Below are 144,179 nucleotides of genomic sequence, written 5' to 3'. Positions count from 1 at the left end.
CTTCTCAAATCTTACAGACCTCCGACCCTCCGCCGGCGAGCAGCCCGTCGCTCCGACAATCGCCTCCCCGCCCAGCCCTACTGTCCAGGCCGTCGTCGCGGCCCCTGACTCGTATGCTGAGATCCTGGCGGAGTTTCCAGAGCTGCTCATCCAACGTTTTGACACGCCTTCGGCCAAGCATGGCGTGGTCCATCACATCCGCACCGAGGGCCCTCCCGTTTTCGCTCGGGCCAGGAGACTACCGCCAGACAAACTGGTGGTGGCACGGGCGGAATTTAGGAAGATGGAGGAAATGGGCATTGTCCGTCAGTCCGACAGCCCGTGGGCCTCGCCGTTGCATATGGTCTCCAAGGCATCTGGGGGGTGGAGACCATGTGGCGATTATCGGCGTCTCAATGCTGTCACCACGGCTGGTGGTGTTCTCCAAAATCGATTTGGTGCGAGGATACCACCAGATTCCGGTGCGTCCGGAGGACATACAGAAAACTGCAACGATTACTCCGTTCGGGTTGTTTGAATGGTTGCGTATGCCTTTCGGTTTAAAGAACGCGGCACAGGCTTTCCAACGACTGATAGACCGTGTGGGTCGGGGTTTACCCTTTTTGTTTATTTATTTAGACGACATCCTGGTCGCCAGCCCCTCAGTGCAGGAACACCAGGTCCACTTGCGGACTGTGTTCCAGCGGCTCCAAGACCACGGGCTCATTATCCAACCCTCCAAGTGTCAATTCGGCCTCCCTTCTCTTGATTTTCTAGGGCACAGAATTACCCCTGCCGGCGCCTCCCCTTTGCCCGAGAAGGTGGAGGCTATCCGGGCATTTCCCAGGCCCACCACAGTAAAAGGACTACAGGAGTTCGTAGGTATGGTTAACTTCTACCATAGGTTCGTTCCGGCAGCTGCGCGGGTCATGCGCCCGCTCTTCCAGTGCCTTGCGGGAAAACCGGTAGAGTTGATATGGTCCCCGGCCGCAGAGTCGGCTTTTACAGCAGCTAAGGCAGCATTAGCAGACGCCACCATGTTGGTCCACCCGAGCCCCTCCGCCCCCACGGCCCTGACGGTTGACGCCTCTGACGTGGCGGTGGGCGGGGTCTTGGAGCAGCAGGTCGGTGGCCGTTGGCAGCCCTTGGCGTTTTTCAGCCGGCAACTAAATTCGGCTGAGCTGAAGTATAGCGCATTTGACCGAGAGCTTCTGGCCCTCTATTTAGCTGTTTGTCATTTCAGGTATTTCCTTGAGGGCCGCCCATTTGTGGCCTTTACGGACCACAAACCATTAACATTTGCATTTTTCAAATTGTCTGACCCATGGTCGGCCCGCCAGCAGCGGCACCTGACTGCTATCTCCGAATTTACCACCGATGTCCGTCATGTCGCGGGTAAGCTTAATGCCGTTGCTGACGCCCTGTCTAGACCTGCTTTTTCCCCTATTTCGGCGGTGGACTGCGAGGTGGATCCCCAGGAGCTTGCGGAGGCACAGCTTCTAGCGGATACCGCTTCGGCATATCAGTCCACCACTTCGGGATTGAAGTTGGCTCAGGTAGCCTGCGGGTCGGAAGGCACGAAAGTCTGGTGTGATGTTTCTCTTCCCCGTCCCAGGCCGGTAGTACCGCCCTCCCTTCAGCGCCGGGTTTTTGATGCCATTCATGGGCTGGCGCACCCGTCCATCCGCTCCACCTCTGCTTTGGTAGCAGCTCGGTTTGTCTGGCATGGCCTACGGAAACAGGTAGCGGGTTGGGCGCGTTCCTGCGTTCCCTGTCAGACCGCTAAAGTCCAGCGCCATGTCCAGCCCCCCGTACAGGAGTTCGAGGTCCCAGCAGTTCGTTTTTTCCACATCCACGTGGATTTAGTCGGGCCTTTGCCTTCCTCCCGGGGCTACACCCACCTCCTCACGGTGGTGGATCGGTTCACCCGGTGGCCAGAGGCTTTCCCATTGTCTGATATTTCGTCAGCGTCTTGTGCCAGGACTTTGGCCCTCCATTGGGTAGCTCGTTTCGGGGTCCCGGCAGTTATTACCACTGACAGGGGGCCGCAGTTCACTTCGTCCCTCTGGGCCGCGCTCGCAGAACTGTACGGTTCCAAGTTACAACCCACTACTGCATATCACCCCCAGGCAAATGGACTTGTAGAAAGGTTCCACCATCAACTTAAGGCGTCCCTCAGTGCAAGGCTTGAAGGCCCGGACTGGGTAGACCAGCTCCCCTGGGTTCTTCTGGGCATCCGGACTGCTCCTAAGCTAGATCTCGGTGCGTCGTCCGCGGAGCTAGTATATGGCTCGACACTTCGAGTACCCGGAGATTTGTTTCCGGACCCTTCAGACCAGCTGCCTGCAGTCCCATCAGTGTTAGCATCTCTCCGGGCACGGGTGGGTTCCCTGGCTCCAGTTCCGACTTCACGTCATGGGTGTCCCATGGTACATGAACCGCCTTCCCTGAAGGACTGTGAGTTTGTTTTTCTGCGAAAAGATTCCCATCGCGCCCCGTTGCAGAGGGTCTATCAAGGGCCGTTCCGGGTTTTGCGTAAGGGAACGGCTACCTTCACCTTAGACATGTGCGGCAAGAGTGAGCTCGTCTTGGTGTCCCGGCTCAAACCTGCACACTTGGATCCGGATCAACCAGTCCTGGTCGGCCAAACCCCTAGGAGAGGCCGACCTCCGTTAATTCCGCTCAGTCCAGGACCCCCCGTTCCGGCAGTTCCTCCAGGACCCCCCGTTCCGGCAGTTCCTCCAGGACCCCCCGTTCCGGCAGTTCCTCCAAGTCCGGAACCCCCGGCTCCTGTGGTTCAGGCTGCCCCTCTCCATACTCGTTATGGTCGCGAAATCCGGCTCCCTGCTAGGTTCCGTACCTCGGGTTCTGGGGGGGGTCATGTAGCGACCATAGAGAATGGTCCGGGTCGTCGAACCCTCAGACTGGCCAGCGAGGTCACGTGTGAACGCGACCATGGGGATTGGTCCAGAGAGCGACATCGCTGATTGGCCAGCGTGGTCATGTGCGCTTTTGGCGCCCGAAAGTTCCAGTTCGGCGAAGTCTTCGAAGAAGACAGTAAGTTTTTGATGGTTGTCCTTTACCTTGTTGTTTAACTCTGTATTCGAATATTGCGGCTGCAATAAACTTCTTCTACAACCAACAAGTTTTCGGACTCGCCATAACATTGCTGGAGCTCAACTCCAGGCTGTCTATTCCGTGGCCACCTGCATCCAGAGTGACCGCCTAATCACACCAATCACTTATATACACAGGCATACAAAGTAGTCCTTGGATACACAAATAGTCCCAGCAATATCACAACATCCCCCTTGTCTTATATATTACAACATCCCCCTTGTCTTATATAAAATTGTTTTCTTTACCATTCGAGGGCTAAAATATATTTAACACACAAAACCAAAACACCATTGCTTTTTGCAAACAACTAAACACAATTAAACACAACTGCTTTTTTCGCCATCATGGTGGTCACTCCTCTGCGGAATTTCACCCATCGCCGGGTGGTCAATCATCTCCGGGTGGTCACTCATCTCCGGGTGGTCACTCATCTCCGGGTGGTCACTCATCTCCAGGTGGTCACTCACTCCGTGTGGTCACTCACTCCGTGTGGTCACTCCACAGATATATACATTTATACCAAAGCATCAAATACAATACATTAAGCTTTCAGTACACAGATCACTACACAGGTCATTAAACACAAAATATTCATTTTGTTCCATATCTTCCCCTCAAGAAGACGTGCTGTGTAGATCAAACGTAGTGTAGGCTCTAGATGCTCCTCCACCATGATTTGCCTGCCACTGCTGGCCTCCCACTGCTGGGCTGGCACTGCTGGGCTCCCACTGCTGGGTTGGCACTGCTGGGCTCCCACTGCTGGGTTGGCACTGCTGGGCTCTCACTGCTGGGCTGGCACTGCTGGGCTCCCACTGCTGGGCTGGCACTGCTGGGCTCCCACTGCTGGGCTGGCACTGCTGGGCTCCCACTGCTGGAATCGCGGTGCGATCGCCCCTCCGCTACAGTGCGCGCTGGCCCCGCCCACAGGTGCTCCCCGGCAGCTGCCGTTCAACTTTTCGAACGCGCTGTCGCTGGCCCCGCCCACAGGTGCTCCCCGGCTCCGCCCACAGGTGCTCCCGGCCCCGCCCACAGGTGCTCCCGGCAGCTGCCGCTCAAATTCGAATGCGCTGCCGCTGCCTCGGGCCCAGGGCCTCCCGACTCTCCGGTCGACGCGCCTGGGTAAGTACGCAGTGCCTCGGCCTTACCGGCCGCTGCACCTCCGCGGGTGGTCGGTCCCTCCGGTCGCCGACCCCCTCCGGTCGCCGCACACCTCCGTGGGTGTCGGTCTCCTCCGGGGCTCTCCCGGTCGCCGCACACCTCCGTGTGTGTCGGTCTCCTCCAGGGCTCTCCCGGTCGCCGCACACCTCCGTGGGTGTCAGCCTCCCCCGGGGCTCTCCCGGTCGCCGCACACCTCCGTGGGTGTCGGTCTCCTCCAGGGCTCTCCCAGTCGCCGCACACCTCCGTGGGTGTCGGTCTTCCCCGGTCACCGCACACCTCCGTGGGTGTCGGGTCTCCTGGTCGCCGCACACCTCCGTGGGTGTCGGTCTTCCCCGGTCACCGCACACCACCGCGGGTGTCGGGTCTCCCGGTCTCCTCCGGTAGCCGCACACCTCCATGGGTGCCGGTCTCCACCGGTCGCCGCACACCTCCATGGGTGTCGGTCTTCCCCGGTCACCGCACATCTCCGTGTGTGTCGGGTCTCCCGGTCTTCCCCGGTCACCGCACATCTCCGTGTGTGTCGCGTCTCCCGGTCTTCCCCGCGAAGCAGTCGCAGGCTTCTAATCTCGGGCCTACACAGGTGCTGGGGCGCGATGTGGGCCTACACGCACCGCCCTCAGCAGCTTGCAGCGTCACGTCGGCAACTCGGCGCCGATTACTGAGCAGGTAACTATACCAACTCACACTGGCCCTGTCGGGATGCACTCCAAACGTCCCGTACCGAGCTGGAAACTTTTCTTTTGTTTTGTTTCCCTTCAGGGCTTTTTTTTTTTTCTTCTTTTTTTTCCTTCTTTTTAACCTTTTCTGCTCGGGCATGCTTCATTCCCTCCCTAGGCGAAACACCAAGCCGCTGCCACCATGTTGTTCTTCGTGGTCCGGTACCTGTTGTACCTTTCTTGTGACTCTGGACAGACCACGAGTGCACATGTTTAAGATGTTATCATGGTGCAGCTTGTACTCCAGGCTGTTTCTTCCAAGGCAGCCTGGATCCAGAGTGACCGCTTAATCACACCAATCACTTATATACACAGGCATACAAAGTAGTCCTTGGATACACAAAGTAGTCCCAGCAATATCACAACTAGAACAACATTTAAACGATACTTGGACAGGAACATGGATAGGGCAGGTTTAGAGAGGGATAAGGGCCGGTGGGACTAGGTTAGGTGGGACATCTTTGTCGGCATGGATGAGTTGGACTGAAGGGTCTGCTCCCGTGCTGAATGACTTTGGAGGTTTGAGGTGAAATGTTCAGAAACTCCAGCAGAGGAGAGATTATACTGAGAAGTGAGGAAGAGATCAAAGTGGGCAATCTCAAGAGCACAGTTGGGGTTAATGAGAAAACAAACATAGAGAGGTTCCAAGGCAAAGAGGCCTTCAAACCCAAAAATGAAAATGTAGATTAGTGGCCATGTAGTGGGTGGTGGCGTGCGTTAGACATAAGGGTAGCTGAGTTCTCAGAAGTCGAGCTCAGCCAAAGCACAACCATTGACTCCATCTACACCACACTGCCTTGGAAAAGCAGCCAATATAATCAAAGACTTGTCCCACCCCAGTCATCCCTCCTTCTCTCTGCTCCCACAGAAGGCACAGAATCTTGAAAGCAAGCACCATCAGACTCAGGATCAGCCTCCTCTCCTCGGTTATCAGGCTTCTGAACAGTCCTTCCATAAACTAGGATATTGTCCGATTCACTTTTACCCGGACTGTCTAAAGAACTGATGCACTACAATGCTGAGAACATAACATAACATAACATAACAACACTTTATTGTCACTCGGCACAACACCGAACGAAATTTCAGCAGCCACAAGAAAAGAAAAGAAAAGAACACAGGACACCCGACCCCAACACAAACATCCATCACAGTGACTCCAAACACCCCCTCACTGTGATGGAGGCAACAAAACTTCCCCTCTCTTCCCCCCGCACCCACGGACAGGCAGTTTGGGGCAGGACAGTGGAACAGCGGCAGAGTTGCTCTTTTACAGAGCCCAGAGACCCAGGTGCAATCCTGATTACAGGGGCTGGCTGTACGGAGTTTGTATGTTCTTCCTGTAACTGTGTGGATTTTGTCCGGTGCTCCAGTTTCCTCCCACATTCCAATGATATGCAGGTTTCTAGGTTAATTCGCCTCTGAAAATTGTCCCTGGAGTGTAGGATAGAATTAGTGTATGGAGTGATCAATGGTTGACGTGAACTCAGTGGGCCGAAGGCCCTGTTTCCACGCTGTATCTCTGAACTAAACTAAACTAAACTAAACTACACTAAACTAAACTAAGCTAAACTAAACTACACTAAACGAAACTAAACTAAACCAAACCAAACCAAACCAAACCAAACTAAACTAAACTAAACTAAACTAAACTAAACTAAACTAAACCAAACCAAACCAAACCAAACTAAACTAAACTAAACCAAACTAAACTAAACTAAACTAAACTAAACTAAAGCTCCCAAAGGTAGCTATGCGATAGTAACATTTGTTTTCAGGGATTTGTGTTTTGTTTCCTCAACAAATAATCAAATTATTCAAATAATCACAGTCACAAGGTACTGGAAAGATCAAAACTACCGAGCAATCAATCATGAAATGATGTCATTATCATCCTTATCCATAACGCACTCGGCCACGGTGGCGACCAGCGTTCACGGAAGGCCTCCAGAGCCCCCATGGACACCGGGTGTTCCCTCTCCAGGGACATGCCAAAACTGCCCGCTGCCTGGACCCGTGAATGTGTAGGAAGGAACTGCAGATGCTGATATGCACCGAAGATAGACTCAAAGTGCTGGAGCTCTGAAGAAGGGCCTTGACCCAAATCGTCACCCATTCCTTCTCTCCGGAGATGCTACCTGTCCTGCTGAGTTACTCCAGCATTTTGCACCTGTGAACGTCCAGACCCAGGAGCAGACCAAGCGGGGAATTCCCCCTCCCCCCACCGACTGACCGACCCTCCCCTAAGGGATTTGAGTTGGGTGTGTTGGGATATTGCTGTGCATGGGGGTTTTCTGTGGGCAAATTGGCCGATGCAGTTCACACATTGCATTGGCGACTGCACTTCAGAAGGTCTGGCACATGGTGAGGCCGGGAAAGGCACTGTATGAATACGAATCTTTCATCCGTTTTTATCGCAATGTGGCGTCGAGTCCATGAGCTGGGGCACAGCTGGTTCCTCACATCTGGTTTGGGGGAATTTGGGACCATTGCCAAATAGAATCAGTAACGTTTCTGTCTCAGAGTTGTTTGAAGGTAATATTTAATGCTGCAGCTCTTCCTTTGATTGAATTGAATGAGTTGCTACATTTCAGCGGCAGAGTGAACATAGAACAGAACATGGAGCAGCACAGCACAGGAATAGGCCGTTCGGCCCATAATATCTGTGTTGAACATGATGCCAAGACCAACTCATATAGAGTCAAAGATTCACAGAGTCACACAGCATGGAAACAGGCCATTCGGCCCAACTTGCCCTCACTGACCAACATATCCCTTCTACATCTCTCTGCCTCTCATAATTTTACATACTCTAATCACGTCGCCCATCCCAATTAGCTCCCCAGGTGGGTTCTGGGCTTGAGATTTTGGTGAACATTGCTGCATGAGGAATTTTTCTGCACAAAGAACTCAGGTTTAGATAAAGGTTTAGGTTTATTATTGTCACATGTACCGAGATACAGTGAAAAGCTTTCTTTTGCGTACTATCCGAACTAATACTATACATGGATACAATCAAGTCAAACTCAAGTACAATAGATAGAGCAAAGGGGAAGATACAGAGTGCAGAATGGAGTTTAGTTTAGTTTAGTTTAGTTTGGAGATACAGCATGGAACAGGCTCTTCGGTCAATCAAGTCTGTTCAACCAGCGATCCTCATACCCTAGCACTATCCTACACACTGGGGACAATTTACTATCGATACCAAAGCCAATTGACACTGCTGGCAACTCTATCGCTGTGCCGCTTTTATACACAAATTTACTTTCACCTCTTCCAGCTGGACAACGGTCACCATTTTGTAAAAGGATTACTTTATTGACTGAGAAGTGTTTTGGGAAATTTTGAAAGGTTTGTGAAAGCAACTCTGTCAATACAAACTGGAGGCACAGCACTTTGTAATCTGCATGGGTTGTTTACAAACCAATGGTACGAACATTGAATTCTCCAACTTCAAGTAACATCCATTGTACTCCCATTTCTCCCACTATCTCCCACCTGCCACACCCCCCGACCCCCCATCACCCTGCTCCTTTCCCCTCTCTTGTACCCTTGTGCACTCATCTCCCATCCCCAAGTCCCCCATTTCCCTATTATCCCCCCTCTTTCCCCTCCTCCCATTCCCTTCAGCCCATATCCCTCCCTCCGGCTTTACATTTCGCTCCTCCTCTTCTCTTCTTATCTGACACCATTTTGTCTCCTTTTCACCTCTAGCCTTTGTCACTTACTCCACCCATCCGCCAATCACCCCCCCCCCCACCTGTATCCACCTATCACTTACCAGGTTGTGTCCCGCCCCCACCTCTCTTTTCCAGCTTTCTCCCCCCCCCCACTTATATCAGTCTGAAGAAGGGTCTCGATTAAAAACATCGACAAAATGAATGGCCCAAAGTCTATGTAGTTCAGAACCTACTTGGAGGATGTAGTGTTTAATAGCCTGATGGCTGTAGGGAAGATGCTGTTCCTGAACCTGGACGTTACAGTTTTCAGGCTCCTGCATCTTCTTGCCGATGGCAGGAGTGAAATGAGAGCGTGGCCAGGGTGGTGTGGGTTCTTGATGATGCAGGCTGCCTTTTTGAGGCAGCGACTCCTCTAGATCCCTTCGATGGTGGGGATGTCAGTACCAGCGATGGACTGGGCAGTGTTCTACTGCAACAACAAATCTGCAATGTACCCTGAGCTTGCTTCCACTCTTAACGTACCTTGGATCACAAACACAAAGTTACCTGTTTACAACAGGCTTATTTAAACAGGCAAATTTAACACAGGGCTTGTTGTTTTTGGAAGGAGAAAATCTACTGTTAAACCGCCCAGAGTCCTCAATGTGTGTTAAAACACCACTAAACATTAACAAGGCCATAAAACCTTATGATTTGTGAACTCACTGCCCTTCTCCCATACTGCGTTAACAGTCAGTCTACTTGTAACGTGCCTGATGTTTCCCTTGCCCCAGGATACCTGGATCACATCCCAATGTAGCGTCACCCAACACTTCTAGTCACAAGTGCTCCTGCCATCGGGAAGAAGGGACTGGAGCATGAAAACTGTAACGTCCAGGTTCAGGAGCAGCTTCGTCCCTACAACCATCAGGCTATTAAACAGTACAACCTCCAAATAGGCTCCAAACTCCATAGATTCGGGGGCATTATGTTTGACTCTGCACTATTATTCTTTATTTAGTTTAGTTTAGTTTAGTTTAGAGACACAGCACAGAAACAGGCCCTTCGGCCCACCGAGTCTGCGCCGACCTGCGATCTCCGCACACTGACACTATTCCTACACGCACCAGGGACAATTTACAATTGTACCAAGCCAATTAGCCTACAAACCTGTACGTCTTTGGAATGCAGGAGGAACTGTAACAGCCAGAGAAAACCCATGCAGGTCACAGGGAGAACGTACAAACACCGTACAGACGGCACCCACAGTCAGGATTGAACCCGGGCCTCTTTTTTTTTATATATCAAAAAATATTTTATTCCAGAAATAAATATATACAAAACATGTACCTTTCAAAACTCCATCCGACATTCCCGGAGGTTATAGATTCATTCAATACAGATATTCATGTCCAGCAGCGGAAGGACCCTAGACTGTGGTCCTCCCCCACAGGGCCTTGGCATTGACTGCACCGAGCTTCAGAGCGTCCCTCAGCACGTACTCCTGCAGTCTGCAGCGGGCCAGTCGGCAACATTCCCCGACGGACAGCTCGCTCCGCTGGGAGGCCAACAAGGATCAGGCAGACCAAAGAGCGTCTTTCACCGAGTTCATGACCTTCCAGCAGCACTCGATGTCAGTCTCTGAATGCGTCCCTGGGAACAGTCCGTAGATCACAGAGTCCTCTGTGACGGAGCTGCTCGGAATAAATCGTGACAGGGACCCCTGCAGACCTCTCCAGACTCCCTTGGCAAATCCACACTCTGTGAAGAGGTGGGCCACCGTCTCCTCTCCATAGCAGCCGTCCCGAGGGCAGCGTGCGCTGGTAGTGAGGCTCCGGCGGTGCAGGAAGGATCTGACTGGGAGGGCTCCCCTCACCGCCAGCCAAGCCAGGTCTTGGTGCTTGTTGGTTAGTTCTGGCGATGAGGCGTTTTGCCAGACAAGCTGGGCAGTCTGCTCTGGGAACCACGCCACAGGATCCATGGAGTGCCTGCAGGACGTTCCGTGCTGACCACTGCCCGATGGACTTGTGGTCAAAGGTGTTGGTCTGGAAGAACCTTTCCACGAGCGACAGATGGTGCGGCAATGTCCAGCTGACTGGCACATTGCGTGGCATCTGCGCCAGGCTCATCCTTCGCAACACCGGGGACAAGTAGAACCTCAGCAGGTAGTGGCACTTGGTGACCACATGCCTTGGCTCTATGCTCCGCCTGATGCAGCCACACACGACGGTGGATATCGCACACGTACATGAGGGACATGCTCTCCAAAATGGTCTTTGGGGAGGGAATCAGAAATTGGATCCAACTGCTCTACACCGATATCTGTAGTGCAGTCCAAATCAATGGGTGGGAACCAGACAGCTTCCCCGTCAGGTCTGGAGTCAGGCAGGGTTGCCCTCTCTCCCCTGTCTTGTTCGTCTGTTGTATTGAGCCCTTTGCCGAATCCATCAGGAAGGATGCGAGCATAAGAGGAGTGACATTGCCAGGCAGTGGGGGCACTCAGGTCAAGGCCTCCCTGTACATGGACGATGTCGCCGTCTTCTGCTCGGATCCAGGGTCGGTCCGCAGGTTGATCAGCGTTTGCGACCAGTTTGAGTCGGCCACAGGAGCCAGGGTAAACCGCAGGAAGAGCGAGGCCATGCTTTTTGGCAACTGGTCCGACCGATCTTCCATCCCCTTCACCATCAAGCCCGACTTCTTGAGGGTGCTGGGGATCTGGTTCGGGAAGGCTGAGGCGTGTGACAAGAATTGGCTGGAGCAGATAGCCAAGGTGGGGAAGAAGCTGGAGCTGTGGAAGCAGCACTCCCTCTCCATCACGGGAAAAAATCTGGTCATCAGGTGTGAGGTGCTCTCGGGGCTGCTGTACTTGGCGCAAGTGTGGCCCGTCCCTCCCTCCTACGCCACGGGGATCACACGGGTCGTCTTCCTCTTCATCTGGGGGTCGGGGATGGACCGGGTGCGACGGGCCACAATGCACAAGTCGGCAGACAACGGGGGTAAAAGCGTGCCCAACGTCGCCCTCATCTTGAACCCGGGCCTCTGGTGCTGTAAGGCAGCAACTCGTCCGCTTGTTACCTTGACAATATGACCATGAAATACCCTTGACCTGACTCTCTTCACTCTCTTCAGTTCTATGGAGAGGCTGTATTGGGAGGAAATGTATCCTTCATTCAACATTAATAAAACAAATTATTTGACTGTTTACCCTGTAAATGGTTGCAGAGGTTGGCTCCGTATATGTCACAATGGAGACCACACCTCATTTACAGTAAGGTGCTCTGTGATGTTCTCAAAAGGAAGTAATATGGAATTCATAGAGTCACAGAGACATACAGCATGGAAACAGGCCCTTCAGTCCGACTTGCCCAAGATGCCCCATCTACACTAGTCCCACCTGCCCACGGTGCCCCATATCCCTCTACACCTTTCCTCTCCACATACCTGTACAAATGTCTTCATGTTGTTATCGTGCCTGTCCTTGGGCAGCTCATTCCACATGCCCACCACCCTCTGAATGAAAACGTTGCCCCTCAGGTTCCTATAGTATGTTTCCCCTCTCACTTAAACCTATGTACTTTCTACACATTTTGCTTGCTTTGGTCGTCTGTAGTAAAGTGTCAAGGTTTATCAATACTATCATGAATATTATAGCATGTTAAAGGTTTAACATAAAGACAAAGTCATTGAATTTAATCTACACCCAACTTACAACCCCATTACATGACACATTGTTTATTTTTGCTTGCTTACTGCAAGTCACTTGCAAATCTGCACCGGAGTTGTAATAAAGACAGCATTGAACTTGCAGGAGCATTCATATCACTGGTCAAACTCTCTCAGCACTCCCTAGCTCTCGGTTACTGGGGCGTGTGACTCATGTTCTATTTGCTGTGAACACACTGTCTGGGCACATTCCCCAGATGATATAGTAAGCATTCCGTACGAGCATCGGGCTACTACACAGCCTGCTGGGTGTAGCTGCACCCTCTTACACAGCAGATGAGACATCCACCAAGTGTGCTCCTTTTGCATGTTGAGTTTAAATACACAGCTCATCACACAGCAGCAGCAACCTTTAGCCTTCTTTCAGGGCGGCACGGTAGCGCGGCGGTAGAGTTGCTGCCTCACGGAGCCAGAGACCCGGGTTCCATCCTGACTGCGGGTGCTGTCTGTACGGTGTTTGCACGTTCTCCCTGTGACCGCGTGGGTTTGGTCCGGGTGCTCCAGGTTCCTCCCACATCCCAAAGGCGTGTAGGTTTGTAGCTTAATTGGCTTCTGTAAATTGTCCCTAGTGTGTGGGATAGAACTAGTGTGAATGAGTGATCATTGGGCAGCCTGGACTCGGTGGGCCGAAGGGCCTGTTTCCACGCTGTATCTCTAAACTAAACCAAACTTAGCCTGCTGCTCTTCCACTCTCTCCTGGACACCTGTCCTAAAATGCAACATCCCCTCAAGGGTTTGACCAGCGATTAGCACTGGATCTATCTTTGATATAAAAACTCAAACCCAGCTTAAAGGGTCCCAACCCAAAATGGTGCCTGTCCATTCCCTCCACAGATGCTGCCTGTCCTGGTGAGTTCCTCCATCACTTTCTGTTTTGCTCAAGTTTCCAGTATCTGCAGTCTCTTATGTTGTTTCTTTCTTATGTTCTCTCTTTCTCATTTCTGATGTAGGATCTTCAAACTGAAGCGTAAACTGTTTTTTCTCTCTTCACAGATATTTAGTTTAGTCTGAAGAAGGGTCTCGACTCGAAACGTCACCCATTCCCTCTCTCCTAGATGCTGCCTGACCTGCTGAGTTACTCCAGCATTTTGTGATACTTTAGTTTACTTTAGAGATACAGCGTGGAAATAGGCCCTTTGACCCACCGAGTCCATGCCAGTTCATACCAGATCACCAGTTCATACTAGTTCTACGTTATCCCACTTTCTCATCCACACTAGGGGCAAATTACAAAAAACAATGAACCTACAAACTTGCACCTCTTTGGGATGTGGGAAGAAGGCCAGAGCACCTGGAGGAAATCCACGCGGTCACAGGTAACTCAAATTTAACTGTACCTTAACTGGTACATGTGACAATAAATTGATCTTGAAATCTTGAGAATGTGCAAACTACACACAGGCAGCACCGGAGGTGAGGATCGAACCGGAGTCTCTGGCGCGTTGAGGCAGCGGCTCGACGAGCTGTGCCACCATTCTGCCCACACTGACGTAACGAAGGAGTGGACCTTCCTTTCCAGCTGACTCTTCCCCTGCACAATCAGTCTGAAGAAGGGTCCCGACCGGAAACGTCACCGATCCATGTTCCCCAGAGATTCTATCTGACCCGCTGAATTACTCCAACACTGTGCGTCTTTTTTTTTTGTAAACCAGCACCTGCAGTTTGTTGTAATATATAAGACAAGGGGGATGTTGTGATATTGCTGGGACTACTTTGTGTATCCAAGAACTACTTTGTATGGCTGTGTATATAAGTGATGGGTGTGTTTAGGCGGTCACTCTGGATGCAGGTGGCCATGGAATAAACAGCCTGGAGTTGAGCTCCAGCAATGTAACCTTTTATACACGTGTACTTGTGGTCCTTCCAGAGTCACTAAAGGTACAACAGGTACCGGACCACGAAGTACAACATGGTGGCAGCGGTTTGGTGTTTCGCCTAGGGGGAGAATGAAGCATGCCCGAGCAGAAAAAGTTAAAAAGAAGAAAAAAAAGCCCTGAAGGGAAACAAAACAAAAGAAATGTTTCCAGCTCGGTACGGGACGTTTGGAGTGCATCCCGACAGAGCCAGTGTGAGTTGGTATAGTTACCTGCTCAGTAATGGGCGCCGAGTTGCCGACGTGACGCTGCAAGCTGCTGGGGGCGGTGCGTGTAGGCCCACATCGCGCCCCAGCACCTGTGTAGGCCCGAGATTAGAAGCCTGCGACTGCTTCGCGGGGGAGAGACCGGGAGACGCGACACACACGGAGATGTGCGGTGACCGGGGAAGACCGGGAGACCCGACACACACGGAGATGTGCGGTGACCGGGGAAGACCGACACCCATGGAGGTGTGCGGCAACAGGGGAAGACCGGGAGACCCGACACCCACAGAGGTGTGCGGTGACCGGAAAGACCGGGAGACCCGACACCCACGGAGGTGTGCGGTGACCGGGGAAGACCGACACCCACGGAGGTGTGCGGCGGCCGGGGGAGGCTGACACCCACGGAGGTGTGCGGCGACCGGTGTTGACCGACACCCATGGAGGTGTGCGGCGACCGGTAAGACCGACACCCACGGAGGTGTGCGGCGACCGGTAAGACCGACACCCACGGAGGTGTGCGGCGACCGGTAAGACCGACACCCACGGAGGTGTGCGGCGGCCGGGGGAGGCTGACACCCACGGAGGTGTGCGGCGACCGGGAGAGCCCCGGAGGAGACCGACACCCACGGAGGGGGTCGGCGACCGGAGGGACCGACCACCCGCGGAGGTGCAGCGGCCGGTAAGGCCGAGGCACTAAATACTCACCCAGGCGCGTCGACCGTAGAGTCGGGACGGCCCTGGGCCCGAGGCAGCGGCAGCGCGTTCGAATTTGAGCGGCAGCTGCCGGGAGCACCTGTGGGCGGAGCCGGGGAGCACCTGTGGGCGGGGCCAGCGGCAGCGGCAGCGCGTTCGAAAAGTTGAACGGCAGCTGCCGAGGAGCACTTGTGGGCGGGGCCAGCGCACCGCGATTACAGCAGTGCCAGCCCAGCAGTGGGAGCCCAGCAGTGCCAACCCAGCAGTGGGAGCCCAGCAGTGCCAACCCAGCAGTGGGAGCCCAGCAGTGCCAGCCCAGCAGTGCCAGCCCAGCAGTGCCAGCCCAGCAGTGCCAGCCCAGCAGTGAGAGCCCAGCAGTGAGAGCCCAGCAGTGCCAACCCAGCAGTGGGAGCCCAGCAATGAGAGCCCAGCAGTGCCAACCCAGCAGTGGGAGCCCAGCAGTGCCAGCCCAGCAGTGGGAGCCCAGCAGTGCCAGCCCAGCAGTGGGAGCCCAGGAGTGCCAACCCAGCAGTGGGAGCCCAGCAGTGCCAGCCCAGCAGTGCCAGCCCAGCAGTGGGAGCCCAGCAGTGGGAGCCCAGCAGTGGGAGCCCGGCAGTGCCAGCCCAGCAGTGCCAACCCAGTAGTGAGAGCCCAGCAGTGGGAGCCCAGCAGTGCCAACCCAGCAGTGGGAGCCCAGCAGTGCCAACCCAGCAGTGGGAGGCCAGCAGTGGCAGGCAAATCATGGTGGTGGAGCATCTAGAGCCTACACTACGTTTGATCTACACAGCACGTCTTCTTGAGGGGAAGATATGGAACAAAATGAATATTTTGTGTTTAATGACCTTTGTAGTGAAAGCTTAATGTATTATATTTGATGCTTTTGTATAAATGTATATATCTGTGGAGTGACCACACGGAGTGAGTGACCACCCGGAGATGAGTGACCACCCGGAGATGAGTGACCACCCAGAGATGAGTGACCACACGGAGATGAGTGACCACCCGGCGATGAGTGAAATTCCGCAGAGGAGTGACCACCATGATGGCGAAAAAAAAGCAATTGTGTTTAGTTGTGTTTAGTTGTGTTATTGGTTTTGTTTGCAAAAAGCAATGGTGTTTTGGTTTTGTTTGTTAAATATATTTTAGCCCTCGAATGGTAAAGAAAACAATTTTATATAAGACAAGGGGGATGTTGTAATATATAAGACAAGGGGGATGTTGTGATATTGCTGGGACTACTTTGTGTATCCAAGAACTACTTTGTATGGCTGTGTATATAAGTGATGGGTGTGTTTAGGCGGTCACTCTGGATGCAGGTGGCCATGGAATAAACAGCCTGGAGTTGAGCTCCAGCAATGTAACCTTTTATACACGTGTACTTGTGGTCCTTCCAGAGTCACTAAAGGTACAACAGGTACCGGACCACGAAGTACAACACAGTTCATTGTTTATAAATCTCACAAAAGATTTTATTTGGCCTCTTATAAGAGGCGACTTATCAGCTTTCCACTTGGTCGGGGAAGATTTGGGGGAATTCCTCTGCACCTTATCACTTTTATTGTGGGAATGTTTTCATTTTATTTTCACAATGGGAATTTCCAACTGAGCGTGGAATGCACACTCTTCCCTGGCGAAAAAAAATCCCGGTTATAACTCGACATCAATAGTTAATGAATAAGATTTAGTTTTAGAAATAAAATCCTTTAATCTCAATGAACTTCAAGTCGAGGTTGAATCTTTCGGGAGATGATTCCCGTGCAGGTCCTCAACGGAGCACCAGTACAATAACAGCCCAAGGATATACCTGTATTCCTAACAGTCAGAGGTTATAAGCAAAGATACTAGAGGAACAAGATGGACCACTCCGTTGAAATCGCCTATACTGAAGTGTAGTACGCAAAGGAGCGTAACGGCCGCCATTTTAGTAGGCAAAAGCCGCCGTTCGCAAAGCCTCTCGCAGTGTAATCAGTGTTTTGGGGGAACAGTTTGTGTGATGATACCATTAAAATGCAGAATATATCTCATCTATCAATTCACAGATTTTTGTTATTTTTCTTTTTAAATGTTTCTGCAAGTTTCTGCCTACTAAAATGGCGCCATGACATACTACGGTTTTTAGGGTCGAGTGGTCCATCTTGCACCACTAGTATCTTTGGTTATAAGAGTGGCGGCACTGTGGTGCAGCTGGTAGAGCCGCTGCCTCCCGGCGCCAAAGTCCCATGATCGACCCTGACCTCGCTCGGGTGGTGTCTGTGTGGGGTTTGCACGTTCTCCCTACGACCACATGGGTTTCCGCAAGCTGCTCTGTTTTCTCCCACATATCAAAGACATGCAAGTTGGTAGGTTAAATGGTCTCTGTAAATTGCCACGAGTGTGTGGAGAGTGGAATCAATGGACTCGGTGGGCCGAGGGGCCTGTTCTGGACTCGGTGGGCCGAGGGGCCTGTTTCCATGCTGTATCTCTAAACTAAGTGGGGATGTTCTGTTGTGAGTTTACAAGACATTGGACTATACAGTAAAATACTGCATCGTGTAATTCTGATTGCCACACTATAGGAAGGATGTGATTAGTTTAGAGATACAGCGTGGACAAAAGGTCCTTCGGCCCATCGAAGATCACCCTGTACACTTCTTCTATGTTATCCCACTTTCTCACCCTACACACAAAAGGCAATTTATAGAAGCCTACAACCCAGCATGTCTTTGGAATGTGGGAGGAAACCGGAACACTTGGAGGAAACCAACAAGGTTACAGGGAGAACGTACAAACTCCACACAGAAAGCACCCGTAGTCAGGATCGAACCGGGGTCTCTGGTGCAGTAATGCAACAACGCTACCGCTATGCCCATGTGCTGTCTTCTCTGCTACATTTGTCTGCTACAACCATCAGGCTATCAAAAACTCCAACCTCCAAATAGGCTCCGAACTGAAGAAGGGTGAAGAAGGGTCTCGACCCGAAACGTCACCCATTCCTTCTCTCCCGAGATGCTGCCTGACCTGCTGAGTTACTCCAGCATTTTGTGAATAAATCGATTTGTACCAGCATCTGCAGTTATTTTCTTATACTACTAGGCTCCGAACTGTATAGATTTGTCATTTTGTTTTTTTACATATATACTGAACTTTGTTTTATTGTTTATTATGGGTGTTTACATATCTGTTGTGCTGCTGCAAGTAAGAATGTAATTGTTCCGTTTTGGGACATATGACAATAAAACACTCTTGACTCTTGGCCCCTCTTACATACTTCAATAAGGTCACCTCTCATTCATCCGAACATCACTCACCTACCCTACAGTCATTCCACACAACACAGCCCTACCCTTCCTTGGTCATCTGTTGCCGGCCATGGTTTGTTCTGGTCTTTTCTTATCTCCAGTTCCCTCCCCTCTACTTTCAGTCCGAAGAAGGGTCCCGACACGAAACGTCACCCATCCCTTTTCTCCAGAAGTGCTGCCTGGCCCATTGAGTTACTCTAGCACCTTGTGTCTATCTTTGGTGTAAACCAGCATCTGCCATTCCTTTCCACACACGCTTCATGCCAGCTCCTGAGATGCTGCCTGACCTGCTGAGTTACTCCAGCATTTTGTGAAACTCCTGAGATGCTGCCTGACCTTGCTGAGTTACTCCAGCATTTTGTGAAACTCCTGAGATGCTGCCTGACCTTGCTGAGTTACTCCAGCATTTTGTGAAACTCCTGAGATGCTGCTTGACCTTGCTGAGTTACTTCAGCATTTTGTGAATAACGCTTCATGCCAGGAATCAGCTGAATAACCCCATTGGTTAAAGGGATGGAATGCTTTCATCTTAGCCCCATGTTGTGGGTGTTGTAGACCTCCTGAGGTCATATTCAAAGCAAATGTTAATTAGACGACAATTACCTCATGGCTGATTTGCCTTAAGGTCATGTGAGCGTCCATAATAAGGTTTCATTCCAAAGGATGAAAGCCCGTGAAATTTGCATTGAAGAAAAAATAATCACCTGCAGTGTTGACTTATGTAAATCAAACCTTTATTCTTTAGTCAGAGGGTGGTGAACCTGTGAAATTCATTGCCACAGCCAGCTGTGGAGGCCAAATCAATGGATATTTTTAAGGTGGAGATTGACAAATCCTTGATTAGTATGGGTGTCAGGGGAGACTCTGGGAAGGGTCCTCTCTTATGGGGAGAAGGCAGGAGAATGGGGTTGAGAGGGAAAGGTAGATCAGCCATGATTGAATGGTGGAGTAGACTCGATGAGCCGAATAGCCTAATTCTGCTCCGACAACTTATGCACTTAATAACCCAAAGGTCAACTGAATGACGTCCTTGCAAACACAAGAAACTGCAGATGCATGAATCTGGAGCAAATGACAAAGTGCTGGAGTAACTCAGCGGGTCAGGCAGCAAAGAAGATAGACACAAAAAGCTGGAGTAACTCAGCGGGTCAGGCAGCATCTCTGGAGAAAAGGAATAGGTGATGTTTTGGGTCAAGACCCTTCTCCAGACTGAGAGTCAGGGAGAGGGAAACGAAAGATATGAAAAGGTGCAGAGAACAAATGAATGAAAGGTAACTCAGGAGGAATGGATAGTTTCGGGTCGAGACCCTTCTTCAAATTGCTTTTAGTGCCCCTGACATGTTAAAATGTCCCAAGGAAAAGATTCAGTCTCTCCACACCACTGACGCCACTTCTCCCTGAGACTGTTCTGATGACTCCCCATGTGGGCCACATCTCCAAAGCCTTGACAGAGCAACAAGATATTCCATGGAGATGTAATCAGTGATTCACATAACTCTGCTTTCCAATCCTATGTCTTTGTTTTTCAGTCCAAGGTTCCTGTGTTCCTTTAAATGGTTCTTTCAACACGAAGTTCTGCCTCCTTTGAAGGATGTAGATAACGTTGTGGCCTTGACCAGAAGGCCTTTGATGATCACCCACTGATTTAATAACTTTGGTCGTGGTATTCCAGTTGACGGCCTGTGCTGTGAGAAAGCTTTCATCTCGATTCCACCAGCGATGGTGAGTGGAATGAATAGAAGGCCCAAGAGTCAGCATATCTGCCAGAATATTGAGCAGAAAACAAACCGCTGGAGGAACTCAGTGGGTCAGGCAACACCTATGGTGGGAAATGCACCAGGCAAAACTGTTTAGGAAAGAAATGCAGATGCTGGTTTAAATCGAAGATAGACACAGAATGCTGGAGTAACTCAGCAGGACAGGCAGCATCTCTGGTGAGAAGGAATGGGTGACGTTTCGGGTCGAGACCCTTCGATGCTGCCTGTCCCGCTGAGTTACTCCAGCCTTTTGTGTCTATCTTCGAGGCAAAATTGTTTTGCAGAAACAAGGAACTGCAGATGCAGCATCTCTGGAGTATAGGAGCAAAGAGGTCCTTCTGCAGTTGTACATGGCCCTAGTGAGACCGCACCTGGAGTACTGTGTGCAGTTTTGGTCTCCAAATTTGAGGAAGGATATTCTTGCTATTGAGGGCGTGCAGCGTAGGTTTACTAGGTTAATTCCCGGAATGGCGGGACTGTCATATGTTGAAAGACTGGAGCGACTAGGTTTGTATACACTGGAATTTAGAAGGATGAGAGGGGATCTTATCGAAACGTATAAGATTATTAAGGGGTTGGACATGTTAGAGGCAGGAAACATGTTCCCAATGTTGGGGGAGTCCAGAACCAGGGGCCACAGTTTAAGAATAAGGGGTAGGCCATTTAGAACAGAGATAAGGAAAAACTTTTTTAGTCAGAGAGTTGTGAATCTGTGGAATTCTCTGCCTCAGAGGGCAGTGGAGGCCAATTCTCTGAATACATTCAAGAGAGAGCTAGATAGAGCTCTTAAGGATAGCGGAGTCAGGGGGTATGGGGAGAAAGCAGGAACGGGGTACTGATTGAGAATGATCAGCCATGATCACATTGAATGGCGGTGCTGGCTCGGAGGGCCGAATGGCCTACTCCTGCACCTATTGTCTATTGTCTATTGTTTATAACATGGATAAAGATGGCACGTGCCGACTTCTCAGCACATCATTGCTTGCAAGACTCTGATCTCCCTCAGAATTAAAAACGAATCTCTGCTGAATAACCTGTGGATAGGCAAATGAGTCATCAAAGTGATGGTTTGATTCGATAAAGCGCCGCCACAATGTCGTGGATTATTCTCCGTTTAGAGATACAGCATAGAAACAGGCCATTCAGCCCACCCAACTCCACGCTGACCAACGAGCACCCAAGCACTCGTTCTATCCTACACACTAGGGGCAATTTACAGAGGCCAATTAAACTGCAAACCTGGACATCTTTGGAATGTAGAAGGAAACCGGAGCACCCGGAGAAAACCCACGCGGCCACAGGGAAAACCTACGAAATCTGTACAGACAGCACTCATGGTCAGGATCGAACCGGGTCTCTGGTGCTGTGAGGCAGAAACTCTACCGCTGTGTCACCAGAACGCCCTTCTCTTCTTTGTTTTGTTAAATTGTACGAGCTGCAAAATATTGCCATAGGTTAAATAAAGGGTGATTGGTTTTAATGCAGTGAACTGTGATGTGGTCCGTTTCTGTGGTACGAACAAGGGCAAAGCAAAAAAGCGTGGTTTTAAACGCAGAGCGGGAAGAGAGAGAGAACGGAGAGTTCACATCCGTTTGAAGGAGGCTTGAAGGTTAAGGAACATGTTGAACAAATCCCATGGACATTGGGTTAATAAAAAGATGAATTTGGGTTGAAGTTTAAAGCAAAATGATGGTAAACTTTTATGAATCATTGATTAGATCTTGTGAGATGCTGGTTTAAATCGAAGGTAGACACAAAATGCTGGAGTAACTCAGCGGGTCAGGCAGCATCTCTGGAGAGAAGGAATGGGTGAGGTTTCGGGTCGAGACCCTTCTTCAGACTGAAGTTACTCCAGCATTTTAGATTTTAGATTTAGAGATACAGCGCGGAAACAGGCCCTTCGGCCCACCGGGTCCGCGCCGACCAGCGATCCCCGCACATCAACACTATCCTACACACACTAGGGACAATTTTTACATTTTGCCCAGCCAATTAACCTACATACCTGTACGTCTTTGGCGTGTGGGAGGAAACCGAAGATCTCGGAGAAAACCCATGCAGGTCATGGGGAGAACGTACAAACTCCGTACAGACGGTGCCCGTAGTCAGGATCGAACCTGAGTCTCCGGCGCTGCATTCGCTGTAAGGCAGCAACTCTACCGCTGCGCCACCGTGCCACCCCTTTTGTGTCTACCTTTGGGGGATATTGTGTTCCTCTGAGATTAATTTCAAGGCCTTGCAGAGGTTAAGAGCAGGTCGCAACAGCGGCATGGTAGCGCAGCAGTAGAGTCACTGCCTCGCAGCACCAGGGACCCGGGTTCCATCCTGACTACGGGTGCTGTCTGTACGGATTTTTGATTAGTACAGGTGTCAGAGGTTGTGGGGAGAAGGCAGGAAAATGGGGTTAGGAGGGAGAGATAGGTCAGCCACGATTGAATGGTGGAGTAGACTTGATGGGCCGAATGGCATAATTATACTCCTATCACTTATGACCTACGGAGTTTGTATGTTCTCCCCCTGACTGCGTGAATTTTCTCCGGGAGCTCCACTTTCCTCCCACACTCCAAAGATGTACAGATTTGCAGGCTAATTGGCTTGGTAAAATTGCAAATTATCCTAGTGTGCGTCGGATACTGTTAGTGTGCGGGGACCGTTGGTCGGCGCGGACTGTGGGCCAAAGGGCCTGTTTCTGCAAGGTGTATCTCTCAGCTAAAGTAAACTAAACTAAACTAAACAAGCTTCCCATCACAAAAGCAATCCTCCACCATCGCTCTCTGTCTCCTATTACCAACCAAGTTTTGCATTTAAAAGGACACAAAGTGCTGGAGTAACTCAGCGAGTCATGCTCTGGAGAACATGGACAGGTGATGTTTCTGGTTGTGACCCTTCTTCAGACACCTGACCCGAAATGTCATCTATCCTTGTTGTCCAGAAAAGAGCGAATAAGGGTCCCAGCCGGAAACATCACCTGTCCTTGTGTAGGAAGGAACTGCAGGTGCTGGTTTAAACCGAAGATACACACAAAAGGTGGGAGTAACTCAGAGGGAGAGGGCAGCATCAACATCACCCATTCCTTTTGTCTAGAGATGTTGCATGGCCTGCTGAGTTACGTGTCCGTTTGTGTAAATCTGCATCTGCGGTTCCTTGTTTCTACACTCTAGTTTTGCATCCAATTTGACAACTGGGACTAATCTTTGGATCCCGTGGACTACTCTTTTGGAGCAGTCTTCCATGTGAAACCTTGTGAAAGTCCATGTAATCTGTATCGGTCCGCTGCTCTCATCAGTGTATTTAATCACTGATCATGTGTGACTGTGAATTCTCATAGTTGCACTTCTGTTGTGTTGTGTCGTCAGTTGTCATACGTGTCGCTCTGTGTTTGCATGCTTTCCCATCAAATCAAATCATACTGTACATGAGTACAATCGAGCCTCACCCAAGTACAGCAATGTAGGAAGGAACTGCAGATGCTGGTTTAAACCGAAGATAAACACAAAAAGCTGGAGTAACTCAGCGGGTCAGGCAACATCTCTGGAGAAAAGGAATAGGTGACGTTTCGTGTCAAGACCCTTCTTCAGTCTGAGGTACAGTGAAAAGCTTTGTTTTGTATGCTATCCAAACAGATTAGATATGCCACACCTAGATGCAATCAGTTCAAACTCAAGTACAATAGTTTAGTTTAGTTTAATGTCAAACTGTACCGAGGTACAGTGAAAAGCTTTTTGTTGCGTGCTATCCAGTCAGTAGAAAATGCTCAATAGGTACTCAAAAACTCAATAGGTAGAGCAAAGGGGAAGATACAGATTGCGGAATATAGTTCTCAGCATTGTAGTGCATCAGTTCCACACACAAAGTCCAATGTCCGCAATGAGGTAGCGGAGAATCGGACAGGCCGGGTCTCGAAACGTCACCCATGCATGTTCTCCAGGGATGCCGCCTGACCCGCTGAGTTACTCCAACCCTTTGTGTCTTTTTCTGTCATATTTGTGTGTGGCGTGATGATATTAATGAACAGTGTGATCTAGTTTTAAGTGGATAGAACATAAACAAAAGCTTTTCACTGTAACTCAGTACGTGTGCCAATAATGCACAAATACCTATTGGTTTTGAGGGCCTGAGTTATATGGAGAGGATGAGCAGACTGGGACTTTATCCCTTGGAGCGTAGGAGGCTGAGGGGCGATCTTATAGATGTGCACAAAATCACGACAGGAATAGATCGGGTAAATGCACAGAGTCTTTTGCCCAGAGTAGGGAATGGAGAACCAGAGGACATAGGTTTAAGGTGAGGTGGAAAGAATGAAAAAGAACCTGAGGAACAACATTTGTGCACAAAGGGTTGTGGGTGAATGGAACGGGCTGCCGGAGGAGGTAGTTGCGGCAGGTACTATCACAACATTTAAGAGACATTTGGACAAGTACATGGATAGAATAGGTTTAGAGGGATATAGGCCAAGCACAGGTAGGTGGGACTAGTGTATGACTAGTTGGTCGCTGTGGGCAAGTTGGTCTGAAGGACCTGTTTCCACGCTATGAACCCTTGGCTGAGTTACTGAATAACCATCTGAGCTCAGATCTAACATTACTGATCTTACAGACTCCTTATTTAAATGGAGAGTGAAGGTTTATTTTGGTCGAGAGGCAGGCAAGCACACAGCATCACTAACTTCAATACTCCTTGTTAATGTTTAAGCCAACACAGGTGTAACAATAACACTTTAGTTTAGTTCAGAGATACAGTGTGGAAACAGACTCTTCAGCCCAGAGTCTGCACCGACCCATACACCCTATTTCCACCCTACACAATAGGGACAATTTACAGAAGCCAATTAACTACAAACCTGCACGTCTTTGGGGGTGTGGGAGGAAACCGGAGCACCCGGAGAAAACCCACACGGTCACGGGGAGAACGTCCAAACTCCGTACAGACGGCACCCACAGTCAGGATTGAAGCCGGGTCTCTGGCACTCTGAGGCAGCAACTCTATCTCTGTGCCCATTCCCTGTTTCCCATGTCCATGCCTGTTTGATCAGTCAGATGGTCTACCAGAATAACAAATGATGGAGGACCCAGATACAGGAGACTGACATCTGTTTACAGAGGTTCGACTGTTCAAACTGTTTATGGAATGGAATGTTTTCAGATGCATTATTTACATTGCCGAAGGCACATTGTGGCATTTTGTTGTGTAATCCTGCTCTTTGGGCCGCTCGTGTTAAGAACTGCCTCTCCCTTTTCCCTCTCCCCCTACATATGTTCTCCCATGAGTGCAACCTGGCTCACCCCCAACAGATTAGTGAATCAGTCAGATGTTTATGCCAGCAAGGAAAACAAAACCATCTCTTTTAAGAACTGTTTGGGTCAGTTTCAGCAACTTGTACCGGTATCGATTTCATAACAAGAGCATGAATCATTTATTCTGGCAGGCCATTCTGCCAATGAGCTGTGCTGGCTCTTTCATTAGACTTTAGAGTTTAGACTTAAAGAAACAGCGTGGAAACAGCGTGGAAACAGCATGGAAACAGGCCCTGCAGCCCACCGAGTCCACGCCAACCAGCGATCACCCCATACGCTAACACTATCCTACACACCAGGGACAATTTACAATTTTACAGAAACCAATGAACCTGCAAACCTGTATGTCTTTGGAATGTGGGAGGAATCCGGAGCACCCGTTACCCATGATATCTCTGGATAAATGTACAAACTCCGTAGTTAGGATCAAACCCAGGTCTGTGACATTGTAAGGCAGCAACTCTACCACTGTGCCACCCTGAAAGAACTTTTGCTCTTGTAAAAGCTGTCACTTCTCTCACATTGTCCCCATTCCCCCTTGAGATTTTGAGGCTGTTCCATCTCCTTCTCTCTTCATGGATCCTGCCTAACATGCTGAGTATCTTCAGCAGCCTCTGCTTTCAGTTCCAATTCACTCCCCCTCCGTTATCAGACTTCTGAACGGTCCTCCCATAAACGAGGATATAATCCCGATCTTTCAACCTACCTCATTGGACATTGGAAATTTTCTCTGGAACGGCAAAGCTACAACACTGCAAAACTATATTCTGCCCTCTGGTATATTCTGCCCTCTTTGCTCGACCTGTTTTACTTGTGTATGGCTCTATTGTATTCATATTATGTGATTTAATTGGATAGCACACAATCAAACGCCTTTCACTGCAGCTCTGTAAACAATGACAACAATAAAACGATGAATTATTGGTGACCTTGACATTTCAGTCCGTTGAAATTCCACACATCCTCTTCACGTGTCAGATTCGGACCAGGAATTAAACATTAAATAGTTAAGTCACTGCATGAGTTGCACAGGGCAGTTCTCAAGAACTTGTGAAAAAGAATAAGTCGTCCTGCTAGTTTCGCTGTTTTTTGACCCTTCGTTATCACCTCCTCCACAGCCAACAATGAACCATTGTGGGCTCCTCGGCCATCGGTGCTGATTCTGATTTGTTCTGCACCTTTTTATCCCTTTAGTTTTCCTCTCCCTTGACTGTCAATCTGAAGAAGGGTCTTGACCCAAAACATCACCTGTTCCTTTTCTCCAGAGATGCTGCCTGACCCGCTGAGTTACTCCAGCATTTTGTGCTTATTTTTGGTACTACGTTTTTAGACACAGATTCTAATTCCATAGATTAGCATAGCTTCACTTATTATCAAGGGCATACCTTTGTGCTGCCTTTACAAATGGTAACCATTTTAATTCATTGCAAACCCGCCTAAATAGTTGTGTGCTATTCTGCATTCACAATGTGGAAAGAGATGAGTTTGTAGGTGCCTGGAGGTGTTTTAAGTAGGCTCAACATTTTATGTAGCTTCTGAATACATTGATTCAAGGTTGCAATGGATTGTTCCCAGCCAGCTGCTAATGTTGTTAAACCGACAGTGTGAAACTGAGGAGAAATTCAAAGCTCATGGTTTTACCATTAGTGGTAATTGTTAACCAACACACTGCTGTACTCTGGAAAGACGCAGAGCGCTGGAGTTATTCAGTGGGTCAGGCAGCATTTCTGGAGAACATAGATAGGTGACGTTTTGGTTCGGGACCCTCCTTCAGACCACATGGATCAGTGACGTTTTAGGTCAGGACCATCTTCACCAAATGTAGACAGGTGTGACGAGGGTATATGGGGCATTTAGGTCGGCATGGGCAAGTTGGGCTGAAAGGCCTGTATCCCTGCTGAATGACTCTATGATTAACATCCTCGTAAATCTTCTCTGCGCTCTGCAGTGGGATTATTGTTGAATGTCAACGGTTGGACTTTAGACTTGAGAGATACAGAGTAGAAACAGGCCCTTCGGCCCACCACGTCCATGCCGACCAGCGATCACCCCGTACACTAGCAATGTCCGACACACTAGGGACAATTTATAATCATCAGAAGCCCTACAAACCACCTACAAACCACCATGTCTGGAATGTGGGAGGAAACCGGAGCACCTGGAGAAAACCCACGCAGTCACAGGGAGAATGTTCAACCTCTGTACAGACAGCACCCGTAGTCAGGATTGAATCCGGGGCAGCAACTCTACCGCTGCGCCAGTGTGCCGCCCCAGTTGGAGGTTAGACGCTTACTGGAGATGATCGCTGCCTGGCATTTGTAGAGGGTGAATGGGTCTCTGTTGTCCAGGTCTTGCAGCATCCAGGCCCAGATTGCTTCATTATCCGAGGATTTGCAAAGCGGAACCAAAACTTGTCCAGTCATCAGAGAACTTCCCTACAACTGACCTCATGACTAAAGAACAGCCGTCCAGCTAAAAACAAACTGCTGGAAGGTCTCAGTGGGTTAGGCAGCATCAGTGGAGGCAGAGGGACGGTCGAGTTCAGACAGCGGTTTGATTTTTGATCCAGATTCCGACATCGGAACGGGGGGTCTTACCTTCTGCGGCCTCATGGTCAGCTGCGGGAGGTGCCCATGGGGCACAAAGGCTGAAGATGGCCGGGCGAGGAGAGGGATGACGGTTCGCTGGATGGCCAGCTGCAGCTGGGAATTTAAAAATGGCACCAAAACATGGCGACTCTTGCATATGGACTCAGTGAGCTCTTTCTATACATTCTGTACTAGTCTGGGATTATATTTATGGATGGCAATAATCTTACTGATCTGTATGCAAAAAAGAATTTCACTGTACCTTGGCACAGGTGCTGATAAAGAACCATTGACCCATCTGCACTCTATTGTGATAGACACAAAGAGCTGGATTAACTCAGCGGGTCAGGCAGCATTTCTGGGGAAAATAAATGGGTGACATATAACATATAACATATAACAACTACAGCATGGAAACAGGCCTGTCCGGCCCTACCAGTCCACGCCGACCATTCTCCCTGACCTAGTCTCATCTACCTGCACTCAGACCATAACCCTCCAATCCCCTCCTATCCATATACCTATCCAATTTACTCTTAAATAATAAAATCGAGCCAGCCTCCACCACTTCCACCGGAAGCCCATTCCATACAGCCACCACCCTCTGAGTAAAGAAGTTCCCCCTCATGTTACCCCTAAACCTTTGTCCCTCAATTCTGAAGCTATGTCCCCTTGTTGGAATCTTCCCCACTCTCAAAGGGAAAAGCCTACCCACGTCAACTCTGTCCGTCCCTCTCAAAATTTTAAAACCTCTATCAAGTCCCCCCTCAACCTTCTACGCTCCAAAGAATAAAGACCCAACCTGTTCAACCTCTCTCTGTAGCCTAAGTGCTGAAACCCAGGCAACATTCTAGTAAATCTCCTCTGTACCCTCTCCATTTTGTCGACATCCTTCCTATAATTTGGCGACCAGAACTGCACACCATACTCCAGATTCGGCCTCACCAATGCCCTGTACAATTTCAACATTACATCCCAACTTCTATACTCGATGCTCTGATTTATAAAGGCAAGCATACCAAACGCCTTCTTCACCACCCTATCCACATGAAATTCCACCTTCAGGGAACAATGCACAGTTATTCCCAGATCCCTCTGTTCCACTGCATTCCTCAATTCCCTACCATTTACCCTGTACGTCCTATTTTGATTTGTCCTACCAAAATGCAGCACCTCACACTTATCAGCATTAAACTCCATCTGCCATCTTTCAGCCCACCCTTCCAAAAGGCCCAAGTCTCTCTGTAGACTTTGAAAATCTACCTCACTATCAACTACTCCACCTATCTTAGTATCATCTGCATATTTACTAATCCAATTTGCCACACCATCATCCAGATCATTAATGTAAATGACAAACAACAGTGGACCCAACACAGATCCTTGGGGCACTCCACTAGACACTGGCCTCCAACCTGACATACAATTGTCAACCGTTACCCTCTGGTATCTCCCATTCAGCCATTGTTGAATCCATCTTGCAACCTCACTATTAATACCCAACGATTTAACCTTCTTAATCAACCTTCCATGTGGAACCTTGTCAAATGCCTTACTGAAGTCCATATAGACAACATCCACAGCCTTGCCCTTATCAATTTCCCTGGTAACCTCTTCAAAAAATTCAAGAAGATTAGTCAAACATGACCTTCCAGGCACAAATCCATGTTGACTGTTTCTAATCAGGCCTTGATTATCCAAATAATTATATATATTGTCCCTAAGTATCTTTTCCATTAATTTTCCCACCACAGACATCAAACTAATAGGTCTATAATTGCTAGGTTTACTTTTAGAACCTTTTTTAAACAAAGGCACAACATGCGCAATGCGCCAATCTTCCGGCACCATCCCTGTTTCTAATGACGTTTGAAATATTTCCGTCATAGCCCCTGCTATTTCTGCACTAACTTCCCACAATGTCCTAGGGAATATCCTATCAGGACCTGGAGACTTATCCACTTTTATATTCTTCAAAAGTGTCCGTACCTCCTCTTCTTTAATCCTCCTAATTTCCATCACTACTCTACTTGTTTCGCTTACCTCACATAATTCAATATCCTTCTCCTCGGTAAATACCGAAGAAAAGAAATTGTTTAATATCTCCCCCATTTCTTCCGGCTCAGCACATAGCTGTCCTCTCTGACTCTCTAATGGACCAATTTTATCCCTCACTATCCTTTTGCTATTGACATATCTGTAGAACCCCTTGGGGTTTACTTTTACATTACTTGCCAAAGCAGCCTCATATCTTTTTTTCGCTTTTCTAATTTCCTTTTTAAGATTCCTTTTACATTCTTTATATTCCTCAAGAACCTCATTTACTCCCTGCCGCTTATATTTATTGTATATCTCCCTCTTTTTCCGAACCAAGTGTCCAATTTCCCTGGAAAACCACGGCTCTTTCAAATTATTATTCTTTCCTTTCCACCGAACAGGGACATAAAGACTCTGTACTCTCAAAATTTCACCTTTAAATATCCTCCATTTCTCTATTATATCCTTTTCATAAAACAACAATTTCCATTTCACTCCTTTTAAATCCTTTCTCATCTCCTCAAAATTAGCCTTTCTCCAATCCAAAATCTCAACCCTTGGTCCAGATTTGACCTTCTCCATAATGATATTGAAACTAATGGCATTATGATCACTAGACCCAAAGTGCTCCTCAACACATACCTCCGTCACCTGACCCATCTCATTTCCTAACAGGAGGTCCAACACTGCCCCTTCTCTGGTAGGCACCTCTACGTATTGCTGCAAAAAACTATCCTGCACACATTTTACAAACTCCAAACCATCCAGCCCTTTAACAGAATGTGATTCCCAGTCTATATACGGAAAATTAAAATCACCCACAATCACCACTCTGTGCTTACTACTAATATCTGCTATCTCCTTACATATTTGCTCTTCCAATTCTCGTTCCCTATTTGGCGGTCTATAATACACCCCTATAAGTGTTGCTAAACCTTTCTCATTTCTGAGTTCCACCCAAACAGCCTCCTTAATCGAGCCTTCTAGTCTGTCCTGCCAAAGCACTGCTGTGATATCCTCCCTGACAAGCAATGCAACACCCCCACCTCTTGCCCCTCCGATTCTATCACATCTGAAACAATGAAATCCTGGAATATTTAATTGCCAATCGCAACCCTCCTGCAACCATGTTTCACTGATCGCCACAACATCATACTTCCAGATGTCAATCCAGGCTCTAAGCTCATCCACCTTTCTTACAATGCTCCTAGCATTAAAATATACACATTTAAGGGACCCATCATTTCTTATTCTCAGTTTATTTCTTTTCCCTTCTTTCTCTCCTACATATTGGGTCTGAGTGTTTCCCTTTTCTGCCTCCTGCCTCACACACTGCCTATTAGCTATCTGTGTTTGAGTCCCTCCCCCCAACCGTACTAGTTTAAAGTCTCCGCAGTTATTTTAGCAAATCTCCCCGCCAGGATATTGGTTCCCCTCGGGTTCAGATGCAACCCGTCCTTTTTGTACAGGTCATACTTCCCCCAGAAGAGGTCCCAATGATCCAGAAACTTGAAACCCTGCTCCCTGCACCAGTTCCTCAGCCACGTATTTATCCTCCACCTCACTCCGTTCCTATTCTCACTATCGCGTGGCACAGGCAGTAAGCCTGAGATTATTACTTTGGAAGTCCTTTTTTTTAACTCTCTTCCTAGCCCCCTGAATTCTCCTTTCAGGACCTCTTCCCTTATCCTACCTATATTGTTGGTACCTATATGTACCACGACCTCTGGCTCCTCTCCCTCCCCTTTCAGGATATCCTGGACACGCTCAGACACATCCCGGACACCGGCACCAGGGAGGCAAACCACCATCCGGGTCTCCCGACTGCGTCCACAGAAACGCCTATCTGACCCCCTCACTATAGAGTCCCCTATTACTACTGCTCTCCTCTTCCTTTCCCTACCCTTCTGCGCAACAGGGCCGGACTCCTTGCCAGAGGCCCGGGCACCGTCGTTGCCCCCAGGTAGGCTGTCCCCCCCAACAGTACTTAAACAGGAGTACTTATTTCCAAGGGGTACAGCCACCGGGGTACTCCCTAGTCCCTGCCTCTGTTCCTTGCCCCCCCTAACAGTGACCCACTTGTCTACCTCCCGTGGTCTAGGAGTGACCACCTCCCTGTAACTCCTATCTATAACCTCCTCACTCTCCCTGATCAGACGGAGGTCATCAATCTGCCGCTCCAGGTTCCTAATACGGTCCCTTAGGAGCCCCATCTCGTCACACCTGGCGCAGATGTGGATGTCTGGAAGACTATCAGACTCCCAGATTCCCCACATCTGACACCCAGAACAAAAAACTGCCCTGGCAGTCATACTCTCCAAACAAAGCCCCGCGCTCAGTTACTAAACCTACCGCCCGGCCGCTACTCCAACCGCTCCAACCGCCCACCCAAAAGAACTGAGTGATCTCCTGGGAGAGGCGAAAAACCGGATAAAAAACCCAGGCCAATTTGGGAAAAAATCCGGGAAATTCCTCTCCGACCCCAAGCTAGGCGATCGAAACTAGTCCGGGAGATCACACAGGTCTTACTCCTTACTATCCCCACACAATCCCCACACACTACTTCCCAAGCAACACAGCTTGGTGCTGCTTGGTGCTGCTTGCTACTGCTGCTGCTTGCTGCTGCTACTGCTGCTTGCTGCTGCTGCTACTGCTGATTGCTGCTGATTGCTGCTGCTGCTGCTGCTGCTACTGCTGATTGCTGCTGCTGCTGCTACTGTGACGTTTCAGGTCGGGACCCTTCTTCAGACTGAAAGTAGGGGATGGAGGAGGGAGATGAAGAGCTGGAGGCGAGGAAAGACCAGGACAAATCAGGGCCGGCAACATATGATCTCAGGCAGGCTGTTTCCCTGGTGGGCTCATTGTTGGCCAGGGAAGGTGTGATCTCAAGAGGGAAACGATGTGGTGAACTGGAACTGGTAAACCAGCCATCTTTGGTATAAAGCAGCATCTGCAGTTCTTTATTTCTGTATTCTCTTGTGTCTTGTTGCAAAATTCTCCTGGTCTAGTTTAGTTTGGAGATACAGTGTGGAAAAACAGGCCCTTCAGCCCACCGAGTCCATGCCGACCGCCAATCCCTGCACATTAACATTATCCTACACACACTAGGAACAATTTTTTTTAACCAAGCCAAGAAAGTACAAACTCCGTACAGACAGCGCCAGTAGTCAGGATCGAACCCGGGTCCCTGTGTAAAGCAGCAACTCTATCGCTGTGCCACCTGGTCATACGGAAATAAGGAGGAATCCCATGGGTAGCATGTGGCAGCATGTGGTTCAAGAACCTGGAGGCCAGGTGCCCACGCAACAAAATGGTCAACGGCAACAGCAGGACACTCATCAAACCAATGGCCAGAGACGACTTCACTGGAAGCTGTGGGAGGGTTTACCCGTCAAGGGTGAGCATAGTCAGCCGCAGCAGGAAATGCAACCACAGGTGAAACATTCCCGTCTACAAGCAGGACAACATCAAAGCCACACCATCATCTCTCACAGATGGACACAAAATGCTGGAGTAACTCAGCGGGCCAGGCAGCATCTCTGGAGAGAAGGAATGGGTGACATTTCAGGTCCAGACCCTTCAGACTCAGAGTCAGATTCAGAGTCTCGACCCGAAATGTCACCCATTCCTTCTCTCCAGAGATGCTGCCTGTCCCGCTGAGTTACTCCAGCATTTTGTGTCTATCTTCGGTTTAAACCAACATCTGCAGTTCCTTCCTACACATCTCTCACAGATGGACGGATGGCCAAACAACCAAGCCATGTGGATTCACAAATTGAGGCTAACTTAGGTGCATTTTAACGGTCACCTAGCGTAACTTTGGAAAAGAGTTACAATAAAAAGAAAATAAAGTGCTGGAGTAACTCAGGGGGTTAGGCAGCATCTCTGGAGAACATGGAGAGGGGCCTTTTGGGTCAGTGCCCTTCTTAAACAAAAGTTGACCTTTTTTTGTCAGCCAGAATCTGTAGTTCCTTGTGTCTACATTTGGAAAAGATTTGATGTGATCTGATGTGTTTTCCCAAGGTTTATTTTTAGGTTTATTATTGTGACATGTACCGATGCTATCCAGACAGATCAGATACACCACGCATAGGAACAATCAGTTCAAACTCAAGTACAATAGGTAGAGCAAAGGGGAAGATAAAGTGCAGAATATAGTTCTCAGCATTGTAGCACACCAGTTCCACAGACATCGTCCAATGTCCACATTGGCGTAGTGGTGAATCAGACAGTACCCCGGCTTATGGAAAGACCGTTCAGAAACTTCTGAGGAAGGAAGTGGATGCAAAAGTGGAAAAACATAGAACTCGTGTGATCGTGTGATCGATGGTCAACATGGAATCAGTGGGGCAGATTGGCCTGTTTCCATGCTGTATCTCTAAACTAAACTGACCGAATCATATTTTGTGCAGGAAGGAACTGCAGGTACTGATTTATATCGAAGATAGACACAAAGTGCCGGAGTAACTCAACAGGTCAGGCAGCATCTCTGGGGAAAAAGCATGGGTGACATTTCGGGTTGGGGAGAAGGGTCCCGACCGGAAACATTGCCCATCCTTTTTCTCCAGAGATGCTGCCTGACTCGCTGAGGTACTCCAGCACTTTGTGCCTAATCATATTTTGGTTGTGCTCGGTACTTGATAAATGCCAGACCTGTTTTATCAAGTGCTCAAATGCCTGGCAGCGACTCTGGAAAGCAGGAGAACAACCAACGATGCCCTGCTGCCCAAAACAACCAACCCAGTTAAGCCAATTGCCTTTGTTCGGGAAGGGGAACAAAGGCAACGGAAAATTCCACCAAGGACCAGGTTTGGACAGCTGGAGGCAGTCCGGGATTGGCAGATGCTGGTGGATGTGGACCAACGGCTTACGGTTCCATCAGAGATAGCCATCACCAACTTGAGGCCTGATCTTGTCCTCTGGTCCAACTCTCAGCACATGGTGTATTTTGTGGAGCTCACAGTCCCTTGGGAGGATGCTGTGCAGTGAGCCTTCGAAAGAAAGAAACGGCGATATACAAGAGGTTGCAGCGGAGGCAGAACAGCGGGGCTGGAGAGCAAAGATCTGCCCGGTAGAAGTTGGATGTCGGGGCTTTGTGGCAAAATCAACTGTAAGGCTGATGAAGGACCTGGGGATCAGCGGACAAGCCCTGCGCCAGGCCATCAAGGAAACATCACGGGTGGCAGAGCGGAGTAGCCAGTGGCTCTGGCTGAAGAGGAAAGACCCCATCTGGTCTCCCAAATAAGCCGGTTAGGCAGATGCAGAGGGGGGTGGTTCTGGGACGCCAGAACGCACCGCTGAGCCCACTGGAGACGTCGTGGGCCCAGTCAGCGAAACGTTGGTGAAAGCATGAGCCCACTGGATAACCCCAATGACGTGACTGCCCAGCCTTTCCCAACATCGGAGGAGCGTAGGTGAGCTTACGCCTTCCATCACCACCGGGAGCAAGTTAAGAGGTGGCACTTCGGATTTTAACATCACGCCCTGTGTATTTGAAAACAGACCTGTTTTATGGAGGAGTCTGGAGGAAGCAGGAGAAGTGGAAAACTTCAAAGGCTTTATTTAAGTCAATAGAAAACTTCTGCATGCACGGAGCTACGAAGTTGGCGCTCGGCCAAATTGCCCAGCAGGTAAATTAATTTTGATGGCTGATACTGCACGTACCTCACCTGAACTTGGATTATTGAGTCACACAGCACAGTCGGGAGCCATTTGCTCCACAGAGTCTGTGCCAGCTCCATCAAAGATGCAATCCAGTTATTCCCAATCCCTGTTTCTCCACTCTACCAATCCTGCTTCACTTCAAATTTGATCCAATTCCCCTTAAATATTTTCACCAATTTATCAGGCTGCACAATCCAAATCCCAAACCCTCTTTGAGCCCAAAAGGCCACAAACCCCCCTCCTTTCTCCTCTGCACCCCCCCCCCCCCTATCTCCCCCTCCCCTCTGCCCCACTTAGACACACACCCACATCTCCCCTCTACCTACATTCATTCCTCTGGCTTCACAATCTGCAACTTCTCAGCCCTTTTAGTTTAGAGATACAGCATGGAAACAGGCCCTTTGGCCCACCGAATCCATGCCAACAATCGATCACCTGTTCACATTAGTTCTATGTTATCCTACTTTCTCATCAACTCCCTACATGCTGGGGGCAATTTACAGAGGCCCAATTAATCTACTTTGGGGTGTGAACAGAAACCAGGGCACCTGGAGAAAACCCACATGGTCACAGAGAACGTGCATACTCCACACACAGACAGGACCCGAGGTCAGGATCGAACCTGGCATTGAATCAATTGATTGGGCAAGTTGGGCTGAAGGGCCTGTTTCCGTGCTGTATGACTCTATGCTTCTATGAAAATTCCTGAGTCTTAAAAACACAGCAGTGTAGCCATTCAGTTTTCTAAGTAGGGCTTTACAGAGGGCGCAGTGGCGCAGAGGTAAAGTTGCTGCCTCACAGAGCCAGAGATCCGGGTTCGATCCTGACTACGGATGCTGTCCGTATGCAGTTTGTACGTTCTCCCTGTGACCATGTGGGTTTTCTCCGGGTGCACTGGTTTCCCACCACACTCCAAAGACATCAGGCTTGTAGTTTAATTGGCTTTGGTAAGGTACAAAATTGGCCATAATGTGTGTGACTTCGTGTATGAGGGCAATTAGTGTTGTAGGCATTAATCTACGGCAGGGTGATTACTGGTTGGCACAGAATTGGTGGGCCGAAGGACCTACTTCTACACTGTACCTCTAAATTATAAAGTGTAAAGTCTAAAATAAAGACCCTTGCCTTGGAAATACAATGGAAAGACAATCGGAAATAGCTGGCTAACCGAGCATATTTACCAGTTTCCATGCTGTATATCTAAAGTCTAAAGATGCTGCACTTTGTGTCTATCCAAACGTAACTAAAGATGGTGGTAGGATCTCTGGATTCCATCCACATTACGAATGCCCCAGCTTTGTCTCATTCTGTAAAATAAGCCTGTTTCCGAGCTCTCTCTCTCCACTCGGGTTTCTGCATCTTGGGCAAGACAGTGGAAGCGTGAAGTGAGTCTCAGCTGCTCCCAAGGCAGCTGCTTCTCTGCAGGAATGCCAGGCTCGGAATGTGGGATTGGCAGGGAGAATCCCACACTCACTCCATCCTCTCTCCAGTGGGAGAGGCTCATCGTTCTCAGAAGTTCATACATTCGTAAGTCATAGGAGTGGAATTAGGTCATTCGGCCCGTCAGGCGGGCGGCACAGTGGCGCAGCGGTAGAGTTGCTGCCTTACAGCGAATGCAGCGCCGGAGAATCAGGTTCGATCCTGACTACGGGCGCCGTCTGTACGGAGTTTGTACGTTCTCCCCGTGACCTGCGTGGGTTTTCTCCGAGATCTTCGGTTTCCTCCCACACTCCAAAGACGTACAGGTTTGTAGGTTAATTGACTGGGTAAATGTAAAAATCGTCCCAAGTGTGTGTAGGATAGTGTTAATGTGCGGGGATCGCTGGGCGGCGCGGACTCGGTGGGCCGAAGGGCCTGTTTCCTCGCTGTTTCTCTAAATCTAAATCTAAAAAGCCCACTCCACCATTCGATCATGGCTGATCTGTTTTTCCCCCTCAACCCCATTCTCCTGCCTTCACCACATAAATTTAGACTTTAGCATACCAGCACCATCCTTCACGCTAGGATCAATTTACAATTTTTTACCAAAGCCAATTAACCTTGTAATGTACTTCTTTGGAGTATGGGAGGAAACCGGAGCACCTGGAGAAAACCCACATGGTCACAGGGAGAACGTACAAACTCCATTCAGACAGCACCCGTATTCAGGATCGAACCCCGGTCGGTCTCTGGCGCTGTGAGGCAGCAACTCTACCGCTGCACCACTGTGATGCCCTTGTAACCTTTGACACCCTTACTAATCAAGAACCTACCCATCTCTGTTTTAAAAATACCAAATGTCATGGCCTCCACAGCCAACTGTGGTCATGAATTCCATAGATTCACCACCCTCTGGCTAAAGAAATCCCTCCTCCTTCCTAAAGGTACGTCCTTTTATTCTGAGGCTATGCTCTCTAGTCCTCGATTCTCCCGCTAAAGGAAACATCCTCTCCACATCCACTCTATCCAGTCCTTTCACTATTTGGGTAAGTTTCAATGAGGTTCCTATCTCATCCTTCTAAACTCCAGCGAGCACAGGGCCAGAGCCGTCAAATGCTCATTATATGGTCTCCCCTTCCACCATGTCCTCCTCCAACAAGGCAAAGCTGTGGACACAAGGACACAGGGACAGGAGTAGGCCATTCGGCCCCTCAAGACGGACCCATCATTTAATGTGGTCCAAAAAGAAAACACTGAGTGCTGGAGTAACTCATCGGGTCAGGCAGCGTCTCTGGAGAATGATGTTTCAAGTCGGGAACCGTCTGTAACAAGTAGTTTACCTTTTTTGATAAACCAGCATCTGCAGTTCCTTGTATCTGCATTTCAAAATGGCGGCACAGTGGCGCAGTGGTAGAGTTGCTGACTTACAGAGCCAGAGACCCAGGTTCGATCCTGACTATGAGTACTGTCTATATGGAGTTTGTATATTCTCCTCGTGACCTGCGTGGGTTTTCTGTGGGTTCTCCGGTTTCCTCAAACACTCCAAAGACCTACAAAGGTTTGTAGGCTAATTGGCTTGGTAGAATTATAAATTGGCCCTAGTGCGTGTAGGACAATGCTGGTGTGCAGGGATCGCTGGTCGGTGTGGACTCGGTGGGCCAAAGGTCGACTCACTGTTTCCACACTGCATCTCTAAACTATACTAAGCTAAACTAACGTTTCCGTGCTGTATGACTCTCAGACTCCATGACACTAGCTGTAGTGTTTTGGTTTTCAATGGAAGTTCAGCGCTATCCCTTGCACCTTGCAACCCCAGAGGTCCAGCAGAAAGCCAACGTGCTGAAAGGCTGATGAGGCAGTGCGTTGAAAGACCCACCCAGTAACTCAACTATTTTGCCAGGTAATGAGATTAAAAGAAAGCAATAACATGATTATCTTATCAATGGTAGCTCACGAACCCACACTGCCACAATCAGGAGGCTTGTTGAATTTGATCTTGTGCCACAGGTGGTTGATGGAATTTTACTGAAACAGGAATGACTTGAACAGTCCCTTTGCCAATCCTTTGTTAAGTGAGCGTGCAAGATTTGTTCACATGATAGTATTTCTGGTTTGTGCAAGCACATTGACATGTTTCAGATTCTGAGTTCAGGCTTTTAAATAAATACTGGTGCCCCTTTTCATATTCCCAAATTGTTTGCACAAAGGTGGCATGGTGGCGCAGGGGTAGAGTTGCTGCCTTACAGCGCCGGAGACCCGGGTTCGATCCTGACTACAGGTGCTGTCTGTATAGAGTTTGTACGTTCTCCCTGTAACCTCGTGGGTTTTCTCTGGGTGCTCCGGCCTCCTCCCACACTCCAAGGTAGGTTGATTGGCTTTGGTACAAATTGTAAATTGTCCCCAGTGTGTAGGATAGTGCTAGTGTATGGGGATCGCTGGTCGGCACGGGCTCAGTGGAACGAAGGGCCTGTTTCCGTGCTGTATCTCTAAACTAAACTGAGCTAAACTAAACTAAACTAAGAGTGCAATTTTCTGCACACACTCTATCCTAAGTGTCAAGTCAAGAGTTAAGCATAGAAATAAGGAACTGCAGATGCTGGATCATACCAAAGATGAACACAAAGTGCTGCAGTAACTCATCGGGTCAGGCATCATCTCTGAGGAAAAAGGATGGGTGATGTTTCAGGTCAGGACCTGATGGACTTCAGAGTCTGAAGAATGGTCCCGACCCAAAACATCCCACATATTTTTTCTCCAGACATACTGTCTGACCCATTGAGTTACTCCAGCACTTTGTGTCTTTCAAGAGTCAAGAGTGTTTAATGGTCATATGTACCGAAACCAAACAATGGAATTCTTACTTGCAGCAGCACAACAGGTATGGAAACACACTAACCCAAGGGACCAGAGCTCCAGTGAGAGCAAAACCAAGACATCTCTTCTGCGTTTGGTTAGTGGAAGTCTCAGGATAATGCCTGCAGCACCAATTGTACACGTAAACATGAGTCGGTCGTCAATAGATTCTAACTGGTAGGTGCCACTAGAGGGTGCTACACAAAGGGTGAAGGCGTGAATGCAGATCCACTTCTGTGACAAGCACACAAAGAGTCGCCTGGGTTGGGCGCCATCTTGAATCTCATGTGCGTTGAGAATAATTCCCACTGTGGACCAACTGGGGCCAAGAAGGCCTGTTTCTATACTCTATTGCTATTTACTCTATTATTGGACCTGGACGAAGGAAGCAGGAGAGTCACGGGTTATAATAAATTTCTAATCGTAATATGCAACCAGCTAAGACGATTCACCTACCACCACACTCACAATGAATTATTGCCTTCATTTGTTCAGATGGAAGGGATGCATAACTCATGAAAACCTAATGTTGTTGAGCTCTTAATATATAAATACTGCAAGAATTCCAGAGTAAATCGCATGATTTGACACTATTTGGATTTCAATGTGAAGAATTTAACATTTGCCAGCTATTTAAAGGAGCATTCTTTCCCAGAGCAAACTAAAAATACATGGAATGCCTTACAATATCTGTAATGTGCAGGGTTCTCAGTTAGGCTCTGCTTGATTTTAGTTTAGTTTAGTTTAGTTTAGTTTAGTTCAGAGATAAGGAGCAGAAACAGGCCCTTCGGCCCACCAGGTCCGCGTCGACCAGCGATCCCTGCACATTAACACTATCCTACACACACTAGGGACAATTTACAAGTTTTTACCAAAGCCAATTAACCTACAAACCTGTACGTCATTGGAGTGTGGCAGGAAACTGGAGCTCCCAGGGAAAACCCACTAAAGGTCACGGGGAGAACGTACAAACTCCGTACAGACAGCAACTGTAGTCAGGATCGAACCCGGGTCTCTGGCACTGTAAGACAGCAACTCTGCCGCTGCGCCATCGTGCCACCCAGTTTTGGACACATAGTGCCGGAGTAACTCAGTGAGTCAAGCAGCATCTCTGATGAACATCGTTAGGTGACATTTCAGGTCAGGGACCCCTCTTCAGTCCTGACCCACAGTGTCACCCATCCATAAGTTCAGAAGTCATAGAAGCATAATTAGGCCATTCGGCCCATTGAACCCACTCCACCACTTAATCATGGCTGATCTATTTTCCCCTCTCAATCCCATTCTCCTGACTTCTCCCCGTAACCTTTGACACCCATACTAATCAATAACTTATCAATGTTCCCTTTAAAAAGACCCAGAGAAAACTCACATGGTTGAGAACGTTCCAACTCTGTGTAGATAACACCCGTAGGCAGGATTGAACCTGTATTTAGGAGAGAGAGAGAGAGATAGTGGGGAGAAAGAGAGGACGAGGGAGGGAGAAGGAGTGGGAGTGGGAGAGGGAGAAGAGAGCGGAGAATGAGGAAGGGAGCGACAGGAAGATAGAAAGAGAGATAAGAGAAGGGAGAAAGAGGAAGGGAGAGAGTGAAGAGAGGAAGAGAGGGGAAGATAGTGCATATCGTCTGGGTGAACCTGATTCAGTTTGAGCCGTCTCTGCTGAATAGATCTGATACTGATTCCCTTCACTTTATATAGTTGTTTAAAACATTTGAGATGAATGGCCAGGGTTACAGTGCTCAGCCTTCAAGGACCAGTGGGTTCAAGCTGGTGCTGTGGTGAGCTCTGGTGACACTCAGGGGTGAACGGAAGAATAGCAGGCAGTCTGGACCGATCCCTGCTCCGAATGAAAGCCGCTTGTTCCCACATTCAAATAACACCTCTCCAACATAAAACACCTGGAAACCTCACAGGCAACGGTTCAACGGTTCTCTATTGTCACCTGTACCAAAGTACAGTGAAATTATTTGTTTGCATAAAGATCAGTGAGATTATTGCTGAACATAAATACAATCCCTGATACAATACAACACAATACAATACAATATATCATTGTCATTGTACAGGGGTACAACGAGATTGGGAATGCGCCTCCCATACGATGCAATAAATTAATTAGCTAATCAGTATAAATGTATACAACCCAGTGAAGCAAAATTAGAACAGTTTTAAAACAGTATAAAGTGCAAGTAGGTCTGTGCCGGTTCGCTGTGCGATGTAACCATCCGACTCATAGCAGCTATGGCCCTGGGGATGAAGCTGTTTCTGAGTCTGGAGGTGCGGGCGTAGAAGGCCTTGTAGCGTCTGCCCAATGGTAGAATTTCGACAGACTATTGCAGGGGTGTGAGGAGTCTTTGTGAATGCTGGTGGCTTTTCTGAGGCATCTTGTGCTGTAGATGTCCTTCAAGGCTGGTAGCTGTGTTCCGATAGTCTTCTGAGCTCTATGGACTACCCGCTGAAGAGCTCTCCTCTCTGCCTCCACACAGGGATGCCATGTGTTAGAATGCTCTATGGTGCAGCAGTAGAAGGTCATCAGCAACTGTTGGGGCAAACCAGACTTTTTCAATGTTCTCAGGTAGAACAGTCGTTGCTGCGCCTTCTTGACCAGCGCAGCAGTGTTAGTGGACCATGTGAGATCCTCCGAAATGTGAGTGCCCAGAAACTTGAAGCTGGACATTCTCTCCACACTGTCCCCATTGATAAAGATCGGAGCGTATTCCCCGTTGTGTGACCTACGGAAGCTGATGATCAGCTCCTTGGTCTTGGAGGTGTTTAGGGACAGGTTGTCAACTGAGCACCAGTCCGCCAGGTTCTACACCTCCGCTCTGTAGTTTGTTTCATCACCGTTAGTGATCAGCCCGATCACTGTTGTGTCGTCTGCAAACTTGACAATGGCGTTGGTGTCGAATGCAGGAACACAGTCGTGTGTGAATAGGGAGTAGAGCATGGGGCTCAAAACACAGCCCTGTGCTACAAAATGCATTGAAACAGCCAACTGAGTCCAAATCCAAGAGTCGCCAGGTTTCCCGGTCCTAGCTACAGCTGGCCATAAGGGCCCGTAGCAGCCGTCGCCACCGTCCCACGAGCTGTCATCACTCTCCTCGCCCGGCCACCTTCAAACATCATGCCCCGGGAAGGCCGCCCGCCCGCAGCCAACCTTGAGGGCGCAGAAGGTAAAACCCCCTCCCCCCGCCCCAGTTAGTGTATGGGGTGATCGCTGGTCAGTGTGGACTCGGTGGGTTGAAGGGCCTGTTTCTGCACTGCATCTCCAGAGTCTAAAGTCGAAAATAAAGTTTAGAGGGTTTAGCTACTTGAAGAGGTTGGATAAACTTGGATTGTTTTCCCTAGAACGTCAGAGGTTGAGGGGAGACTTGATTGAACAATGTAGAATTATGAATGGCACAGATCAGGTACACAGTCATAACATTTTTCGCAGGGTGGAAATGTCCAACACTAGAGAGCATAGCTATAAGGTGAGAGGGGCAAAGTGTAATGGAGATGTGTGGGGCAAGTTTTTTACACAGAGAGTGGTGGGGGCCTGGAACGTATTGCCAGGGGTGGTGGTGGAGGCAGATACGATAGTGGCATTTAATGGGCTTTTAGATAGACCCATGGGAGTGCAGGGTATAGAGGGATATAGATCATGAACAGGCAGGTGAGATCAGTTTAACTTAGCATCATGTTCAGCACAAACATTGTGGGCCAAAGTGCCCTTTCCTGTACTGTTCTAAGACGTCAATTTAATTGAAGGCACAAAGTGCTGGAGTAAGTCAGCGGGTCAGGCAGCATCTATGGAGAACATAGATAGGTGAAGTTTCTGGTCAGGACCCTTCTTCAGATTGATTGTAGTGGGGAAGAAAGCTGGAAAAGTGGTGGGGGCGGGACGAAGGCTGGCAAGTGATAGGTGGACACAGGTGACCGTTGATTAGCAGATGGGTGGACACAGACCAAAGATGAAAAAAGACTACGAGATGAAAAGAATAGGAAAAAGAAAGGGTGGTCACAAAATGCTGGAGTAAAGCGGGACAGGCAGCATCTCTGGAGAGAAGGAATGGGTGACGTTTCGGGTCAAGACCCTTCTTCAGACTGATGAGAAACATCAACATATATTCAAGTTGTTGTTGTGATGTTGATATCAGATCCAATAAGTGTGTGGAAAGCTCCATCTACAGGTAGAGGTTTGCAATTACAGGCATGACCGGTGCCCAAATAAGAAGCAGGTGCCTATCATTTATTATTTTTGTAACGGTAAATCTAGCTTGATTCTATAATAAATGGTTGATTCATTGTTTCAGAGGACAAGGGGAAGATTGAGACTACACAAGAGATTAATATTTAACAAGCCTAAATTTGACCTCTGGGTTCAGGAACAGCTTCTTCCCAACACTGCAAGCACCAACTAATGAACTGTCTTGGTTGCACTCGAGACTTTGGGCTTTTGGTTTGCACTAATATTTTTGTCTTTTCTTTACTATATTGAACTTTTTTAAAAGTTTAGTATCTATGAGTATTGTGTTTACAGACCTGTTATGATGCTACAAGTAAGAATTTCAATGTTCTGTTTTCAGTACATATGAAACAGGAGTGGCATGGCAGCACAGCAGTAGAGTTGCTGCCTAACAGCACCAGAGTCCCAGTTTGATCCTGACTACAGGTGCTGCCTGTACAGAGTTTGCATGTTCTCCCTGTGACCGCGTGGGTTTTCTTCGGGTGCTCCGGTTTACTTACACACTCCAAAGACGCACAGCTTTGTAAGTTAATTGGCATCTGTAATTTGTAAATTGTCCTTAATGTGTAGGATAGTGCTAGTGTACGTGGATCACTGGTCGGCATGGACTTGATGGGCCGAAGGGCTTGTTTCCACGCTGTATATCTAAACTAAGACAATTAAACACTCTTGACTTTTGACACTTGAACAAAAAAGACACAAAGTGCTGGAGTAACTCAGCGGGTCAGGCAGCATCACTGGAGAACATGGATCGGTGACATTTTGGTTCAGAACCCTCCTTCAGACTGCATTAGAGGGCACAATAATAATATATTCCTTTATTCGTCTCTCACCGGGGAAATTTACAGTGTTAAAGCAGCAAAGTGGATAGCAAGAGAGCAAGAGATCATTCATTATAAATAAAAGATACATAAATTGTCATCAGTTTTCTGTGTGTTCTTAGCTGTTATTGTTGATTCGTCTGCTGGGAGCAGTGCTGGTTGTGCAGCCTCACAGCAGCGGGAAGGAAGGACCTCCTATATCTCTCCTTCACTCACTTGGGGTGAAGGAGTCTGTCACTGAAGGACTAAGAGAGAGTTAAAATACACAGACAACACCAGCTGGCTGGAATGGAATGGAATACTTTATTGAAGAAGGGTCTCAAACCGAAACGTCATCTACCCATGTTCTCCTGAGATGTTACCTGACCCGCATAGTCAATCCAGCACTTTGTGCGTTTTTTTTTGTGTAAACCAGCATCTGCGTTCCTTTACAAGGCACCATTCGTAAAAACTAGAGCGTAGACTTTGAACTTGGCACCAAAGCATGGCACCTCCTGCATGCAGCTCAGTAGATTATTCCTGCACACTTGCTGATTGGGGTTGTGGTGATAGTCTACTCGACTGGACCGTTTGTAAGGAAAATAATTTCACTGTGTTAACATATGTGACAATAAGAAGCACTATTGACCATTGTTTGTAGACACAAAATGCTGGTGTAACTCAGCGGGCCAGGCAGCATCTCAGGAGAGAAGGAATGGGTGACATTTTGTCGTGGTTACCGGTGTTCAAAATGAAGCAGATGACACGGAGAATTCTTCAAGAAGTTAAAAGCCTTTATTTGCAAACAACGGCTGGAACAATCAGGATGTCAACCATCTGACTGCCCACTTAGTACACCGGGCAGCCTATTTTTATAGGATTATTCTAACCCTTATCTCCTTTGCATTACCTCATACCCACACTCCTTTCTTCAGTCCTTCATTTCTTTGTAGTACCCGTTTGTCCCGCCACCATTAAATCCCATTTAGTAATATATCCTTATCTCAATGCTCACATCCCTTCATATTTCGCCTCCCTTATTTCCTGCTAGTCCATCCCTCACATCCATCCATCACCCCAAGGCCTATGTTTTTCCTTATCTCTTCTCTTGCCACCATTAAATCATACTCATTGATGAATGTCTGCATCTCTTCAGATTCTGCTACCCTTATCATCTAGGCTAAAGCAAAGGTAAAGGCTAAAGCAAAGCAGTGTTATGTTACAGACACGTGTCAAGGGTAAGGAATGTCTAGAGCGCCTTAATTAGTTACAGAGAGGCGCCTAATGCCTAAGTAGTTACAAACCTTAAACAACAATGTATAAAATAATACCGTAACAATGTCTAATGTATAAAATAATATCATGCATAAAATAATATCGTATTATCTCCCATAATTTCGGGTCAAGACCCTTCTTCAGACTGATATCAGGGGAAGGGGCGGGACAAAGATAGGATGTAGTAGGAGACAGGAAGACAGTGGGAGAACTGGGAAGGGGAGGAGAAAGAGAGGGACAAAGTAACTATCTGAAGTTGGAGAAGTCAATGTTCATACCGCTGGGGTGTAAACTGCCCAAGCGAAATATAAGATGCTGTTCCTCCAATTTGCGCTGGGCCTCACTATGACAATGGGGGAGGCCCATGACAGAAAGGTCGGACTGGGAGTGGGAGGGGGAGTTCAAGTGCTGAGCCACCGGGAGATCAGGTTGGTTAAGGCGGACTGAGCGAAGGTGTTGAACGATTGCCGAGCCTGCGTTTGGTCTCGCCGATGTAGAGAAGTTGACATCTGGAACAGCGGATACAATAGATGAGGCTGGAGGAGGTGCAGGTGAACCTCTGCCTCACCTGGAAAGACTGTTTGGGTTCTTGGATGGAGTCGAGGGGGGAGGTAAAGGGACAGGTGTTGCATCTCCTGCGGTTGCAGGGGAAAGTACCCGGGGAGGGGGTGGTTTGTTTGTACTCTTTACTCTTCAATCTGGATTAAAATCTCCGCAGTACCGTATACGGCCACTTGATGTCCCAAAGCACTTCAGACGGTCTGTGAATGGTCACTTGGACGATGCAGGACAAACAGATGTCAATTTATCAACCGCAAAATACCACAAGCTGCTTGTGTGACGGTTATCAGTTTAATTTTAATTTAGTAAATATGACCCCATTATAAACATGAGATACTCCCAGCATTTTGTGTCTATCTTCCCTGGTCTCCTGTGATAATCTCGTCATGGAAACTCAAAGTTCAGGCCGAGATTTAATTTGATGTTTAATTTAGTTTAGTTCAGAGATACAGTCTGGAAACAGGACCTTCGGCCCACCTGTCCAAGCCAGGCAGCAAATCTTATCAGAAAGAAGACCGTGAGACATAGGAGTAGAATTAATCCATTAGGCCCATCGCTTGTACTCGGCCATTCGATCATGGAATGGGCTACTGAGCAGAGATGATCAGCCATGATCATATTGAATGGCGGTGCTGGCTAGAAGGGCCGAATGGCCTACTCCTGCACCTATTTTTCTATGTTTCTATGGCTGATCTATCTTTCCCTCTCAACCCCATTCTCCTGCCTTTTCCCCGAAGCCACGGCCTGCAGGGAGCGAGCCGCCAAGCTGGCCACTGCCCGTCTACCGCAGCCGAACTGGGAGACCAGAGAGCGGCGACGACGGACGCGACGGGCAAGGAGCGAGGCCGGTAGGAGAGGGGAGAGCTGGTCGACCGTGCCCTCGAGGTTGGCTGCAGGAGGTGCCCCAGGGGCATGAAGGCGGGTGGGTGAGGAGAGGGATGGAAGGCGATGGCTGGAGGCCCTGCAGCAGCCTGGGGCTCGCCTGGACCAGGCAACGCTCAAAACAATTGGAGCGCAGATTGGACTTTGAAAATGGCGCCAAAACATGTCGCCTCTTGCATGCGGGATCAGTAGACTATTTCCGTACACTCTGCCAATGTGCTTAGGTGTGGCAATACTCTACTGAACTGCATGTCACTGTGCTTGTACATATGTGACAATAAAGCACCATCGAACCCCACACCCAGCCCATTCTTCCCCCTCTCCTGTGCCCCACCTAGACTCTCATCTACTTCCCCCCTCCCACACACCTTCCACATACATTCCTTCCTCTGGCTTCACAATTTGCAACTCTTCAATCTTTTTGACTCACACCTTCTGTCTTTTAATCTCTGGTCTTTGTCCAGCTACCATGCTTTGTCCTGCCCCTTCCCTCCTCTCTTCCAGCTTTCTTCCCCCCCCCCCCACCCCTCTCCCCCCACCCCCTACAATCAATGCGAAGGGTCCCAATGCAAAAGGTCATCTATCCCTATTCTCCACGAATGCTGCCTGACCTGCTGTTACTCCAGCACTTTGTGTCTTTTTCTAGTTGTTACTGTGTTGCATTTTATGGGATCTTGCTGTGCAGACATGGTCTTTCACATTTCTTTGTTTAACACCTCAGATCAACTTCATGAATTGTAGGAGCAGATTTAGGTCATTCGGCCCATCAAGTCTACTCCGCCATTCAATCATGGCTGATCTACCTTTCCCTCTCAACCCCCTTCTCCCCATAAACCCTGACACCTGCACCAATCAAGAATCTATCAATCTCCACCTTAAATATATCCATTGACGGCCTCCACGGCCTTGAATCCCACTGATTCACCACCCTCTGACTAAAGAAATTCCTCCTCATCTCCTTTCTAAAGGTACATCCTTTTATTCTGAGGCAATGGCTTCTGGTCTTAGACTCTCCCACTAGTGGAAACATCCTCTCCACATTCACTCTATCCAGGCCTTTCACTATTGGGTACGTTTCAATAAGGACCCCCTCATTCTTCTAAACTCCAGCCAGTACAGGCCCAGAGCCATCAAACGCTCATTATGTGTTAACCCAATCATCCCTGGGATCATTCTCGTAAACCTCCTCTGGACCCTCTCCAACGCTAGCACGTCCTTCTTCCGATTTGGGACTTCATTGGCTGTAAGCCTCATAGAAGGTTCTGGAAAGGGATGTGAGTGTTGCCTCAGCAATGCATTTATGCTTCATTTCTTTGGCAGTGGCCATCACATCTGGAACGTATTTGAGGTGTCTCGCTCTTTGTGCAGCCAAACTTGCAGTCAATGTTTCCTGTGAAAATCTGTCTGGGCATTCTCTCTTCACAAATTAAATCCTGAAATCGCGTGCACACACAGAGTGGTCAGCCATTTTATCATCTCAAATTAAGCAGAGCAGCTAGATTCTTTTTTTTAAAGTAAACATTGGTATAGTTTATTATTGTCGTCTTCGATACCCAGCTACAGCGGAATAAGATAGACACAAAGTGCTGGAGTAACTCAGCATCACTGGAGAAAATGGATGGGTGACATTTCGGGTCAGAACCCTTCTTAAGAAAGATTTCTCAGCTTCATCAGCAGCTTCTTAAGCAGAGTCCGGACGCGGAAACGTCACCCGTCCTTTTCCTCCAGAGATGCTGCCTGGCCCGCTGAGTTACTCCAGCACTTTGTCTCTATTTTGGGTGTAATCCAGCATCTGCAGTTCTTGTGTAGGAAAGAACTGCAGATGCTGGTTTAAATCGAAGGTATGCACCATCAATTTCACTTCCTGGTCAATCACAAGCTCCTTTATCTTGCTGACTTTGAGGAAGAGATTGTTATCTTGACACCAAGTTACAAGGTTCTCAATCTCCTTCCTGTACTCCATGTCATCTTTATATGTTATTCCAGCCCACGATGGTGGTGTCGTCTACGAATTTGTAGATTAATGTCCAATGAATACCATGTATTTTGTTTTGAAAGTATACACTGGTCCAAAACAGATAACGTGAGGCGGGAAAATGTTTCTGAAACTTATTCTATCACCAAGATCTTTCATCAGATAGTTAGTTAATTTAGTTTATTGTCATGTGCGCCTAGGTACAGTGATAAGCTTTTTTGTCATGTACTATCAAGTTAGCAGAGAGTCCAAGAATTTCCAATGAGGTAGATAGTAGCTCCGGACCGCTCTCTTTTTGTTGGTGAGATGGTTGAGTTGCCTGATAACAGTCGAGAAGAAATTGTCCCTGAATCTGCAGGTGTGCGTTTTCAAACCTCTGTACCTCTTGCCTGATGGGAGAGGGGAGCAGAGGGATGACCGGGGTGAGACTGGTCCTTGATTATGCTGGTGGCCTTGCCGAGGCAGCGTGAGGTGGAGATGGAGTCAACTTGGCTCATACTCCTGGGAAGGTTATTCTGGAGGTTACGGCTTGCAAGTTCCAAAAGATATTTGCTTCTCAAATGATTCAATTTGCTGCTGTGCAATGAAAGTCTAAGCATATTTTTTTTATTGCATTTCATGGCCAGTGGCAACTTGTTCACTTTGGACATTCTTCCTTTAATAAAAGTTCCTTGAATAAAATGTTATGTTTATGTATCAGATGAGTGCGGAGAATGTAAAGATTGTATTTTTATAAGGGCAGCCACTGGGGTTTGAGGTTGTAGGTTGTTTAGTTTAGAGATACAGAGCGGAAACAGGCCATTCGGCCCACCGAGTCCATGCCGACCAGCGATCACCTTGTACACTAGCACCATCCTGCACACTGGGGACAATATACAATCTTTACCGATGCCAATAAACCTACAAGCCTGCACGTCTTTGGAGTGTGGGAGGAAACCCAGAGCACCCAAGGAAAACCCACGCAATGACGGGAAGAACATACAAATTCCTTGTAGACAATATTATTATTTTATTTTATTTTTTCATATTTCATATACAGCGCGGAAACAGGCCTTTTCGGCCCACCAAGTCCGCACCGCGCAGTGATCCCCGCACATTAACACTATCCTACACCCACTAGGAACAATTTTTTTTTACATTTACCCAGTCAATTAACCTACATACCTGTACGTCTTTGGAGTGTGGGAGGAAACCGAAGATCTCGGAGAAAACCCACGCAGGTCACGGGGAGAACGTACAAACTCCTTACAGTGCAGCACCCGTAGTCAGGATCGAACCTGAGTCTCCGGCGCTGCATTCGCTGTAAGGCAGCAACTCTACCGCTGCGCCACCGTGCCGCCCTATGTCCGTAGTCAGAATGGCACCCGGGTCCCTGGCACCATAAGGCAGTAACTCCACCACTGCATTACTGTATCACCCTGATTGCTGATCATCTTGCAGAAGAACAATAAATTGTGAATATGCCACTCTGTGGAATGGGGAATATGGACGACGGGGAACAGCAAGGGCTCAGGCCACTCAATCTGTGGTCTTATTTGTCCACCAGACCTCTGGATACATCACAGTTTTAAAGCAGGGTGGAGTTCAGAAGGAAGGCAAGGTACTGGGAATGCAAAGGCCGAATGGAGCTCAAGACCGGAGACAGGGAGAGTTTGCAATCGGAAGATGGTCAACGATCAATTAGAGTCACAGAGCACGGAGACAGGCCCTTCAGCACCAACGTGCCCATGCCAACCAGGATGGCCCATCTACACTAGTCCTAACTGCCCACGCATGGCCCATATCCCTCTCGACCTTTCCTATCCATGTACCTGTCCAAATATCTTTAACATGTTGTTATAGTACCACATTTAGTGTTATAGTATAGAAACACGGAACTACAGATGCTGGTATACCAAGGAAAATAAAGCATGCTTTTGTAACTAAGCGCAGTCAGGCAGTGTTATAGTGTTGGTTTGGGATCATTTCAACTTTATTACTTTATTTCTACATCATTGACCACATCATTCATATCTGTGGCAAGGACAGCATTTATTACTTATTCCCAACTGCTTTGGAACTGAACGAGCAGTAAACATTAGTGGGGTGGGGGGGGGGGGTGGAGACGGTGATAGTGTGGCACTTTATTATAGCTTAGTTTAGTTTGGAGATGGAGCATCGGAACAGACCCTTCGGCCCATCGAGTTTGTGCTGACCATCTGACCATCTGTTCATACTAGATGCAAAATGCTGGAGTAACTCAGAGGCAGCATCATTGGAGAGAAGGAATGGGTGACGTTCGGGTCGAAACCCTTCTTCAGACTGATGTCAGGGGACTTGGCGGGACAGAGATAGAATGTAGTCAGAGACAGTGAGACTGGTGGGAGAACTGGGAAGGGGGGGGGGATAGAGAGGGAAAGCAAGGGCTGTTGAAGTTAGAGAAGTCAGTGTTCATACCGCTGGGGTGTAAACTACCCAAGCGAAATGTGAGGTGCTGTTCCCCCAATTTGCACAAGGCCTCATTGACAATGGAGGAGGCCCAGGACAGAAAGGCCAGATTGGGAATGGGAGGGGGAGTTGAAGTGCTAAGCAACTGGGAGATCAGGTAAGTTAAGACGGACTGAGCGGAGGTGTTCAGCGAAACGATCGCCGAGCCTGCGCTTGGTCTCGCTGATGAAGAGAAGTTCACACCTGGAACAGTGGATACAGCAGATGAGGTTGGAGGAGGTGCAAGTGAACCTCTGCCTCACCTGGAAATACTGTTTGGGTCCTTGGATGGAGTCGGGGGGGGGGGGGGGGGGAGGTAAAGGGTCAGGTGTTGCATCTCCTGCGGTTGCAGAGGAAAGTACCTGGGGAGGGGGTGGTTTGGGTGGGAAGGGACGAGTTGACCAGAGAGTTTCGGAGAGAACGGTCTCTGCAGGTAGAGATGGGAAGATGTGGCCAGTGGTGAGATCATATCATATCATATCATATCATATCATATCATATCATATCATATATATACAGCCGGAAACAGGCCTTTTCGGCCCTCCAAGTCCGTGCCGCCCAGCGATCCCCGTACATTAACACTATCCTACACCCACTAGGGACAATTTTTACATTTACCCAGCCAATTAACCTACATACCTGTACGTCTTTGGAGTGTGGGAGGAAACCGAAGATCTCGGAGAAAACCCACGCAGGTCACGGGGAGAACGTACAAACTCCTTACAGTGCAGCACCCGTAATCAGGATCGAACCTGAGTCTCCGGCGCTGCATTCGCTGTAAAGCAGCAACTCTACCGATGCGCTACCGTGCGTGGAGTGGCGAAAATGTTGGAGGATTATATGCTGTATGTGACAGCTGATGGGGTGGAAGGTGAGGACAGGGGGGGACCCTGTCCTTGTTACGAATGGGGGGAGGGGGAGCAAGAGCAGAGCTGCGGAATATCGAGGAGATCCAAGTGACAGCCTCATCTATAATGGAAGAGGGGAACTCCCGTTTCCTAAAGAATGAGGACATCTCTGATGTCCTGGTATGGAAAACCTCATCCTAGATGTGGTGTAGTCAGAGGAATTGGGAGCAGGGGATAGACTCTTTACAGGAAGTAGAGTGGGAAGAAGTGTAGTCTAGATAGCTATGGGAGTCAGTAGGTTTGTAGTAGAGGTCTTTGGCAGTACAAAGCTGCAAACAGGCGTGAAGTAGATTTGTTAGCGGTATTGAGGCAAGCACGCACTTTCTCTTTTAAGCTTTCGATCTGTTCTCTTCGTGCATGGTCAACCAAGGGTTCCGAAGAGGGGGCTTTTGAGAAGGAGTTTCCCAATCGTTGCACAACAAATAATTATACATAGGTCATGAAGTCATATTCTGGCTCTGTTTTTAAAGGCACACACAGCTCCTGAATGTAACACCAGTTAAAGTTACTCTCAGAAAAGTTTTCTCACGGATCCTAAGTGCACCCTACCCTTCTGCCCCTCTCCTTCCCATATGACATAGGTGCAGAATGAGGCCATTCAGCCCTTCGAGCCTGCTCCGCCATTCGATCACGGGTGATCTATTTTCCCCTCTCGACCCCATTCTCCTGCCTACCTTTGACACCCTACCGCTACCATTGCGCCACCGTGCCGCCTTTATCTGTGGTCACATGTGGGACATATGGTAAAAGATAGCAAGATTTATTTCACCTTTTACAAACATATTTTAGTTTAATGGTTATTGTCAGTGATAATTAATATTTAACTACAGAATTAGTTGAATTCAGCTGCCCTGCTAAGATTCAAACTCGTGTTGCCAATGGTCCAGGTTAATTGGCCTCCATAAATTGCTCCTTATCTATAGGGAATAGATGTAAAATTAGGATAACATAGAAGTAGTGTGAATGGGTGATGGATGGTCATGTGAACTCAGTGGACGGAAGGGCCTATTTCCATGCTGTGTCTCTAAAACAAAAAACTAAAAGCTGTGTTACAGTGGAGGTTTGTTGAGATCTGGCTGATCTATCTGTTCTATGATCTATGAGCTGAACGTTTTCCTATGACAGTCTGTCTGGGTACAAAAAGATACAGAGTGCTGGAGTAACTCAGCGCGTCAGGCAGCATCCCTAGAGAACATGGATAGGTGAGGTAGAAACAAAGAATTGTGGATGCTGGTTTATACCAAAAAAAGGCACAAAGTGCTGGAGTAACTCAGCGGATCAGGCACCATCTCTGGGGAAAAAGGATAGGTGAGGGCTCGGGGCGGGGATGGGTCCTGACCTCAAACGTCTCCTATCCATTTTCTCCAGAGATTCTGCCTGACACGCTGAGTATTTCCACACTTTATCTCTATGGATAGGTGAGGTTTCGGGTCGGGGACCTTCTTTAGTCTGTTAGTGTAGTCGGGAAATAGACAAAAAAAAGCTGGAGTAACTCAGTGGGAAAGGCAGCATCTCTTGAGAGAAGGAATGGGTGAGATTTCAGGTTGAGACCCTTGCCGAAACATCACCCATTCTTTCTCTCCAGAGATGCTGCCTGCCCTGCTGAATTACTCCAGCTTTTTGTGTCCTATCTTTGGTTTAAAGCAGCACCTGCAGTTCCTTCCTGGGCGAGCAGTTGGGAATATCCGTTCACTGTTGGAGGGATACATGTTGTATCTGGAAATGGAATTTTGCCACACCTTTTTGATAAGAATACCTCCAGCCATAATCAGTCATATTCATAATGATCCATAATAATCCAACTTTCATTTCAATCTTAAATGACTGCATTTTTCATTACTGCCCCTGACACCTCAAGCTGACTGTCAGTCTCAAAATTTTTAAAAGCCTCTTTGAGTCTTCTTTTGTGTTGGCCTTAAATTGGAAACTTACTAATCATTCTAGCTGTCAGTCCTTAGTCTAACCATACACACCATGGCTCTGTGCCTTACCTTTCTACACCTAAAGCATTTTACTCCCCTGTACTGGCCCACCTGTGCTAAATACCTGCTGTCACCGTATCAGCAAACTTCCCACCAAATGCTCTTAACATGACTGGGGCTTGGAATTTGTCCATGCAAAGCATCAAATGTGTCAGTTTTAGTTTTAGGTTTAGAGATACAGACCTGAAACAGGCCCTTCAGCCCACCGGGTCCACGCCGACCAGCGATCCTTGTAAACTAGTCCTAACCTCCACACTGAGGATAATTTACAAAAGCCAATTCAACTACAAACCTGAAGGTAGACACACAATGCTGGAGTAACTCAGCGGGTCGTGCAGCATCTCAGGAGAAAAGGAATGGGTGACGTAGACCCGAAACGTCACCCATTCCTTCCCTCCTGAGATGCTGCACGACCCGCTGAGTTACTCCAGCATTGCGTGTCTACCTTCGATTTTAACCAGCATCTGCAGTTTTCTTCCTACTCAACTACAAACCTGGCACGTCTTTGGGAGGTGGGATGAAACTGGAGCACCCAGAGAAAACCCAAGCGGTCACAGGAAGAACGTGCAAACTCTGTACAGACAGCACCCATAGTCAGAATCGAACCTGGGACTCTGGCGCTGTGAGGCAGCAGCTCCACCGATGCGCCACTACGCCATGCCTGGGAAATACTCAACAGGTCAGTGGGAAGAGAAACAAAACTTACTGAACTAATTTGCCGCCAGCTAGCTGTGTCTGTGAGTTAACACTCTCTCTGTGTGTTCCGCCTGCATGTTAACATTAGCTGTCTGAAGAAGTGTCCCAAACCAAAGCAAAAGGACAAAAAACAAAAACATTGAGGTCAAATACAGAATGTACAAACTCCATGCAGACAGCACCTATAGTCAGGATTGAACCCGGGTCTTTGGCGCTGTAAGGCAGCAACTTTACCCCTGCACCACTGTGCCGCCTCTGTAGTTCCTTGTTCCTACAAAAGAATCGAAAGCATGTGAGAATTGACGAGCATGTGAGACGGAAGAGAGAATTGCGGGAACGTCAGGGAAATAGGAAGAATGGGGGGAATGAGAATGACAGAATTCATCTGCTGCAAGCTGGCTTGGACCCAAAGATGCAAGGCAGATAGTGGCATGCCACAGGTATGTAAGTAGATACTCAAGGCATCTGGGAACCACAGGATTAACATCAGCGAACCCTGATTCCAGGAACTATATTGCAGATAGAATCAATATAATCCCCTCTTCGTTGGAAATCACGGGTCAAAATAACGCATGAATGTTGAATTACAAGATACGTGAAATGTTTAAAGATGTTGAAATGAACACAATTTGAACTATGAGGAATCTCCGCGGCAGGTAGAGCTGCTGCTTCACGGCAACCGAGACCAGGGTTCAACCCTGATCTCGGGCACTGTCACTTTAGTTAGTTATTTAGTTAGAGATACTGCATGGAAACAGGCCCTTCGGCCCACCCAGTCCGCACTGACCAACAATCACCCGTTCACACTAGTTCTATCCTACTAATTGTCCTAGGGACAATTTCAATTCAATGAATGAAAAATTCAATGAATCAATGAAACTTTATTGTCACATGTACTTAGGAATAGTAAAAAATGCTTTGTTTTGCATACAACCTGGTAAAATCATACAGCAGATCTCACCTAGTACACAAGTGTTACTGTGTTTCTGGGCTAAACGGCCTGTTTTTAAAGTCTAAAGTAAACTAAACTTAATAGGAAAGCGAGGAAAATATTTCGAAAGAGATCAAGGAAGGATTATCACTAATAGGTGGTTAATGGTCATGGTGGGACAAAGGGCTTGTCTCTCTCTCTCTACGAGTCCAAAGAGTTAAATCTTAACTACCCTCTGGAACTGTCTAAAAAACCATCAGGTTCAGAGCAATAAGGGAGTGACGGTGAACATCAGTCATTGGAGATGGTTGGCCACCTCTTCGCAGAGTGTGGATGTGCGAAGAGAGTGTGGAGAATGATGCAAGGGTCCCTTGCCACGGTTTCATAAGGTCATAAGTGATAGGAGTAGAATTAGGCCATTCGCCCCATCAAGTCTACTCCGCCATTCAATCGTGGCTGATCTATCTCTCCCTCCTAACCCCATTCTCCTGCCTTCTCCCCATAACCTCTGTCACCTGTACTAATCAAGAAGTTTATCCCGAACAGCTCCATAACAGAGGACTCTCTGATTTACGGATTCAGAGACGGACATCGAGTGCTGCTGGAAGGTCATCAACTCAGTGAAAGACGCTCTTTGGTCGGCCTGAAACTTGTTGACCTCCCAGCGGAGTGAGATGTCCGTGGGGGAATGTTGCCGACTGGCCCGCTGCAGACTGCGGGAGTACGTGCTGAGGGACGCACTGAAGCTCGGTGCAGCCAACGTCAAGGCTCAGTGGGGGAGGACCACAGTCGAGGGTCCTTCCGCTGTTGGACATTGGGGGGGGGGGGCAGAGTGTGGTGGAGACGTCCCTCAAACAAGGGAAGGGAGATCACCCCAGGGGCCACGTGAGTGGGAAGGGTGCTGGGTATCAGGATAGGTTTTGTGAACCCTACCAAATACAACGCTAATGAATGAGTAAACGCTGAGAATGTTGGAAGAGTTTTGACACTGTTAGATACAGATACAGATATACAGCGCAGAAACAGGCCCTTCGGCCCACCGGGTCCACGCCGCCCAGCGATCCCCGCACATTAACACTATCCTACACACACTAGGGACAATTTTTACATTTACCCAGTCAATTAACCTACATACCTGTACGCCTTTGGAGTGTGGGAGGAAACCGAAGATCTCGGAGAAAACCCACGCAGGTCACGGGGAGAACGTACAAACTCCGTACAGACGGCGCCCGTAGTCGGGATCGAACCTGAGTCTCTGGCGCTGCATTCGCTGTAAGGCAGCAACTCTACCGCTGCGCCACCGTGCCACCCCTTGTATATATTTTTGTATTTTGAATAAATTGTATTGGCGGGAATAAAATCAGTATTCCATATTTCTGTTTTCCATGGTGGAAATATCAAACACTAGAGGGTACAGTGGGGCAAGGTTTAAAGGGGATGTGCAGGGCAAGATTTTTAATCAGTGGTGGGTGCCTGGAACGATCTGCGGGTAGTGGTGACGTGATGGAGACGGATGCGATAGAGCCTTTTAAGAGGCTTTTGGATCAGCACACGGATAAGCAGGGAATGGGCGGATATGGAGTCACGTGCAGGCGTTTGCCTTGGCATCATGTTCGGCACAGACGTCATGAGCCGAAGGGCCTGTTCCTGTGCTGTACTATCTGTACTATCTTCTATGTTCCAATGGCTAAAAAAAAAGCAATATTCTCTAAGGAATGAGACCAATAGGTTTTGTGAGGCCCAGATGTGAAGGGACATAGAGCAAATTCTTTTTAATATATCTGTTCGTTGATGAGACGTGGATGTCACGAGCAATGTCATCATTCACTGCCCTTCCTTAATCACCCTTACTTACACTGACGAGGCAGTCCAGAGTCAACCACATTGTAGGGCTGGTGTCACAAGTTGGCCGGATCAGGTCAAGGCAGCAGAGTTCCTTCCCCGAAGAACACAAGTGGACCAAGTAGGTTTTTACACCAATCCCATCATTTCACTGGCACTATGGTGAGATGTTTACACCAATCCTATAATTTCATTGATATCTGTCAAGTTGGCTTTTGGACAAATCATTGATTTCTGCAGAGTTGGCTTTTTACAAAAAATCCCTATTTTCATTGGTAACATCAGGTGATTTTTACACCAGTCCAGTGACTTCATTGGTCGCTGTTGAGTTGGTTTTTACACCAATCCTGTGATTTCATTGATTTTTGCCGAGTAAGTTTTTACACAAATCCCTGATTTCATTGGTACGATCAGATGATTTTTGCACCAATCCTGTGATTCCATTGGCTACTGTCAAGAGATGAGTTTTGAAACAAACATTGATCTATTGATGTGAACAATACCATTGCCCAATACCCAACCAACACTGGTGATTAATACGTCAATACATCCAAGGTCTTCACCACAGGGTACACATGGTTATTAAACATAAAAGCACAGCAAAATTCAAATTCACAAAGCACACAAAGTGCCGGAGTAACTCAGCAGGTCAGGCAGCATTTCTGTAGAATATGGATAGGCAACGTTTTGAGACGAGACCATCGGTATAAGGAACCCGACCCGAAACGATGCTTTATCCATATTCTCCAGAGATATTGCCTGACCCGCTGAGTTACTCCAGCACTTTGTGCCCTTCAGGAATTGTGAAATGTCAGACAGCAGATTATTGGAATGTTGCTGTGCATTTATGTTTAATAACCATGTGATGAAGACCTTGGATACATCGATGGAGCTCAGAGGACCATCGGAACACAGCTACCAGACTTGGAGGGCATCTACAACACACGATGCCTCAGAAAAGCCACCAGCATCCACAAAGACTCTTCACACCCCTGCAACAGTCTGTTCGAATTTCTACCATCGGGCAGGCGATACAAGGCCTTCTAAGCCCGCACCTCCAGACTCAGGAACAGCTTCATCCCCAGGGCCACAGCTGCTATGAACTGGTCCTGCTGAGCCGGATGGTCACATCGCACAGTGATCCGGCACAGACCTACTTGCACTTTATTCTGTCTTAAAACTGTTACAATTTGTTTCGTTGGGTTGTTGTTTAAATTAATTAAATTATGGCATCGTATGGGAGGCGCATTCCCAATCTCATTGTACCCCTGTACAATGACAATAAAGATGTATTGTATTGTATTGTATCGACGTATTAATCGCCGATTACTCCAGCACTTTGTGCCTCTCTTGAACCTATTGGGTTCACAAAAACATTTATCATTTGACTGAGCTCTGGAGTATTAATAGGTCAACATTCAATAGTCCAGAAAATCAGCTAGTCCAGCACCAGCATACTCCCGAACATGACAGATTAAAGGTGTTTCTTGTACACACAATGGGTACAATCAACAATGTGGCATCAATAGGTTCGCTGATCAAGGGCCGCATGGTGGCGCAATGGGACAGTTGCTGCCTTACACTTACAGCGCCAGTGACCCGGGTTCGATCCCGACTACGGGTGCTGTCTGTGCAGAGTGTGTATGTTCTCCCTGTGACCACGTGGGTTTTCTCCGAGATCTTCGGTTTCCTCTTGCACTCCAAAGACGTACAGGCTTGTAGGTTAATTGTAAATTGTCCTTAGTATGTGTGTGTAGGATAGTGTTAGTGTGCGGTGATCGCTGGTCGGTGCGGACTCGGTGGGCCGATGGGCCTTTTTACCGCGCAGTATCTCCAAACTAAACTAACGTACGTTTAGTAATGACATGGTGGTGAAGAAGGTCTTCAGCACACTGGCCTTCATCAGTAAGAGCCAGAGGTCGGGGCGTTATGTTGTAGTTGTACAAGACGATGGTGAGGCTGCTCACGGGGCATTGTGTTCAGGTTTGGTCATCCTGCTTTGGGAAAGATGCCATTAAGCTGCGAAGGGTGCAGAAAAGATTTACGAGGATATTGCCAGCACTCAAGGGCCTGAATTATAAGGCAGGCTGGTACTTTATTCCTTGGAGAGCAGGAGGCTGAGGGGTGATCTTATCTAGGAGTATAAGATCGTGAGGGGTATAGATAGGGTGAATGCACAGAGATTTTTGTTTTACCCAGAGAAGGGGCCAATCAAGAACCAGAGGGTTTTAGGTGAGAAGGGAAAGATTTAACAGGAACCTGACAGGCAACTTCTTTACACAGAAGGTGGTGGGTGTATAGAACGAGCTGCCAGAGGAAGTGGTTGAGGCAGGTACAATAACAACATTTAAAAGACATTTAGACAGTGATGGAAAATTTATGTATTTGTTACCTTGTGTATTCTGTCTGTGTCTGTACCTATAAGATAGTTATAAGAAGATAACTGCAGATGCTGGTACAAATCGAAGGTTTTTATTAACAAAATGCTGGAGTAACTCAGCAGGTCAGACAGCATCTCGGGAGAGAAGGAATGGGTGACGTTTCGGGTCGAGACCCTTCTTCAGTCTGAAGAACTTCTTCAGTCTGAAGACCCTTCTTCAGTCTGAAGAAGGGTCTCGACCCGAAACGTCACCCATTCCTTCTCTCCCGAGATGCTGCCTGACCTGCTGAGTTACTCCAGCATTTTGTTAATAAAAACCTATAAGATAATTATTGGCGCAACCAGAAGTTGTTTCGCAAGATCGCTTACCGAAACTGCCTAGAGCACGTAATTAAGAGGTCTCAGTCAGCTATCTGTTGATTCCTTTTACAGACAGGTACATAGATAGGAAAGGTTTAGAGAGATATTGGTCCAATGTGGGCCAAAGGGACTAACTCAGATAGACGTTTTGGTTGGCATTGGGCGAGTTGGACCAAAGGACCTGTTTCCGTGCTATGTGACTCTAACTGGTGATTGACAATTGACATTTCCATTGAACCTTGAAATCTTAATCTTATTCCCTGTGATCTTGTTCATCATTCTCCTTTGGGAAGGTTCTCAAATAGAGGGTCTGAACATTTCTGAGTTTGGAAGAGAGCAACCCCCAAAAAATACACTGGAAAACCATCTTATTTTTTTTTAAACATTTTGTACCCCCCCAAGCACAGCGTTTCAAATTTATTTTACAATATTAATCACACAGACTGCGGTTTCTTGGCTTTGAAAAGACAGATGTTGTGCATAAACCAACTGTTTTTGAATGAGAAACAAAATGCAGCAGTCAGTGTAAGAAAATGCAGCGGTCAGTAGTGTGTCGAGAGAAACAGAGAACAAGGGTAGACTGGAATAAACAGAGGCTGCAGTGGCAGACTTTGAAGGTTTATTTATTTATCTATCATTAATTTCACCACTAACATAACCACAATCATCTTAGACTATTGCCTTCACTACCAACGTAGTTGTCATCTCTCACTCAAGTTGGAGTGAGTTCAAGTTTTTTTAAATATTGGATTTTTGCCTCTTAACTCCCAAACGTTACGGAAAATACAAACCAAGTAATTCTAACCTTCCTTTAGCACCAATCCCAGCGTGCATGACGTGTGTTTCACGTAACAAAGCACAAAAGTTGTCCCACACATCTCCTTTAAACTTTCCCACACTAATCTTAAAGTCTGTAACAGTTGTTTATCCAGGAAAATGATTTTGACTGCGTACCCTATCATAATTATATATACTTCTATCAGGTCTCCCCTCAGCCTCCGCACTTCAGAGAACTTATGTCAAAAACTCTCTTTACAGCTATTGTCCTCTAATTCAGGCAGCATCTTGTAAAACCTCTTCTGAGCCTTCTCCAAAGCCCCCACAACCTTGTGTAGGAAAGAACTTCCGATGCTGGTTTAAATTGAAAGTAGACACAAAATGCTAGAGGAACTCAGCGGGACAGGCAGCATCTCTGGAGAGAAGGAATGGGCCGAGACCCTTCTTCAGACTGATTCATGAAGGGTGTGTCTACCCTCCACAACCTTCATGTAATGAGATAACCAGAACTGCACACTATACTCCACAAGCAGCATAGTCAAAGTTTTTCAAGTTGAAACATGACTTGGTGACTCTATTACTCAATGCCCCGATCGATGAAGACAAAGTCACTTTCAGGTCACAGGGAGAATGTACAAACTCTGTACAGACAGCACCCGCAGTCAGGATCAAACCCGGGTCTTTGGTGCTGTAAGGCAGCAACTCTTGGATTCCAAAAGATGTACCTCTGTACATCTGTGCTGCTTAGGGTCTCGCACTTAATGATATATTCAACCTCTCAAAATGCAAAAGCTCCCACTTGTTCAGATCAAACTCCATCTGCCATTTCTCTGCCCATATCAGCAACTTATCTATATCCCACTGTATGTATACTTTGACAGCACTTCTCATTGTTAGCAACTCCAGTAATCTTGGTGTTGTATACAAACATACTAAGCAAGCCATCTACATTCTAATCCAAGTCATTTATATATATCACATACAACAGAGGTCTCAGCATTAATCCCTGTGGAACACCAATAGTCACAGACCTCCAGTCTGAATAACACATTCCACCACAGCCCTTTGTCTTCTTAACTAAACCAGCTCTAATTCCAAACTACCAAGTCATCCTAGATTCATGCATTTGAATCTTCCGGATCAGTTTACATGAGGGACTTTATCAAATGCCTAACTAAAATCCACATGGACAATATCCGCCGCCTTACCCTCATTGATCATCTTTTGTCACCAAGGGCCGCACAGTGGCGCAGCAGTAGAGTTGCTGCCTTACAGCACCAAAGACCCGGGTTTGATCCGGACTACGGGTGCTGTCTGTACAGAGTTTGTACGTTCTCCCTGTGACCGTGTGGGTTTTCTCTGGGTGCTCCAGTAGGTTAGTTGGTGAATTGGCTTTGGTAAAGATTGTAGGTTATCCCTTGTGTGTCGGATAGTGCAAGTGTACGGGGTGACCGCTGGTTGGTCGGGACTCAGGGGATCCAAGGCCCGTTTCCACGCTGAATCTCGAAATTCTAAAGAAAACTGGAAAAGAGAGATGGGGTTGGGATAAAGCCTGGCAAGTGATAGGTGGATACAGGCGATGGGAAGGGGGGGGGGGATAATTGGCAGATGGGTGGAGTATGTGACAAAAGCTAAAGATGTAACGGAGACAAAAGAGTGTCAGAGAAGGAGAGAAGAGGAGTGAAATGTAAAGCTTCACCCGTCAGAGGGGTGAGGGATATAGGTGGAAAGGAAGGGGAATAAATGAGGACGCTGGGATGGTTACTGTAATTACTGTAGGAAGGCTTGTGTATATGGGAGCTCAGTGTGTATCGAACTACCTACACCTCTAACAAGACTACACCTCTTCAACCCAACCCATACGCTTCTCGTCTTTCATGTGGAATACCTTAAGTTCTTCTACACTTGCCATTTCCTGGTTAAATGGGCTCCAGTATAGGTGTGAATATGGCCACTACAAGCAATTTCACATTTAATACAAGCACATGTGGGCATGCAGGAATGCCACCGTGTGGAATGCCACTGTGTGGAATGTCACCATGGACAAAGGAGCCCTGGGTGTGTACAGTTGCCAATGTATGAAGTTACATTCCTCCACCATTGCGACTTGCTTTATGTCTGGTATTTGGAAAGTAAGTTGCGCCTGTCAAGATTGGGGAGATTTGGTCGCGAGAGGGACAGGACTGGCAGCTCAAAGTTCCACGGTTTCGATGTTGCCGATGTGATAAAGAGGGAGGTAAAAGAGATGGCGGGTTTTCGTTTCGTTTAATATTGTCATGAACACTGAGATACAAGTAAATAAATGCTTGTTTCGTGTGATATCCAGTCAAATTATACCATGGATTGACACAAAGTACTGGAGCAACTCAACGGGTCAGGCGGCATCTCGGGGGGGACAAGGGATGGGTGATGATTCGGATTGGGGCCCTTCTCCCATTCTGAGACAGCGGGCAAAGAGTTCCAGTGCCACCTTGCACCTTCCAGGTGTGAAGTCTCTGAAGAGTATGACCTTGGCCCATGGAGATGGGCACGTTCTTGTTTTCTCACGTTAAGGCCCGGTGTCCTGGATGGGGTGAAGTCGGGGTGGGCCAGGCCCAGACAGTGTAATGCCGAAGGCTCCTTCCACCGCCGCTCCTTGCAGCGGCCACAGGCTGCCCTCCACCCACTCGCTGGCCCGGCTAATGGCCGCCCTCCCGCAGCCGCCTCCACCTCCAGCAGCCGCCCCTCTGCCTCAACGCGCCGAGGTCGGTCGCCGTGTCCCGCTTCTTGTTCCGACCACAAAACTTTTTCAGGGCGCTTTCCGAGACCGTCCTAATGCTCACAGACCATTCACGGCCATGAGCTTTCCCCCTTCATCCAGAGTGGTGGTACTGCCGGGGAATTTACTTCAAGCAACACTGCCGGATCCAGGTTTCGAGGTTTTATCGAAACGTATAAGATTATTAAGGGGTTGGACACGTTAGAGGCAGGAAAGATGTTCCCAATGTTGGGGGAGTCCAGAACAAGGGGCCACAGGTTAAGAATAAGGGGTAGGCCATTTAGAACTGAGATGAGGAAAAACTTTTTCAGTCAGAGAGTTGTGAATCTGTGGAATTCTCTGCCTAAGAAGGCAGTGGAGGCCAATTCTCTGAATGCATTCAAGAGAGAGATGGATAGAGCTCTTAAGGATAGCGGAGTCAGGGGGTATGGGGAGAAGGCAGGAACGGGGTACTGATTGAGAATGATCAGCCATGATCACATTGAATGGTGGTGCTGGCTCAAAGGGCCGAATAGCCTCCTCCTGTACCTATTGTCTATTGTCTATTGAGGTGATATCACGGAGAAGGACACAAAATGCTGGAGTAACTCAGCGGAACAGGCAGCATCTCCGGAGAGAAGGAATGGGTGGCGTTTCGGGGGTCGAGACCCTTCTCCAGACAGCACGGAGAGCCTGTCTGCTGGAACCAGACGATATCAACGATATACCAGAGAACAAACGAGTCTACGTGGCTTCAGACATGCTTTAATTTACTGCAGAATACAAAAGTATAAAAGTACCAAAAAAATACACGGCCGACTTAATAACCTTTATCCAGTCTGAGGAAGGGTCTCGACCCGAAACGTCACCCATTCCCTCTCTCCTAGATGCTGCCTGACCTGCATAATTGGCTTTGGTAAAGATTGTAGGTTATCCCTTGTGTGTCGGATAGTGCAAGTGTACGGGGTGACCGCTGGTTGGTCGGGACTCAGGGGATCCAAGGCCCGTTTCCACGCTGTATCTCGAAATTCTAAAGAAAACTGGAAGAGAGAGATGGGGTTGGGATAAAGCCTAGCAAGTGATAGGTGGATACAGGCGATGGGAAGGGGGGGGGTAATTGGCAGATGGGTGGAGTATGTGACAAAAGCTAAAGATGTAACGGAGACAAAAGAGTGTCAGAGAAGGAGAGAAGAGGAGTGAAATGTAAAGCTTCACCCGTCAGAGGGGTGAGGGATATAGGTGGAAAGGAAGGGGAATAAATGAGGACGCTGGGATGGTTACTGTAATTACTGTAGGAAGGCTTGTGTATATGGGAGCTCAGTGTGTATCGAACTACCTACACCTCTAACAAGACTACACCTCTTCAACCCAACCCATACGCTTCTCGTCTTTCATGTGGAATACCTTAAGTTCTTCTACACTTGCCATTTCCTGGTTAAATGGGCTCCAGTATAGGTGTGAATATGGCCACTACAAGCAATTTCACATTTAATACAAGCACATGTGGGCATGCAGGAATGCCACGATTGTGGAATGCCACCGTGTGGAATGTCACCATGGACAAAGGAGCCCTGGGTGTGTACAGTTGCCAATGTATGAAGTTACATTCCTCCACCATTGCGACTTGCTTTATGTCTGGTATTTGGAAAGTAAGTTGCGCCTGTCAAGATTGGGGAGATTTGGTTGCAAGAGGGACAGGACTGGCAGCTCAAAGTTCCACGGTTTCGATGTTGCCGATGTGATAAAGAGGGAGGTAAAAGAGATGGCGGGTTTTCGTTTCGTTTAATATTGTCATGAACACTGAGATACAAGTAAAAAAATGCTTGTTTCGTGTGATATCCAGTCAAGTTATACCATGGATAGACACAAAGCACTGGAGCAACTCAACGGGTCAGGCGGCATCTCGGGGGGAAAAGGGATGGGTGATGATTCGGATTGGGGCCCTTCTCCCATTCTGAGACAGCGGGCAAAGAGTTCCAGTGCCACCTTGCACCTTCCAGGTGTGAAGTCTCTGAAGAGTCTGTCCTTGGCCCATGGAGATGGGCACGTTCTTGTTTTCTCACGTTAAGGCCCGGTGTCCTGGATGGGGTGAAGTCGGGGTGGGCCAGGCCCAGACAGTGTAATGCCGAAGGCTCCTTCCACCGCCGCTCCTTGCAGCGGCCACAGGCTGCCCTCCACCCACTCGCTGGCCCGGCTAATGGCCGCCCTCCCGCAGCCGCCTCCACCTCCAGCAGCCGCCCCTCTGCCTCAACGCGCCGAGGTCGGTCGCCGTGTCCCGCTTCTTGTTCCGACCACAAAACTTTTTCAGGGCGCTTTCCGAGACCGTCCTAATGCTCACAGACCATTCACGGCCATGAGCTTTCCCCCTTCATCCAGAGTGGTGGTACTGCCGGGGAATTTACTTCAAGCAACACTGCCGGATCCAGGTTTCGAGGTTTTATCGAAACGTATAAGATTATTAAGGGGTTGGACACGTTAGAGGCAGGAAAGATGTTCCCAATGTTGGGGGAGTCCAGAACAAGGGGCCACAGGTTAAGAATAAGGGGTAGGCCATTTAGAACTGAGATGAGGAAAAACTTTTTCAGTCAGAGAGTTGTGAATCTGTGGAATTCTCTGCCTAAGAAGGCAGTGGAGGCCAATTCTCTGAATGCATTCAAGAGAGAGATGGATAGAGCTCTTAAGGATAGCGGAGTCAGGGGGTATGGGGAGAAGGCAGGAACGGGGTACTGATTGAGAATGATCAGCCATGATCACATTGAATGGTGGTGCTGGCTCAAAGGGCCGAATAGCCTCCTCCTGTACCTATTGTCTATTGTCTATTGAGGTGATATCACGGAGAAGGACACAAAATGCTGGAGTAACTCAGCGGAACAGGCAGCATCTCCGGAGAGAAGGAATGGGTGGCGTTTCGGGGGTCGAGACCCTTCTCCAGACAGCACGGAGAGCCTGTCTGCTGGAACCAGACGATATCAACGATATACCAGAGAACAAACGAGTCTACGTGGCTTCAGACATGCTTTAATTTACTGCAGAATACAAAAGTATAAAAGTACCAAAAAAATACACGGCCGACTTAATAACCTTTATCCAGTCTGAGGAAGGGTCTCGACCCGAAACGTCACCCATTCCCTCTCTCCTAGATGCTGCCTGACCTGCATAATTGGCTTTGGTAAAGATTGTAGGTTATCCCTTGTGTGTCGGATAGTGCAAGTGTACGGGGTGACCGCTGGTTGGTCGGGACTCAGGGGATCCAAGGCCCGTTTCCACGCTGTATCTCGAAATTCTAAAGAAAACTGGAAGAGAGAGATGGGGTTGGGATAAAGCCTAGCAAGTGATAGGTGGATACAGGCGATGGGAAGGGGGGGGGTAATTGGCAGATGGGTGGAGTATGTGACAAAAGCTAAAGATGTAACGGAGACAAAAGAGTGTCAGAGAAGGAGAGAAGAGGAGTGAAATGTAAAGCTTCACCCGTCAGAGGGGTGAGGGATATAGGTGGAAAGGAAGGGGAATAAATGAGGACGCTGGGATGGTTACTGTAATTACTGTAGGAAGGCTTGTGTATATGGGAGCTCAGTGTGTATCGAACTACCTACACCTCTAACAAGACTACACCTCTTCAACCCAACCCATACGCTTCTCGTCTTTCATGTGGAATACCTTAAGTTCTTCTACACTTGCCATTTCCTGGTTAAATGGGCTCCAGTATAGGTGTGAATATGGCCACTACAAGCAATTTCACATTTAATACAAGCACATGTGGGCATGCAGGAATGCCACGATTGTGGAATGCCACCGTGTGGAATGTCACCATGGACAAAGGAGCCCTGGGTGTGTACAGTTGCCAATGTATGAAGTTACATTCCTCCACCATTGCGACTTGCTTTATGTCTGGTATTTGGAAAGTAAGTTGCGCCTGTCAAGATTGGGGAGATTTGGTTGCAAGAGGGACAGGACTGGCAGCTCAAAGTTCCACGGTTTCGATGTTGCCGATGTGATAAAGAGGGAGGTAAAAGAGATGGCGGGTTTTCGTTTCGTTTAATATTGTCATGAACACTGAGATACAAGTAAAAAAATGCTTGTTTCGTGTGATATCCAGTCAAGTTATACCATGGATAGACACAAAGCACTGGAGCAACTCAACGGGTCAGGCGGCATCTCGGGGGGAAAAGGGATGGGTGATGATTCGGATTGGGGCCCTTCTCCCATTCTGAGACAGCGGGCAAAGAGTTCCAGTGCCACCTTGCACCTTCCAGGTGTGAAGTCTCTGAAGAGTCTGTCCTTGGCCCATGGAGATGGGCACGTTCTTGTTTTCTCACGTTAAGGCCCGGTGTCCTGGATGGGGTGAAGTCGGGGTGGGCCAGGCCCAGACAGTGTAATGCCGAAGGCTCCTTCCACCGCCGCTCCTTGCAGCGGCCACAGGCTGCCCTCCACCCACTCGCTGGCCCGGCTAATGGCCGCCCTCCCGCAGCCGCCTCCACCTCCAGCAGCCGCCCCTCTGCCTCAACGCGCCGAGGTCGGTCGCCGTGTCCCGCTTCTTGTTCCGACCACAAAACTTTTTCAGGGCGCTTTCCGAGACCGTCCTAATGCTCACAGACCATTCACGGCCATGAGCTTTCCCCCTTCATCCAGAGTGGTGGTACTGCCGGGGAATTTACTTCAAGCAACACTGCCGGATCCAGGTTTCGAGGTTTTATCGAAACGTATAAGATTATTAAGGGGTTGGACACGTTAGAGGCAGGAAAGATGTTCCCAATGTTGGGGGAGTCCAGAACAAGGGGCCACAGGTTAAGAATAAGGGGTAGGCCATTTAGAACTGAGATGAGGAAAAACTTTTTCAGTCAGAGAGTTGTGAATCTGTGGAATTCTCTGCCTAAGAAGGCAGTGGAGGCCAATTCTCTGAATGCATTCAAGAGAGAGATGGATAGAGCTCTTAAGGATAGCGGAGTCAGGGGGTATGGGGAGAAGGCAGGAACGGGGTACTGATTGAGAATGATCAGCCATGATCACATTGAATGGTGGTGCTGGCTCAAAGGGCCGAATAGCCTCCTCCTGTACCTATTGTCTATTGTCTATTGAGGTGATATCACGGAGAAGGACACAAAATGCTGGAGTAACTCAGCGGAACAGGCAGCATCTCCGGAGAGAAGGAATGGGTGGCGTTTCGGGGGTCGAGACCCTTCTCCAGACAGCACGGAGAGCCTGTCTGCTGGAACCAGACGATATCAACGATATACCAGAGAACAAACGAGTCTACGTGGCTTCAGACATGCTTTAATTTACTGCAGAATACAAAAGTATAAAAGTACCAAAAAAATACACGGCCGACTTAATAACCTTTATCCAGTCTGAGGAAGGGTCTCGACCCGAAACGTCACCCATTCCCTCTCTCCTAGATGCTGCCTGACCTGCTGAGTTACTCCAGTATTTTATGTTACCCTGCTACTGTCTTCCGATGGGCAGTTTTTAATATACTTACAAGGGACTGTTATCTGTATCTGCAGATAGGTACATTCATAAGATGTGAGGGAATATATAGACAAGCACAATGGAGACATTACAAGCGAGTACCAAGTTTCAACTCTTGATTTGCCAAACACGAACATTTTTCCACGTCCCCTCCTTTTTGATCCTCAGATCAACCTTTAAGCGTCATTATCATCTCTGTAACCAACACCTTTCAGAATCTATCATTGATTTCACATTTGAAGGCATTCCTCAGTCTAATGCTTTCATTGTGTGAACAGACCTCTCTGACATTTTATCCTTTCTATATCTGCAGCTGATTTTAAGCCCATCTGTTCTAAGGATCTGGTTTCGGTTCTGATGAAAACCACCTGGGACAGGAATTTCTTCATGGCTATTGCCCACCATAAGATGTACAATTTGTAAGTCATCCATGTGCTTCTGAAACGCAGTGCTGTAAGACTAGAAAATACAGAGTGGTCCTGACCTCCCATCTACCTCATTGGAGACTCTCGGACTAGCTTTAATCGAACTTTACTAGACTTTATCTCATATTAACCATTATATCCTTTATTGTGAACATGCACATCGTGGATGGCTTGATTGTAATCATGTACAGTCTTTTTGCTGACTTGATAGCACGCAACAAAAAAGTTTTACACTCAAACCTCGATACACGTGGCAAGAAACTAAACCAGCCGTTGAAAGATCCTGCTAACAGACTAAATTTCTGAAATATTGTGACAGTAAAGTAAACGACTCTAAATGAGTGCTGCGTACATAATGTCAATCTATGTATGATGACATTACTGCTCTTCAATTCTTTTGTCACACCTATCTTTTCATCTTAATTTTTAGAGACACAGCATGAAAGCAAACCCTTCAGCCCACCTGTTCTATGTTATCCCAGTATCTCATCCACCCCCCCCCCCCCCCCCCACACACCAGGGGCAATTTACAGAGGGGCAATTAACCTACAAACCCCAGCACATCTTTGGGATGTGGGAGGAAACCGCAGCACCCGGAGGAAACCCACGGGGCTCAGAGGGAGAATGTGCAAACTCCACACAGACAGACAGCACCCGGATTGAACCCGGATCTCTGGTGCTGTGAGGCAGCAGCACTGCCTGTTGCGCCACTGTATCACCTTCAGGGATGGAAGAGATTGGGTATGCACGGAAGAGGCACGAAAGGGGTTGGAAAGAATCCGACCAGAAATTCCCAAGGAAGAACTGAACTCGGGTCTGCTATCTTCTGTGTAGGGTGAATCAGTATTTATGGTAAAGGTGAAGTTCATTTGGCTCAACTAACCAGTACTCCCCGATCCTAAAGTGCTGGAGGAACTCAGCGGGTCAGGCAGCATTTCTGGAGAAAAAGGATGGGTGGCATTTTGCATCAGAGATGCTGCCTGACCCGCTGAGTTACTCCAGCACTTTGTGTCTGTCTTGGTATAAACCAGCATCTGCAGTGGGTAGGAGGAACTGCAGATGCTGGTATACACTGAAGATAGACACAAAATGCTGGAGTCACTCAGCGGGTCAAGCAGCATCTCTGGAGAAAAGGAGTAGGTGATGTTTCGGCTCGAGACCCTTCATCAGACTGAGAGGTGTGGAAAGGTACAAAAAGCAAATGAATGAAGAGTATGAAAAGATCAAATCAGAGCCAGCACCGACGACCAAGGGAAGGTGGAGCCCACAATGGTCCATTGTTGGCTGTGGACAAGGTGATAATGACAGTGATACTAGCGGGATGACTAGGGTGGGGGAGGGGAGGAGAGCGAGAGAATACAAGGGTTACGTAAAATTAGAGAAATTAATATTCATGCCGCTGGGTTGTAAACTGCCTAAGCAAAATATGAGGCTCTTGTTTCTACATTTTGTCTCCCCACCCTATCACTCTTCATAAGTGCCCATCTACGACCTAGTGAAATTAAGTCAAGTCTAGTCTAGTTTAGTTTAGTTTAGAGATACAGCATGGAAACAGTTATTTGGCACACTGAGTCCACGCCGACCGTCAATCACCCATTCACACTAGTTCTATGTTATCCCACCTCCCACACATCAGGGGCAATTATACAGCATCAATTCCCCACACATTTGGGCAATTAACCTACAAAACCACTTGTGGGAGGAAACCGGAGCAACCAGAATAAACACACGCGGTCACATGGAGAACGTGCAAACTCCGCACAGACAGGATCGAAACTGTGAGGCAGCAGCACTACCAGCTGCACCGCCCCTTTACTTTCATTTTCACGGGAGGCAGCAAGCCTGTTTTGCCGCTGCTAGCAGAAGATAAGACTGTTCGATGAACGTTATGTAACTTTGTTGGTGCCAGAGACGTGGCAACGCTTGTCTACTACATAGGTGAGGTCTGCTGTTCGATTTTACCGTGTTGTATGTTAAACAAAACATTTCACTGTACCCGGGTACAAGTGAAAATAAAGTATCATTGAACTGAGTTGAATGTGCTGTGAGGTGGTACATATACAATGAAAAACATGCTCTCTTTTATCCATGGCTGTTTATTTATCTTTGCCTTAAATGCTCTATGCAACCACTCCATGTGGTACCAATTCCACTCTCCCAAAGGACTGAAGTTTCTTCTACATTCCTGGTTTAATTTATTAATTACTCTCTTGCATTTATAGCCCCTACTCTCAAATACATTTTCTCAAGGCTTATCTCATGCTGATCAACCCACTTCAAAACAACCTCAGAAGGAATTCCTTCTCTTGGGACAGAGTAGCAAATTAAATCACTGACAAATTTAGTGTTTTGTCCAGCAACATATGGCTATTATTATAACAGTGTTGCTGATGTTGGTCTAATTGTATTATTTTGTAATATATTAGTTTTAGTTGGGATTGGAAGTAACATTACAAGAGAAGACAGTCCAGAGAAACAATGCGGATGAGGAATTAAATTGCATGGTGCCTGGTTTCACGTGGTAATTTATTTAATTGGAATGCAAGAAAAAGCCTGGGAACTATCGACCAGTGAGCCTAATATCAATCAATAGTCAATAGTCAATAGTCGTTTATTTGTCACATGTGTAGTGAAATGAAACATTACCCGCAGTTCAACAATAAGACCAATAAGAATAATCAATAAAAATACAATAACACATACAATCATAAACTAACACCAAACAAAAAGAAACATCCATCACAGTGAGTCTCCCCCAGTCCCTCCTCACTGTGATGGAAGGCCAGAATGTCTTTTTCTCTTCCCCTGCCGTCTTCTTCCGCGGTCAGGCTGTTGAAGTTGCCACTTCGGGGCGGTCGGGGCTCCCAACCAATATCTATGGTTGGTAAGTTATTGGAGAAAATTCTGAGGGATAAGATGTATATGCACTTACCGAATAGTGAAAGGCCTGGATAGTGGACGTGGAGAGGATGTTTCCACAAGTGGGAGAGTCTAGGACCAGAGTTTAGAGACACATCATGGAAACAGGCCCATCAGTCCACTGAGTCCATGCCGATCATCAATCACCAGTTCACACTAGTTCATAGGTTCTAGGAGCAGAATTAGGTCATTTGGCCCATCAAGTCTACTCCGCCGTTCAATCATGGCTGATCGACCTTTCCCTCTCGACCCTTCACCCATAACCCCTGACACCCGTACATTCTACGTTATCCCACTTTCTCATCCACTCCCTACACACTAGATGGTAATTTACAGATGACGAGATGGAGAGACCAGTGGAAGTCAGCGGAACCATCTAGGCTACACCGCTACATCGGTGAACCCATGGACATCCCTGGCCAGGACCTGCCCTGAAAGCAGTGGATAACTCTCAATCGCTTGAGGACAGGCGTCGGACGCTATGGTGTAGCAATGAAGAGGTGGGGTCTCATGGACAGTGCCTCCCGCGAGTGTGGGGCCCCAACACAGACAGTGGAGCACAGTCACCAGTTGCCCCAAATACCGGTCACCGAATGGTGAATGAGGTCTGACTGACCTGGACGATGACACGTTGGCCTGGCTCGCCTCAATGGAGCTGCAGGTGAAGAAGACAGAAGTACAGATGACCAATTGACCGACAAACCTGCACGTCTTTGGAGTGTGGGAGAAAACCAAGGCACTTGGAGGAAACCCACGCGGTCACATGGAGAACGTGCAAACAACACCCAGACAGGCAGCACCCGAGGTCAGGATTGAACCCGTGTTTCTGATGCCGTAAGACAGCAACTGTACCGCTGCGCCACTGTGCTGCCATGATGTCCTACATGATGAAAAATCAATGTAATTGAAGTACCATAAAATGGCAATGAATAATTGAAAATTAAAAGCAGGTAAAATAACAACTGGATTTTCTATTTACCTGTAGGGTCAGAAAACATGGAGATCATCAATCGCACACTAGCGCCCCCTGGCGATAGCTGAGGCCACAAAGCGTGCTGTCCGGCTCAGACAGTCAAAGTTCAAGCAGAGGGCTGAGGGGTCAATCCAGCAGTGGAGCAGGAGGTCAAATGTTATGGCAACTTGATGTCTATCTCGGGTTAGAACCCCCAGTGGCTAGCCAGTGCAGTTCATCACCAGTTGTTAACTTGTCAATCGCTGGCAGAAGACAGGGATTAACAGATAGATAGATACAGCGCGGAAACCGAGCCTTCATCCCATTGATCAAGAATAGAGAGAGAGAGTTTTATTGTCAAATGTACCGAAACGGAACAATGAAATTCTTACTTGCAGCACGTTTGTAAACACAGTACTCAATGGACTTTACTTTATACTGTAGACTAACACTATTCTACACACTGGGACAATTTTACAACCTACCAAAGCCAATTAACCTACAAATTTACACGTTTATGGGACGTGGTAGGAAACCGAAGCACCCGGAGAAAACCCACTTGGTCACAGGGAGAACATGTAAACTGTACAGACAGCACCCATAGTCAGGATCTAACCTGGATCTCTGGCACAGTGAGGTAGCTATTCTACCGTTGCACCACTGTGCCCAATATAATAATGTAGATAATATTATAATATAATATAATATAAATATATTAAAAAGTTTAATAAATTCAATATCTATTGAACTTTCAATAGAACGTTCAATAAATTGACAGCACAGTGGTGCAGCTGGTAGAACTGCTGCCTCACAGCACCAGAGACCCGGGTTCAATCCTGATCTCGGGTTCTGTCCGTGTGGAGTTTGCACGTTCTCCCTGCGGCTGTGTGGGTTTCCTCTGGATGCTCTGGTTTTTTCCCGCATCTCACTTCTCAAAGAGGTGCGAGTTTGTAGGTTAATTGGCTTCTATAAAGTTGCCCCTGGTGTGTAGGCAATGGGATAGCATAGAACTCGTGTGACGGGTGATCGATGGTCGGTGCAGACTCAGTGGGCCGAAGGGCCTGTGACCATGCTGTATCTCTAAACTAAACCCATTTAATAAACCCACTATAGTGGAAAATACCAAGCAAAAGCCCAAAGACACAAGTGAAAATGGTTGAGAATGATCAGCCATGATCGCATTGAATGGCGGTGCTGGCTCAAAGGGCTGAATGGCCTCCTCCTGCACCTTTTGTCTATAAAACCAGGCCATTTGTAGTTTGGAGTTTAGTCATGGTTCATAGTGTTCAAGAGCCTGATGGTTGTACGGAAGAAGCTGCTCCTGAACCTGGACTTTACAGTTATCAGACTCCTATATCTTCTTCCCGATGGCAGGAGTGAAACGTGAGTGTGGCCAGGGTGGTGTGGGTACTCGTTGATGCTGGCTGCCTTTTATACTAAACCAACATTAATTAGTCTTTTTAAATGTTGTTATTGTACCTGTCTCATCTACTCAAGTTGCAAGTGGAGTAATGGGACATTATTATAATTCTTACAGCAATGAGAAACGTCCACTCTCCCTCTGCCTCCACAGATGCTACCTGACCTGCTGAGTTGTTCCAGCATTTTGGGGGTTTTTTGCACCAGATTCCATCATCAGCAGCCTCTTGTGTCCAGATTAATTCTATTTTCTCCTTCTCACTACATTCCCGTCAACTCCACACAGATTCTACACACTGGGGGGCAATTTACAAAGAGCCAATTAACTTACAACCCTGCACATCTTTGGGATGTGTGAGGAAACCAGAGCACCCGGGTTAAACCCGCATGGTCACAGGGAGAATGTGCAAACACAGACAACACCCGAGGTCGGGATCGAACCCAGGTCTCTGGCGCTGTGTGGCGACAGCTCTACCCACCGCGCTAAGGAGGGTGGTGTAAGAAGTGTAGATTTCCACAAATCGTCTAACTTCTATATAAGCGTTTTATTACAAATACAATGCAGAGAGCAAGTGTGCATGGCACACATCATGGTTACAAAGTGAAACGAACTTAATCAGCAGCATAATACAGATAACACTACAAAACCCAGGCATGGACCATAGATCAGGTCAGCAATACGAAAGTCAGGCATGGATCAATCCGCCTAGGGGATTGACCTACAGGTGGGGATGAGGGTGGGTGGGAATGGGATGGGGTGATGTGGGAAAGATGGGTATGTGTGGTGGACCGAGGGACCCAGGGGAAGCAAGTTTACCTGAAATTAGAAAGTTCATTGTTGGGGTTATAGTTTACAAAGGCTGAATATGAGGTGCTGGCACTTAACAATGGAGGAAGCTAAGGACATAAGACTATAAAACCATAAGACAAAGGAACAGAATTATGCCATTCTGCCCATCAGGTCTACTCCATCATTCAATCTTGTCTGACTTTTTCCCCATTCTCCTGCTTTCTCCCCACAACATTTGACATCCTTACTAATCAAGAACCTACCAATCACCCACTGCTGTCTATGGCAATGAATTCCACAGATTCACCACCCTCTGGCTAAACAAATTCCTCCTCATCTTGATTCTAAAGGTATACCCTTCTATTCTTGAGGCTGTGCCATCTGGTCCTAGACTCTCCCACTACTGGAAACATCAATAGTCAACGGTTCCTTATTATCACACGTACATTCCACAGCAAAATTCTTTTTGTGCCTGCATTTCAGTAAAATCTCCAGGTCCACTCTCGGTACTTCATTATCTGGTAGGTTTGAATGAGGTGCCCCAATTAATTATTCTGAGCTTGAGCAATGGGTGCATGTGGGAATGGAGGAAGGGGGGAGGAAGGGAGGGAGGGAGGGGGGGGGGGGGGGGGGGGGAAGGAAGGGAGGAAGGGGGGAAGGAAGGAAGGGAGGGAGGGAGGGTAGAAGTGGGGAAGGGAAGAAGGGGGGGAAGGAAGGGAGGGAGAGAGGGAGGAAGGGATGGAGGAAGGGATGGAGGAAGGGATGGAGGAAGGGATGGAGGAAGGGATGGAGGAAGGGATGGAGGAAGGGATGACTTCCTACCCCGTGTGGGATCTTGCTGAGTACACATTCTCACTGATTCAGCAAGGGGACAGACGGAGGGAGGTTTTACCATTGGCCGGGATGCTTTTGTGTGTGTGTGTGTGTGTGTGTGTGTGTGTAAGGAGGAGGGAGGTGCTTGCGTCTTTGCATTAACCGCGAGTCCTTTCCTTCCCCCCTCCCATGCTTTTTCTTTACTCTGTCGCAGAGCACTGGCCGGCGCCACAAGACTCCAAAAACGTTTCAAAGTTCAATCCCGGTGAGCGAGCCAGGCGACGCGAACTACTGAGCTGGGAAGAGTTGGGTTGGCACGAAGTTACCGGCTGCCTGCTGGGTTTTTTTTTGTTTAACCTGGAACTGAGAGCTGAGAGCTGGACCCTTGGACAAGATCCAACGCGTTTGTCTTAGAATGAGAAGCTAGAGAGAACTTACATGGAACTCTTATGTCCTATCTCACTGGAAATCAGTGTCCTCGCTTTGCCAGCAAGGCGTGCCTGTTCTCAATCTCTGCAAGAACACTGCCCCTCTTTAAAAAAAACACACATTTTTTTTCAAACATATATCTAATTTGTTTTAAAACCCCATTCTGGGGTGGCGTGTTCTGGTCCACCCCCACCGGCTCTCACCCTGGACAACATGCACGCACAACTGTCGGGATTCAGTTAACTGGGTCGTTGTTGTGGAAGGAGAGAGAGAGAGGAGAAAAACATCAAGATTCCTTATGAAGGAAGCAAATGTGAGTAAATGTTGAATGCACTGCGATCCCACGGGCTGGAGAAATAAATGGGTCTCTCTCGCTTGGATTAAATCCTAGGAGAGAGGACACAGAGAGAGGGAGGGGGGTGGAGGGGAGAATAGCATGTTAGCATTTCCGTGTTAGACTCTTCCACACGTGTGGACCGTCGACCTGAACTATTGCAGGTGGGGATCCCATCTAATTGGCGATTTATTTGAAGATTTTTTAAAACCTTAATTTCAGGGGAGCTGGGAATGAACGGAGTGTCTCTCTCTCACACTCTCTCACATTCACACACACTCTCACACACACTCTCTCACTCTCACACACACTCACTCACACACACACTCACACACACACTCTCACTCACACACACTCTCACTCACACACACTCTCACACTCACACACACTCTCACTCACACACACTCTCACTCTCACACACACTCTCACTCTCACACACACTCTCACTCTCACACACTCACACTCACACACACACTCTCACACTCTCACTCTCACACACACTCTCACTCACACACACTCTCACTCACACACACTCACACACACACTCTCACACTCTCACTCTCACACACACTCACTCTCACACACACTCTCACTCACACACACTCTCACTCTCACACACACTTTCACTCTCACACACTGTCACCTGAGTAAAAGCAAACTCGAGAAGCAGCACTCTCTGTCTCGTGAAACAGATTCTGCAGTCGGAAGCATGATTATTGCAGAAGTGCTGCTTCTGTTCTTTGGGAACGTCTAGTCAAACTGTAACGTGGCACAAGAATTAAGATCGAGCACTCAGCAATTGTCAGTAATCTGAACAATTCATAGCCTGGCGAAGCCAGCATTGCTCACTGGGGAGCAGGAAGGAACTGCAGATGCTGGTTTAAACCGAAGATGGGGTGCAAAATGCTGGAGTAACTCAGCGGGACAAGCAACATCTCTGGATAGAAGGAATGGGTGACGTTTCGAGTCGAGACCCTTCTTCAGACCGGCTCTATGTGTGTAGGCTGTGTTGATTTATATTTTATTTTAAATAAATTTCAGCAAATACCACTGTTGGAGGGGGGGGGGGGGGGAGTGAAAAGTAATTTCAGCAGAATTCAATTCTAGAATTTACAATCTATACACAGATTCCATGGAAAAAACATGATTTCAAGAATTAAGAATCAAGAGTGTGTAATTGTCATATGTGCCAAAAGAAACAATTAAGTTCTTATTAGCTGCAGCACAACAGGCCAATAAACACAATGCACAGATTTAATATACTGTATATAACACAAAATCAGTAAATCCTGTTAGATAATGTTTAATAATGCCTGGTATCAGGCAACTGAACCATCCTATCACCAACTAGAGAGCGGTCCTGACCTACCATCTATCATAAGATCATGTGGTAGGAGTAGAATTAGGCCATTCGGCCCATCAAGTCTATTCCACCATTCAATCATGGCTCATCTACCTCTCCCTCCTAACCCCATTCTCCTGCTTTCTCCCCATAGCCTCTGACACCCGTACTAATCAAGAAATATCTAATTGGAGACCCTCGGACTATCTTTAATCAGTCTTCATTGGACTTTTTGTTGTTGTTTATTATGGGTTTTACAGAGTACTATATTTGCATATCTGTTGTGTTGCTGCAAGTGAGAATGTCATTATTCTGTTTCTGGACCTATGACAATAAAACACTCTGGGTTCTTCGTCTTGCACAAAATGTTATTCCCTTTATCCTGGATCTGTATACTGTGGACAGCTTGATGATTATCATGTATAGTCTTTCCGCTGACTGGATAGTAGGCAGCACAAAAGCTTTTCACGTGACAATAAACACTGAACAAGCTGCACAACAAATCATAACCGCAATACTAATGTAAAAAAAATCCCAAATCCTTAGCTTCATACAGAGAGGGTGGTGGGTGTATGGAACGAGCTGCCAGAGGGGTTAGTTGAGGCAGGGACTATTGCAATGTTTAAAAAGCAACTAGACAGGTACACGGATAGGACAACTTTAGAAGGATATGGGCCAAACGCAAGGAAGTGGGACTAGTATAGATGGGACATGTTGGTGGGCGTGGGCAAGTTGGGCTGAAGTTCCTTCTTCCCCACTGTGTGATGCGATGCAAGCGAAGACAGGGTGATCCATTCGTCTGTGTGGAGTTTGCACGTTCTCGCACAGTCTGTAGCTTTACCCCCAGGCACCCCAGCTTCCTCTCACATCTACAGACTTGCCGGTTTCTAGATTAATTTGCCATTGCAAATTTCCCCGAATTTAGTTGGGCTGGTGGGAGAATTGGCGGGGAGGGATTGTGTGAGAGATCAGACTACGTGGAATTAGGAGGGGAATAGGATTGATAGGGTAACTCAGAATGATAGCACAAACTCAGTGGGCCGTAAATCCTTAAAACATTGGCACAGAATCAGTCCAATCTGCCCGTCCAGTCTGTTCCCCATTCCATCATGGTTGATCTATTTTACCCTTTCAACTTGGGCCAGGTGACTTCCCCCAAGTCTTTATGAATCATGAGATCCCATCAGCACCGAAGCAGGTTTATTATTGATGCATGTACGCAAGATACAATGAAAACATATTTGAGTTTGGCGACAAGAACAAGGAGGCAAATTATCATCTCAATGGTGTCAGATTAGGAAAAAGGGAAGTGCCCTTGTACACCAGCCACTGAAAGTAAACCTGCAGGTACAGCAGGCAATGAAGAAAGCTAATGGCATGTTGGCCTTCATAACAAGAGGATTTGAGTATAGGAGTAAAAAGGTCCTTCTGCAGTTGTACAGGGCCCTGGTGAGACCGCATCTGGAGTATTGTGTGCAGTTTTGGTCTCCTGATTTGAGGAAGGAGATCCTTGCTATTGAGGCAGTAGGTTCATGAGGTTAATCCCCGGGATGGCGGGATTGTCATATGAGGAAAGATTGGAAAGACGGCTTGTATTCACTGGAATTTAGAAGGATGAGAGGGGATCTAATAGAAACATGTAAAATTATAAAAGGACTGGACAAGCTAGGTGCAGGAAAAGTGTTCCCAATGTTGGGGGAGTCCAGAACCAGGGGCCATTCCTGCCCCAAGAACGTCACCACAGATGGCACGGTGGCGCAACGGTAGAGTTGCTGCTTCACAGCATCAGACACCCAGGTACGATCTTGACCTTGGGTGCGTAGGAAAATAGCTGCAGATGCTGGTACTTGATCTGGACCTTGGGTGCTGTCTGTACAGAATTTGCACATTCTTATTATTGATGCATGTACCTGCAATAGAATGAAAAACATATTTGAGTACATTAGGTAGTGCAAAGGAGAAGATGAACAGAGTGCCCAACGTAGTGTTACAGCGGCAGAGAAAGTGCAGATTTAAAAAAAGTGCAAGGGCTGCAACAAGGTTGATTGGAAGATCGGGAATTCATCTTTAGTTTATGATAGGTCCATTCGAGAGTTTGAGAACAGCAAGGATGCAACTGTTCTTGAATCTGGTGGTACATGCTTTCACGGTGGGCCGAAAGGCCTGTTTCCGCGTATATCTCTAAACAGAACAATTAAATTCTTACAAGTGCTCAAATTCTTACAAGTAAAATTTCATTGTTTTGTTGTCTGTACATATGACTTTTAAATGACCGGAAACTAAAAATATACAGTTATTGTATAATAATCGGGAAAAATCAATAAATTAATAATCATAATCATTTTTGACCATAATAGTGCAAAAAACAGAATCCATTGTGCAGTCAAAGACACAGTCCATAGAAGATCAGTTGCCAAGCTAGTGTGTCGTTTTCAATGAAATGATTGGCTGTGGATGGTGGTCTCGGGGATCTACAGGAGACTCTGCCTTAAAAAGGCAGCCAGCATCATCAGAGACCTACACCCCCCTGGCCATGCTCTCCTTTCACCCCTGCAATCGGGAAGAAAGTACGGGAGCCTGAAAAATATAACGTCCAGGTTCAGGAGCAGCTTCTACCCAACAACCATTAGGCTATTAAACACTACCAACATGAACTAAACTGCAACTATGAGCGGTCTTGGTTGCACTGGGGCCTTTGGCCTTTTCTTTTGTTTTGCACTAATATTGCTTTTTTAAATTTAGTGAACATCTTGTGTTTTAAGATATTATCTATTGAATACAGAGTTGTGCTGCTGCAAATAAGAATGTCATTGTTCCGTTTTGGTACTTGTGACAATTAAACAGTCTGGACTCCTGATAAACATCCTTTGTAAATGTACAGATGTTCAACAGAGACTTGTTCTTGTAGCACTGAGGAGAGGTGCTTCTGAATCATCTAAAACCAAGGTGCCTATAATCACATAAACTGATGACAATTGAGGAAACGGGAATGGAAATCTCAATTGATCTCTTCCACGTTTCTCAACCTGCTCCGGAGTTGCTGTGAGTAATGGACCAGCTGGGAAAGGTGACTGTGTAGGAAATGAACTGCAGATGCTGGTTTAAACTGAAGATAGACACAAAACGCTGGAGTAACTCAGCGGGACAGGCAGCATCTCTGGAGAAAAGGAATGGGTGACGTTTCAAGTCTGAAGAAGGGTCTCGACCCGAAATATCACCCATGCCTTCTATCCAGAGGTGCTGCCTGTCCCGCTGAGTTACTCCAGCATTTTGTGTTTGTCTTTCGGAATGTTGACTGAAGCATTCCTCGACTGACAAGACCGTTAATTGATTTGACCCTGACTGCTTCTTTGTAACCAGATAATGATCATACTTCCTCTGGATTGTACAGCCTGAGGTAGAGGGGCCTGTACCGTCCGATAAGAGATCATGTGCGATTGCGAGAGGCTAAGGAAAAAATATCAGCAGAAAATCTCTTGCGATTTGACCAGCAGAGGTGCTAGTTTGGTGTAGTTTACTGTCACGTGTACCGAGGTACATTGCTAACCAGTCAGTGGAAAGACTAAGGGCCGTACGGTGGCGCAGTGGTAGAGTCGCTGCCTTAGAGATCTGGGGTCAATCCCGATTACGGGTGCTGTCTGTGCGGAGTTTGTACGTTCTCCCTGTGACCTCGTGGGTTCCGACCAGTACATCTATGTATTTATTCACAAAATGCTGGAGTAACTCAGCAGGTCAGGCAGCATCTCGGGAGAGAAGGAATGGGCGACGTTTCGGGTCGAGACCCTTCTTCAAACGTCGCCCATTCCTTCTCTCCCGAGATGCTGCCTGACCTGCTGAGTTACTCCAGCATTTTGTGAATAAATACCTTCGATTTGTACCAGCATCTGCAGTTATTTTCTTATAGTACATCTATGTATCTATGTTTAATGTCTTCATTGGGGTAGAGGTGAATCTGACAGTACCCTAGCTTATGGAAGAACTGTTCATGATTCTGGCAGTGTGTGCGTCTGTACCTTCTGCCTTACGGGAGCAGGGAGAAGAAGGAATGACTGTCTGGGACAAGTCTTTGACTACATTGGCTGCTTTTCTGAGGCAGTGTGAAGTGTAGATAGCGTCAATGGCAGAATGTCTTTTGTTTGTGAGGGACTGGGCTACATCTACAGCTCTCTGCAATTTCTTGGGGTCTTGGGCAGAGCTGTTCCCTAACCAGGCGGCAATGCAGGAGGGCAGCATACTTTTTATGCTGCCTCAGTAAAAGTTTAATATTTCCTGATATTCTTGACAGTGGTACTGGCTCTGTACACCGTGTCGTTAGAAGGCATAGAGTCAATCTGCGCAGAAACAAGTCCTTCGGCCAAACCTGTCCATGCAGACCAAGATGCCAATCTCCAGCTAGTCCTTTTGCCTGCATTTTGTACAGAGTGGTGGAATGTGTCGGGAGCTGATGAGGATGTGGGGAGAATAAAGGTGGGGTTAGTGTAAATGGGTGATTGATGGTCGCCACAGACTCTGTGGTCATGGGGCCTATCGAAACTGACAGAGAGAATATTACCTTGGGCCACTGATTTTGCCTCTAATTAAGCTTAACCTCTCTCCTTCACTTTACTTTAGCAGTTTAGTTTAGCATGTTTAGCATGTTTAGCATAGTTTATTATTGTCATGTGCAATAAAAGCTTTTTGTTGCGAGCTATCCAGTCAGCGAAAAGACTGTACGTGATTATAATCAGGCCGTCCACAGTGTAGACACAGGATAAAGAGGAAAATGTTTAGTGCAAAGTAAAGTCCGATTAAACATGTTTCCATGCTGCATATGAGCTATGACATGGAGAGAATATTATCTATTCTTGACCCACTGATTTAGCCTTTAATAAACTCCCTTTCTCCTTCACAAGTCACTTTAACCTTTCTTCTTTGGTTCCGGCTTTGTGTCACCTGACTAAAATATCCTTCCTTCAGTCAGTGTCAATATTTGTCTAATCACACTCGGGTATAAATGTATGAAGTGCCGCAGAACTCCAGGTTGTTATTCGGAATTAAGCCCCCCTCTTTTGACCTGAAGAACGCTTGTGTCTTTGGCTCAGAAGATTGCAGGACCAAGACCAATCAGACCTTTCCAGTGTAGTCAAAGCTGTCGAATCAGAGTTTAGTTTAGAGATACAGCATGGAAACAGGCCCTTCGGCCACCAATTCCGCGCCGACCAGCGATCACCCGTTTGCACTAGTTCTGTTATCTCACTTTCACACCCATTCCTTACAGTAAAGCTGCTGCCTCACAGTGCCAACGACCTGGGTTTGATCCAGACTACGGGTGGTGTCTGTACAGAGTTTGTGCGTTCTCCCTGTGACCACGTGGGTTTTCTCCGGGTGCTCCGGTTTCCCCCCACACTCCAAAGATGTGCAGGTTTGTAAGTTAATTGGCTTCTGTAAATAATCCCTAGTATGTAGGATAGAACTAGTGTACAGGTGATCGCTGGTTGCCATGGACTTGGTGGGCCAAAGGGCCCATTTCAACGGTGTATCACTAAACTAAACTAAACTAAACACTCGGGGCAATATATACAGAGGCCAATTAACCTACCAACCTATATGTCTTTGGGGTGTGGGAGGAATCCTGAACACCTGGAGATAACCCACAATCACAGGGTGAAAGTGCGAACCCCACACACCACAGCGTCCGAAGTCAGGATTGAACCCGGGTCTCTGGCGCTGTGATGCAGCAGCTCTACTGACTGCGCCACTGTGCCGCCATTTCTGCATTCAGATAAACATCTCTGAAAGCTACTTCAACAACACGGAGCGGGGTGCCTGCTTGACATTGCCGTTACTAAAGAAGTCCAGTCGGTAGTGTTCACGTTGTGGTGTGGGATTGCGCTGTGCACAAGCTGGGGCAATGCAGAACTGGCCACAATTGAAGAAGTGTTTCCTTAGACTTTAGACTTCCGAGACACAGTGCAGAAACAGGCCCTTCGGCCCACCGAGTCCCTGCTGACCAGCGACCAGCAACTCTACTGCTGCGCCACTGGCCCCGCCAAGTTTTGAAACAGTGCCGTTTCTTTGGCAGTACAAAGCTACAAGCTGGCGTGAAGTAGATTTGTTAGCGGTATTGAGGCAACCACGCGCTTTCTCTTTTAAGCTTTCGATCTGCTCTCTTCGTGCATGGTCAACCAAGGGCTCCGAAGAAGGGGCTTTTGAGAAGGAGTTTCCCAATCGTTGCACAACAAATAATTATACATAGGTCATGAAGTCATATTCTGGCTCTGTTTTTAAAGGCACACACAGCTCCTGAATGTAACACCAGTTAAAGTTACTCTCTTTTGTCACGGATCCTAAGTGCACCCTACCCTTCTGTTCGCCCCCATAAGAACATAAGACATAGGAACAGAATGAGTTCATTCAGCCCTTCGAGCCTGCCCTGCCATTCCATCACGGCTGAACAATATTCACCTCTTAACCCCCTTCTCCTGCGTATCTTTGACCCCCTTGCTAATCAAGAATCTGTCAGTCTCCACCTTAAAAATACTCAATGGCTTGGCCTCCACCTCCACCTGTGACAATGAATTCCACAGATTCACCACCCTCTGGCTAAAGTAATTCCTCCTCATCCCCATACTAAGTTCCCCATTCTCCCCTCCACTTCACACGTCATTTCTGACAAGCTGGCTCGGATAACTCAGGCACTATGACTTGAGGTAGACCCGCTGCCTCACAGCGCCAGAGACCAGGGTTGGATCCTAATCTCGGGTGGTGGCTGTGTGTGGAGTTTGCACGTTCCCCATGTGACCACGTGGGTTTCCTCCGGTGCTCCAGCTTCCTCCCACGTCCCAGAAACGTACAGGTATGGAGGTTAATTTGCTTTTGTGAAATTGCCCCAATTTCTCGGAAATGGATGCGAAAGTGGGATAACATAGAGCTAGTGTGAACGGGTGATTAATGATCGGTGTGGATTCGTTGGGCTGAAGGTCCTATTTCCATGCTGTATCTCTAAACTAAACTAAAATTAAAACTCAGCAAGGGGGTCTCGACCAGGCAAACATTTTCTGCTTTTAATCACAGACAGGTTTATTTTATATATAGTTTAAGAAAATAACTGCAGATGCTGGTACAAATCGATTTATTCACAAAATGCTGGAGTAACTCAGCAGGTCAGGCAGCACCTCGGGAGAGAAGGAATGGGTGACGTTTCGGGTCGAGACCCTTCTTCAGACAGGTTTATTTTATTATTTTTGCCATTCAACTCTTCAACTCTTTGAGACTATTTCAGTGGAAAATCAACTCCATTGATGCATTGAGTTGTTCTGGTTAATGGTTTTGTTTCAGGGTGGCAGCATCTGCAGGCTATTTTGTCTTCAACTACATTGTTGTGTTTGACGCTACATGCGAGGTTGGGATCAGCAGCTTGATTTCCACACAAGGAGATAGAGATAGAGTGGTGAAGAAGGCGTATGGTCTGCTTGCCTTCAGTGGTTAGAGCACTGAGTACAAGAGTCGGGAATTTGTGTTGCAGCTTTATTGCACTTTGGTAAGGCGGCATTTGTGAATTATGTACAGTTCTGGTCATCCCATTACAGGTAGGATGTGAAGGCTTCGGCGAGGGTACAGAAGAGGGGCAACAGTGGTGTTAGAGGGACTTTTAGATGTTCAGGGAATGGAGTTATATGCATCATGTACAGGCGGAGGAGGTTAGTCTAACTTGGCATCATGTTTGGCACAGACATTGTGAGCTTTTATTTATTTATTCGTGTCATCACACAGCTGTTTGCTAATAGCGAGCAAATTTTAGTGCCATGTCGTTGGCCAATGCAAGATCCTTGACAGTGCATGTGTCAGGCAGCATGTCACAGCTCAGGAGATGTTCCATAGTCTGGAGGCCCCGTCCACACTCGCAGTCTGCCGCATCTTCAGTGTATCCCCACTTCAGCATGTTCGATTTGCTCCTGATTGTGGGCTGAAAGACCAGTTCAGTACAAAGACCAGTTCAGTTCCCGACTCTTTTGTACTCAGTGCTCTAACCACTGAAGGCAAGCAGACCATACGCCTACTTCACTCTATCTCTATCTCCTTGTGTGGAAATCAAGCTGCTGCTCCCAACCTCACATGTAGCGTCAAACACAACAATGTAGTTGAAGACAAAATAGCTTGCAGATGCTGTACTGTTCTATGTTCTAGAAAAGGTTACCAGGATGTTGGCTGGATAAGAGGATATTAGCTGTAAAGAGTTATAGAGTCAAACAGCGTGGAAACAGGCCCCTTGGCCTAACTAGTCCATACCGCCAACATGCCCCATCTACACTAGCGTCAGCTTGGCCCATCTCCCGCTAACCCTATCCCATCCATGTACCTGTCCAGATGTTTCTTAAACGTTTTGATAATACCTGCCTCAGCTACCTCCTCTGGCAGCTCTTTCCATCCACCCACCACCCCTCATCTTAAACCTATGTCCTCTGCTCCTCACTCTCCTACTCTGAGCAAGAGACTCTGCTTCTACCCAACCTATTCCTCGTGTGATTTTGTACACTTGGAGGTTGGACAAATTTGAATTGTTTTCTCTGGAGTATCAGAGGCTGAGGGGAGACCTCGGAGAAGGGTCTAAAATAACGTGAGGCACAAATAAAGTAGACATTTAGAATCTTTTTCCCAGGTAGAAATCTCAAAGACCTTAGGGCACAGTTTAAGGACAGAGGGGCAAAACTTAAAGATGATGCGCAGGGCAAGGTTTTTTTTTTAAACCGAGAGAATGTTGAGTGGCTGGGGGGAGAAAGGGAAGGGCGTGGGTGGGGTGGTTGTTGGAGGTTACCTTAACTCGGAGGATTCAACCATCGTACCACTTGGTTGTAAGCTGCCCAAGCTGAATATGAGGTGCCGTTCCTCCAGTTTGTGTGTGGCCTCACTCGGGCAATGGAGGAGGCCCTGGACAGAAAGGCCAGTGTGGGAACCGGAATAGGAGTAAAATGGTTAGCAACTGTCAGATCCAGTGGGCCTTGGTGGACCGAGCACAAGTGTTTGGCAAAACGGTCGCACCAAAGTACAAGAGGCCGGATGCAGTAGTTTATGCGTGGGTGTTTAGCCTACATCGAGTGCGTTGGTGTCGAGGGAGAAATACATCACAGAAGCAGGCGCTCCAGCCAGGCCAAATATATTTTATTCTCCTCACATTCCCATCAACACATTGATCAATTAACCTCCCAACCTGCCTTTGGGATGTGGGAGGAAAATGCAGACAACTCAATGTAAAACTCCACGCGGAGAGCATGCAAGCTGGGGTTGAACTCTGGGTCATGTTCATAAGTTAAAGGAGCTTTCGGCCATTCGGCTCATCAAATCTACTCCACCATTCAATCATGGCTGATCTATCTTTTCCTCTCGACCGTGGCCCCTTCTGACACCCGCACTAATCAAGAATATGCCAATCTCCGCTTTAAAAATACCCAATGGCGTCCTCCACTGTCGTCTGTGGCAATGAATTCCACAGATTCACCACCCTCTGACTAAAGAAATTCCACCTCATATCCCTTCTAAAGGTACGCCCTGTTATTCTGAGGTTGTGACCTATGGTATCTGGTACTCCGAGGCCGCTCCTTGACAAGCTGCTCACAGAGGTAGCAAGAAATGTGAAGGAACTTGCAACAGCGCTGTAATTTAGCTTTCCTGTCACCCAAGGGGCCATTGGAAACAAACACCGGCAACAACAGGGCAAAGAGCCAGCTGGGGCTATCTCCCTCTCTCCTCCATCAGACTTATCTGGAAATTAACCCCTCCTCACCTAAATCCATGATTTACTTGCCAACTCTTGCCCCTCACCCTCTCTTTCTACCACCTAGTACAATCTCCCAGTTGCCAAACATTTTAATCCCCCTTCCCGGTCCCACACTGACCTTTCTTTCTTGGGCCTCCTCCACTGTCAGGGAGAGGCCAAACACAAATTGGAGGAAACAGCACCTCATATTTTGCTTGGGCAGTTTACAAACCAGCGGTATGAATATTGATTTCTCTAAATTCAAGTAATCCTTGCATTCATTCTCTCATTCATTCTCTCTCATTCTCTCTCTCTCTCTCTTCCCCCATATCAGCACCTCGCCCTGCTTTTCCCCCATATCCCTTGATTTCTTTAGCCTGAAGAGCTAAATCTAAATTATAATCTATGTAAAGTCTATGTACTCGATTGGATTTTATATCTCTTGGCTTCACATCCCTTGTACATCATTTGCCGTTATATCATATTTTAGCTGGTAATTCTGCAGTAAAACACTTTAGACTAGATTATTATTTTAAATTTCAAGTTATTGATGGCAACTTGTGAACCCTGTTCCAGACCCAGATGAGGTGATGTTCAGCATATAATGGAAGCTTTCTTTTACTTATTCATTCACCGGGTGCAGATATCACGGACAAGGCAGATATCTATAGTCCACAGCATATTGGTATTTAGTTTCATTCATAGATGCAGCATGAAAACAGCCCCTTCAGCCCAACGAGTCCATGCCGATCATCGATCACCTGTTCACACTGGTTCTACATGATCCCACTTTTGCATCCACTCCCTACACACTAGGGGGTGGGGAGGTAATTTACAGAAGCCAATTAACCTGCACATCTTTGGGATGTGAGAGGAAACGGGAGCACCCGGAGGAAACTCATGCGTTCACAGGGAGAACGTGCAAACTCCGTACACAGACAGCACCCGAGGTCAGGTTCGAACCGGTGTCTCTGGCACTGTTATGCCTTGCATGCAGGACTTTCCCGATGTGCTACACTGCTGGAACTATATTCTGCACTGGGTATCTACCCCTTTGCGCTACCTATTGTACTTGAGTTTGAATTGATTGTATCTGTGTACGGTATATCTGATCTGACACTCAGAACCTTTTTGCCAACATTGGAAAATCAAATAATAGAGGGCATCACTTGGAGGTGAGAGGGGCAAAGTTTAAAGGAGATGTGCGGGGCAGGTTTTTTACTCAGAAGGTGGTGGGTGCCTGGAACGCAGTTAGCGATGGTGGTTGAGCCCGATACAACAGTGGCATTTAAGGGACCTTTTTGGATAGGCACAGATATTGCAGGGAATGGCGGGATATGGATTATGCGCTGGTAGATAAGAGATGGTCTTGGCACCATGTTCGGCATTGACATTGTGGGCAAAGGGCCTGTTCATGTGCTGTACTGTTCTATGTTCAGTGTTCTATGTTTGGATAGCATGCAAATAAAGTTTTTCACATTTGCTTGATCCATGTAACAATACTAACCCTAAACCTAGGAGTGCTACATTTTCTGAAAATGGTTGCAAGTGGAATGAAGCATCATGCAATCAACAGTGACCATCCCTACTTCTGATTATATAATCGAGACAAGATTAGTCATGAAATAACTGCCCAGTAAACACTGCCCTGGTGCGCTGTAATGCTGTGAACTATATTCTGCACTCTGTTACTTCCTCCTTTGCATTATCTATTGTACTTGAATCTAGCTTGATTATTTATGCATAATATTATCTGATCTCATGTTCACAAGTTATCGGAGCAGAATAAGGCTATTTGACCCATCAAATCTACTCCGCATTCAATCATGGCTGATCTATCCTTCCCTCTCAACGATATTCTCCTGCCTTCTTCCCTTAACCCCTGACACCCTTGCTAAGCACGAATTTATCAATCTCTCCCTTAAAAATATCCATTGACTTTGCCTCCGCAAGCTTCTGAGGCAATGGATTCCGCTGTTTGGATTGATCTGTTTGGATGGCAAGCAAAACCAAGCTTTTCACTGTACCTCTGTACTCGTGACAATAATAAACTTAAACCTAAAGCCACACAGATGCGGCGGCCTTTCTTGGAAATGGTCGGTCTCAAGGCAACTTGGTGCAGTAAATGATGAAACAGGTCAAGAACCCAGCACTTACAACAACTGGGACTTGAAAATGGCACCAAACTGGTGACTCTACTGTCTCATTGTAGCACGATAGACTTGTACTGTATCTGGAATGCTTATCAAAGATGTATCTAAGTGCTTATGTATTGTGATACTTGCATTGGAATATGAATAGCAGCCGTAAACATGGTACTCAAATTTACAAGGGCTAATTATATTAACCTTACCTACAACCTAATCAACTCTAAGTACAATATAGTCTTTGGAGAACTCCAAATAATCTCAATGCTATGCAGTTGAACATCTTTAAGAGATACAGCGTGGAAACAGGCCCTTTGGCCCACCGAGTCCACGCCGACCAGCGATCCCTGTACACTAGCAATATGCAACACATTAGGGACAATTAACAATGTTACCGAAGCCATTAACCTACAAACTTACATGTCTTTGGAGTGTGGGAGGAAACCGGAGCACCCAGGAAAAAACCCACGTGATACTTGTACTGGACTTTGTACAAAAATGAATTTCACAGTACTTCGGTAGATGTGACAAATAAAGTTCCATTGAACCTGTTTACAGTTGAACAGGAATGATCATGTTTGCAAAATCAAGGGCAGCACAGTGACGCAGCAGTAGAGTTGCTGCCTTACAGCACCAAGGACTCAGGATCGATCCTGACCACGGGTGCTGTCTGTACGGAGCTTGTACGCTCTCCCTGCGACCACATGGGTTTTCTCCAGGTTACCCCGAAGGCTCATCGGGGCCCGCCTGACGGCTCGGCTCGTTGGTCGGCCGGCCGAGTCAGGAGGGAACTGGAAACGTCGGACTCTAGGAGTGATCGGTCGGTAGGAGGGTGATCCGGGGTAATGCCTCCGGCTTCTTCAAGGTCGGCTGCCTGGACACAAAGATGGCTGGGCAAGGAGTGGCGAGGGACGTCCGTTCGCGGGAACTGCTCCAGTACATGGAGCGCACGGGCCGGGCCAGGCCGACCGGACTTTGAATGGCTGCACTAAAAAAGGCGGTAATATATGCAAAAGGAATTTAACTGGGCAGGTGCATATGTGAGAAATAAAGTACCATTGAACACTAAACTGGAGTTTAGGGCAGAAGTAGAAGTAGTAGTCAGCTTGCAGGCTGCAGTTAATAATTAACTGCAGTTAAAAAGTATCCGTCAGTCTGCGGGCTGCAGCTAATAACATTTGGATTGCACAATGACCTGACTTAGATCCGGATTCGGTTTTAAATAAAGTTCCTTCTGGGATCTGTCTCGATGCCAAACAAAAAATCTCAATTTTACAAAATGTTTTAAGGGTGCCCTTGCTAGTAGCAGTGCAAAGTGAGTTAGGGCCGAGTGGTGTTTAAATGAATCGGGAGCAGGAGGAAGCAACCCGCCTTTCTCAGAGTAACTACCAAACGTTTCTGAATGCTGACTCGCTATAGTCCCTGGGATATTGTTTGAATGCTCCTCTACTCCCTCCATGATAAATATAAATAAATATAAAGGATCAGAGAGAAGAAAGCACATTTGTTTTGAACATCTTTGTTTAAGCTACAACACAGATAAGGAGAAAGAATTCACAATGAAACATCCTTTCATATTCCAATGCAGGTCAGATCATCAGAAGACATAATTATTAGTAAAAAGTTTTTAAAAAAGGTAGATAGGCTTAGTATTTACTTTTAAAAAAGAGCTTTCCTGGCCTTTTTTTGTGAAAACTTTCAAATCATAGCATGAAAATTAATTGTTCTGGCAATGTTTGATTCAATACTTAGCCTGGCCAAATCCACAAGAGGTTCCTGAGACATTGTAGACCTTCTTAATTCTTAATCGGGTTGTGTTTGCTAAATGACCTCTCTGCTGAACCTACTGTTGCTAGAATTGTTAATAGTATTCTTAAGCTAACACAAACATTTGGAAACAAGTCACAAAGTCTGTACTCTGTTAACAAGTTCAACAGATCTAATGGCTTTAACTGTGCATTTACAAAATTTGCTTTATGTACTGAGGGTAAATGTTGCATTTCTTTTCCAAAATCACCACCGTTAAGGTCAGCAGGATATTGTTCTGATAAAGATAAAGCTTTTCTCTCCACATCACTTTCAGACAAGGTGAGTTATTTCCCACCATTTCCCCCGTCCCTCTCCACTGCGACCCCAACCCCCCCTCTACCCCCCCCCCCCCCCCCTCTCTGTCCGATTCACCTCGGCCCCATTGCGGACATTGGACTTTGTCTCTGGAACTGATGCGCTACAATGCATAACCAGAGGACATGGGTTTAAGAACCAGTGAGGAACCTGAGGAGCATGTTTTTTTACACAGAGGGTGTTGGTGTATGGAACGAGCTGCCAGAGGGAATAGTTGAGGCAGGTACTATCACAATGTTTAAGAAGCGTTTAGACAGGTACATGGATTGGACAGGTTTAGAAGGATGTGGGCCAAACACAAGCAGGTGGGACTAGTGTTGATGGGGCATCTTATAGAAACATATAAAATTCTTAAGGGGTTGGAGAGGCTAGATGCGGGAAGATTGTTCCCGATGTTGGGGGAGTCCAGAACCAGGGGTCACAGCTTAAGGATAAGGGGGAAGTCTTTTAGGACCAAGACTACAGTTGTACCGGGCCCTGGTGAGACCTCACCTGGAGTACTGTGTGCAGTTTTGGTCTCCAAATTTGAGGAAGGATATTCTTGCTATGGAGGGCGTGCAGCGTAGGTTCACTAGGTTAATTCCCGGAATGGCGGGACTGTCGTATGTTGAAAGGCTGGAGCGATTGGGCTTGTATACACTGGAATTTAGAAGGATGAGGGGGGATCTTATTGAAACATATAAGATAATTAGGGGTATAAGAAAATAACTGCAGATGCTGGTACAAATCGATTTATTCACAAAATGCTGGAGTAACTCAGCAGGTCAGGCAGCATCTCGGGAGAGAAGGAATGGGTGACGTTTCGGGTCGAGACCCTTCTTCAGACAATTAGGGGATTGGACACATTAGAGGCAGGAAACATGTTCCCAATGTTGGGGGAGTCCAGAACAAGGGGCCACAGTTTAAGAATAAGGGGTAGGCCATTTAGAACGGAGATGAGGAAGAACCTTTTCAGTCAGAGAGTGGTGAAGGTGTGGAATTCTCTGCCTCAGAAGGCAGTGGAGGCCAGTTCGTTGGATGCTTTCAAGAGAGAGCTGGATAGAGCTCTTAAGGATAGCGGAGTGAGGGGGTATGGGGAGAAGGCAGGAACGGGGTACTGATTGAGAGTGATCAGCCATGATCGCATTGAATGGCGGTGCTAGCTCGAAGGGCTGAATGGCCTACTCCTGCACCTATTGTCTATTGTCTATTGAGATGAGAAAACATTTCTTCACACAGAGAGTGGTGAGTCTGTGGAATTCTCTGCCACAGAAGGTAGTTGAGGCCAGTTCATTGGCTATATTTAAGAGGGAGTTAGATGTGGCCCTTTTTGCTAAAGGGATCAGGGGGTATGGAGAGAAGGCAGGTACAGGCTACAAAGCTGGATGATCAGCCATGATCATATTGAATGGCGGTGCAGGCTCGAAGGGCCGAATGGCCTACTCCTGCACCTATTTTCTATGTTTCTATGTTGGTCAGTGTGGGCAAGCTGGGCCGAAGGGCCTGTTTTCATGCTGTATGACTCTAATGTTGAGAACTATAAACTGCACTCTGTATCATCCCCTTTGTATTTGGGTTTTGACTTGATTGTATTTCTGCATTATATAATCTGATCTGTTTCGATAGCATGCAAAACAAAGCTTTTCAATGTTCCACGATGCACACGACAATAGTAAATCTAAACCTATCCAAACACGTGTTAAATACCACTGTCATATCTGCCTCTTGTCCTGCTCCCACCTCTTTTCCAGCTTCCTCCGCTCTACTTCAATCAGTCTGAAAAAACAGCTCCGTTTTTTAAACTATTGTGTTACTGAATTTATTTATGCAATTTCGAATGGAGTTAGTGTCAATGGGCAAATAGGTTGGCATGGACTCTCACATCACTCCTGCCTTTGGGAAGAAGGTACAGGAGTCAGAAAACTGTAGGTGGACATAAAATGCCGGAGTAACTCAGTGGGACAGGCAGCATGTCTGGAGAGAAGGAATGGGTGATGTTTCAGGTCGAGACCCTTCTTCAGACTGATTCAGTCAGAAAACTGTAACATCCAGGTTCAGGAGCAGCTTCTTCTGTACAACCATCAGGCTATTGAACACCAGGAACTCCAACTAAACTACGAACTACCTTGTAGAAACAAGGAACTGCAGATGCTGGTTTGCACAAAAGAACACATAGTGCTGGAGTAACTCAGCAGGTCAAGCAGCATCGTTGGAGAATATGGATAGGTGACGTTTCGGGTCGGGACCCCTTTTTAGACTGAAGCATCGGACTCCATCAGTCTGAAGAAAGGTCCTGACCTGAAACTTCACCTTTCCATGTTCTCCAGCGATGCTGCCTGGTCTGCTGAGTTGCTCCAGCACTTTGTGTTCTTTCATGAACAACCTTGGTTGCACTGGGCACTTCAGGCTTTGTTTGCTTTTGTTGCACTATATTGGGTTTTCTATTTATTGAACTTTGCTCGTTTATTATAAGGTCTATTGAGTACTGTGTTTACAAACCTGTTGGGCTGCCTCAAGTGAGAATTTCATTGTTCCGTTTCGGTACATATGACAATAAAACACTCTTGACTCTTGTTGAACTTGGTGGGCTGAAGGGCCTGTATCTGTGCTATGATTGCAATGACATTCAATTACATTCAGGGGCTGCTGTGATAGCCTGTGTGTCTGGAGCAGGGACGGGGCTGGGGTAGGGGGTCTCGCTAGCTAAGGGCGGCACAGTTGGGCAACAATGGAGTTGCTGCCTTACAGCGCCAGAGACCCGGGTTTGATCCTGAGTATGGGTGCTGCCTGTATGGAGTTTGTACCGCTCCACAAATCCCCCGTGACCACTTGGGATTTTCCTGGGTGCTCCGGTTTCCTCCCACACTCCAAAGATGTAGAGATTTATTGGTCAATTGGCTTTGGTAAAGATTGTAAATTGTCCCTGCTGCCTAGGCTGGTGCTAGTGTTGGGGGCAATTGCTGCTCGGTGTGGACTCAGTGGGCTGAAGGGCCTGTTTCCATGCTGTATCTCTAAACTAAACTAAAACTAAAGCTACTAGAGCCATCCTGTGAGTGCATTGTGCAATTTTCCCCTGCACAGATTACTGCAGAAGCCGCCTGACACGCATTTGATGTCCACGAGATCTGTTCATGTGTTTTGCTGTCATTTTCTGTTTGATGACGTTCCAGAGGCTTCACTTGTTTAAAGCTACAAAAATGCATGACCTTGCCAAAAACTGTACCTTTTCAAGCTTTGATCTGTGTGAATCTGTTTGCCATCTTTCACTCAATACACAATTACTGAAATAATTGATGCAGAAAGCAGCTGTCGTTATATTTACTTGTTTATCATCATTTTCCCTTTGATTTTGCTTTGGCATGAATTTGAGATTTTATTGTGGCCAATTAATCTACCATCATATCACTGTGATGTGGGAGGAAACTGAAGCACTTGGTAGAAGCCCATGCGGTAACAGAGAGAGCATGCAAACTGGAGAAAATCCAGGTTCCCGAAGGTGTTTGGCAGCAACAGTAACTAATGCACCACCATATTGCCCATTGACACTACTTTTACCAGTGTTCCTTGATCCTACACTTCGTCGAATATTAAAGACATAAAGAACTGCAGATGCTGGTTTAGTAACAAAGACACAGAATAACTCAGCGGGTCAGGCAGCATCTCTGGAGAACGTGGATTGATGACGTTTCTTCAGTCTGAAGAAGGTCCCTGATCCCAAAAGTCACCTATCCATGTTCTCCAGCGATTCTGCCTGACCCATTGAGTTACTCCAGCACTGAGGTCAAATATTAGTATATAAAATTGCGAGAGTCATAGATATAGGGTGAACAGTCGGAACCTTTCTCCCAAGGTGGAAATGTCCAACACTTGAGGGCATGGCTATAAGGTGAGGGGGGAAGTGTTTTACACAGAGTGTGGTGGGGGCCTGGAACGCATTGTGATGGAGGTAAGTACGATAGTGGTGTATAAGAAGCTTTAAGATAGGCACTTGGAAGTGCAGGGAATAGAGGGATCGGGACGTGTACAGGCAGATGAGATCAGTTTAAGTTGGCATGGTGTTGGGCACAAACATTGTGGGCCGAAGAGCCTGTTCTGTGCTGTACTGTTCTGTGCTGTATGTATTGCCGGGATGACAAGTGCTGCAACTTAAGTGAAGAGTGTTTACCTGTCAAAAGCACAGGATATGAATTAGAATAGTGAAATTCTGCAGCTTTAGATGCAAAAGCAATAAAAGTAAATATACAATCAATGATCAGTTATTCTAAGGAAATAGAATAGTCCATGGTAGCACAAAATACCTGTCGTTTCCCAATCCAATGTACTTCAGCATATAGCCTCTTGTTCTTCCCACTTCCCTCTATAAGAGACTGCTGGGTGGTGCAGCTGGTAGAGCCACTGCCTCACAGTGCCAAAGACCCAGGTTCAATCCTGACCTCGGTTGCTGTCTGTGTGGAGTTTGCACGTTCTTCCTGTGATTGCATGGGATTCCTCTGGGTACTCCGGATTCCCCCAACATCCGAAAGATGTGCGGGTTTGTAGGTTAGCTGGCCTCTGTAAAGTCAGATAATATTGAACTAGTGTGAGCGGGGTGATCGATGGTTGGCTTGGGCTGACAGCCGTTTTCCATGCCGTATTCCAAGCAGTATGTTCAAAGTTCCACCTACCACCACCTAATATTGTGCTACTATTCCAAGATTAACACTCTATATTGTTACCATTTCCCATGGCATATACTTGTATAATCTAAGTGAAGTTTTCAGCTGCTGAAATAATAGCTTTAAGCAAACAGTAATGTGAATGGGCAAGAATTGCGTGGTCTTTTGTTCTTAAAAGGCTGTTCAATTCAACAGTTCAAAGGCAGTTAATTAATATTAATAAACCGTATTAAATCCAATTGTTTGTTTGTTGGAGTTCACAGAATGCCTCCTTTATGCAGGGGCTGTGTGGGTTGGTTGGGGGCGGGCTAGGCTTTAGATGTTAACATCTTTTTTAGCATATGTGTGGCATGTCACAAGATCTACAGTCTGACTCAATGACTGGCAATGGAGGCCATCACAACTATGAAACCAGAAGGCTTGGCAATCAAATGACTGCAGCCACAGGTAGCTTGTGAATGGTGGGGAGGTGCAGGCAGGGAGGGTTCAGTGGTTCGATGGCAATTTATTTGTCACATGTACCGAGATACAGTGAAATTCCTTTTCGTGTACAGTTCAGTACAAGTATCACTCTACATAAACACTTGGATATATCTTAGATAAGCATCTCAGATACAGTTCAAGCTTAGTTTAGTTTAGAGAATCAGCATGGAAACAGGCCCTTCAGACCACCGTTTCCGTGCCGACCAGCGATCCCCGCACACGAGCAAAATCCTACACGCCAGGGTCAATTTACAATTTTTACCAAAGCCAATTACAAGCTACAAACCTGTACGTCTTTGGAATGGGGTAGAAACAGGAACACCTGTGGAAAACCACCTCAGTCACAGGGAGAACGTACAAACTCCGTACAGACAGACAGCAACCGTAATGAGGATCGATCCCGGGTCTCTGGCACTGTAATGCAGCAACTTTATCGCTGAGCCATCGTGCCACACCCTAAGTGTATAGCAGTAGTGATCAGGTAGCAGTATGAGGTAGATGTTTCTTACATTGTTTACTGTGTACTATGTTTACATATTTAGTTATGCTGCTGCAAGTAAGAATTTGTTCTATCTGGGACACATGACAATAAACCACTCTTTAGTGCACTGAGACAGTATACAGAGTCGCCAGTTTTTGGTGTAATTTTCAAGTTCCAGTTGTTGTACGTGCAGGGTTCTTGACCTGACCATGAAGGCCCGTTGCCATGGCGGTGTTGCAGGGTCAGTCTGGGCAAGCGTAGCCGTGGTGTCCTCCACAGCTGTAGGCCACTCCCGGTCCACATGCTCGGCCTCTTGGAGCGGCGCCCGGTCCAGCCGAGCCTCAGGCTGTTGCAGGGAGGGGTAATTGATTTGACGGTCATGCCGCATGGTTTGGACGCAGCCTGCAGCGGCACGGAGCGGCCGAGGACACCGACAACATCGGCCGACCCCAGCAACTCCGTCAGTGGTATTGCCAGGACAAGGGGCCTTTATGGCCAAGTCAAGACTTACTTTTTTTTTAAATGGCGACATGGACCCAAGTTTGATCCTAACCTCGGGCGCTGTCTGTGTGGAGTTTGCATGTTCTCCCTGTGACAGCGTGGGTTTTCTTTGGGTGCTCCAGTTTCTTCCCAAGTCCCAAAGACGTGCGGGTTTGTAGGCCAATAGGTCTCTATAAAGTTGCCCGTAATGTGTGGGGAGTGAATGGGAAAGTGGGATAATATAGAACTAATGTGAACGGGTGATCGATGAACAGCGTGGACTCATTGGGCCAAAGGGCCTGTTTCCATCTGATATCTTTAAAACGAAATAAAAAACTAAAAATTTGGGACTTGAAGGATACAGGATGGAGCTTAAAATGTGGCAACTCTTGTATACTGACTTTTGTACCATGGTTTCACTCCCTTATACCTAGTGTGATTGTGCCTAATGTATAGCAGGATTGTTACTGAACTGTAAGCAAAACAAGAATTTCACTGTACTTGGCAATAAAGTGCCATTGAACCATGAAAGCCTCTGGAGATCGTGTGGTGTGGTATGCAGGCATACCAATGTAATGCAGGTACATGCATTCTGTGTGCACTGATGTGTAAATAGTTTAAGTAAATAGTTTAATTGTGCTGACTGTGAATGACCCCCCCCTCCCCCCCCCGAACCAGTACTTGCTGCGGTTCACTGGCGGCACGGTGGCGCAGCGGTAGAGTTGCTGCCTCACAGCGCCAGAGACCCGGGTTCGATCCTGACCACGGGTGCTGTCTGTATGGAGTTTGTATGTTCTCCCTGTAATCGTGTGGTTTTTCTCTGGGTGCTCCGGTTTCCTCCCACACGACAAAGACCTGTAAACATAGAAACATAGAAAATAGGTGCAGGAGTAGGCCATTCGGCCCTTCGAGCCTGCACCGCCATTCAATATGATCATGGCTGATCATCCAGCTCAGTATCCTGTACCTACCTTCTCTCCATACCCCCTGATCCCTTTAGCCATAAGGGCCACATCTAACTCCCTCTTAAATATAGCCAATGAACTGGCCTCAACTACCTTCTGTGGCAGAGAATTCCACAGACTCACCACTCTCTGTGTGAAGAAATGTTTTCTCATCTCGGTCCTAAAAGACTTCCCCCTTATCCTTAAGCTGTGACCCCTGGTTCTGGACTTCCCCAACATCGGGAGCAATCTTCCCGCATCTAGCCTCTCCAACCCCTTAAGAATTTTATATGTAGGTTAATTGTCTTCTGTAAATTGTTCCTAGTTTGTAGGATAGTGCCAGTGAACAGGGCGATTGCTGGTGAGGAGCATGGATGAGGATGTTCAGGGCGTCCTTTTTCATCCAGAGGGTGGTGAGTGCCAGGAATGCACTGCCAGGGATGGTGGGGGAGACAGATATGACAATGTTGTTTAAGAGACATTTGGATAGGCACATGGATACGGGGGGAATAGAGGGATATGGATTATATACAAGACATGGAAGGACATTGTGGGCCGTAGGGCCTGTTTTTGTGCTGTATTGTTCCACGTTCTATGTTTAGTTTAGTTTAGGGACACAGCGGGGGAGCAGGCCCTTCGGCCCACCGAGTCGGCACCGACCAACAATCACCCATACACTGGTTCTATCCCACACACTAGGGATAATTTACAGAAGCCAATTACCCTACAAACCTGCACATCTTTGAAATGTGGGAGGATGCCAGAGCACCCGGAGAAAACCCATGCGGTCACAGGGAAAACGTGGGACATTGGGTCTGTACAGACAACACCCATTGTCAGGATCAAATCCAGATCCCTGATGCTGTGAGGCAGCAACGCTACCACTGCACCCTTGTGTTCTAATGCTGAATACCTCTGCACATGCAGCAAAGGCAGTGAACATTCCACTGGGTTTCTAACGCGTTGTCCTTCTCTTTCACAGACTTTGATAAACATCGTAATTTTCCTGCAGTTCTTTCTGCTCAATATATTCGGAGGGCCTATATGCAAGACTGGGAACCCAGTGACTGATGACATAAGACGCATTGATGAGCTGGTGAGTAGCGGAGGCGTTGTGTGAAATCTCCTGACTGTTTCCTACGTTGCAAACATGAATTGCATTTAGAACGCTCTACCCTTAGAAACTTCCTGAATCTCTTCCCACACAACAGATTTCTTTGTCGCCTCATTAAATGAAACAGCCCATTTAGACTTTAGAGTAGAGATACAGCGCAGAAGCAGGCCCTTCGGCCCACCATGTCCGTACCGACCAGCAATCACCCCGCACACTAACACTCTCCTACACGCACTAGGGACAATTTTCGATTTTTACTGAAGCCAATTAACCTACAAACCTGCACGTCTTTAGAGTGTGGGAGGAAACAGCAGCACCTGGAGAAAACCCACGCAGTCACAGGGAAATTGTACACACTGCAAACAGACAGCACACTTAGTCAGGATTAAACCCAGGTCTCTGGCGCTGTAAGGCAGCAACTCTCCCGCTGCGCCACCATGCCGCCCATTTAATTTACTCCTTTATGGGATGTAGACGTAGAAAGGATGTTTCCACGCGTGGGACCAGAGGGCACAGCCTCAGGAGAAAAGGACGTACCTTTAGAAGGGAGGTGAGGAAGAATTTCTCCAGCCAGAGGGCGGTGAATCTGTGGAATTCAAAGGGTCTCTGGCGCTTTTAGGCAGCTACACGACCGCTGTGCCACTGTGCTACCGAGTGTTCTGAGACTTTACCTTCGGGAAAGTGGATGTGGCTTCTCTCGGACAGGGCCAGCGGGGCACTGGGGGCCACATTCAGGTGGAATAGCCTCTTCAAAAGGGGCATGAAGGGCAAAGAGCTCATCTGGTAGAGATAGGTCATTGGCAGAGACTGCTCCCAATTTATTCTTGTAGCCCGTGATATATCCGAGGCTGAGGGGAGACTTGATGGAAGTATTCAAAATCATGAGAGGAAAAGATAGGTTAGACAGTCAGAACCTTTCTCACCAGGGTGGAAATGTCCAACACTAGAGGGCATAGTTTTAAGGTGAGAGGGGGAAAGGTCTAAAGGTGATGTGCGGGGCAAGTTTATTTTATACAGAGGGTGGTGGGTGCCTGGAATGTGCTGCCAGCGGTGGTGGTGGAGGCAGATACGATCATGCCATTGAGGAGGCTTTTGGATAGGCACGTGGAAGTGCAGGGAGTAGACGGATATGGATCATGTACAGGCTGATAGGATCAATTTAACTTGGCATCATGTTCAGTACAAACTTTGTGGGCCGAAGGGCCAGTTCCGTGCTGTATTTTGTTCCGTTCTTTGTTCTATGCATTGCCATGATGACAAGGGGAGAGGGGGAAAGTTTTTCACTCAGAGAGTGATGGGGACCTGGACCACCGGGCTGCCAGGGGTACTGGTGGTGGAGGCAGATACGACAGTAGTGTTGAAGAGGCCTTTGAATAGGCACGTGGAAGTGCAGGGAATGGAGGGATATGGATCATGTGCAGGCGGACGAGATCAGTTTGACGGCATCATTTGCAGGAAGGAACTGCAGATGCTGGTTTATACTGAAGATAGACACAAAGTGCTGGAAGATAGACACAAAGTGCTGGAGTAACTCAGCGAGTCAGGCAGCATCGCTGGAGTAAAAAGGATGGGTGACGTTTCAGGTCGGAACCCTTCTTCAGGCTGGCGTCTTAACTTGGCTTCATGTTCGGCACAAACACTGTGGGCCGAAGTGCCTGTTCCTGTGCTGGATGATCTATGTTCTATATTCGAGGCCTGTCACAGTCAGCTGGCATCCACTTGATTGAAATGAGCCTCTAGCTTGTTCTGAAATTCACTCTGCGCTTCCCCAGTAGCCCGATGGTCATCATACTCGGCCTTCTAGTACAGGACAAGGTCACCCTTTCATTGTCACGTGTACCGAGCGAGGTACAGTGAAAAGCTTTTGTGTTGCCTGCTATCCAGTCAGCAGAAAGACTTTACATGATTACAATCAAGCCGAGGGTCTCCAGTGCGGTAGACGATAGGTCAGGGCCACTCTCTAGTTGGTGATAGGATGGTTCAGTTGCCCGATAACAGCTGGGAAGAAACTGTCCGTGAATCTGGAGGTGTGGGTTTTCACACTTCTGTACTTCTTGTCTGTTGGGAGAGGAGACGAGGGTGTGACCGGGGTGAGACTGGTCCTTGATTATGCTGCTGGCCTTGCCGAGGCAGCGGGAACGTTGAGAGCGACGTAGCGAGAATATGGTTGGATCGGAGTAGGATCAGAGGATTACTGTGAATGGGTGGTTGATGGCCAGCATGATCTCGGTGGGCCGAAAAGGCCTGCTTCTCTGCTTTATGACTCTGGCCGTAAAACGAGCTCACAAAATACTGGAAGAGAAATACAAATCTGCAACATAAGGGGTCAACCGAAACAGTGGATGGATAAAGCAGCCGACATCCGGGACTCTAAAAATCTCAATCATTAATTCTGTCTGAAATATAACAGAAAAACTGGAAACATTTGATGGATTAGGGGAGTGTGAGAAGCAGCACGTACAAATATTTCAGGTTCTTGCTCCTTTCCACTTGGTGTTCGTGACTGACGTGCTGTGAGGTAGCAGAGTTTCTTTTTACATGTAAATGTTCTTCCACCGATCTTGGCTGTGTGCATTTTAAACAGTTGTCGCACTTAAAGGGAAATGCATGCGCCTGTAAACTGCGGGAACAGCACTTCATATTCCGCATGGGTAGCTAACAACCCAACGGTATGAATGTTGAATTCTCCAATTTTAGGTAACAAATTCTCCCACTCTCTCCCCCCACTTTCTCTTCCCTGTTCCCCACCCGGATGTGCAAACGTTTCTCCCACCACCTGTACCCCCCACCTTCCCACTCCCTCTCCCTTCTCCTTCCACCTATGTCCTTCCATCTGATTGTACATTTCACTCTTCTCCGTTATCTAAGTCTTTTGTCGCCTTTACACCTCTAGCCTTTGTCCACCCATCTGTCATTCAACCCCCCCCCCCCCCCCCCCACTCACCAGTATCCACCTATCACTTGCCAGACTTTGGCCTGTCGCACCTCTCTTTTCCAGCTTGTCCCCCCCCCTCCCCCCCACATCCCCCCCCCCCCACTATAATCAGTCTGAAGCAGCTATAATCAGTCTGACCCGAAACGTCACCTATCCATGTCTTCGGGATTTCGTTTAATTTCGTTTGGTTTAATTTAGTTTAGTTTAGAGATACAGCATGGAAACAGGCCCTTCGGCCCACCAAGTCCACGCCAAACATCAATCACCCGTTCACACTTGTTCTATGTTATCCCACTTTCTCATCCAATCCCTACACACACACACTAGGGGCAATTTACAGAGGCTAATTCACCTACAAACTTGTACATCTTTGAGATGTGGGAGGAAACCGGAGCCATCAGAGAAAACGCACATGGTCACAGGGAGAACATACAAACTCCGTACAGACAGCACCCGTAGTCAGGTTCGAACCTGGGTCTCTGGCGCTGCAAGGCAGCAACTCTACCACTGCGCCACTGTGCCGCCCTTCTGTGAATGGACTCAGCATCAACTGTGCAGTAAAGGACTGGCCTCCGTAAGAGAATTGATGTCTTTGTGGCCAGGTTAGAACGGACATGAGGAAAAACGTTTTCAGTCAGAGTTGTAAATCTGTGGAATTCTTTGTCTCAGAAGGCAGTGGAGGCCAATTCTCTGGATGCTTTCAAGAGGGAGCTAGATAGAGTTCTTAAGGATAGCAGAGTCTTGGGATATGGGGAGAGGGCAGGAACAGGGTACTGATTGGGAATGATCAGCCATGATCACATTGAATGGTGGTGCTGGCTCGAAGGGCCCAATGGCCTACTCCTGCACATATTGTCTATTGTTTTCAGATGATACGGAGATAGGTGGAGGGCCAGGTCGTGTTGAGGAAGCAAGGAGTCTGCAGAAGGTCTTGGACAGTTTGGGAGAGTGGGCAAAGAAGTGGCAAATGGAATATGTGGCACATTAGTGCAGGTGGTAGAGTTGCAGCCTTACAACTCCAGAGACCCGGGTTTGATCCTGACTACGTGTGCTTGGCTGTAAGGTGTTACAAAGGCACTGTTGAGGCCACATTTAGATTATTGTGAGCACTCCTGGGCCCGATATCTGAGGAAGTATGTGCTGGCGTTGGAGAGGGTCCAGAGGAGGCTTGGGAGAATGATCCCAGGGATGATTGGGTTAACATATGATGGACATTTGACGGCTCTGGGCCTGTACCCGCTGGAGTTTAGAAGTTTGAGGGGGTACTTCATTGAAACTTACTGGTTAATGAAAGTCTAGATAGAGTGGACGTGGAAAGGATGTTTCCAGTAATAGGAGAGTCTGGAACCAAGTCAAGTCAAGTCAAGTTTATTTGTCACATACACATACACGATGTGCAGTGAAATGAAAATGGCAATGCCTGCGGATTGTGCACAAAAAAGAATTACAGTTACAGCATATAAATAAAGTTAATAAGTTACTATAGTGTAGACAAAAATTTAGTCTCTGGAGTTATAAAAGTTGACAGTCCTGATGGCCTGTGGGAAGAAACTCCGTCTCATCCTCTCCGTTTTCACAGCGTGACAGCGGAGGCGTTTGCCTGGTCGTAGCATCTGGAACAGTCCGTTGCTGGGGTGGCAGGGGTCCCTCATGATCTTACTTGCTCTGGATCTGCACCTCCTGATGTATAGGTCCTGCAGGGGGACGAGTGTAGTTCCCATGGTGCGTTCTGCCGAACGCACTACTCTCTGCAGGGCCATCCTGTCCTGGGCAGAGCTGTTCCCAAACCAGACTGTAATGTTGCTGGACAGGATGCTCTCTACAGCCCCAGAGTAGAAGCAATGAAGGATCCTCAGAGACACTCTGAATTTCCTCGGCTGTCTAAGGTGGTAAAGGCGCTGCTTTGCCTTACCCACCAGTGCGGCAATGTGCGTTGCCCATGTCAGATCCTCTGTGATGCGGACTCCCAAGTATTTAAAACTGCTCACCCTATCCACAGTAGACCCATTTATCTCCAGAGGGCACAGCCTCAGAATAAAAGGACGTACCTTTAGAAAGGAGATGGGGAGGAATTTCTTTAGCCAGAGGGTGGTGAATCTGTGGAATTCATTGCCAAAGACGGCTGTGGAGGCCAAATCATTGGGTATTTTTAAAGTGGAGATGAACTGATTCTTGATTAGTAAGGGCATCAAAGGTTACGGGGAGAAGGCAGAAGAATAGGGTTGAGAGTGGAATGCAAAAAAAAAAAAAAAAACTAAAACAAAGCAAAATGCAACTTTTCATTGACGCTCGTCACACGTGACGATGATAATAAACTGAACTAAATACATCGAGGCGTAGAGCTATGCAGCATGGAAACAGGACCTTCAGCCCAACTCGTCCAAGCCAGCCACATTACCCTCCAAACCTTAGTAGAAACCTGGAGGACATGGATAAGTGATGTTTTGGGTCAGGACCCTTCTTCAGACTGAAGAATCTTTAGTATCTGCAGATGCTGGTTGTCAAAATGTAAAAACGAGGATCTGTAGATACTAAAGATTCTTCCGTCTGAAGAAGGGTCCTGACCCGAAACATCACCTATCCATGTCCTCCAGAAACCCTGCCTGACCCGCTGAGTTACTCCAGCACCTTGCGTCCATTTTTTCCCCCCTCCAAACCTTTCCTATCAATGTCCTTTGTCTGCCCCCACCTCTCTTTTCCAGCTCCTCCCACCACCCCCCCACCACCCCCCCCCCCCCCCCCCCCCCCGCCCCCGCACTTAATGAGGGAAATAGATAGGGTAAATGCACAGTCTTTTACCCACTGTAAGGAAATCAAAAATAAGAGGACAAATATTTAAGGTGGGAGTGGCAAGATTTAATACAAACCTAAGCGGCAACTTTTTCAACTCGGAGGTTGGTGGGTATATGGAACGAGCTGCCAGAGGAAGTAGTTGAGACAGATACCATAACTGCATGTAAAAGACACTTGGACAGGTACATGGATAGAAAAGGTTTAGATGGATATGGGCCAAACACAGGTAAATGGGCCTACCTTAGACGGGGTATCTTGGTCAGCATTGATGAGTTGGGCTGAAGAGCCTGTTTCCATGCTGTATGACAATGACTCTATTTGACTAAGTGTCTTTTACATGTACAACACACCCAAGCAGACAACTTTAAGCTGCTTTATGTAAGAAAAAAAATCTGATCACCTTTTCCAAATAGTTTACCATCTCAATTTGTGGAAAATGTCCCGGTGGGGGGGGGGGGGGTAGGGGGGGGTACAGAAGAAACACTATATCATTGACTTTCAACATTGCCCTTGGCAAAATGTCAGATATTTTTCTATCACTCAAGTTTTTTTCTTTCTTTTTCTTTCAGGTTGGGAACTTGCCGAGTGATTATAAAATCCAGATAAGATATATTTCTAAAGTCCCTAATGTGGTATGTACAGCATTGTATTTGTTGACTTTAAAATGTTGCATGCATCTGGTTTTCAAAAGATGTGGGTTCAGAAAGTATTTGTCATATCACAAAATACCTCCTGTTCACCCAAATAATTTTGTAATTAAAAAACAAAAGATCCTGACCATTTCTCGAGCAAAACTATCTTCCTCAGTTGCCTTCTAATACTTTTACCAATTATTCTACATTTACTCCCACCACTACCATACCCCTCCCCTCACCACCCTAGTTGTTACCCTCTCTGCTAAAACAGTTTACCACAACGATGTAGCAGGTATTGGCTACAGGGAGAGGTTGGACAGACTTGGATTGTTTTCGCTGGAACGTCAGAGATTGCGGGGAGAGCTGATAGAAATATATTAAAGTATGGCAGGTATAGATAAGATAGACAGTCAGAACATTTTGTCCCCAGGGTGGAAATGTCAAATACTAGAGGATACAGCTTTAAGGTGAGAGGGGTCCAGTTTAAAGATGTACAGGACAAGTGGTGGGTGCCTGGATAGTGCTGCTGGGGGTGGTGGTTGAGGCCGAGGCGCACAGTCAAATTCTTTCTTTTTGCATACAGTTCAGTAAAATATTGACAAACCTTATCACAATCCACGATTAGCAAAGTCTACAGAAATAGTCCACTGAGACCGCATGCAAAGAATGCCCAAAATCTATATAAAATAAAATAAAGTGTTTGTAAAAAGGACTATAGGACAAAACTATCTGGCACAGTTTAAACATAACCGGCTTAATCCTGAATTCTGTGCCTTTTCTGATCAAAGTTGGTGCCTTTTAGTTCTCGTTAAGATATACCTGTGGCAGCTTGACAACTGAATGGTTGCCATGGCAACCACACACAAAATGGTGACCCCAATCGCATTAGCACCACTTTCGGCGTCATCTATCACATCATCCACCCCCACCCCCAATCCCCTTATCCATTCAAAGCTTCTCTCTCTGACATTTTCATTACGAATAGTTGAGAGTTTGAATAACTACCGTGTGTGTTTTCTCCGGGTGCTCCAGTTTCCTCGCACGTCTCAAAGACATGCAGGTTTGTAGGTTAATTGGCCCCCTGTCAATTGCCCCTACTGTGTAGGGCGTGGATGAGAAAGTTGGATAACATAGAACTAGTGTGATCGATGGTTGGCGTGGACTCGGTGGGCCGAAGGACCTGCTTCCATGCAGTTTCACTAAACTAAACTGAATAAAGAAGTATTGTTACATTTCCCTCTATGACCTTCCTCCCAGGCATTGAGAGGTTAATATTGACATTCTGGCTATTCTGAGGCATCTTTGGAATTACTGATTCCAAATACTAATGAGAGAGTTTTTGGCTTGGAACAAGTATCAGAAAATTCTGCCTTTAGGGTATATTAAATTCCAAGGTTGGACGTGGCATTAATTATTTCTTGCACACTGTTCCCTTCCTGAGGCGAAGTGTGATATTTATTCATGCTTTCTTTAGAGATTGACTGGAAACAGGTATGCAAGTAATTTTAATTTTCCATGATTCCATCACCTTGATCATTTTTGGGATCTGTGTCACATTCACATAGGCAAGTACGTGGACAGGAGAGGTTTGGAGGGCTATGGGCCATAAGCAGGTACCATAATAGCATTTAAAAGACACTTGGAAAGGTACAGGACGGATAGAAAAGGTTTAGAGGGATATCGGCCAAACGCGGGCATATAGGACCAGCTTGGATGGGGCTTCTTGGTCGTCATGGAGGAATGGGACTGAAGTGGGACTGTTGCTGTGTTGTATGAGTCTATGACTATGAATTAAGGGCAATGGGGTGGTGGTACAGAAGAGATGTTGTGTAGGTCAGCGATGATGGCATTGAATTGCAGGGTAGGCTGGAGGGGCTGAATGGCCTACTTCACACTGAAGAAGGGTCTCAACCCGAAACGTCATCCATTCCCTCTCTCCAGAGATGTTGCCTGTCCCGCTGAGTTACTCCAGCATTTTGTGTCCATTCCAAAAATCCTTGTCTTCGGGTCACTGGCAAAGGAGTGAAGTGGGTGCCAAGGTCTGCCGTGACCTTACTGAGTGGCAGTGTGTCCTTCACTTTCTTTGTATGTTTATGTTGCATGGATAAAGTTGGATAAAGTGCAGAGATTTCCGAGGGTGTTGAGGGCCTGAGCTGTAGGGCGAGGTTAGGCAGGCTCGGACTTTATTCCTTGGAGTGCAGGAATCTGAGGGTCGATCTTATAGAGGTATACAAAATCACGACGGGAATAGATAGAGTGAACGCGCATTTTTTTTTTTAACCCGGGATAGGAAAATGAAGAATCAGTGGATGTTTGTTTAAGGTGAGAGGGGAAAACATTTAATAGGAACCCGAGGGGCAACTTTTCTACTGTGTAGATGGTGGGTTATATGGAATGAGCTGTCAGAGGAAGTAGATGAATATAATAATGGCATTTAAAAAATCTTTGCACAGGTAAATGGATAAAAATGTATAGAGCAATATGGGTCAAACATACGCAGATGGGGTTAGCTTAGATAGGATGTCGTTTGATCCGAGCAAGTGTGGGGGGGCTGCTCTTTGGGAGGTCGAACGTCAGGAGAACATATACAAATAATGGCAAGACCCTTAACAGCACTGATGTATCGAGGGATTTTAGAGTCCAAGTCCATAACTCCCTGAAAATGACAATACAGGTAGCTAAAGATGGTGTCTGGTGTGCTAGAAACATAGAAACATAGAAAATAGGTGCAGGAGTAGGCCATTCGGCCCTTCGAGCCTGCACCGCCATTCAATATGATCATGGCTGATCATTCAGCTCAGTAGCCTGTACCTGCCTTCTCTCCATACCCCCTTGCCCTCATACAATCATTCATTACAATCGCTCCACTCTTTTAAATCTTTATTTCAACAGCAGCATTCCCTTACTCTAATTATGCTATTCCCTTGATTCTGTATCTGTACACTGTGGACGGCTTGATTGTAATCAGTTTCGTCCTCTCACCAGCTCGAGAGAGACCTCCCATCTACTGCATTGGAGACCTTCGATCTATCTTTAATTGGACTTTATCGGACTTCTATGTGATATAGAGTCATAGAGTCACAGAATCATACAGTGTGGAAACAGGCCCTTTGGCCCAACTTGCCCACAACCACCAACATGCCCCTTCTACACTAGTCCAATCTGCCTGTGTTTGGCCTATCTCCCTCTCAAACTTTCCTAACCAAATACCTGCCTAAAAGCTTTTTAAATGTTGTGGTAGTGCCTGCAATATCTTTGCACTAAATACTGTCCCCTTTATCCTGTATCAATGCACTGTGGATGGCTTGATTGTGATCATGTATAGTATTTTCGCTGACTGAAAAAAAGCTTTTCACTGTACACGTGACAATAATAAACTAAACTTGGATAATTTGTTCATTAATATTTCTCCCCTACAGACTGATACATGTTGGCTTCATCTAACAGTGCCTGAAATGTCCTTCAGCTTGGATGCTCTTTCAGAAAAATTTGCCAGGAATTCGTCCAATTATTTAATTATCGAGAATCTCCACCGGATTCTGGATGGCATTCACAACTGTCTGTCTGAGGATGGGAAGGTACCGTGGCTCTGGTGTGTCTAATGTCTCCTATCCGTGAGCAGAGGGTGGTCTCGGTGGATGAGTGGCTGTAAGGTCATAAGGAATAGGAGTAGAATTAGGCCATTCAGCCCATCAAGTCTACTTCGCCATTCAATCATGGCTGATCTATCTCTCCTTCCTAACCCCATTCTCCTGCCTTCTCCCCATAATCTCTGAAACCTGTACTAATCAAGAATATCCACTTACTACCTATCTACCTTAAAATATCTACCTCCACTATCTATCTACCTTAAAATATCTACAGCCTTTTGTGGAAAGTAATTCCACAGATTCACCACCCTCTGACTAAGGAAATTTCTCCTTGTCTCCTTCTTAAAAGAATGTCCTTTAATTCTGAGGCTATGACCTCTAGTTCTAGACTTCTCCAAATGGAAACATCGGTTGGGTGATGGAGTTGGAAAATTGCCTATGTTTTATTTTATAACCTGCTTTAATCTCCGATTGCAGAATGCATTATAATGATCTGGTTACCGAATCCAAAAGCATGCAGGTTTGCAGGATTATTGGCTTCTGTAAATTGTCATTAATGTGTTGGATAGAACTAGTGTATGGGTGGTCACTGGTCGTTTAGACTTTGGAAACAGGCCCTTTGGCCCACTTGTCTTACACAGCTCCTTTAAACTTTGCCCCTCTCATCTTTAAATTTTAGACTTTAGAGATATAATGCGGAAACAGGCCCTTCTGCCCACTGAGTCCACGCTGTACCCTAGCACTATCCCGCACACTAGGGACAATTTACAATTTTATCGAAGCCAATTAACCTACAAACCTGCACGTCCTTTGGAATGTGGAAGGAAACCAGAGCACCTGGAGAATACCCACGCAGTGTACAAGCTCCGTACAGATAGCACCCATAGTCAGGATCGAACTCGGGTTCCTGGCACTGTAAGGCAGCAACTCTACCGCTGCACCACTGTGCCGTGTCGTCGGTGCAGTCTCGGTGGGCTGAAGGGCCTGTTTCCACGCTGTATCTCTAAAACTAAAACTGCAACTGATAATTCATTGGTTATTGGATATTTATTTGTCGTGTTGTTGTATTTAGGGTGCCTGTAAAGCTCCAGCAAGTATTATTAGGTATGTAAAATTATAAGAGGCATAGATAGGGTAGACAGTCAAACCCTTTTTCCCCAGGGTGGAAATGTCAAGGACTAAAGGGTGTAGCTTTATGGTGAGAGGGATAAAGTTTAAAGGAGCTGTGCAGTGCAGGTTTTTCACACAGAGGGAGATGGGTGCCTAGAACGTGCTGCTGGGGGAGCATTGAAGACAGGCAGCGAACGAAAGGATATGGTTGAAGGAAGGATAAGGCAGAGTAGATTAGTTTAACGGCGCCCTGTTCGGCTGAAGGGCCTGTTCCTGTGCTGTTCTATGTTCCATTCCTGGTGCATATGAAACTTGCACACTCTTCACTCGTGATTTCTCATCCCTGGTCGCGTACCACTACTCAGGAAAGGGCAACTCAGGAAAGGGCACAGGTCAGGGCTGCCTAACATGGGGAGTCCACCACAAAGTGCACGGACACATTCACGTTTCAAGAGAGAGTTAGATTTAGCTCTTGGGGTTAAACGAATCAAGGGATATGGGGGGAAAATCAAGAATGGGGTACTGATTTTAGATGATCAGCCATGATCATATTGAATGGCGGTGCTGGCTCATAGGGCCGAATGGCCTACTCCTGTGCCTATTTTTCTATGCTTTGATAAATATTGTTTTATAAAATGAAAGTTGTATCCAAGCGCATTGCAGGGAGGGCTAATTAATTCTCTTGTTGCGTCTATGCAGGATTACGTGGATGAATCTGAATTCAATTGTGAAAAATCCGACCTGGAGCCAAAGCAATACTTTAATTACTTCAACGAAATTATTAGCGCCTTCCAGTCAGCAGGGGACAGCAGCCCTTGTGACTCTGAAGTGATCTGCAGGATGGAAGGGCCTGACACAGGTAGGCATTAAGGTGTTCCACTAGCGTGGCGGATCTTGTCTGAAGCTCCGTGTGTGAGATGTTGGCAGTCCTGACTGCTGGCAGACTTGCGAAGATTTACCGAGCAGTAAAAAGGCCATTTGGCCCATCGTGGGTATGTTGAGCAATTTCATCCCCTGCTCCCAAGATGATCCAAAGTATTGTAGATCGCAGCTGAGGTCCAAAACCTACCGGATAATGAAAGGCGGCACAGTGGCTAAATGGTAGAGCCACTGTCTCACAGCATCAGAGACCCGGGTTCCATCCTGACTACGAGTGCTGTCGGTACGGAGTTTGTACGTTCTCCCCGTGACCGCGTGGGTTCCCTACGGATGTTCCGGTTTCCTCCCACATTCCAAAAGACGTGCAAGTTTTAACCAAGCCTAGATGGAGAGAATGTGGAGAGGATGTTTCCAGCAGTGGGATCGTCCAGGACCAGCGGGCACAGCCTCGGAATAAAAGGATGTACCTTTAATTTGGAGATGAGGAGGAATTTCTTCAGCCAGAGGGTGGTGAATCTGTGGCATTCATTGCCACAGACTGTGGTGGAAGCCATCATTGGGTATGTTTAAAGGGGAGATTGATAGGTTCTTGTTTAGGAAGGTTGTCAAAGGTTACGGGGAGAAGGTAGGAGAATGGAGTTGAAAGGGAAAAATAGATCAACCATGATTGAATGGTGGAATAGACTCTGGGCTGACTGGCCTAATTCTGCTCCTATCTCTTTTGGCATTATGGTGCAGCTGTAAAACAAAGCAAATTCCAAGTGTCCTCACTGATTCTTCTCTCAATTGCTTTAAATCCAAGTTGTCTAGTTATTGAGCACAGGGAAATGAATCAGGGAGTTTTAGACTTTTAGAGTTATGGTGTGGAAAGAGGTCGTTCGGCCCACCTAGTGTACGCTGACCAGCGATCACCCCGCACACTTGCTCTATCCTGCACACTAGGAACAATTTTACAGTTTTACCAAAGTCAATTAACCTACAAACCTGTACGTCTTTTGGACTGTGGGGGGAAACCAGAGCACCTGGAGAAAACCCACGCGGTCACAGGGAGAATGTACAAACTCTGTACAGACAGCACCCGTAGTCAGGATCGAATCCAGGTCTCCGGTGCTGTAAAGCAGCAACTCTAACGCTGTGCCACTGTGCCGCCTGAGTTTTACAGTATTGGAACAAATCCACATTGATCATCGAGCACTTTTAGTTTAGTTTAGAGATACAGTGCGGAAACAGGCCCTTTGGCCCACTGAGTCCACGCCAACCAGTGACCACCCCGTACAATAGTTTTACCCTACGTTCGAGCAACAATTTACGTAATCCTGTTTTATTCCCCCCCCCCCCACACACTCCCATCATCTCCGCCCAACATTCCTCTACTCACCTGCACGCTCGGGACCATTAACAGTGGCCAGTTGACCTATCGAGCCATGGGGCGTGGGAGGAATCCGGAGCGCCCGGAGGAAACCCACACGGCCACCAGGAAGCCACAGGGATATGCGATGTGGACAACAATGGAGGTCAGGATTGAACCCGACTCTCTGGAGCTGTGAGGCAGCAGTGACTACCAGCTGCACCGCTGTGCTGCCCAGTGTCTGGCATCTTCCTGTCCACTCTGTCCAAACCATTCATAACGTTATATGACTCTAAATCTACGCTTGGTCTCCTTGCTTCCAAAGAAGACAGTCGATGTCTCTCCTCATTACTATAATTGTACAACAGGGTTTATACACAACCCGGGCAATATCATTCTCTGATTCATTTGCGACCTTCCTGTAGTGGTGTGTGTACCAATAGATCACTGTTCTCCAGCTTTTGCTGCCTTAGTATTCCTTCACGATCGTGCAGAAGTCATCTCCAACTCTTTGCTACAACAGGAAAGGGCTTGGCTTTGACTCTGTGCATGAGAAAGATGTAGGATGTGGCTTTAGTTCTAGTTTCGTTTGGTTTAGAGACACAGCATGGAAACAAGCCCTTCAGCCCACCGAGTCCGCGCCAACGATCGATCACCCGGTTCACACCCGCTCCACGTTATCCCACTTTCTCGTCTACTTGTTACCCACTCGGGGCAATTTACAGGGGGCCATTTAACCTACAAACCCGGAAAGTCTTTCGGATGTGGGAGGAAACCAGGGCACCTGGAGAAAACACAAGCAGCCACAGGGAGAACGTGCAAACACCACACAGACTGAGGTCAGGATCGAACCTGGGTCTTTGGCGCCGTGAGGCAGTGGCTCTACCGCTGTGCCGTGAAAGAAGTGAAATGTTCCAATGGAAACTTGTCATGGATAATTATTGAGCGAGGAATGTTTTGATAGGGAGGCGGCCCGAGAAGAAAACTCAAACGCATAAAATCACACATCAGCATTCAGACGGAATCCCGAGCTCCCTCTGAGGCATCTGTCTCTACATCTGTTCTGCACATGTGATTATTAACATATCCTCGCGTTGCCAGAGAGCTTGACAGCACATGAGTTGGCATAGTCGCTGCTCCTTTGTAGATGAACACAACACTAATTCACAAGTAACAAAGCCCCACAAGATTCCCTGTGATAAACCCTTAGTTAGGATGCCTGGTTGATGTTAAATGTTGCACGTCGACAAAGACATTCATTTTCCTTCTGAAAAGCAGCAGGGTTTTCTTGTACGTGAGCCTTTACAGGCACCAGTTAACACTTCATTCTTTTTTCAATTTCAAAAAGAAACTTTATTCGTAATAAGATCTATGTACAATGTAAAAGAACTGTACAAAGTACATTCTTTTTGTCCCTATATTCAGCGTTATACCCAGTCGTGTTAACACCTCCCTTTTCCTTGACACAAAACACCCTTGTGTGTACCACTCATGTGGCCCCCTGGGGTGAGATCACTTCACTTGTTTGAGGGGTGTCTCCTCCACACTCTGCCCCCCAATGTCCAGCAGCGGAAGGACCCTAGACTGTGGTCCTCCCCCACAGAGCCTTAGCGTTGGCTGCACCGAGGTTCAGTTCAGCACATTCTCCTGCAGTCTGGAGCGGGCCTGTCGGTGGTTTTTGTTTACGGACATCTCACTGTGCTCATTTGACAGTGCAGTACTTCCTCAGGCCGAGGGTAGGTTCAGTAGCTACCTTAAGTCTTATTTCATAGAGTTAGACAGCGTGGAAACAGGCCCTTCAGCCCATCTTGCCCATGCTGACCAATATGCCCCAACTACACTAGTTCCACCTCCCTGCATTTGGCCCATATCCCTCTAAACATATTCTATCCATGTACTTGTACAAATGTTTTTCAAACGGTGTGATAGTACTTGGTTCAACTACCTCCTCTGGCAGCCTTTGAGTGTAAAAAAAAAGTTGCCCCTCAGGTTCCTATGATATTTTTCCCCTCTGACCTTAAACCTATGTCCTCTAATTCTTGATTCCCCTACTCTGGGTAAAAGACTATGTGCATTCACCCTGTCTATTCCCCTCATGATTATGTACATATGTATAAGATCACCACTCATCTTCCAAGGAATAAAGTCCTAGCCTGCTCAACCTTTCCCTGGGGTCCTGGCCACATCCTCCTAAGTCTTCTCTGTTTGGAGATGAGGGTGATCTATTTAGTGAGAGTGATAAGAAGTCATTCAATGATCAACGATCAACTGCTCCCAAGGATTATTGGTGAGGAAATCATTAACTCCCACTGCATGAACTTCGTCTCATTCGATTAAACTAATAACTACTCTGAGGCACCGTCCATTCCTTCCACGGCTGCTGCCTGACCCGCCTGACGTCTAGCAGCGTTGGGACAATGAACCTCACGAAACACAAGAGTCGGGAATGGGAGGAATTTGGGGATGCTTTTTGGGGATGTGATATCTCAGCAATGGGGAGGGGGTAAACGTGGCTCTGAGGGGTGGGTGGGGTGGGGGTGGGGGAGAATCTGGAACAAGGGGGTTTTGAGAACAAATCAAGACATTGCCAGATTGGAAACCGAGCTTTGTTGTTGTGTTATCGGCATCAGTGCCTCATTTCTGTGGGAAAGTCATTCTCCAAAGGGCAAATGTTGTCTGACTTCACCTCCTTTAATGAAGATTACTTCTGGAAAGCAGATCTATTTTTGTTGCTCGTAAGTAAATCTTTGAAAACAGGCTTGGAAGAGAGCAGTCATGTCGGAACTTGCTGCTTGTTCGAATGAAACTCTTGCGAGTTAAATGGATATTCCAGATGTTTATTCAAGAGGGGATCATTGTCAGCTGGTAAACAACCCTGCTCTGAGTGCAGTCCAGGACAGCTAGCGATCTTTCCATGACACCATCTGGGTCATTCTTGGGAAGTTCATGAAGACTTTCCACCCACTCATGCCTCCCTTCTTTAACTACACAAAAGAAACAGCAGGAACTCTTCCAATGTCTGTTTAAACCAACTGAGAACTGGGGTTGTGAGGGAAAATTAGTAGCACGGTGGTGCAGCGGTAGACCTGCTGCCCAACAGCACCAGAGACTCGGGTTCGACCCTGACTACGGGAGTTAGAAACATAGAAACATGGAAAATAGGTGCAGGAGTAGGCCATTCGGCCCTTCGAGCCTGCACCGCCATTCAATATGATCATGGCTGATCATCCAGCTCAGTAACCTGTACCTGCCTTCTCTCCATACCCCCTGATCCCTTTAGCCACAAGGGCCACATCTAACTCCCTCTTAAATATAGCCAATGAACTGGCCTCAACTACCTTCTGTGGCAGAGAATTCCACAGACTCACCACTCTCTGTGTGAAGAAATATTTTCTCATCTCGGTCCTAAAAGACTTCCCCCTTATCCTTAAGCTGTGACCCCTGGTTCTGGACTCCCCCAACACCGGGAACAATCTTCCCGCATCTAGCCTCTCCAACCCCTTAAGAATTTTATATGTTTCTATAAAATCCCCCCTCAGTCTTCTAAATTCCAGCGAGTACAAGCCTAGTCTATCCAGTCTTTCTTCATATGAAAGTCCCGCCATCCCAGGGATCAATCTAGTGAACCTTCTCTGTACTCCCTCTAAGGCAAGAACGACTTTCCTCAGATTAGGAGACCAAAACTGCACACAATACTCCAGGTGCGGTCTCACCAATGCCCTGTACAACTGCAATAGAACCTCCCTGCTCCTAAATTCAAATCCTCTTGCTATGAATGCCAACATACCATTCGCTTTCTTCACTGCCTGCTGCACCAGCACGCTTGCTTTCAATGACTGGTGCACCATGACACCCAGGTCACGTTGCATCTCCCCCTCTCCTAATCGGTCACCATTCAGGTAATACTCTGCTTTCCTGTTCTTGCCGCCAAAGTGGATAACCTCACATTTATCCACATTATATTGCATCTGCCATGCATTTGCCCACTCGCCCAATCTATCCAAGTCGCTCTGCAGCCTCCTAGCATCCTCCTCGCAGCTAACACTGCCACCCAGCTTCGTGTCATCCGCAAACTTTGAGATGTTGCATTCAATTCCCTCGTCCAAATCATTAATATACACTGTAAATAACTGGGGTCCCAGCACTGAGCCTTGCGGTACCCCACTAGTCACTGCCTGCCATTCCGAAAAGGACCCGTTTATTCCTACTCTTTGCTTCCTGTCCGCCAACCAATTTTCTATCCACCTCAACACTGAACCCTCAATAACGTGTGCTTTAAGTTTGTACACCAATCTCCTATGTGGGACCTTGTTGAAGGCCTTCTGAAAGTCCAGATACAACACATCGACTGGTTCTCCCTTATCCACTCTACTAGTTACATCCTCGAAAAATTCTATAAGATTCGTCAGACATGATTTGCCTTTTGTAAATCCATGCTGACTTTGTCCGATGATTTCACCACTTTCCAAATGTGATGCTATCACATCTTTAATAACTGACTCTAGCATTTTCCCCACTACCGATGTTAGGCTAACTGGTCTATAATTCCCCGTTTTCTCTCTCCCTCCCTTTTTAAAAAGTGGGGTTACATTAGCTACCCTCCAGTCCTCAGGAACTACTCCAGAATCTAAAGAGTCTTGAAAAATTATCACTAATGCATCCACTATTTCTGAGGCTACTTCCTTAAGCACTCTGGGATGCAGCCTATCTGGCCCTGGGGATTTATCTGCCTTTAATCCATTTAATTTACCTAACACCACTTCCCGACTAACCTGGATTTCCCTCAGTTCCTCCATCTCATTAGACCCCCGGTCCCCCGCTATTTCCGGCAGACTGCTTATGTCTTCCTTAGTGAAGGCAGAACCAAAGTAGTTGTTCTATTGGTCTGCCATCTCCTTGTTCCCTATGATCAATTCACCTGTTTCCGACTGCAAGGGACCTACATTTGCCTTAACTAATCTTTTTCTCTTGACATATCTATAAAAGCTTTTGCAGTCAGTTTTTATGTTCCTTGCCAGTTTTCCCTCATAATCTATTTTCCCTTTCCTAATTAAGCCCTTTGTCCTCCTCTGCTGGACTGAATTTCTCCCAGTCCTCTGGTATGCTACTTTTTCTGGCTAATCTGTATGCTTCATCTTTTGTTTTAATACTATCCTTGATTTCCCTTGTTATCCACGGATGCACTACCTTTCCTGGTTTGTTCTTTTGCCAAACTGGGATGAACACTTGCTGTAGTTCATCCATGCGACCTTTAAATGCCTTCCATTGCATGTCCACCGTCAACCCTTTCAGCATCAATTGCCAGTCTATCTTGGACAATTCACGCCTCATACCCTCAAAGTTACCTTTCTTTAAGTTCAGAACACTTGTTTCTGTATTAACTTTGTCACTCTCCATCCTAATGAAGAACTCCACCATATTATGATCACTCTTGCCCAAGGGGCCTCGCACAACAAGACTGCTAACTAACCCTTCCTCATTACTCAATACCCAGTCTAGAATGGCCTGCTCTCTCGTTGGTTCCTCGACATGTTGGTTTAGAAAACCATCTCGCAAACATTCCAAGAAATCCTCCTCCTCAGCACCCCTGACAATTTGGTTCATCCAATCTATATGTAGATTAAAGTCACCCATTATAACTGCTGCACCTTTAGTGCACGCATTTCTAATTTCCTGTTTGATGCCATCCCCAACCTCACTACTGCTGTTAGGTGGCCTGTACACAACTCCCACTAGCGTTTTCTGCCCCTTAGTGTTTCGCAGCTCTACCCATATTGATTCCACATCCTCCAAGCTAATGTCCTTCCTTTCCACTGCTTTAATCTCCTCTCTAACCAGCAACGCTACCCCACCTCCTTTTCCTTTCTGTCTATCCCGCCTGAATATAGAATATCCCTGGATGTTGAGCTCCCAGCCTTGGTCACCCTGGAGCCATGTCTCCGTAATCCCAACTATATCATAATCATTAATAACTATTTCCACATTTAATTCAGCCATCTTATTACGTATACTCCTTGCATTGAGACACAAAGCCTTCAGGCTTGTTTTTACAACTCTCTTACCCCTTATACAATTATGTTGAGAAGTGGCCCTTTTTGATTTTTGCCCTGGATTTGTCTGCCTGCCACTTTTACTTTTCACCTTGCTACCTATTGCTTCTACCCTCATTTTACACCCCTCTGTCTCTCTGCTCATGCTCCCATCCCCCTGCCACATTAGTTTAAATCCTCCCCGACAGCACTAGCAAACACTCCCCCAAGGACATTGGTTCCATTCCAGCTCAGGTGCAGACCGTCCTGTTTGTACTGGTCCCACCTCTCCCAGAACTGGTTCCAATGTCCTAGAAATTTGAATCCCTCCCCCTTGCACCATTTCTCAAGCCACGTATTCATCTGAAATATCCTCCTATTCCTACTCTGACTAGCACGTGGCACTGGTAGTAATCCAGAGATTATTACCTTTGAGGTCCTACTTTTAAGTTTATCTCCTAGCTCCTTAAATTCACCTTGTAGGACCTCATCCCGTTTTTTACCTATATCATTGGTGCCAATGTGCACCACGACAACTGGCTGTTCACCCTCCCCCTCCAGAATGTTCTGCAGCCGCTCAGAGACATCTCTGACTCTTGCACCAGGGAGGCAACATACCATCCTGGAATCTCGTTTGCGGCCGCAGAAACGCCTATCTATTCCCCTTACAATTGAATCCCCTATTACTATAGCCCTTCCACTCTTTTTCCTCCCCTCCTTTGCTGCAGAGCCACCCACGGTGCCATGAACTTGGCTGCTGCTGCCTTCCCCTGATGAGCCATCTCCCCCAACAGTATCCAAAATGGCATTTCTGTTTAGGAGGGAGATGACCGCAGGGGACTCCTGCACTACCTGCCTACTGCTACGCTGGCTAGTGGCCACCCGTTTTCCTTTCTCTCCGCTTATCTTTTACCTGTGGTGTGGCCAACTCACTGTACGTGCTATTCATGACCTTCTCAGCATCGTGGATGCTCCAGTATGAGTCCAACCGCAGCTCCAATCGTTCAATGCAGTTTGCCAGGAGCTGCAGCTGGGCACACTTCCTGCACATGTAGTCATCAGGGACACCGACAATATCCCTGATCTCCCACATGTTGCAGGATAAGCATTCCACGGGGCCGATCTCACCTGACATGTCTTACCCCCAAATTAAATCAACTCACTCCCACTTTAAAAAATCTTAATCCTTTAAACTGTACCTTTACTAAAAAGCACTGTACCCTTAACTCACTGAACCCTTCACTCACTGAACCCTTAACTCACTGAACCCTTAACTCACTGAACCCTTAACTCACTGAACCCTTAACTCACTGAACCCTTAACTCACCGAACCCTTAACTCACCGTACCCTTAACTCACCGAACCCTTAACTCACTGAACCCTTAACTCACTGAACCCTTAACTCACTGAACCCTTAACTCACTGAACCCTTAACTCACTGAACCCTTAACTCACCGAACCCTTAACTCACCGTACCCTTAACTCACCGAACCCTTAACTCACTGAACCCTTAACTCACTGAACCCTTAACTCATTGAACCCTTAACTCACTGAACCCTTAACTCACTGAACCCTTAACTCACTGAACCCTTAACTCACTGAACCCTTAACTCATTGAACCCTTAACTCACTGAACCCTTAACTCACTGAACCCTTAACTCACTGAACCCTTAACTCACTGAACCCTTAACTCACTGAACCCTTAACTCACTGAACCCTTAACTCACTGAACCCTTAACTAAAAGTACGAACAAAAAGCAGAAATACAACCCAAGGGGTTACGCCCAATCAGCTGCTTCCTCTAGTCCGCTTCCACCAATCAGCGGCTTCCTCCAGACCACTTATTTTGAAGTGAGATGGAACGTTTTGGCACCGCTCCAACCGCTCCTGGGCCTCTGTGAAAACAAAGCCCCGCGCTCGGTTTTTAAACCTACCGCCCGGAAGCTGCTCCAACCGCTCCTGGGCCTCTGTGAAAACAAAGCCCCGCGCTCGGTTTTTAAACCTACCGCCCGGAAGCTGCTCCAACCTCTCCAACCGCTCCTGGGCCTCGGTCCGTTCTCCCTGTGACCGTGTGGGTTTTCTCTGGATGCTCCGGTTTCCTCCCATACTCCAAAGGCGTGTAGGTTTGTAGGTTAATTGACTTCGGTAAATTGTAAATTGTCCCAAGTGTGTGGGATAGTGCTGGTGTACGGGATGATCGATGGTGGGCACGGACTGGGCGGGCTGAAGAGCCTGTTTCCCCACAGTATCTCTAAAGTAAAGTCTAAACTAAACTGATTGGAAAAATGATTGCATTAGAAACCTTGCACCTTATATTAGTGCTATCAATTTCTTGTGATTGAACGGTCTCTCATCCTTCAGAGAGAAGCCCTGACTGCACTCTACCGCATTGGAGACCTTTGATCTATCTTTAATCTATCTTTTATTGGACTTCAATGTTATAGAGTCAGAGAGTCAAAGGAGCAGTGTGGTCCAACCTGCCCATGCTGACCAACATGCCCCATCATGATACTTCTCTAAAATCTAAAGAATTGCACAGAGGGATGGGCCAGTATGTCCAGGATCCTGTTGTTTGAATCCTGGGAATTCCCAGCACGGAATGGTGATGGGTCGGTGGCAGGTTGCCATGGTTTAACTGCAAGATATTTCGTGGATTCGAGCCAGTCAACGCTACCGTGGGAGTGCCTCAGAAGCCACACAGTTTACCACCAGTTTGCTGCTCTTTATTGGCGCCCGATCAACTAATTAAACAGGCTTCCAAAAGGTGCAATGGGGCGTTCCAAGCATAAGACCGCCGTGCCAATAAAGTAGCCCTCCTACGAGATCCCTCATCACCCATCTTCTGTGTTGCTTGACTTCCAACCTGAGATCATATGTTCTCGGAGCAGAATCAGGTCACTTGGCCCAGCGAGGATACTCCGCCATTCAATCGTGGATGATCTATCCCTCCCTCTCTGCTGCCATTCTGTTGCCTTCTCCCCATGATCCCCGGACACCCTTAATATACAAGAGTGGGAGAACAGAAGAAATTATTTGATAAATTGTCTATTTTTTTCCCAGAAGAGTTTCTTTTAATATCGCCAGCGAATTGCTTAATCCAGATAGTGAAGTGTTTAATGCCAAACTAAATATAGGATGATTCAGATAAATAAATTGAAAAGACTACAAGAATTTGACATTCCCAGTTCTCTGCTATTGGAATGCTGGACTGTTGGGGATACAGTATTCTCTTGGAAGAGGTGCCAAGCTGGGAGCCACCTCTTGGATTGATGGTAAAGATGGGGCGGCACAGCGGTAGAGTTGCTGCCTTACAGCACCAGAGACTCGAGTTCGATCCTGACCTCGGGTGTTGTGTGTGTGTGGGTGGGTGTGTGTGTGTGCGTGTGCGTGTGTGTGTTCTGCACGTTCTCCCTGTGACTGCGTAGCTTTTCCCCGGGTGCTCCGGTTTCCCCCTATATTCCAAAGACGTGCAGGTTTGTAGGTTAATAGGCTTTGCAACTTTTTAAAAATTGTTACTCGTGTGTAGGATAGTGTTAGTGTACGGCATGGTCACTGCTCAGCGTGGACTCAGTGGGCTGAAGGGCACGTGTCCGCTCTGTATCTCTAAAGTCTAAAACGCATGAGAAAGTACCTAATCTGTACCAGATTCCAAATGCAATGGGTATCTTTAAGAGAGTGCTAAAATCCAGCTAAAAAAAAGACCAAAACGCTGAGTGATTTTAAAAGTCTTGCAAGGGTCATAGTCCAGATGATTAATGGTGAACGTCAGGTACCAAACAAAGTTCAAATTCTTTCATTCCTGACCTCCCACAGTTTGCTCGATGTGTTAGCTCCTCCCTTGGAGAAAGGAGAAAGGTACAGCTGATTAAAGCGGGTAGACCTTTCATTCATTGATCATATCTGATTCAGAATCTGATTCGTTTATTAGTTTGTACACCCCAGGGTATGATTAAATTCCTAGTCCACGAAGCTCACGGAGTAAACAATCAGTTCACTAAAGTTCAGTGATGCAAGAACAACAGATTGGTGCAAAGGTTTCCATGCAAACTAAGGTAGCGCAAAAACAATATTAAAGCACGTTGAAAAAGTAATCGAATGAGGTAGAGTTTAGTGTATGTGGCAGGACCTCTGGGAAGGGGTGTGAAAGAGGTCTTTGGCTCAGGAGTCTGAGAGCAGTAGGGTGGAAACAGTCAATGAGTCACAAAGCATAGAAACAGGCCCCTCGGCCCAACTCTTCCATGCTGACCAAGAGAAAGAGTTGGGGGATAGGGCCAGTGTATGCCTGGAATAAGGACTGTTCGCCTTAACGCAACGAAATGGCAGGCATAACTGGGGCCCAGCCTGAAGAAGGGTCCCGACCCGAAACATCACCTCTCCTTATTCTCCAGAGATGCTGCCTGGCCCGCTGAGTTACTCTTGGACTGAGTTACTACCATGTTCCAGACCCCCACCACCCTCTGTGGAAAAAGTTGCCCCTCAGGTTCCTATTAAATCTTTCACCTTAAACCTATGTCCTCTGGTTCCTGATAAGCCTGCTCTGGGTAAAAGACTGTTCTTAACTCTGGATGTCTGGGCTTTCTTCTCCTAGAACGTAGATGAGAGTGAAAGGAATGGGCAGAGTAGCAGAGATCTTTGATAATACTTCCAGCCTTCCCGTTGCAACTTGATGTAACGTGAAAATGGAAGGAAGTGTCAAGCCTGTGACAGACTGGGACAAGTTGCCTGTGACAAGTTGTGACAAGTTGTTCACCACTCTCTGCAGATGCAGGTGGCCAAGGTGGAACTGTTGCTATTCTCTATAACACATCACTCGAAGTTCAAGACATTCCTCGTGGACATGCCGAATCTTCCAACCATCTGTCTATCAAAAACCCTCGATAGACACAAAAAGCTGGAGCAACTCAGCGGGTCAGACAGCATCTCTGGAGAAAAGGAATAGGTCGCGACCCTTCTTCAGACTGAAAACCCCTCCTCGCCTGTGCCCACCTATTACATGAGACATGTTGTCCTGCCCCTCCTCTCTCCTACCTTTCTTCCTCGTCCACCCACCACAATCAGTCTGAAGAGGTGTGCGGACCCAAAAACTCACCTACCAATGTTCTCCAAAGATGCTGCCTGACCCGCTGAGTTACTCCAGCATTTTGTGTCCTCTGGTTTATTTGTATTCAGTCACTTTTGGTATAAATAGTTGCTTTCAGTTGCCACATATTAGTTTGTATGTGCGGATATCTTTGCCAATCTTAGGTTGGATCTCCATTGAGATATTGTGTTTGCTTCCTCACACCTCGTGTTGGGAAGAAGGTCGTCGTGGATGGAGAACAGAGGGGCATCATGTAGACAACGTCAGAGGCAGAGGTTCATTGTAGAGATCAAAGAGACAAGTTGTGGCGCAGCAGGTTATGGGCAGGAGTTTACACTTAAGAATGGGAGAAACTGTTTCATCTGGCCAGTGAATCCGTGGCCAGAAGCCTGAGGGTCTGAACCTGAAATGTCACTTAACCATGTTTTCCAGAGATGCTGTCAGTGTATAGAATTGTTCCTACACACTAGGGACAATTTACAATATACAGACGCCAATTAACCTTCAAACCTGTACGTCTTTGAAGTGTGGAGGAAACTGGAACACCCGGAGAAAACCCAAGCAGGTCACAGGGAGAACAGGCAAACTCCGTACAGACAGCACCCGTAGTCAGGATTGAACCCGGGTCTCTGGCGCCGTAAGGCAGCAACTCTACTGCTGCGCCACTGTGCTGGCCTAAACTACAGTTGTATTTTGTATATGATTCATTCAGTTGTAATCTCTCCTGTCATATGAGCAAGTGACTCTTTGTTGATGTCAGAGCAGACCTTCCTTCAATTTAAAATACGTTTAGCTAATGTTTTTATTACTTATGAAAAGGTGCAGGTATCCATGATTTATAGACATATACGTCATATGATTGGAAAACAAAATGATTTTTTAGAGGACTTTATTGAGTCAGTTTGAGATAAAGTATTTTAGTAACTGAATGGCTTATTTCAATACTTGGTATTTTTCATTATTGAACTAAAGGTTTCCGGGGCAAAATGTATAAACAAGGAACTGCAGATGCTGGTTTACAAAAGAAAAGAGACAAAGTGCTGGAGTAACTCAGCCAGGTCAGGCAGCATCTCTGGAGAGCATGGATAGGTGACGTTTCGGGTCAGGACCCTTCTTCAGACTGATTGTAGTGGGGGGGGAGAAAGCTCGAAGGGAGCTGGGTGGCAGGACAAAGATTGGCAAGTGACGGGTGGATACAGGTGAGGGGGGGGTGGGTGGGTTGATTGACAGGTGGCTGGACAAAGGCCAGAGATGAAAAGATAAAAAGTGTTAGATAAGGATAGAGGAGGCGTGAAATGTGAAGCCAGAGGAAGGAATATAGATGGAAAGGGATCAAAGAAAGGGGTAAGGGGGAATGGTTGCTGATACAGATGGGGGACATGGAAGAGAAGGGCCTGACACGAAATGTAATCTGCCCATTCCTTCCACAGACACCGACTGACCCGTTGGGTTGCTCCAGTACTTTGTGTCTTTTTTTGTTGTAAACCAGCATCTGCAGTTCCTTGTTTCTACATTTTTCCCCAGCATGCCTTAGTTCAATAGTGCAGAATATCAAGTTTTGAAATAAGCCATTCAATTACTAAAATACTTTGCATCCAACTGACTCAATAAAGCTCAGTAAAATAAAAGCAAACATGAAAAATAAACACCAGATGCTTTTGGGTTGGAACTCCCTCTCTTTTAAGCTGCTTTTATAAAATTCCCAGGAGGTGGTCTTTTAAAGCAGTTTTTACCATTATTGCTCAAAGATTGGAAGGGAAATGAGAAGATTTTTTTTCCCACACATTAGATTGTTTAGAGTTTTTGGAGTATTTAGAGAGATACAGCGCGGAAGTAGGGTCTTCAGCCCACCGAGTCCGCGCCAACCAGCGTTCACCCTGTGCATTAACACTATTGTACACACTAGGAACTATTTATAATTTTACAGAAGCCAATTAACCTACAAACCTGTGCGTCTTTGGAGTGTGGGAGGAAACCGGAGCACCCAGAGAAAACCCACGGGGGTCACAGGGAGAACGTGCAATCTCTGCACAGGCAGCACCCGTAGTCAGGATTGAACCTGGGTCTCTGGCTCTGTAAGGCAGCAACTCTACTGCTGCGCCACCATGCTGTCTGAATTGTTATATTTTGGAAGTCATTACCTAAAAAACATGGGTGCCGGGGATCGCATAGAAAATATGGGCATGTAGAAGGGTGTGGTGATCTAGCGAGTGAGTGGCTTTGGCAAGAGGCTAGCACGTGCGTAAAGGGCTGAATGGCCTCATTCCCTCCAGCAGGACGGTATCAATGAAAGATGGAATGACCCGGAGTGGGAGGAAGTGTTGCAAGAACTTAGCATTCCACTCAATTGGGGTAAGGCTTGTCATGCTGTTTATGACATTAATAAACCGTTACTGTTATAAACATAGCAATAACAATTGCAAAATCTGCACTCAACGTAGCAAATCAAGAATATGAATGAATATCAATGATGACTGTAAAAACTAACGTGTCACCTCAGCATCTCTGAAATGTGATAATGATTGAGTTGATTGAGTCATCTCAATGATTGGACTCTGATTTATTGTTGTTGGGAAGTAATTAGCAAGAAACCTGTCGTTTCCCTTCATTGAAGACGGATTCCAGTGTTAAGCAAAGAACTGATCTGGTCCATACTTTCAAAGGTCTCATGGCTTAATGTGCTATTTGGATACGAGTAGAATTAGGCCATTCGGCCCATCGAGTCTACTCCGCCATTCAATCATGGCTGATATCTGCCTCCTATCCCATTCTCCTGCCTTCTCCCCGTAACTCTTGACACTCGTTCTCCCCGAGACACCTGATACACTTGTGTGGGCGATCTAATCAGTGGACTTGTGGACCAATGTTTAAAGCACTTCTCGCAATCGTGTATAAAATCAAACAAATGCTGAAACACCGTAGAGTATGTGTTTCAATATTTAGTCACAAGATCATGGAGATCGTGGGGCAGCACAGTGACACAGCGGTAGAGTTGCTGCCTTACAGCGCCAGAGACCCGAGTTTTATGTCGCGTGCTATTCAGTCAGCAGAAAGACAATACATGATTACAATCAAGTCGTTCACAGTGTACAGTTACAGGATAAAGGGAATAATGTTTAGTGCAAGATAAAGTCCGGTTAAAGATAGTCCGAGGGTCTCCAATGAGGTAGATGGTAGCGCAGGACCGCTCTCTCGGTGCTGGTAGGATGGTTCAGTTGCCTGATAACAGCTGGGAAGATACTGACCCTGAATCTGTGCTGTACTGTTCTATGTTCTAAGAATTGGATGAAGGAGCCCGAGTGAAAGCATTAGCCATGTGGGCCGATTGCCTCTTTCTGGAGACACCATGTAAGTTGCAGGGCATAAAGAGTCACATAGTTTGCTAGGCGTCTTTCTTTCATGTAACACACTGACAGCACCCCAACCTTTTCTACCCAGGGCGTGGCTCCAACTCTACCTCACATACTCTGGAGCAGACAAATAAAACCTGTGTGCCTAGATGTGAACGCACACTACCGGAGCTTGGTAGACTGGTCCGTGCTAAAAGACACTCTCTCAGAGCCAGTAAGTATTTACTAAAGCACTGCACAAGGCAACATGTAGTTAGTTCAGATCAGGCCAGATCAGATTAGTTCAGTTTAGTTTAGTTTAGCTCAGTTTAGTTCAGTTCAGTTCACTTCAGTTTAGTTTAGTGCAGTTAAGTTTATTGTATTTTAGTTCAGTTTGGTTGAGTTTAATTTAGTCCAGTTTAGTTCCGAGATACAGCACAGTAACAGGCCCTTTGGCTCACCAGGTCCGCGCCGACCAGCTACCCCACATACACTAGAATTATCCTATACAGTAGGGACAATTTACAATTTTTTTTAACCGAAGCCAATTAACCTACAAACCTGTATGTCTTTGGAGTGTAAGAGGAAACCGGAGCACCCGGGGAAAACCTACGTGGTCACTGGGAGAATGTAAAAACTCTGTCGGGATTGAACCCGAGTCTCTGGCAATGTAAGGCAGCAACTCTACCGCTGGCCACTATGCCGTTTAGTTTAATATTGTCACGTGCAGCAAGGTACAGTGAAAAGTATCTTTGTTTCATGCTATGTTTCGTGCTATTTTTGCTATTGATACAGCAAAAAGACTATATAGATGATTACAATCAATCTGTCCACAGCGTACAGACACATGATACTGTGTATAACATTTAGTGCAAGATAAAGTCCAGTAAAATCCGATTAAAGATAGTTTGAAGGTCAGATGGGAGATCAGCCACTCTCGAGTTGGTGAGAGGATGGTTCAGTTGCCTGATAACAGCTGGGAAGAAACTGTCCTTGCATCTGGAGGTGTGTGTTTTCATACTTCTGTCCCCCTTGCCTGATGGGAGAGGGGAGAAGAGGGAATGACCGGGATGAGACAAGTCCTTGATTATGCTGGTGGCCTTGCCGAGGCAGCTTGGTGTAGTTGGCAACAATGGCAGGGAGGTTAGTTTGTGTGATGGTCTGGGCTATGTCCACAACTCTCGGCAATTTGTTGTGGTCTTGGATGGAGCTGTTCCCAAACCAGGCTGTAATGGATCCCGATAAAATGCTTTCTACAGCACATCTGTAAAAGTTGGTGAGGGTTGTTGGGGACGTGCTAAACTTCCTGGGCCTTCTAAGGAAGTAGAGGCATTGGTGTGCTTTCTTGGCCATTGCTTCGATATGACTGTGAGCAGGCAATCGGGCAAGTCAAACATTTTCATTATACGTTGTATTTGCTACATTATTAGATACGGTACACCCATGTACAACATCTTCAACTTTGACTTCTGAAGGCTCTTCATCTCTGTTCTACTTTCATTCTAATTTGGGTCCTGGCTTCCTCTCTGACTTCCTGTAGACATTAAATGTTTCCTATTTCCTCCTTTCAATTCACAAAGTAGTCTCCTCTCACTTCCCTTTTCTGGATTTCTTCAATACTCTACCTGCCATCTACCTCGCTGGAGTTCCTCGGACTCTCTTTAATCAGACTTTACTGGACTTTATCTTGCACTAAACGCTATTCCCTTTATCCTGTATCTGAACACTATGGACAACTTGACTGTAATCATGTGTAGCCTTTCCACTGACTGGATAGCACGCAGCACAAAGCTTTCCACTGTATCTCATGGCAATAAACTAAACAAACTAAAGAACTACAATAGGTAGAGCAAAGGGAAGGTGCATAGTTCTCAGCATGGTTCCGCATCAGTTCCATACACAAAGTCCAATGTCTGCATTGAGGTAGCTTTTCACTGTACCTCGGTACATGTGACAATAAACTAAACTACTCAAGATTCTGCAGCGGGTGTTTTTAGTCTGACTTGTTGGTCTTTGGTATGATGGTCTGGGTTCCACAGCAATAGGTCGATGCCTTTTTGCGCTATTACTCAAGGCACCGCTGGAAACTTTTCCTTGTTCTTCTCATCAGGACTCGGTGGGTTGCACTGTATCGCTAAAACTAAAACCTCAGTGCCACCTCAACCCAACATCTGGTTGACTTGCAGCTGGACGGGCAAGTGGCTGGCTCTCGCTGGTAAACACTTTGAACGTCCCAAAGATGTGCAGGTTTGGAGGTTAACTGGCTGCCGCAAATTTCCCCTGGTGTTAGGATGCGGAAGTGCAATAAAATAGAAGTAGTGTGCGGGCGATCGATGGTCAGCATGGACTGGGTGGGTTCAAGGGCCTGTTTCTATGCTGCATCTCTAAACTAAACTAAACAGTCGGCACTGCAAACCACTGACGTTCAAAGAGCGTTCTTAATATTCTCGTTGTGCTTCAGAAGGTGCCTTCGTTGAGATGGACAACTTGCATTAGTAACCTCATCTGGGACATCAGGTTCCCATTTCCTGCCATGTGATTTTTTTTCACATTCCTGACACCACGTTGCTCAGTCTGTTTCTGATCTCCTCGGTATGCAAGCTTTGCATATCTTTGGCTTCTGGCTTATAACCTCCTGGGGAAAGCCGAGCATTTAGCCGCTTGGCTTACCTTTTATAGCCCAAATCATATTCCTCATGAACTGTTAGTCAAATTCCATCTGAATGGTGGTAATGTGTTGCTACCTCCGCAGATGTACAACACCATTTTTCTTTGCATCAATGGAAAGTGGTTCAGGTATTCCCCACACATGCCCTGAAGAAGAGTCCCAATAGACAATAGACAATAGGTGCAGGAGGAGGCCATTCGGACCTTCGAGCCAGCACCGCCATTCAATGTGATCATGGCTGATCATTCTCAATCAGTACCCCGTTCCTGCCTTCTCCCCATACCCCCCTGACTCCGCTATCCGTAAGAGCTCTATCTAGCTCTCTCTTGAATGCATTCAGAGAATTGGCCTCCACTGCCTTCTGAGGCAGAGAATTCCACAGATTCACAACTCTCTGACTGAAAAGGTTTTTCCTCATCTCAGTTCTAAATGGCCTACCCCTTATTCTTAAACTGTGGCCCTTTGTTCTGGACTCCCCCAACATTGGGAACATGTTTCCTGCCTCTAACGTGTCCAACCCCTTAATAATCTTATACGTTTCGATAAGATCTCCTCTCATCCTTCTAAATTCCAGTGTATACAAGCCTAGTCGCTCCAGTCTTTCAACAGTCTTTCTTTTCGGGTCCCGACCCGAAACGTCACTGATCACTCCCTCCACAGATGCTGCCTGACTCGCTGAGTTACTCCAGCACTTTGTGTTTTACTCAAGATTTCAGCATCTGTAGTTCCGTTTTGTTTTTGTTCTCCAATGGATTGTAGGGTGTGTCTACATATCCTTCTCCTTGCTACCGAAGATAGACACAAAGTGCTGGAGTAACTCAGCGGGCCATGCCTCACCTCTGGAGGAAAAAGGATGCCTTTATCCTTGCTACGATGCCTACAAATGCACATGCCTTCAGATTCAGGAACAGTTTCTACCCAGATGTTATCAGGCAACTGAATCATCCTACCACCAACTAGTGCAGTCCTGACCGACTATCTTCACCATTGGAGACCCTCTGTAATCGGACATTACCGCACTTAATCTTGCACTAAACATTATTCCCTTTATCCCATATCAGTACATTGTGGATGGCTTGGTTGTAATCATATTTAGTCTTGCCGCTGACTGGATAGCACAAAACAAAAAAGCTTTCCACTGTACCTGTGACAATAATAAACTAAACTTATTTGAGGATAGACACAAAGTGCTGGAGTAACTCAGCGGGTCAGGCAGCATCTCTGGTGAAAACGGGTGCGTGACATTTTGGGTTGGGAACCTTCTTCAGACCCAACCCCAGAACCTCACCCGTCCTTTTTCTCCAGAGACGCTGCCTGACCCGCTGAGTTACCCGGCACTTTGTGTCTATCTTTGGTACACACCAACATCTGCAGTTCTTTGTTGCTAAACTGAAATGAAGGCAGTCGACTCTCAACAGTTGCCCGGCACAATAATGTGTTAGAAGTTATACTGTATGGTGCATAAACTTTTTAAAGGTGCATTTATGCACACATGTTCACCACAAGAATGTGCGAGGTTTTGGCAAGGTGTTATGAGGGGAAAGGATCTGACAGGCTGTTTCCACGGGGAGATTTGGCCGTTGGAAACTAACAGTGGAAGTTCCAAGTTATAAAGTGGTGCTTTCAAATCCCAAATCCTTTTTTATTCTGATCCTGATTTTTGCATTGATTTTAGTGTTTTCTTGCATCTATAGAGGTCTTTAACGTAACAAAACTCTCCGTGCTCCACAGAAGTTTATAAAATAAAATTCCATGTCATGGAACAATTAGGACATACTACATATTACGATAAAAGAATGGTCTCGGCCCCACATCACCTATCCATGTCCTTCAAAGATGCTGCCTGACCCGCTGAGGTACACCAGCACTCTCTGTCCTTTTGAAGATTACTACCAAAAGCCTGGGCAAGGTTGTAAGTAACTTTAGAAAGGAGTAAAGGGAAGTGAGAGGGGCAGGGAAATTCTGGAAAAGAATTCAAAAGCTAAGGAGCTACAAGCTCCTGGGATGGCACGGTGGCGCAGCGGTAGAGTTGCTGCCTTACAGCGCCAGAGACCAGAGCCCTTCGGCCCACAATGTCCGTTCTGATCATGATGCCAAGTGAAATTAGAAGGACATAAGAATGTACCTTTAGAAAGGAGGTGAGGAGGAATGTATTTAGCCAGAGAGTGGTGAATCTGTGGAATTCATTGCCACTGACGGCTGTGGAGACCAAGTCATTGGTTATTTTTAAAGTGGAGATTAAAACAGGTTTTTGATTAGTAAGGGCGTCCAAGGTTTTGGGGAGAAGACAGGAGAATGGAGTTGAGAGGGAAAGATAGATCAGCCATGATTGAATGGCGGAGTAGACTCGGTGGGCCGAATGGCCAAATTCTGCTCCTATGACTTATAAACTTCTGAACTAATCTCCACTGCCTGTAGATAATCCATATCCCTCATTTCCCTTCATATCCACATATCTAACTAAAGCCTCTTAATGGCACAATGGAAAGAAACATGGAGACTGTCAGAAATTTTGGTAGAAAAGCAACAAGAAAGTTGTGCAATGACTTGCATTTATATAACACCTTTCACATGGTACTTTGCAGTGACCTTCGGCTGAATCGTAGTTACGCTTGCATCATGCACAGCAAGCTCCCACAAACTGGAGACACAAGGAACTGCAGAAGGACACAAAATGCTGGAGCAACTCAGCGGGTCAGGCTGCCGTGTTATTCCAGCAATTTACTCCAGCATTTTGTGGCCCAGAGATGCTGTCTGACCCGTTGAGTTTCTTTAGTGTTTTTTGTGCCTTTCTTGGGTATTGTTATTCCGAGTAATTGCAAAGAACTGCAGATGCTGGAATCTTGAGCAAAAAAACCAAAGTGCTGGATGAACTCAGCTGCTGCCTCACAGCGCCAGAGACTCTGGTTTGATCCCGATCTCGGGCACTGTCTGTGTGGAGTTTGCACGTCCTCCCTGTGACCGTGTGGGTTTCCTCCAGGTGCTCTGATTTCCTTCCACATCCCAAAGATGTGAGGATTTGTAGAGTATTTAGCCTCTGTAAATTGCTCCTCGTGTGTAGGGAATGCATGAGGAAAGTGGGATCATGTAGAACTTGTGTGAAGGGGGTGATCGGTGGTCTGCTTGGGCTCAATGGGCCAATGGGCCCATTTCCGTGCTGTATCTCTAAAACTCTAAACTCAGTGGATCAGGCAGCATCTATGGAGGGACTGCACAGACAACAATTCAGGTCGGGACCCTTCAATCAGACTGAAGAAAGGTCCAGACTGCCCATTCCCTCCACAAATAACAAAGCAAAGAACTGCAGATGCTGGTGTACAAAAAAAGACACAAACTGCTGGAGTAACTCGGCTGTAATCGTGTTTTACTGAGCTTTATCTTGGACTGAACATTATTTCCTTTATCCTGTACCTGGACACTGAACGGCTTGATTGTAATCTTGTACAGACTTTCTTTGTCCCGCCCCCCCCCTGACATCAGTCTGAAGAAGGGTCTCGACCCGAAACGTCACCCATTCCTTCTCTCCCTAGATGCTGCCCGACCTGCTGAGTTACTCCAGCACTTTGTGAATAAATAGACTTTCCGCTGACTGGTTAGCCCACAGCAAAAAGCTTTTCACTGTACCTCAGTACACGTGACAAAAATAAATTAAACATCTCTGAAGAACATGGATAGATGACGTTTTGGGTCAGGACCCTTCTTCAGACACAGATGCTGCCTGACCCGCTGAGTTCCTCCAGCACTTTATGTTTTTCCCCACAAATTGATGTTGGTAAAAGTTTATCACTGTCACCTGTGCCGGGATACAGGGGAAACCTTTGCGTTGTGTGCTCTCAGAGTAGTTCATGCCACAAATTAGTACAAGAGGTGTCGTACAAGAGATAACAGAGTGCAGAATATTGTGTTACATCTGCAGCTGTCAGCCCTGCGGCTGATTTTAACGAGTAGAACATTTATAAAAGTGGATATTTTTAAGGCAGAGACAGACAAATTCTTGATTAGAGCTGGGTGTCAAGGGTTTATGGGGAGAAGGTAGGAAAATAGGATAAGGAGGCAGAGATCTGCCATGATGGAATGGCGGAGTAGACTCGATGGGCCGAATGGCCTAATTCTACATTTATAACTTGTGAACTTGCGATTTTAGTTGTAATAGATCCACTAGTGGCCAGCACACAAAGATTCGCCACATTCCAGCTCCAACATCACCGGCCGAGCTTCATGTGATATGATCAGACCATATCGAAAGAATGGGTGCAAACAACTGTCGATACCGGTTCACAAAAAAAGACAGTGTACTGGAGTAATTCAGCGGGTCAGGCAGCATCTCTGGAGGATGTGGATAAGCAACGTTTCGGATGGGGACCTTTCTGCCCTCAGGCTGATTGGAGTTGTGGGGTGGGAGAGTGGGGGGGTGGAGGAGTGTAAGGAAACTGGAAGAGAGGAGGGGCAGGTCAAAGCCTGGCAGGTAATGGGTTAATGAGGTGGGGGGGGAGGTTTGTTAGGCAGATTTGTAGAAGGGTCCCCACCCGATACGTTACCTATCCACGCTCTCCGGGGACGCTGCCTGATCCGTTGAGTTACTCCAGGACTTTGTGTCTTTTTTTCTGCTATAGGAGGTATGTCATTAAGCTGGAAAGAGTGCAGAGAAGATTGCCAGGACTTGAGGCCCTGAGCTACAGTGAACAGTTAGGCAGGCTAGGACTTTATTCCTTGGAGCGCAGGAGGCTGAGGGATGATCTTATGGAGGTGTATAAAATCATGAGGGGTATAGACAGGGTGAATCCACAGAGTTTTATTCCCAGGGTAAGGGAATCAAGAACCAGAGGACGCAGGTTTGAGGTGAGAGGGGCAAGATTTAATAGGAACCTGAGAGGCAATGTTTTCACTGAGAGGGTGGTGGGTGTATGGAACAAACTGCCAGAGGAGATAGTTGAGCCCGGTACAATAAAAACATTTAAGGGACACATGGATGGGAAAGGTTTGGAGGTTTAAATGCTGAAAGGCAAATGGGACTAGCTTAAATGGGTTAGCATGGACGAGTTGGGCCCAAGGGCCTGTTTCCATGCTCCAGGTCTCTATGATCGGTGTTTATGATGATAATTGAGGGATATATAATGGTGAGAGACAACAAAGAGAACTCCTTTGCCTGCCAATTAATGATGCTGCAGTACCTTCGAAAAAACATTCAATACAAGGCTTTGATTCACCATATCATCCGACAGACCAGGCATCCAACGATGTAGCATCACCCAGTCCTGCTCTCAGGAAGCCAGGGTGAAGTTTCTGTTTCTATCTGAGCCTTAGCGTTGGAACCCATGGAGGGTGGTGGGGAGATGGAGAGTAGGGGTGGGATGGAGGGTAGGGGTGGGATGGAGGGTAGGGGTGGGATGGAGGGTAGAGGTGGGATGGAGGGTGGTGGGGAGATGGAGGGTAGAGGTGGGATGGAGGGTAGGGGTGGGATGGAGGGAGTTAGCTATCATCAGCGAACTGAACCATCCTCTCATCAACTACAGCGAGGTCCTGAACCCCCCATCCAACTCATTGGAGACCCTCGGGCTGTCATTAATTGGACTTTACAGGACTTTATCTTGCAGGTTTGTAGGTTAATTGGTTTCTGTAAGTTGTCCCTAGTGTGTAGGTTAGAACCAGTGCATGGGATGATCGCTGGTTGGCACGGACTCGGTGGGCTGAAGGGCCTGTCTCCATGTTGTATCTCTAAACTGAACTAAATCATAAGACATCAGAGCAGTATAAGGCCATTCGGCCCATCAGGTCTGCTCCACCATTCGATCACAGCTGATCAATTCTTTTCCTCTCAGCCCTGTTCTCCTGCATTTGCGATTTCTATTCAGGATTTCTGCAACAGTTTGACAAAGAGATTTTGTTTTATTTTTCAACAGTGGAAGTATCAAATGGTTTGATCCGTTTCAAGGAAGATTGCCCAGTCGTGGGCCATTTACCTACGATATTAATCGCTACTGCTTGCACTATGAGCACCATCTTGATTCTCGCTTGCCTGATTGTCCAGCTACGGAAGGTAGGTTTGTGAGCGAGAGCGATGTATAATTCTCACTGTCAAACCCCACAGTCAGTACAACCCAATAACCCATTGTGTCCTTGTCACCACAGCACCACAGAAGAAACGGCACCAGTCAAAGTTATCAGACAGACATTGAGAGTGAACGGCAAAGGTATTGTGTGCTTTGACATTGAAGGGACTGCCCAGTGTTAGTGACCACTGGGTCAACATTGCTGTCTACTGTTTAGCTGATAGAAACAAAGAATTGCAGATGCTGAATAAGTCTACTCCGCCATTCAATCATGGCTGATCTATCTCTCCCTCCTAACCCCATTCTCCGACCTTCTCCCCATAACCTCTGACACCCGTACTAATCAAGAATCTATCTATCTCTGCCTTAAATATATCCACTGACTTGGTCTTCCACAGCTGTCTGTGGCAAAGAATTCCAGAGATTCACCGCCCTCTGACTATGGAAATTCCCCCTCATCTTCCTAAAAGAATGTCCTTTAATTCTGAGGCTATGACCTCTAGTTCTAGACTCTCCCACTAGTGGAAACATCCTCTCCACATCCACTCTATCCAGGCCTTTCACTATTATGTGGAAGGTTTTTTGAAGATTGAAGATTGTTGACCCGAAACATTAACCCTCCCCTCCCCCTCCCTTTCCCCTCCCTTCCCCATCCCCCTCTTCCCTCTCCCCTCTCCCCTCTCTTTCCTTCTTTCTCTCTCCTTCCCTCTCTCCATCTTCCCCCTCTCTTTCTCTCTCCCCCTCTCTCTCTCTCCCATTCTCTCTCTCCCCCCCTCTCCCTCAACCGACCCCCCCCTGCAAATGGGAGGTACCAATAACACAATAAGAAGTTACTGATGTTCCTTAAACCAGCGGTGGGAGTGTTTGCTATTTGCCGTACAGTAATAGTCAGAAACGGCTGGATTATTGCAATAATTATTGCCTCATTTACTGGTCTGCAGGGAGGAGATTGAACGATCAGTCCAATTCATCGCTGGAAATGAAGATTCTTGTACATAAAGATATCGGTCAATGATGTGGTACGTCCTATGTGTTTGTTTTCATTGTAACACGCATTGCAATTTCTACCACATAAATAGGCTACTTGGCACAACTTGTCAATGCAGGAGAAAGTGCAAACTCCACACACACAGCATCCGAGGTCAGGATTGAACCTGGGCCTCTGGTGCAATAAGGCGACGGTTTGTGTCACTCAACATAAGTCTACAATCCTTCTCTCTACTTTCCTTTGGGACACCTGTTCTGAATCTGATAAAGAAGGTGTCTGATGAAATGTCCCAACCTGAAACGTCACCTATCCATGTTCTCCAGACCTGCTGAGTTACTCCAGCACTTTTTTTAAATTTTGGGCTTCCAGTTCTGAATATATCTAAAGACTATTACTAAGCATAGAACAGTACCGCACAAAGAATAAGCCCTTCGGCCCACAATGTCTGTGCCGAATATGATGCCAAGACCATCACTTATCTACCTGCACATAATCCATATCCCTCCATTCCTTGCATATCCATATGCCTATCCAAAAGTCTTTTCAATGCTACTAACGTATCTTCTTCCACCACCACCCCTGGCAGCGCCTTCCAGGCACCCACCACTCTCTGTGTGAAAAAAAAATGTCCTCCACATCTCCTTTACCCCTCTCACCTTTAGACTTTAGAGATGCAGCATGGAAACAGGCCCTTCGGCCCACCAAGTCCACACCAACCTGCAATCACCCCGTACACTAGCACTATCCTACACACTAGGGGTAATTTTACAATGCACAGAAGCCAATTAACTTCCAAACCTGCACGTCATTGGAGTGCGTGAGGAAACCGGAGAACCCGGAGAACCCGGATGTGGTCACAGGGAGAACGTACTAACTCCACACAGACTGCGCCCATGGTCAGGATCGAACGCGGGTCTCTGGCGCTGTAAGGCAGTAACTCTATTACTGCTCCACTGTGTCACCTTAAAGCTGTTGTCCTTTTGTCATTCTGGGATGGAGATTCTGACTGCCTACCCTATTGGAGCCTCTCATAATTTGACATCCTTCTATCAGGCTCGGTATGTTTTTCATTAAACCCGTCCGCTGATTGACTTATCAGGCAAACTGCCCCAAAGGAAAGTGAAAGCTTATTTTGTTAGAACAGATATGAAATAGTTTGGCAGAATGCACTTATTGGCACCTTTCCTTTTTCTCAGCAGTTCCTGAATCTTTTGTTTTCTTTCTAACGCCTTGTTCCAGGCACCAGTCTATGCACATTTGAAAGTTGACCCAACCCACATATTTCTCCAGAATTACTTAAAGATTTGTCCAACTTCCTTTCAAGAGAGAAAGACGGGAATTAAATTGCTTCAGGATCATTTTACTGTTGGTGTCCCATATACAGAATGGGGCGGTTCCGTTTCATGTCAGTTTAGTTCAGAGTTACAGGCCCTTTGGCCTGCCGAGTCCGCACTGACCAACGATCACCCACACACTAGTTCTATCCCACATATTAGGAACAACTTAGAGAAGGCAATTAATCTAAAAACTTGCACAACTTTGGAATGTGGGGGGAAACTGGAGCACCCGGAGGAAACCCACGCAGTCACAGAGAGAACGTGCAAACACTGTACAGACAGCACCTGTAGTCAGGATTGAACCAGGGTCTCTGGTGCTGTGAGACTGCAACTCACCACTGCGCCACTGTGCCGCCTAGAAGTCTTTGAGATCGTCATGGAGGTGTACAACATGGACACAGGCCATTCGGCCCATAGGATCCACACTGACCAATGAATGCACTGAGCCAATCCTAATCTCATTTTACTGCCCCACAATTTTTCGTGAGATTTATATTACTTAGACGATAATGTAGATGGATTGGTTGGTAAGTGTGCTGACAGCACACAAATTGGTAGAATTGCGGACGGTGAAGGAGGCTATCAAAGTATACAGCAAGAATTAGATCAGTTGGCTGGAGGACATGAGGGAGAGGCAATGTCTGGAAATTAGGTGAAGGTGAACTTTGAATTTCTAGAGCAAAATTTGCAGGAAATTTAGTTTGGGAACAGCTCCATCCAAGACCACAAGAATAAGATCATATGGGTGGAGAAATAGCAGATGATTTGAGTCTTTTTACGTTTCTTACAGAAGATTTCAACACGGCTTTACATGAATGGGATATTGGGTCCTGTGTCTATTTTTAAAGCAGTGATTGTCAGTTTCTTCATTAGCAAGGGCATCAAAGGGCATCAAAGGTTTTGGGGAGAAGGCAGAAGAATGGGGTTGAGTGGGAAAAATAGATCAGCCATGATTGAATGGCGGAGTAGACTTGATGGGCCGAATGGCCTAATTGTGCTCCTGTGCCTTATGGTTCAGATGACACAGCTTTAACCTTGGATAGGAAAAGTTTGGAGGTACATAGGCTCAGCACAGGCGTGGGAACTAGCTTGGTTTGTCAACTTGGTCAGCATGGATCAGCTGGGCTGAAGGGCCTGTTTCTGTGCTTGATGGCTCTATGACTGACAGGTTTAGGGATAGAGAGCTCTGGTTTTTCGAGGGGGTGTATACTGGCATTTAACAGGATTTTAGATGGACACATGGAAGCAGGGAATGGAAGGATATGGATTATATACAGGCAGATGAGATCAGTTTAATGTGGTGTCATGTTCAGCACAAACATTGTGGGCCGAAGGGCCTGTGCCTGTGCTGTCCTGTTCTATGTTCTGTGTTCTAGTAGCAAAGTGATGGGAATCAGAAGCGGGAGACCTGAGAATGTTTCAAGGCTGGAGGACATGAGGGAGAGGCAATGTCTGGAAATTAGGTGAAGGTGAATTTTGAATTTCTAGAGCAAACTTTGCAGGAAATTTAGTTTGGGAACAGCTCCATCCAAGACCGCAAGAAACCACAGAGAATTGTGAATGCAGCCCAGACCATCACACGAACCAACCTCCCTTCCATTGACACCATCTACACCTCACACTGCCTCGCCAAGGCCACCAGCATAATCAAGGACCAGTCTCACCCCGGTCACTCCCTCTTCTCCCCTCTCCCATCAGGCAAGAGGTACAGAAGTTTGAAAACGCACACCTCCAGATTCAGGGACAGTTTCTTCCCAGCTGTTATCAGGCAACTGAACCATCCGATCACCAACTAGAGAGCGGTCCTGACCACCCGTCTACCTCATTGGAAACCCTCGGACTATCTTTAATTGGACTTACTGGAATTTATTTTGCATAAAACGTTTTTCCCTTTATCCTGTATCGGTACACTGTGGACAGCTTTATTGTAATCATGTAGTCTTTCCGCTGACTGGATAACACGCAACAAAACAACTTTTCACTGTACCTTGTGACAACAATAATAAACTGAACTAACTAAACTAAACTAAACTGATAGTCAAGAAATATTGTAATTGCTTTTGTTTTTTTTAGTTTAGAAATGCAGCATGGAAGCAACTCTATTGGCATGCTTATCTTCTTATTTCTAATATTTATGTTCAGTTCAGAGATACAGTGTGGAAACAGGGCCTTCGGCCAACCGAGTACACGCCAACCATCGGTCACCCGTTTGCATTCTATGTTATCCCACTTTCTCATCCAATCCACTTTAAACGAAACTTAAACTAAATAAATTTCAAACGAAACAAATTGTACTGTGTGTAGGAAGGAACTGCTGGTTTGTGCCGAGCATAGACACAAAATGCTGGAGAAACTCAGCATCTCTGGAGAAAAAGAATAGATGACGTTTTGGGTCAAAGTCTTTCTTCAGACTCCATTTTACTCAAACAAATTGTACTTCTGCACCAAGTAACATAATGTCTTTCATTTCATTCGCAGCCACAGTTTTGTTTGGTTTCCGAACTGGTGCAATATTCTCTACAGCTGTATTATTTCCATTTGATATGAAGCAAGGGACAGGACTGAAGTAACGTTGTGCTGGCATCTCCTTTGGTGCGCTGGTAACTGGTCCTCCAAATGAAGTGTTGGACAGGCTGTTAGCTGAAGGGAGTTCACTCCCGTTCTCCACATGGAATTCTTTCCTCATCATCCACAACTTGCAATGAGTCTGCATCGTACCACGACTTCCCATCAGCCCGAATATCACAACCAAGACTTTAGGCTGCAACGGATGGTGGGACTAAGGAGAGAGCAGGGTCTTGCACCCAATTTCATGGCGTGAAAGAATACTTTTGGTTCCATCTCCTCAATCTGCAGCCAAACATGGCGGTAAGGCGGATGTCGGTTCCACGTTTTTCACTTTGAATGATGCAACGCGGGAGGAGGCCATTCGGCCCACGGTGGCTGTGCTGCACAACCCATTGCACGTTGAGCTTGAAGGTACGGGCGACATCGCAGGTGGAGACCCGTTGGGAAGGGTTGCAAGTGAATGAGCTGCTCTGGGTCGGAGGAATTCGCTCCCTAGGTTGGATTTTCTGAATGCTTGATTGTCTTAAACCCTGCCGAGCCGATATGAGAGCTGACAAGTGGAAGTATGACGGTAACTTGGAAATACAGTTCACTCATACATTACCTTAAAGCAGGAGGGTAACAGGAAACCATTTCAAAGCCATAAGAATGCACCAAGATCTGGAATGGATAGCCCTGGAACTTTTGCTGGCGCCCTCCTGAGCAGTTGTGTAGATATCTAATAAGAACCAGTTATTTCCCTTTGTATATTATAGTCTATGTTCATAAAATGAATGGGTCACGTTAATTAATTGTTGGAACATTGATTTACACATTCACATCCCACAATGTAAAAGATGCTGATTCAGAAGTGCCTTTAAATGGTGTCAAGAGTGTTTTATTGTCATTTGTCCCAAAATGGAACAACAAAATTCTTACTTTGCAGCAGCACAACAGATATGTAAACATAGTACTCTGTAAACACCATAATAAACACAAAGGTTCAGTATACAT

The 144,179-nt window shown here is 47.0% G+C and overlaps 1 protein-coding gene across 2 annotated transcripts; it reads left to right on the top strand.

The window, feature by feature from the left end:
• Positions 1-77,738: 77,738 nt before the first annotated feature.
• On the top strand, positions 77,739-143,977 carry kitlga (kit ligand a). 2 transcript variants are annotated; one of them, XM_078416587.1, is made up of 10 exons: positions 77,739-78,344; positions 101,716-101,829; positions 108,145-108,207; positions 111,630-111,788; positions 113,610-113,769; positions 129,685-129,810; positions 138,144-138,280; positions 138,373-138,434; positions 139,235-139,312; positions 143,097-143,977. In XM_078416587.1, the coding sequence occupies exons 1-9, from the start codon at positions 78,330-78,332 to the stop codon at positions 139,290-139,292; spliced, it is 894 nt and encodes a 297-aa protein (XP_078272713.1). In that variant the 5' UTR covers positions 77,739-78,329; the 3' UTR covers positions 139,293-139,312; positions 143,097-143,977. The 2 variants fall into 2 exon arrangements, with proteins under 2 accessions (XP_078272713.1, XP_078272714.1); XM_078416588.1 differs by lacking the exon at positions 129,685-129,810.
• Positions 143,978-144,179: the final 202 nt, after the last annotated feature.

The sequence above is a fragment of the Rhinoraja longicauda genome, chromosome 20 (genome assembly GCF_053455715.1).
Source record: "Rhinoraja longicauda isolate Sanriku21f chromosome 20, sRhiLon1.1, whole genome shotgun sequence".
NCBI classification, from domain to species: Eukaryota; Metazoa; Chordata; class Chondrichthyes; order Rajiformes; family Arhynchobatidae; genus Rhinoraja; species Rhinoraja longicauda.
This window is presented reverse-complemented; position numbering and strand designations above follow the sequence as displayed.

Bases quoted from the DNA above. Each gene is read 5' to 3' on its own strand.
- kitlga (XM_078416587.1), top strand. The intron at 129,811-138,143 runs GTAAGTATTTAC...ATTTTTCAACAG, and splicing joins AAGACACTCTCTCAGAGCCA to TGGAAGTATCAAATGGTTTG. The intron at 138,281-138,372 runs GTAGGTTTGTGA...TTGTCACCACAG, and splicing joins TGATTGTCCAGCTACGGAAG to CACCACAGAAGAAACGGCAC.